This window comes from Neltuma alba, unplaced genomic scaffold (genome assembly GCF_004799145.2).
Source record: "Neltuma alba isolate B1F8T4 unplaced genomic scaffold, ASM479914v2 tig00011251_pilon, whole genome shotgun sequence".
In the NCBI taxonomy this organism is placed as follows: Eukaryota; Viridiplantae; Streptophyta; class Magnoliopsida; order Fabales; family Fabaceae; genus Neltuma; species Neltuma alba.
In genome coordinates this window covers 7,353-129,654 of record NW_021635967.1, presented here as the reverse complement: position 1 = coordinate 129,654, position 122,302 = coordinate 7,353, and the positions used below count along the sequence as shown (strand labels likewise).

Sequence of the window (122,302 nt, the reverse complement as noted above, 5' to 3'; positions counted from 1 at the left end):
AATCAGAGAGGCTGAGCATTGTTAACTAGGGAGTGGAACGTGAAGCTTTCATATGCACCTCGTAGCTGTAACCAAGCTGCTGATCTGTTAGCAAAGCTCGGTCTTGGGGCGATGCCAGGCATGTATATTCTACAGAACCCTCCTCAGCAAATAAATAGGGTACTGGATATTGAGTGGCTGTGTGCTGACAACAGCCATGTAAGGAGTTGTTAAGGTTTCCTCTTGTTATAAAAAAAAAAGAAATGGCCCCTTTGGAATGTGACAATTAATTTCGAAAATCTTGTTGGTTGTTGGCTACAATATGGTTAAGCACCGCAACAATATTTCCCCATATTAAAAAATTGCAAGGCAAGATGGATAATATTAATATTCGAGAAGAGACTATAACGGTCTCGTATAATCTTTTATGGAAATGGTGCTCAACCCATCACCTTAAGAATAAGATAGTATGACATGAGTGCTTGTGAGCAGAGTGAAAAATACTCCCTCTCATCCTATATATAAGCTTCACTTTTAGAAAAGGACATTGTTCAATTTATAAACTTTATTTTGAGTTTTGTCTGAATATTTAATGTTTTTTTTTTTTACAATTTTACCTTTTTGTGTATGTATTTAGTGTTTTTTTAATGACTATAAACAGCATTAATTAGAAATGGGGCTAACTAGTTACGGGAGAGGGAGAGAGAGAATTGAGAGAAATATTCTTATTCCTATTCATTTTAAAACACATAGAACATAGGAGAGAAATGACCATTGAAAAGAATGAATGACACCCAATTATTTTAATAATTCATTCTCTCTCATATAGTCTCTTTTATCATTTATTTATTGTCTCTCTCACTTATTCTTATAATAAACAAGGACATATTTTAACAAAGTACATTTCTTATCTATTTATTATTTTTAACTAATTTTAATTAGTTGTTCATTAAACTTGATTAAATTATTTGAAGTTTATATATAGTAACGGAGAGAATATCAAACGAAACTCAGAGTCAATTAATATTACCCCCTCCCATCTTAATTACTTATAAAATGAAATATCGGAAGGTGTGGTGTTCGCGTAGCCAGGTTACAAAATTTTAGGAGTGATTAATAATTTTTTCTGAAATTAAACTCCCTCTAATCAACGGATAAAAAGACTTGGCCCATGTTGAAAAATGATGAGCATTAATTCAGGATAAAAGTGGAGAGATGTTGATATCAACATAAATTTAAAGAGAGAATTCAATTCTAAAAAATTAAGCCATTAAGGAAATTACCAAAAGTGGGGAATTATAACACTACGCTTTTGAAAGGAGCACTTCATTCGTCCTCCTACTTGTTAAAGCCATCCGTGAGTATCAATTTAAAAGATTATCTTAATAAGAAAAAGAACTTATTAAACTTATAAATCACATCATCCTTCGTTAGTGATGTACATGTTATTGAATAGTATATGGACCACTCGCAATTGAATTGATCTTCGTCTGGGAAATACAGATGGATCCATCGGTTTGATCATGCAATGCTCTAAAACACAACGAGGACCTACCAACTACCACCTATATGCCCCGTGCCCCACTCCAAATTACAGTGACATAGACATATAACAAGCATCTTCTTCTTAGTTACTACCAAGGTTCACAGCCTCGTCCCTCCTATCACATCCACGTGTACCACTAGATCTCACGTACACCATTCCACGGAACCAGATTGTATATAGGCCAGCCTCAGCTTGACTTCACTAAACGTCGAGCAGCTATGAGCCACCAGATTGGTTATCAACAAATCCAACGCTCATGATTGCAGAACACATCAGTAAGATGCTCCGGCTTTAGTCTCCCTTGTGAATGCTCATTCCCATATTGCCTTAAATTAACGAATTTCACTGTACTGAGACGGGAAAAAGCAGAAAAGAGCAGCAAGGGAAGGAGAAGATTATCATGGTATTTTACTGTTTTCTGGTGGACCAAACACGACAGGTGCTTCACAGTAAGCCGGCGGCGGGGACGTGCTCGCGGTGTGGCGGAGGAGCCAAGGTGGAGGACATAAGGTCGGCGACCAGATTCTGTTATGTCCCATTTTATTGGAAATCCTGGAGAGCCGTTGTCTGCACTTTTGTGGAGCCGTTCTTCGTTCTTACCGTTAGAGAGATACCATATGATTCCCATTTTCCAACCACGTGCGCACTTTAACTTAATTTCTTTTCCTCAGGTTTCTCCTATATATTCTCGATCTCTGTCTGATCAGTCTGTTTCTTTAACTTTTTTCTTTTTGGGGAACCTGATGAGTTGCTGTGTTTGTCCTCCTCGCTCAAGAATCTGTCTGTGGCTTGAAACCAGAAGCAGAAACACTTGAAGAGAGATCACAGCTTGCCTTGGTCATGTTTCCCTATAAGCCGGGGTATTCTTCTTGTAGAGGACATGTAATGTATTAGTTTGCTTTCTAGGTAAGTATATGAATATTTGAATGTAGTCAACATATACTGATTAGTCTCCTACAATAGAAAATAATTTAGTTTATTTGAAAAAAATCTTGATCAAAATAACGACTTGACTAAACAAAACCGATCAATCTGTTTATTGTTAAGTTTAGTTTGTTAATGCAAAAATACGGATCTTCATTCAGAGAGCTTACTCCTCCCTCTCAGACAAGGGTTTTTTCTACTTCCTTTCCATTCAGTTATGATTTCTATTGTTAGATGAATTTTGAATCAAGTTAGTTACGATTTTAATTTTACAGAACAACTAGTTCTTGGCAAGAAGCCAAGGAGGATTTTGTTTTCATTTTAATTTCTCTTGCCCATCTTATCACTACTTTTTTAATAAAAATTTGAAATTATTTTTGTCAAGAATGATTTCACCTTTTCTCTTGCTTTCTCAATCTGACATGTACAATGAACTATATGAGAATCAAAAATAAATTTGGTCCTGATCCTATTAAGAGCTGTTTGGATGGAGATCAAACCATGATTTTAAAAGTACTTTTATGGTATACGAAGTAAATATATGATCCTGATCCTATTATAAGCCTTGGGCATTTTGGTAAATACTCCACCGCATGGAATTAGGATAAATTCATTTGTATATGCAGTGCTGCTTATGTATTGTCAAATACTACTTTTTGTGTTTAATATAAAACCCAATTGGTCAATTTTAAAAAATTAAATAAAATAAGTAAATTATTTTAAAGTATTATATTTATCATTTTTTTGTAAACTAATTTGCTTGGGTTATAAATTGATATATAATTTAATGATACACATAAGTATTTTAGATAGATCATGTAGCATATGCTATAATTAAGTAATTTTTTAAACTTACTTTTCTCAAATTATAATTAACTAGATCTTATATTAAAAATCAGAGATGATAATAAATTAATATTAAAATCGTTTTTTTGTATAAAAATATTCTTTGTTAACTATACATTGCTTGAAATTTTCTAATAGTAATTCAATTTGATCTTGCAAAAATGATTAAAAAAATGTTTCACTTCTTGTTCTTTTTTTTTTTTTTGGATGCCAACGCTCAAACTTGTGCCCTAAGATTTAGAAGCATAGCCGGAAACCACAAGGGCACAAGAAAGCAAGTTTCACCTCTTATTCTTGACATGAGAGTTAGATAACTAATTTGCTAACAATTTTCAATCCTCATGCCATTTACTATAGATGTCAAATGGAACAGTGAGAGAAAAAGTGAAATCATTCTCATAATGAATTTCACTTTTTTTATTAAAAAATATAATTGGCAGAATAATAAAGTGATAAGATGGGGGGAGAGGCTAGAATAAACAAATCTTTTTAATAAGAACAAGTTCTCTGTAAAATTGAAATCGTTTTTTATGTAACGATTTTTAGGGTAGTATTTTGGTTTAAAAAAATATATTTTTTACTGTTTATAGGTTTCGTTTTCGTCCGTACAAAATGCTATTGCAAGCGATTATTAAAGTTATTCGCCGCTGATTAATTAATTAAGGAGACATGAGAGTAGCTGCGTGTGGCTTTCAATCACGTTCACAGTTGAGTGAATGCCCATGATATTGACCTTATATTACAGGTTCCAGCATTTATTAACGTTACGCTGATACCTCTTCCCCCAGAAAAATAAGATCAACGCCATTCTCCATTAAAACCGCAGAATTGACCATTTGAGAGCACTGTACAGAGCCCATGAAAAGGCCACCGACATCAATATTATTGGCTCTAGCTGCTATCTCAACATCAAGTCTCTTACTGATACATAATGTGCTTGCAATGAACGAGATTTGGAATTTGATTTCGGCTGTCCTGAATTAGAATTCAAGCAATTTTTCCATAATGAAAAGCTCTTTGCCAGAGGTTGGAGCCTAACATATGCACGAAGAGACAGAGAGAGTGAGAGAGAGAGAGGAAGGTTGACGATGAAAGGCCATGTGAAATAAATTTTGTTTTGATTTACGTAACATGTGTTTATAAGAGTTTTGGTCATTTTTGTCATTGCATATATTTGTTCAGAAAATGATCACAATCCTTGATGATAATTCTTAAAATTCGAGGACCTTATCTGTATATAATTTCATTACATGCGTTCTATTTTTCATCTTCTCAATTTTTTTTAGAAAATTACAATGAGGTTTTAAGAAAAAAATAATTATTAAAAAATCTCAATAAGGTAATAACAACCTAAACAATTTGTAATCACAAGTTTTAAAATAGAAAATAAAAATTTTTAAGACTTATTTTGTAATTTTTTGTTTATTGAGACCTTATTGTAAACTTTTTTTTTTTAAAGGCAGAGCGGCAGAGGATTACTCTTAAGTTTGCAGTATCGAATAATAAGTCACTGAAACAGAAGAACCAGTTACAGGACCGATCTAGTTTATTGGATCACTCGGCCATCTTGGTTCTTTCCGCTCTGTATCTGATTCTAGATTTCTAGTCAAAGAGAGGCAAGTTATCGAATGGGCTGGGCTGGTTAGGTTAAAAAGGACACTGATGTTCTCCTATTTGTGTCTAGAATGGACTTGGACTTAAGATTTCGTGTTTAAATGGTAAAGACTCTTGCCCAGGATCAACTCTTTAATAAATCAAGAAACACAATAAACCGACCGAATTGAGTCTAATAGAAAGAGTTTCGAATAGAATTTATTTTTAATAGAAAAATACATATATTTTAGTAAAAAAAAAACACAAATAACAAGATAGAAAGGTACTCATTGGAAAAGTTTATATTGGTCTTATGTACAGGATCTATTTTATATCTTTACTAATTTTTTTTAAATTAATCATATTAATAACTAAGTAGAAGGAGGAGAGAGAATTCAGAAATACGCTTATAATGTTTTAGAAAAAAATATTATATTAACTAATTTAATTAATATCTTTAATTTATTCAGATTAGTTATTAAGTTTTTATTAAGGATAGAAGAAGTAATTTTTTTTTAGTTTTCATCATTCACCATTAAAGATATTTTCCGAAAGATATTGGTCATCTTTCTCAATTCTCCGCTCCCCTGTGATACTCAGCTATATCCATTCCAAGAATATTATCAAATAAGGTATTAATTTTTTCACAGATCCCACAAAATAATTTATAAGCAAGAACATGATAAATTCAACCAAAAAAAAAAAGGCTCATAAAAATGGAGAGAGTATTAGTAGGCTTTAATTTTATCCGTTAATAATATCCATTGAATAATTTTTTATTAAATTTTAATTTAATGAAGTCGATTCGGAAAAAACATAGTTAATTATTTATTTTTTTAAACATCTTCAACATAGAATCAATATTAATAATTGAAAAATTTAGAATTAAATTTAAGTTTGGGAAATGAAATATGAATTTAAATATAATCTATTAATAATTACATTTTTATAAGGGAAAATTACACTCAGGTCCCACAGAGCACAATTAATATAAAAAAGGTCCCACGAAATCGCAAAATGATTCTGAAGTCCCCAGGGACCTGTGTGTAATTAATTCTAATTATGAAATTACCTACTTACCCCTGTTAATTTTATTGCAATAATTCGTTTACAATCTCAACAGTGGCTGTTAACAACCCGAGAAGACGTGATTGACAACCTCGGCAGTGCTCATGACAACTCACTCTGTGGAATGCCAGGGGCGTTGTTGAGGTTGTTAACCACCTCTTCTCGGGTTGTTAACAGCCACTGTTGATGTTGTAAATAGGTTCTAATTTTATTTACAATCTCAACAGTGCTGTTAACAACCGAGAAGACGTGATTGACAACCTCGGCAGTGCTCATGACAACTCACTCTGTGGAATACCAGGGACGTTGTTGATGTTGTTAACCACCTCTTCTCGGGTTGTTAACAGCCACTGTTGAGGTTGTAAATAGATTCAAATTAACAGGGGTAACTATGTAATTTCACAATTAGAATTAATTACACACAGGTCCCTGGGGACTTCAGAATCATTTCGCGATTTCGAGGGACCTTTTTGATATTAATTGTATTCTGTGGGACCTGAGTGTAATTTTCCCTTTTTATAATGCATTCTCTCTCTCTTCTTTTTTTTTTTTTTTTTTTTAACTAATACACTTTGTTTGTAGCCGGTCCCCTAGGTTTTAAGGAGCGAACCGCGCACAAAACCTCCGCTATGCCCCCTGAAGCTTCTCTTGAACGTCTTCAACAACGTTCCAAGATCAAAATACCTTATTCTTGGTGCTGGATCAAACGATTTTACTTTTGCCCACCGAGTCATAGATTTTATATCTGCCCCAAATAGATTCGATGGCTGATCAAGAGAACAATGGTATTGGGGTCGCAGACACATTCCCTCTGGTGCTCGAGGATTGTTCCTTCGAGGAGTTGGATAGAAATCCTGTTGTGTCTAATAGCGTGAAGAAAGTGGAGGAGAGAGCCAAGTGTGAAAATTTGGGGATTCCGAGTGGTACGGTGGTGCAAGAAATGAGAAATGGTGGTGAGCCTACTGCTATAGAATCTACTCTTGTCTTGAAAGTGGACGGAGAAGCGTGTGAAAGTTTGGGGATTTCCGGTTGTAACATTGAGGACGGGATGGGAAGTATTAGTCTAGCTGGCGGGCTTCAGAGTTCTGAGCAGGATATGAGAAACGGTGCTGAAACAATTGCTGTAGAAGCTACTACTGTCGTGGAGGCGGATGATGAAGTGCGTCAAGAAATGGGGGTTTTGGGTGGTAACAGTATTGTTAAGGAAGGGGTGGGAAGTACTAGTTTGGTTAGTGGTCTCGGAAGCTCTGTTATAATTGGAAAGAATGACGGGAAGACTGAGACTAAGATGGATGAGGATGAGAGCGAGAGTTCAGAGTCGAGTGAGACTGAGATGGATGAGGATGAGAGCGAGAGTTCAGAGTCCGAGAGTGATGATCCATCTTCATCAACATCTGCATCTTCTAGTAGTAGCAGTGATAGCGACGATAGTTCTACTAGTGGTGGTTCTAGTGATGATGACGATAGTGAAGATAGTGAAGAAGAGGAACATCAGGAAGAAGAAAAAATTACAAAAAAGATTGAAGTGGAAGTTGAAGAAGGTGAGATAAATGACTCTGATGGGCAAGAGCTGGGTACTGACACGGCCGTCAATGATGATGAAAATGCTGGGGAGGTTTCTTGGAGTGGCATTAATGATGAAGATGATGAGGATGGGCCTGCTACGGAAGGACCCATCAGGTCAAAGAACGAGGTCAAGGTAATTTTATACTTCAACTCAGAGACTGAATATTTGATAGTATTTTGGTCTGGAACCCGATGGTGCCAGTAAATTTGATTGGCGACGCAAGTGAAAGTATTGCCTTCTGAACCTAGTTGGTGAGGACTGCTTTGAGTTTGCCGATGAAATTTTTTTGTAGTGGGGTTAGTTTGGATATCGTTGGGGACTTCGCTAGGATTCCTCATCTCATATGAGATGTTTTTGGCGGATATTCATTAGATAATATGATCTTTACTGGTCGCGGTAATTGAGTCTCATACTGTATAGACATGCAAATAATGGCTTTGAGTGACGAGATTTTACTCCCGTGATGCTTACCTGCAAGTTAGTTTGTTCTATAATACTAGTCTGTATCATTACTGGCAAGCTAAGCAAGTCATGTTATAGGTGTAATCTAGGTTTCAAAGTGTTAAGAGCCTTTTACATTTTAGATCTGAATTTTATTGTATTCTTAAAATATTTTGATATGTCAGGCATGGTGCTCGCAAACATATTATGAAGCATGCTTTTTTGAACTAATCTGTGTACACAGTAAGCCTTGCTCTGTAGTATTATATAATTTTATTTTGAGCTTGACTTTTGAACTGACTGTGCTTTGCAGGATCTTCCTTCAGTTCCTCCTGTAAATGTGACCATAGAACCGCACCATCAAATGCTGCCAGTAGGAGTAGTTATGTCGGTAAGATAATGAAAACCACATCTTTGATTAGGGAAGGATAATAGGCATTCACTATGACCTTTATTAGTGGCAAATGTTTTATTTTTGGCTGCATGGTGGCCTGGGTTTAAATACAGTAAACAAAATATCTGTAGTATAAAGGATAGCTTGTCAAATAATATGGTTGATAAACTGAATCAAGTAACTCATTTTACAGATAATCAGCCCCCAAGTCATTGTGGAAGGGATTGAGAAGCATGATCCTCTTAATGAGGGGTCCATTCTCTGGATAACTGAAACCCGAACACCACTAGGGTTGGTTGATGAAATCTTTGGACCTGTCAAAAACCCTTACTATATTGTGAGATACAATTCTGAAAATGAAATCCCCAAGGGTGTCCATGTGGGTACTTTGATCTCTTTTGTTCCAGAATTTGCCAATCATGTGCTTAATAACAAGGATGTTTACAAGAAAGGCTATGATGCTTCTGGTTTGAATGATGAAGAGGTGTCCGATGAAGCAGAGTTTTCTGATGACGAGAAAGAGGCAGAATACAGGAAAATGCAAAAAGTGATGAAGCGAGGCATTAGTGATAAGAATCATGGAAAGCATAAAAACAACAAAAAGAAGGCTTCGAGGAAAAATGGCCCGGCAGCACCTCCCAACCCTGTCCCATCTGCTTCAACGCATAATCATCAAAAGTTTCCTCCATTTTCAGGCATCAGACCAGGTCCTTTCGAGGCAGCTTCGATTGTTCCACCCTTTCGACCTGCAAATCCCGGCCCTAATTTAGCTTCAAATGGAGTTTGGACAAATGGGATATCACTTATGCAGCCACAAACAGCTCTGCTTCCCAATGGATTTCCTCCTAATGACCTATCTTTGTTCCCAGGAAATGCACAAAATCCTTATCAGTTGCCAGTGACAGGAATTCCATTTCAACAGCAGTTAGGCCCCAATCTAGGATCGCTTCCACTTCCAGGAACCAGCTTGCCCCTAGTACAGCCTAATATATTTGCGCAACCTATGCATCCACAGGGGCTTCTTGGTCAAAATCAAATGACATTTGGGATGAGTTTCCCTCAAGTTCAGACATGTGTTAGGGGTGGTGGAGAGCAAGGCTTTTTACAGTACGGCATGCAACCAGAAAAAAATCATAATTTTCAGTCAGGTTCTGACAATGTCCATGCTCCCAATCAATTTAGGTCCGGTGGCTCTGCTAATCGTGGAAGGAAAACCTTTCACCAAAGGGGAAGGAAAGGCTGGCGGCCAACAAAGTAGAAAGTTCTGTGTGCTCCCCTGCCCATGCAAATCTTTACCCGGGCCATACTGGATGTTCCCTTTTTTTTTTTTTTTTGAGCGTGTAATGTTGAATCTTGGGTTGAAATGAATCTACTTGAGCTATATTTGGTGCCTATGATTATTATCAACTACATAAATATAAATGTAAAACGCGATGAAAGCGAATTACTTGCAGTGACAGAAAAAATAATGATGATGAATACTAATAGATATTAGATCACAGTAAAACTATTAGAACTTGAACTTTTTGCTTCTCACAATACACTTAGGTTATTTTCATACGGTCTAGATTTCATGTTAAATATTACTCGTAAAATTCTGTTTATCAGCATAAATTTGTGGACTTTGTATATTTTGTACATGTGACATATCAGGCTACTTAGTTCATCTCTCTTTACCAGTACTTAGTTCATCTCTTTAATGTTTTTCTCATAAAACATTTAGTAGGCTATTTTCATGCGGTATAGGTTTCATGAAAAAAAAAAAGACTTATTAGATAAAAACTAATTTTTGTTCACCTAGCTTCATAAAAAAAATAATTTATTATTTAGTCAACTCTAGATTTTATGACATTTCAAATATTTGTTTTTCTATATTTTAAAAACAAAAATTTGGCTACTCAAATTAACTTCTCAAAATAATCTAAGACCTGTTTTGGTAATTGACTTTTTTTAAAAACAAACAAACAATGTAAAATTTTTTTAAAAAGTGATTTAAAAGAGAAACACTTTCCTTGAAAAAATGACTAGGACAAAAGGGCCCTTAAAGTGAAGATAGGAGCAGATTCCTTCAGACAGAACAAGAATACTGATAGAAATTTATAATCCAGCCAATGGGAACAATCAACGGGGCACCGTGGCTGGAACATCAATCCAATTAGGAGTTATAACAAAATTATTCCTATGACGGAAGAAATGACTCATATGAAGAGAAGGGGTGTGAATATGAATATCAGAATTAAGCGAAAACAGGACTCAAGCTTTGGCATTCCTGGTAAAGTCAGTACAGGTCTGGCAGCTACAATCTGAAAAACGGCAGATATCACATCCAAAGCACACACAAGAAGTGCAACCTTTGCATGTCGGAGTACGAGCACATCCTCTGTAAACTCTGCGACTTGCTCGTTCTTCCTCATCATCGCATGTTATTCTGTCAATACAGCTCACCGTTACAAATTATTGCTCCATATATATGTTTTCACATGATAGCAAAGTAAAACTTTAGAGAATTCTTTTTTTGGGGCAACGTACAACTGCGAGATTATCATGTTACATGTAACTTCAAGAACTTGTCTAGAAGATAACGTTGAAAAATATATTAGAGAAAATGATCTTGAGCGAAACAGGATGTTGACCCCCCCCCCCCCAAAAAAAAAAAAAAAGGACAAAAGCTACACGGTACAATTACATTGAAGTAACGAAATCATGTCTTTTTAATAAGAAACGAATAACTTCAAATGCTTTTCTTATAACTAGAATGAAATAAAGATTCCTTCACATGAGCTAGATAATCAAAGTGATAACACATTGTTTTGGGCAAATTTTCTTCTCTTTTCATAAAAAATTTAGTCCAGAAGGCAAATGCATACCACTCCCAGCAAAGAAAGTTCCAGTGATTATTTAGAAGAGACCCTAAATTCAGAAAGAGCTTCGATTTTTTTTCCCAAAAAAAATTCTACTGGGGATGGTAGCACCTTATCTATCAAATCAGAGTATCTTTTATAATCAAATCAAATAGCAAGGTGTTTGGGGCCAGAGCAGGCTGAAGGAAATGGAAATGTAGCACTGGGCAGAACAAACATATGAAATGACTGTGCAAAATGATGATTTCCTTCAGAGCCAGAGAGCACACAAGTCCCAGACGGCCAGAAGCAATCATTATTTTTCCTCATGCTACACATTTTACACCTGCATACAATATTCTCTTGGCTTTCAACCACCCTCCACGCAACGCATATCGAGAAATTCTGGTTATTATTAACCATTATCTTAAAAATCAGCCCTCGAGGCAGAATATGAGCTGGAGATGTATATAACTCAAGTAGGAATAATAAACTGAACAGAAGCAATAATGGTTAATATCAATGGAGGCTGAGCTGTTCTTGTCATTTGGATCATGGGCAACATTGACATGCTAGTACAAGGAAATAATTTTTCCACCATTTTCAGTTTTCATCAACCATATTTTCATTTTGCTTGGCAGGAATTGAATACAATGACTGACGCAACCAACAACCAGAAGGACTGGTTCTACAAGCAGCTCAAATTCTTCAGGTAACAACATAGAGTTGCAAACTTAAAAGGCAAACTATACAAGACTTGTCAACATGTTATTCATAAAGTTCTTCATCAAGCTGCGGCAGAATAGAGGAAGGTGGAAGCACAGTTTGGAATCACTACTTGATACAAGCTGATTTGACAAAATAATTTTTGTGAGAACCTAGATGTTGTGTCCAAACGTATAATCGCAGGAGGTGGTCAACCCCAAGACTCAAGAATTTTTTTAATTACAAAAAGTTATTTTATTTAGAATGGACAGCAATATCTCTGCTTAATGTTGTTACCCACTCCGTTCCAGATTATACATCACAGAAATAATTATTACAGCTCTATTAGCCTAGGAACATTCACTTCCATATTATTTAATACGGGGTAAGCCTTAAATAACCTGCATTAAACACAAAATATCAATAATTTAAACACCATCATTGCAAGCATGGTTTATTAACTTGACCGTTAATTCTTATGTAGAAAAACTTTGGTATGCAGCACCAATGTTTTAGGTTTATTAGCACAAATATTCAATTCAGTGCAAGAGACTAACTGAGTAAGCATACTTGTCATATGGAAGATCAGCACATTTCCAATTTGCATCTGCCAAAGCATCATGGTGAATGCGGCATTCCTCTTTAGTCCTCAGGCGGAACCTGCGCTTTTTTTTGCACCTAGTACAGCTGATAAATTCATCACGGTGACATGACCGTCCATTATTCAATCTATTGGAACCATTAACAGTTTTTGATACTTGATTGTAGTATTTGAGAAGCACCGTTTTGTACAGGGAAACCTTCTCGCCATTAATGATCACCCAGATATTATTCTTCCATTTCCTGGCTGACTCTCTTCCAGAGTGTTTCTCAAATGCAGCAGGACTCAACTTGTCTAGCCATAAAACACCATAATGGAAGTGAGGTCATGGTGGGGAGAGAATTGTTTTAAATTCAATTTTCCGGATCAAAACCACATAGCATGAGAGGCAAAGTGTCAAATATAGAAACAATTTATATTTACTTCATGACCACATAAGACACAGTAGAGATCAGGCCAGGGCAAAACTTAGATGCTTCTGGATGAAAGCAAGCAGAAAGCTAAAAACAATCATTTATATTTTATCTCCGCATTCTGAATTAATCAAGTAGATTTAACAGCTTGTCTGCTGCATTCAAGTATTAAAGACACATTAACACAATAAACTCTGAATCCACCCCGAAAAGCTCCTCCACATGGAACAAACCCATTAGACTTTTAATCTACTTTCATTCATATAATCTCTTTCCTGGACGGTGATGTCCCAGGCGCTGGTCAAATTCAATCATAAAGACATGCCAGAATACTACTTTCTATATCAACATAGGTTTTATTGCAGTGTAGTCCAAGTAGGATTGCTGGGGAAAAAAATCGTTTAGTTTCCTCTGCGTCAGTGCTCTATGTGTGTGTGACATCACTGCGCTGCCGGCGACAAACAAGGTTTATATGATAGCGCGCATTCTTCAATACGCCTACTGTATAGCCAGCGGCGGACTTCTTCTCGGGGTAACCAAAACTCTAGATATATAATTGATCAAACAACTGAAAGCAAACAAGTGGATGCCAGAAACAAGTCCATAGATTATGTCATCGTATGTTAATATGCAGTTTGTTGTATCAGACTCGTACGTAGTCTAACCTCCTGATAAGTTAACCCAAGGAAAACTACTCTAATTAGCATGCAGGTTATTAGAACATGTCTTTCCAGTGACCAAACCACAATGCAAATAACTCCTTTAATCAGATTCACTTTGCTCATTAGAAGTATTAACAAAACCGAGCATAATAACCTTAGAATAAGACTATCGAATCTCAGCCGTGATGGACATGCGATACTATTCAACAGGCACAACTTTGCACCGAACAACTAGCCATGTTTTACTGCCAATGACTTCATATAAAGAAAGAACTGCATTCGCGTAACTCCATTACTCGACCAAAGGAACGTCTTCATTGAGACAAATCAACATACACCTGAACTGTGTAACTGGCAAAAGAAGTGACGACTGGCATAACTATTGTTACCAGCACTAAACGCAACGCAGATTAAGTAACCAACAGCGACGCACATGAACGTGAACATTCAGACCAACAGAAATCGCACACTCAGGAAATCAACATGCATAAAAATCAAAACCTCAACTTTAGAAAGAGCTCGGAAGAGAGAGAGAGAGAGACCTTCCTGGCAACCAGGGGTGCATTCACAAGTGATTTCGAGGCATCCATTTACGAAAACCCTAAGCCGTCCGACAGCGTCACCGTATCTATGGCTAGTACACCCACATGTCACCTCCACATAGTCTTCAACCCTCTTCACCCCACTCACCTCCCTCAGTTCGTCATCACTGAACATTGTAAACCCACTTTCTCTATCTAAACAATTTGCCATTGTTCTCGTTCGCGAGAAGAGAAGACTCTGTTTCGGCCAGGAAGAGGGAGAAGAAAAGAGATAAAACCCAGAGGATATCTTGCAGGAAAGTCGAATATATAGTCGAAGGAAAGATATGCGGCGAAAAATCAGGAACAGTACAAGGATATCCTCCAAATGATGGAGTATTGATACGATATGGAAAACCCCCGACAAAAGCTCTCAAGGAGGTTAAAGAAAACCCGAAACTACAAGCAGCCCCCAAGGGCTACTCCAAGAGATCTGGCAGGAAAAACATTGAGAGACAGAAGAGAGAAGAAAGTAAGCGCACGAGAGAGAGAGAGTGGCAGTGACAGAGGTGGGTGATGGGACGGTGAATGAGCTGGCGGAGCAATACCAATGTGCTGTGGCGAAGGGCTTAAACTCCCAAAGCCTTAAATAGTCAGCTCAGCTATCTGCATGATCTGACATTAGGCCCTGTTTGGTTTGCAGCAAATTTGGTTTCACATACGAGGCTCTCCATGTATTTGACTTCTGTATTAATTATCCTTAATATTTGTTTCGAGTGTTCAAATAATTTGTTTATATACATTTGATATGTTCTCTAATCATTTGATATAAGATTTAATCAGACACTTAATCTCTTGATGTTGGCAACGAAAAGCCCTCCCATTATTCTTTGAATTTATTGATTTTTTATTCTTATTAAGTTCAGGGGCCTTATTTACAGGAGGAAATCTACTTGTTAGTCGTTTCAGTGTCCACTTTAATTTCGTATTTATTTCTTCCCCTGAAATTTCATATTTCATTATGCCACGTTTTAGATACGAAGAGAAATGGATATACATATATAAACTTAAAATATATTCCTCATGTCTTTAATATAAGACCTATTTAATTAATTTGATTATATTAAGAAAGTTAAGTGGGTTAATTAGTTATAAGAAATATGACATATTTTTTTTAAAATACCATAATCATCTTCCATAATGTCTTCCTTCCTTCTCTTACTTGACTGTAGTTGAAAGAATATTCATAAAAGTAATTCAGAAAAAATTAATAAATATGAGAAACAAGTCTCATATTTAAAATCAGAACCAACTCAACAATTATTTCCTATATTAAAAACGGAGTACTATTATGATGCCGAAGGAAGCACATGTGTGTGGGGTAGATGTTAACCTTGAAATTGGACGAGGCTGAGTTTTTTTAGAGTTAATGCACGAAATTTATATCCTCCAATTACATACAGTAGGTGAATCATATTGCAATATTTGGTGCGTCGGACATGATTATAGTTATATACAGCCTTGTATTATAGTAGTAGCTTAGTTGAGAGGTCACGGATTCAATAATGCTTCTTTAACCTTCGTTTTATTAGTTTGTCCCCTTTCAAATTTTTTATTTTATTTTAAAAAAGGAAGAAGCATGAAGTAGTTTGGAGTGTTGGTAACTACGTCCATGTGCTATTATTATTTGACTTTGAGTAACAAATTTGGTCTTACTCAGTGCCTTTGGGCGATAGGGTTTCAAGAAGTGTGTGTGTGTGTTGTCATACCTCACATGCCTACCATATTTTTTGTCGAGAATTTAAATCTGCAACCTTATACTTAAAAAAAATTCTAAAAGAAGTGCTTAATGCCAGTAAAATTACAAGGCCCCGACAGATATAATTTGGATGTACATATACTATATCAATTATATGCAAAACAGGTGATGTGTTTTTAACTTTGATGGACAAATTTAACATTTATTATGGCATAAAAATTAGAAAGACAATTTGATCAGGATAAATATTACTCCCTTCGTTCCTTATTATAAGAGACAAATAACCGAAGTACGTTGATCAAAAAAATAGTTAAAATTAGTTAAGAACAATTAATGTGTAAAAAGTATAATTTTTTTTCCAAAAATACCCTCATTAATAAGGAGAAAGAGCATGAGAGAGAACAATTAAATTATTAAAAGAAAGAGAAGTGGGAGGGAAAGAGAGTGTGAGTTGGAGATAATAAATATGGGTAAAATAGGAAATCAACACAAAAAAGTAGAGACAACTTTTAAGTGTCTCTTATATATAAGAACATGCCATAAGCATCAAATGTCTCTTATAATAAGGAACGGAGGGAGTATATTCATTAAATTTTCAAGGCAACCAAGTATCATAAAATACATCTTAGCTAGCTACTACATCAATTACTTATGATCCATGAACAATAAATCTTCTTTTGAATCCAGTACACCTTTTTAGTTTCAATATTTCTCCACGCATTTTAATGAGCTCTGTACAACTGTCTATTTGACTTTTTAGTCCGATTGATTTTTATTTTTGAAGGTTCGAATGATTTTGTTGTTTTTGTACAATTTGAAGATTTGAAGATAAAATAAATGCTTAGTTGTTTCGTATAAAAGTTAGTCTAGGGTTGAATTTAGTCTTAAATATAAAATTTTATTATATTTTGTCCCATATATTGCTTCCGATCATAATTATAAGAGCCAGTTGACTAATTTGAAGAGATTAAGGAAGTAGATTGAGTTAGTTATTTGTCATAAATAGGTGCTGTCTTTCTTAAAATATCCTTACAAATCAAGTGTATTGACTAGAACTATTATTGCTAGAAGGGCTACTTTGGAAAAAATGTATAAATATGAGAGACAAAGTTGATTGGGGTCTTATATTTAGGACCAAAATAAAAATCAAACAGGGTCTTATATTAAGGACCGGAGGTAGTACTTATTATTTTTTTAAGCTATCTCTATATATTAATCGTATCTGTTAAGAGAGTTTGTATCAAATGATAATTTTAATGCAAATGATTTAATAGGATATTTTAGCAAAGTTACTGCATTTTTTAAATAAATAACTAATTTAATTAGTTCTCTTAATCTATCTAAATCAGGGGATGTTTGGCAACACCAATTAGTGCTTTTAAAAAGTATTTTTTTTACAAAACGAGATAATCTGCTCCATATATTTATTTTGTATACTGTAAAAATATTTTTAAAATCATAGTTTGGTTTTTATCCAAATATCTTCTAATCAAAAACTTGACGAGAATGGTGATTGGAGCCTCAAAAAATAACTTTTTAATTGATGCACAAGATAAGAATGTAAAATGAGTTTTGCTTTTGCTTGTATCAACGTGCTTATCTTACATTAAAGATTAAAGGTAGCAGCAACAAATGCTGATCTTATATGACTCACATATATCCTAAAAAGTACAGTTCGGAAATTGGAATAATGCTTATATGAAGGAACCATGGCAGTATTTAATTTGTATTATATATGAGAATGAGATGGCTTTTTTTTTTTTTGGCTTTTTTGGTCTGACTCAGTTCGCCCTCTCTCTTTCTCTGCGGACAAATACCAGCAGACTTCGTGGTCCTGCTACAAGCAAAGGCATGTCTGTTCTGATCCTATCACGATTCCGGCAGATTGCCACTCTTTGTATCTGACGATACCAACTTCGGTTATCCCTCCACCAACTCACTCTTAACTCATTTATATCAACCTGAATAGTCAAAAGATTAAAGTTGTCATAAAATTAGTTTTAAATATTATCATTATTAATTACATTAAACTCAATATCATATTAATCTACACCCACCCTCACTGCTCCTATCAACCACCTATTTTCAATATAGGCACATCTGAAAGAAAACTATTTGGTGTTTCAGCAAACGTATAAAGTAAATAATCATATGAACTAATAAAGACACATCTTCTAAAAGGTGCTTTATATATAAATTAAAACAAGAGTGAGTATATATATAGACACAGCCACATGTTAAGAAATCCATGTCTAAAATATAGTTGTCTTCATATGATGTTGTCGTGTCCAACGCTTGCTTCACTTTACGTAAGTATGTGTTGTCCCCCCAGCTGCGTGGTGTTCACAGACAGTGAATTAAAGCCATCAACTCTATATATATATAGAGAGAGAGAGAGAGATCAGATCATGAACTTTAAAGTAAAGTTGCGGGACAAGAATAGATTTTGCAATGAGAAATTATCACAGAATTTTACAGTTGATGGATATCTGCAAAATGGATTCCATTGTCTGGCCTTATGAAAACTTGAGGTTATATATTGTTATGATTTGTGAAATGATGAAATCCAATCCAAGTCATTTTATAAGTTTGCTGTGTGGCATGCAGCAGGCAAAGGGCAGTGGTTTCTATGATTGCGTTTTTGCTAATTTTTGTCAGCTCCCAATGGCCTTTGTCCTCCGACACTGATGCACGGAATAAAGCAATGTTCCCTTTAAAATCTGCACACTATACCCTATTGTCATAAGCTATTATAAGGTGGCGTGTTATTCACACTACATTCAAACTTTTTCTGCTTGGCGCCTATAAGCACTTGTGCTGGTAATCATCATCAGCTTGGCCTCACTTTGGTAGGCGCAGCTGAAATAAAAGTACAAACCTTTTCCATTTGAAAAATAGACGAACAAAATATACCATAGAATCCATTTGCATATGATTCTCGGGTCGGGTTACTGAGTACACTGTTAATAGTATAGTATTATAACTAGTTCAGTGGCATGAAAGCTTTTTTTTGACAAGTTCAACCGTACTTGTGAGTTCAGATTGTTAATACCTGTCGTTTTGATTGGGAAAAAAAAGAAAAAGGCTAATAGGTGTAGTATTGGCCATTGGGAAGTGGGGAGGATGAATAATTGAATGGGGGTTTTATATATGGGCCAGTCCTGCGCATGTCATGAGCAGTTTTATAAACAGAAATTGTTGGCTAATCAACTACCTAATGCTTGACTTGTTGGTATTTCGTTTGTTCCCTCCCCCTACCCTGTCCCAGCTGAAATTAGAATCCAATGTTTAATGAAGCAAGAGCTAATTGGCCATGTAGACAGGTTCTTGTTACTTTTTCGATTTTAAATATAAAATACTTTTTGTAATGTAAATTACATTAAAAAAAGTTTTACATTTAGGATAAAAGAGTAGTTTTTATTTAATTTGTCTGGTTAAATCAAATACGACGTTTTGTCTTGTTTAAAGGGAAACTTTTTTTGATGTTTGGGGGACAGGTGGACGGAGAAAAGCTGCGAGTCAGGTTGTTGCTTGTGCAGCATTGACGATGTAATGGGTTCATGTTACTGTTGTCTGTGTAGGCGCCAGTGCCAACCTCCTTACCTGACTGACCACATCAAATTCCGCTTCTCATTTTACTGTATTTATTACTCTCTCCCCTTTTATTGTGACAAGACATTCTTTTTTTAAAAAAAAAAATAAAGCTTAAAAATATATATTTGGTTCATGCCTCTTTAGAAAATGTTTGGATGGAAGGCAAATTATAGCTGTAAAAAATATTTTTACAGTATATAAAATAAATTGTAAAAAAATACTTTTAACTTTTTCATGTTACCAAATACCTCTAAGTGTGAGTTAGCTATATACCTTATAATAGTAAAAGCAGGGAGTATATATCACGGCATTCTTATTTTTTTAATTTGAAAAATACACTCTTCTTTTTATTCTTATTTTGAGATGTATGTTATATATTTTTTAATTTTTTTTCATAAGATAATGTTTTTTAAATATTTGAATTTTATAATTTTATGTTTAATAAAATAATAAAATGAATATATAATTTGACCGTTCATTAAAAGGGAGAGGGATGACTTATCACGATATTTTCTAATAATATATACATTTTCCGTCACTAAATTAATGGGGGAGTGAGATTTAACTCCTCAAATATCGATTTAAAGACAGTCATGACTTTGCCAAAAAAAAAACTCAAAACATTAGTTGCAAATATTAATTCACACACTTGTGAATATGAATCTCGATTTAACTCGATTGCAAATGGAGAGATACTACACTTAAAAATGGAATACCTTATTTACATTTAAGACTCCAAGACTGTCGTTCTGCCACTAAATTATGGTTAGAAATATAATTTCCTGCAATGTCAAAAAAGCGATTTACATTTCAGAGTCATATGGATCTCAAGATTAGTAACGAATCACTGGGCTTTGTATCTTGGGCTGCAATATCAGGCAAAAATGCTTTAAGGGCCTTGTCCAGTCCCAAGAGAAAAAAACCACGGTGACAAAAGCTTCTCCCTCTTGCTCTCCCGGATGGCAGGGCACCGTTTGGGTGACACCCAAACCATGGTTTTGGTGATAAGTCACTCAAATACCCACTCAATTTGTACAAACCATGGTTTTGAGTCAAAACCATGATTTTGAAAAAAGCAAAAATTTTTTGCTTTTGGAGAAAAAAGAGAGAGTGTGAGAGGCTATAGATATGTATCTTGTTATTTTTTTATAAATATATTTAATCTTATATTTTATAAATATATATACATATTAATTATTTATTAATTATATTATCTTATGTATTATTAATTATGTTAATAAAAAATATATTATTAACAATTTTATTCTTTCAAATTAAAATATATCATAAAATCTATTTTTTCTGTAATTATCATATTAACTTTTGTCTTTTTTTTAGTAATTTGTATATATAAAAAGTTCTTCTGATAACAACTATCCAAACACTCTCACTTCTCAAAATCACTTTTTCATAAAATCTATTCTTTCCAGAATCTATTTTCCAGAATCACTTTTCCAAACCACGGTTTGGTTTCATCCAAACACATCCTTAATTTAACAAATATTCCTTAATTTTATTAATTTTCAACATTATATACTTATTTTTTTGGGACCCTGGAAGGACCCATTACACCAATGTATATATAACTGTTTACTGTAGGCCAATCAGAATCAAGACGTTATTCACTTACCGTCTGATGATTCAGAAGCAAACGGTTAATGAGTGGGTTCCACGGCATGTATTTGTGGGAGCGGATCACCCTAACTTTCCGTCTTTCTGTGAATCCGATAACTAAATAAGTAAATAGGCGTTCGCTGGGGCTAAAAAAAAACCAGAAGGATGTCCTGTGCAGGGATAAAGCATAAGCAGCACAGCTATGTAGAGAAGAACAATTTTTGGTTTAATAATTATTATTTCATTAATTACCTAATACTACTTTCGGTTCTTAATATAAGACCCTGTTTAACTTTTATTTTGATCTAAAATATAAGACTCCAATCCACTTTGTCTCTCATATTTATATATATTTTTTCAAAGTAGTCTTTCTAACAATGATAGCTGTAATTAATACACTTGATTACCAAGGATATTTTAGGAAAGACAACACCTATTTATGACAAATAACTAACTTAACTTACTTCCTTAATCTCCTCAAATTAGTCAACTGACTTTTATAATTAGGACCGGAAGTAGTACAAGTTTAATAGTAAACAGTAATATTATAATAATACTCATTTGTACCTAACAATTTTTTTTATTTCATTAATTACCTACTACAAGTTTGATCGTAAACAGTAATATTATAATAGTACTCATTTGTACCTAACAATTGCTTCTTTTTTTTTTGGCCTGCCATCTGCACAATTGTCCTTATAATTTGTTAATACAGTTTGATAATACAAATACAATATCCCAAAGCTCGAGAAGTTTCCAGATGAGCGGACTTCCAGCTTGAAGGTGCCCTTATTTTAATTAGTGTTAATTGTCTAGATTATCTTTTCTCCAATGGTTGAATCACCAAACGCAAGTTTCTTTTTTTTTTTTTTACTTTTTTTTATCCCATCAATCACTCAACATATCAATAATCAATAATCATTAATAAAGTAATGAAGGCTTCAAATTCCTGATGTTAATGATACTCTCACCTCAAGCACACGCGTGCTGTACAATGTAGCTAATTCACTGATGAGTTGTAAGGACTGAAAATTAAATATACAGAATTACAATAAATTATTGGCATGCTTTTAATTATTAGATACTAACACTTTATTATGTTTATCAATCTTATTAAAAAATAAAATTTTTAAAAACCACACATTTTTTCAAATTTAATAAGAGCCACTGATGTACCTGAAGCGGCTGCAAATTAAATTGGCTTACTTGTATTTTCAGTTTACCGGTATGCTTCTTCTGCTGTGCCAATAACTACAATAAAATTGCCATGCAAATTCAGATTGAAATTGTCGGTCATAAAAATCTTAAAAATGCAAGCTGTTGTAGGCTCAACATAAAATTCAGATCTACCAATCAGTTTATTTAATTATTTTTGTTGTTGATAGAGACCGGTCAGTTTATTTTATTTTGCTTCAGCATTAAGTTATGCCTTTTCCTCCTCTCTAATGAATCTCAGCAAAATAGAGAGAGAAGTACAGGTAAAATAGGACCAATTTTTGAATTTCTTACGGAGACAATACGCCTTCTTTTACCTTTTCTCCCAATAGATTTCTCTCCACAGCAATTTTTTTTTTAACCTTCTCTCCACAGCAATTAAAATCTTGTCTTGGCAAATCTGATCTTAAGTTCTTAACAGCCCTGTTTCTCCTCACAAAGATATTCGCTCATTACAGCTAGCTATGACGAAAAAGCCAGAATTCAAGCTCCTAGATGCCACCGAAAACCTTGAAAATGATTACCCATAACGAAAAGCAATGGCGTTGATTGGGAGAAGTCGAGGCGCGATGGAGAAAAATTAATCCACTTTTTTTCCCCCTCTTCACAGCTTAATTAAAGGAAATATATATGGAGATTTCAAGACTTGCCTTTGCTCCTCTGCGAACGAAAATGCAGCGCTTTCAATTTTTAATTGGACTTTAAAGAGACAAGAACAAGGTGTGAGTAGAGTTAAAGATTGAAACTTTCTTAATACAACCAAAAATAAGTGAGAGTTCCTGTTTCTTTGAACATAACTGAAAAAGGGTAATAATTTTTGGAGTTGCATTGGATATGGATAGTAGGCACGACTCATGACATCAGTTTGGCATTACAAGTAGAACTCAGCGAGCCACTTGAACTAACGTGAAAGCAATTGAACTCGAATGAAAGCATGTTTATCATTATTAATTAGTACAAATACCCCATCCTATACCTATAACTGTTTAGTATCCGGCCTTGGGGTTAATGATTTTGGCTAAGCTTAAAGCAAATCCCAACGCCATCGGCTCGGCTCGGCTCATTTTCGCTTCCTTCCTTTCCCACTTTTTAATTGTCAAATCCGCTTCTCCTTCTCCTCCTCCTGCTCCCTGTTTTCCTCATATCACTGTTACTCAGATTTTGAATCTTCCTGCCTTCAAATTCTTTTTTTTTCTTCTTGGTCATTCTCTATTTTTGAATCTTTATTGAATCCATTAGGACTCTTTGTTTTGGGTTATTTGCCTATATAATCTCTTGTTTTTCTTCTCTATAATCTAATCCTCCCTTAGGTTGGAAGTTATATAAAACTTGCATTCCAAGCGTGTTCTTTTTCTACTTCTGTGTCTAGTTTTGGAGGGGTATAGATCTCGGGCCGTTTCCCGAGGGAAGGAGAAACAGCAGATAAACACACTAAAGAACAAGCTGCATCTAAGTAATTGCTGGCGAGATCTCAAGGGGAAAAAAAACGAAGATTTTCAAGTTCCTCATTTGACGTTACTTGTAAAGAGACTGGAGGGTGACTTGTCGCAAATTTGCTTCCATCTTTTCCTTCCTCCAACTTTGTCCCTTTCTAGTGAGGTAACAGGTTTAGAGCCTCTTCTCCATAGCTGGGCCTCGAAACCAAACATTTCTCATGTATCCCGTTAATTTCTGGTCCCATATCACAATCTTAGCATTTTTATCGATTTAACCGAAGTTAAATCATGCATCTCTGCGTGAAAACCAGATTTTATCGATTCCCAAGCTAATTCTTCTTCATAAAAGGTAACTTTGTTCTGTCTCTGAACCTCAAATACTTCTCATTGGTCTCTCCTCTTCTGAAGATTTGTGGTTGTTGCTTCGAATTCCAATGAGTATGAGGAAAAATGGTAATTCTCATTCAGGAAGGATATTTAGTGATAGGAAATGGATTATACCATTTTTTGCCAGCTTGCTTGTGTCTGTTAGCCTGGTTCTCACAGCTATTCTTGGGGCGCTTAGTTCTTCTAACGTGGGAGAACAGTCAACGTTTGACATTATTTCATTTGCAAGATCAGAGGATTCAAGTGGGTATTTTGTGGAATCGGATTTGGAAAGATCGTGGAGTGCTAATAAGGTTCCAAAAATAGAGGAGGCACCTAGGTTTGCTTATCTTATTTCAGGCACGAAAGGTGATAGTCATAGGATGATGAGGACTTTAGAAGCAGTATACCACCCAAGAAATCAATATGTTTTGCATTTGGATCTTGAGGCTCCGCCCCGTGAGAGGTTGGAATTGGCAACTGCAGTGAAAGCTGACCCTACATTTCGTGAAGTGGAGAATGTTCGTGTCATGTCTCAATCCAATCTGGTGACTTATAAAGGTCCAACTATGATTGCTTGCACCCTTCAAGCTATTGCAATACTATTGAAAGAGAGCTCAGAGTGGGACTGGTTCATAAACCTCAGTGCTTCAGATTATCCTCTTGTGACACAGGATGGTTAGCTGAAAAACCCTTCTCACTATCTGGCTTCATGATTTTATATGCTATTACTGTTACTCTTGTCAAAACTCCAAAAGCTTGAGTTTGAAACTATGCTGTTTTAGAGTTGTTTTGAAAACTTGAAACTCGGTCCTCGTTTGAGTTTGTCCTGCAGGCAATAGGTATGTTTGTAAATGTGTTGAAATGTTGTTTGCCTGGAATCTTGAGCACAACCTTGTATTATTCCTTGATCATTTATTTGGTAAATTTACACTGGCGATTTGAAATAGAAAATTCATGGGACTTCATCCATATCCTGATTTTTGTGGATGGATGTGGAGGATAGATCTCTACATAACAGCTGGATTAAGTGATGATTGGATTAATCGGTTTTAGATTGTCTGAATGAATATTCATCGCTTCAGATTCACACAGTCTCCAAAAGTGTAGTCTGGCTTGCAATTACTTGCTTTGGTGTGGCTATTTCCAGTAGTTTATTTCTATTAGACCTTCTTGCCACCGTGGTCATCCTCACTTGAAATCAATTCTGTTGACCCTTAAGTAAGACAGAATTTAGCTACCTCATGTTATACTTTGGATGTTCCTAAGAGTGATATACAGTCTAATGCTACCATTCAGGCTATTTTGATAGTCCACTAGCAGACTTCAGAGGAATTTCATTAGTTGTTGAATTTTTTGTTCTTATATGAGCTAAAAAGTGAGATATAGCTCAAAAAGTTGTCTAGACAATGGTGTACGAAACTCTTTGATTTCATAATTCGAAGTCTTATTGTTAAAGATAATTGTCTAGACAAAGGTGTACGAAACTCTTTGATTTCATAATTCGAAATCTTATTGTTAAAGATAATGTCAATATCTCTATGTAGTTGTCTGTGTGTTGGAGTTACACCATGTGCACTTCATGTACTTGAGTGGAGTTATATAAGCTGGTGGGAGGTGAAAAGATGGACCATGGCTAGGTATTTGAATGCTATATTGAGGCCAAAAAAGAAAAAGAATATTATGTATCTTGAGACGTTTCCGCATTTTCACTTTCCTTGGTTACTTCTCTCAAGCATACCCCAACTTCAAAGTTTATAAGCTTAGCGCCTGCTGAATTGCATTTAGGAGCTGCACTTGATCAGCTAACTTTATTTTAAGGCTTAATTTTTTATTCCAGAAAAAGCTTTGATGGTTACTCATAATGTTTGGACGGGGATGTTGATAAAATTAAGAAATTCTTTCTATATTGGTTTTGGCCCCAGTAGAATTCATAGCTCCTGCATATAAGATTATGTTTGAGAATTTTATAGCCAATATCTTATAATCTTCTGGCATTTAGACACGTTGTGCTGCAAATGTAATTTGCTTTTGAGTCGTCTTTTCTACTCATTTTGGAAATTGCGGACACTTTCATAATTGCTTTAGATATAATCCATCTCCTCAGAAATTCTTCATCACTCATGAGTTTATCTAATACGATACATCACTCTTTAACACTCTCCCCTTTTTATTTACCTCCCTGTTCCTTGTAGCTGTAATATACAATTGACGGTCATGAAAGTTTTCCCTTCTCCTTTTTCTTTGTTTTTTGTTTCATTTTTGAGGTTCAATAAATATGTAGACTTTCCCGCAGTGCATTGTGTTGGAGGTGCTGTTTGCAATTTCGACCTATTATCAGTTATATTTAATCTTTAGTAGTGTTAGTACCCAAAAATATCTGCTTATGAGGATGTCAAAATGGGTGAGATGGCTCAACTGAAAATACCTAAGAACACATAAATTCTTTTCCATTTTCTTGTTACATGTAATGGTTTTTTCTCAGCTGTTTTTAGCGTTTTGTAATTGCCCATGAACCTTCAAAATGTTCTTGTGAACGGAGTTTGAATGGAAATCAAATCATGATTTTAAAAGTGCTTGTTTACGTTATACGAAGTAAATATATGGAAGAGTTTGTCTCGTTTTGCAGAAAATTATTTTTAAAAGCACTTTTCAATTGTTGCCGCAAACCGTAATCTGACACATATATTCTGGTTTGCAGATTGCTTCATATCTTTTCTAATCTGTCTAGAGAGCTCAATTTCATTGAACATACCCACATTGCTGGTTGGAAACTGTAAGAAGTTATGACTGTTTGAATGCAATTAAAATGATGCTTTTCTCTCCATTGCTTCACCGTATCAGTTTACCAAGTTTTTCCATTTTAAAAGTGCTTTTACGTTATACGAGTAAATATATGGAAGAGTTTGTCTCGTTTTGCAAAAAAATATTTTTTTAAAAGCACTTTTCAATTGTTGCCAAACCGTAATCTGACACATATATTCTGGTTTTGCAGATTTGCTTCATATCTTTTCTAATCTGTCTAGAGAGCTCAATTTCATTGAACATACCCACATTGCTGGTTGGAAACTGTAAGAAAGTTATGACTGTTTGAATGCAATTAAAATGATGCTTTTCTCTCTTGCTTCACCGTATCAGTTTACCAAGTTTTTTCCATTTCTTTTTCCTGCCTCTGATATTCAGCAACCATAGAGCAAGACCATCATCATCGATCCGGCCCTTTACTTATCAAAGAATCTGCTATTGCCATGGACGACTCAACGAAGAACACTTCCCACCTCTTTTAAATTATTTACAGGTACATTTATATCTATGACTCCACATGCATTGATTGGTTAATTGTCCATCATAAGCTTACACAGTGCAGTGCTCTTGTAATTGTTGCATAAATGCGGCCTCAAACATGACATTTGGCCTTGATGTGGAATATAGCTATAGCTCTTGATTTTTGCATAAACTGCTTTTGTGTTTTGTTTCTGAGCAAGGTTCATCAGCTTGGGTTGTGCTGACACGATCTTTTGTGGAATACTGCATATGGGGCTGGGATAACCTTCCAAGAAAATTCTGATGTATTATACAAATTTATCTCCTCTCCAGAGGGTTTTTTCACACAGTCATTTGTAACACTGAGGATTTTCAACATACAGCTATAAGCCATGATCTTCACTACATAGCGTGGGACACACCACCAAAGCAGCACCCCATGTCTTTAACGATGAAGCACTTCAAAAAAATGGTTCAAAGCAAGGCTCCCTTTGCACGGAAGTTTGCTAAGGACGATCCGGTCCTAGACAAGATTGACAAAGAACTTTTGGGACGCACACATAGATTTTCTCCTGGAGCATGGTGCGTTGGCAACTCAACAGGAGGCGCTGACGCTTGTTCCTTTCGGGGCAATGATACTGTGTTCAGGCCAGGCCCTGGTGCTGAGAGGCTGCGTGAATTATTTCAAACTCTATTGTCTGAAGATTTCAAAAGCAAGCAGTGTTCTTGAATATTTAACAATCCAATTAGGATAATCTCAAGTGTAAATATGGGTTATAGGGTACATTGATTCCAAAGGTCGGTATTTTTGTGCCCAATGTATCAAACATTCAAAGCTCAAAGTTAAGAAAGCAAAGGCACCATGAGCAGCAGTTTTTCAGGTGTTTGTTTTATTTTGTAAAAACCATCATTTGGTTGCCATTAGGGTCAAGTCAACCATTAAGGCAATTTACAACATGTATCTTTCTTTGAGTTACAAAGAAGTTATTTTCGCTTAGATAGCAACTAGCAAGTGATCAGGAGATCACTTTCTATTACCAGCAATTAAAGAGGTATATTTTTCTATGACCATTTCCGGAGAAAAATCAGTGAAATATCCCCTCTCTACATCCAAACCCTCTTCAGCAGCCAGCATCTCGACTCGATTCTGCACCCGGTCGGCTCCGACCTGGTTTGGCTCCAGTAGCATGCAGGCAATTTCAGTTGAGTCTTCACCATGAACGAGCCCTAGTGTCTGAACTGTTGGCAGTCCACCGCCACGAGCACTAACCGTCTTTGCAATCCTCCTTGTTGCTGATACATCTGTGGACAAAATGGGGTGTTGTAGAGAGCCACCCAAGGACGTGCACCGATCATGGAGATGCCTTTGGCTTTTGAAACCATGATAGGTCCCTCCTCAGGGTTCTGTGGAAGGATCTCAGGCATCGTCCATCCTGCCCATTGGCTTCCCATGAAATTAGGCCTGTAATACCCTAGCTCTCGCCTGATAATGTCAAGGGGTTCCCTGTGGGTGTGCTGCAGCATACAAAAACACTGGCACTGCATTTCCCAGGAAAAAAAATAATCGTTCAAAACATGAATATGATAAATACTTCTCCACAACATTAGTACGTATTGCAGCGAGAGAATGGATTGAAATAGGAAAAATTACAACAAGGTTTCAAGAAAATAAGTAATCATAAAAAAATCTTGTAACAAGCAATCATTATATACTCTTATCATTTTATGTACTGGAATTGCCACTACATACAGTTCACTTATTGTTAGGCTTTTTTATGATTACATTCCTTCCTTAGATCTCAATGATTTTCCCCTGAATATATCGGACACTAACCATTGAATCGACTGCCAATGTCAGCAGCAACTGCTTTAGCAAGCCAAGCAGCCTCATCCAGTGAGGCACGACCAAGAGGGTGGAACAAAATATCATCCACAACGCCTAATCTTGGATGAGCACCATCATGTGATTCAAGGTTGATGGAGTTGAATGCAACCTCCGCCATGGCTATCACCCGTTTGGTGCAAGGGGCTATATATAGCATTTCCTGTACAGTCATGAAGCACGTAAGATACAAGAGTGTACCTTGTTCTGTTGTAAGCTCTGTCGTCACATTTGGTTATGATCACGGTTTCTGGGTTCGCCCTCGCGGCTTCTTCAATGGCGTCAAGTGTTGCACTGTTTCGTGCTTCAGAGATGAACATCTTGCAGCATAGTAACATCGACTGGTCAACGGCTTTCTTGTCCTAACAAGTGAAAAATGGTCCAACCAAGTCAGCAAATACAACATACTGAGGACAGAAGTTCGACTCTACTTGCATATTATGATATTTAACCGGCTCATTTTTCCTTGAATGAAAAGATAACCTACGGATGACAGACATGTTAAACTTGAATTGAGTTCACTGCGAATTATTTTATTTTTTCCAGTGCCATATGGTTGCCCCATAGTTTTAAGAAAATTGCGAAACTAGCTCCGGTAAGTTAGTTAACGCACGTGACGACTGTGCAATAACTAGCTAGCCCTTGGCTAAATCCCTTGACCTTGAGGACGTCCTCAGGATCAGAAAGAAGATTTTGAAAGAACTACAGAAGCAAAATAAAAACTCTTTCCGACCTCCGTAAAAAAGAACAGTGAAAATACGAACTTTCATGGTCATTCTGGGGGGGAAAAATGATATTGTACCAGAAACTCACCGATGGAGAAAATGTCTTTCTTACAGGGAAAAAAACCGACGATCATTGATAGAACCATATCTAGTTAAGGATTAATTCATTATTCCCTTCCACTTTCTGTTTCGTTCCATTAATACTTGGATTATTCAAAGATCATTTCAGCAAAGAAAACCCAGAAAGATTTCACTGCAGAGACATAAACCAGGACAGGGGAAACAGAAAGAGAGAAACACAAAGGTCTTAGTAAGTACAATCTGTAGTTGCATTGCATGAATTGACACGAGAAACTTCTGCCAGTTACATCAGATTGATTGGAAGGTAAAAATTCAGAATCGAAGAAGTGGGAATAGATTTTCTGACCTTGCAAGTGGGATGGAAATCCATGGGTGTCGATTCAGCTAGGTGTGGTCTCTCTTTCTGAAAAGTGAAAACTCAGCGTCACGAGTGAATTATGGGGTGAAAAACAAAACAACGAGAAGGCACACAGATTAGTGCTAAGTGGTTGAGCCGTGGCACAATAAATAAGCCACTGGGGGTGACTCAGCTCTTCGCCCGCGGATAGCAACACGCAGAAAGGCGAAAGTCTACGTCTTTCCGTGTTGGCATGTAAGGAACTGCATTCTCAGAAAATAGTTTAATCTAATTAACGTGCGTCCCGTGCTCTCAAAGTGAAATCATTGAACTTTTATATTATAGACAGGAAAAGTACTGCAGTCAAAAAAAGAAGACGATGAAGTTTCGATAAGTGTGCAGCCTTGTCGTTTATATTTGTTGGAAATAAAATGTTACTGCCTCTTCTTCTAATTATAAAAAATTAGTTCACTAACTTAAAGAAATGAAAAAAAGAAGTTAAGTTAGTTATTTATAATAAATAGATATTTTTTTTAAAAACATTTTTACTAATAAAGTATATTGACTAAAACTATTATTGTTAGAAGAACTACCTTAAAAAGAAATAGATATATATATACACACAAAAGACAAAATGAATTGAGGTTTTACATTTAAGACCAAAATAAAAGTCAAATAAGGTTTTATATTAAAGCGGAGAGTTAGTATTATTTTCATATTTTGTTCCCAAATCTGATCCAAATGTTTTAAGAAATATTAACAAGTTAATTTTTTTTTTAATAAGATACTCCTCCGGTCCTAATTATAAGACCCAATTGACTTATTTGAGGAGATTAAGGAAGTAAGTTAAGTTGGTTATTTATAATAAATAAGTGTTGTTATTCCTAAAATATCCTTGCTAATTAAGTATATTGGCTAAAACTATCATTATTAGAAGGATTATCTTGGAAAAAAATGCATAAATATAAGAGAGAAAATGGATTGGGTCTTATAATTAAGACCAAATAAAAAGTCAAATTAAGTCTTATAATAAAGACCAGAGGAGTAGTACATTAGTACGTGACAAAGAATTGAAGACGCTTGGCTCCCCGGTGATCCCGAAAAAACACCGAAAGACGCTTGCTTATCCATTGGCTTGGGCGTGAATCACGTGCCGCTATCCCGTAGCGGCTCACATGCTCATCATCCTTTCGAAGGTCAGACAGTTGCTCCGGCTCTTATAAATAACTTTTCAATAAGAAAAAAAAAATTTTGTTACATGAAAATGTTTATAAATATGCAATAGTAGAATCCAAACAAGCCTTTCATATCCCCCAAATCATGATTAACAAACCTAATCTAATCAAATACATATTCGCAAGAAACTAAAAATCTAATCATTTCTTGCGGATGCATGATGTGTATAATTTTGTCTGAGTCCGACTGATTTAGTTTATATTTATTGAGTTTTCAGGCCTAATTTTATTAACCTTTATCTTATATACATACATAAACATAAGCATCGCCTTCAATGGCGTGTTGGAGTAGCGTTGCGAGAGGTAATGAAGAATTGTTAACTGTTGGAATTTTTGGAAATTACAAAAATGGCTATACACAGTTCTGCCTCCTTCTCTTTTTATAAAAACCATCCCTGTCCTTTTATTAAAAATAAAAAATTTGACCAAATCACCATGTGAATAAATTTTTTTTGGTAAAATTAATTAAAAACAATAAATATATATAAAAATTGTGAGTTTGTTCTAAAAAATATCTACGGGGAAGAGAGTATAAGAGAGAATAGGAAAATGAATGAATATTATTTCAAGAAATAATATAATAGATATATTGACTTTTAAAATAAGTAATTAATTCGGAAAAAATAAAAAACTGGTAAAAAAAATTTGAGACATCTTTTAAGTGTTTCTTATAAATAAAAACAAGAAAGAGATAATAGGTATTTCTTATGAAAAGCAATAGAATAATGCAAAAGAATTACGAGGAAACAGATAAAGCCCTGGTTACTGGATTGACTCAGGTTATATGTCCAAACTAAACTGCCACGATCACAATTTACAAGAAAGAATCCCAAGGGATACTTCCTAATATCCCTTTCCGCTCAATAAATCTTGAGGCATGGAAAGATATTATTCACAACCAGCGTTAATGTGCTGATGTGAGCTGCTGGCCTTTGATACAATTCCAATAAGGCTCTTATGTGAACACACTCCCTTTCACGCTTGGAAATGTGGAGTAAAATCAGGACATCCAAGCCTTCATTATGAACAAGAAAGCTGTAAGCTTTTCTTACCCGTCCCAGCTGGAATTAATCTATTTCCTGCGTGAGGTCTCTTATTTTCTGTCCATTGATGAAGAACGACAGTTGCATTTAGCCATTGACAATCCGCGATGGACAATGAGCAGATATTTTAACGAAATATAGAACATGTGGATACGGCCGGAATCATCTCCAGATAATAGAAACAAAAACTCAAGAGAAGCTGGCTGTTTGACGGTGACATGGAATAATTATGAACCAGAAATTTCCCTCACAAGAAATTAGACGAGCACTAAACAGGTAAACTAGAAGCCTGGATATTTTCTTCTATCCAAAACGACAAGGTAAATAACGTATCTGAATTCGAAATATCCTTTATATATTGTATATCTTATCTCAAATATAAAGAAATGAAAGAACAGATTGAATCACAGCCATATTTTCTGTTATTCAGATAGACAACAAGGCAAATAATGCATCTCAGAGATCCTCTAAATAATTATATCTCACCACAAAATAATATTACATGCTGCAAACTAGCCAATCATTTAAATAACTTCTGTAGAACCGAGTCCATTGACATGATCAGCAGAATGGGGTCAACCTGCCAGAATTTGGACTAACATCATCTTATAACGACACTTCACAGAATCTCATGAAAAATCCTCGGCAAATCTCGTAGACAAGAAACAAGGGTTCTTTGGCACTTCGTTCCCTCCTCAATCAAGTGGATCTAACTTCAAGTAACTTTGAATTATTTCTTCCTGTGAGAAGTCCGTAAAGTAGCCTTTCCCCACAGGAATACCCTCTTCCCTAGCAAGGCTCTCAACTTCTTGTTGTACTCTGTCTCCCCCAATTCTAATTGGATCCAACAAATTACAGGCTACCTCAATAACACCCTCACCGTGTTCGAGTGCCATTGCCTGTATAGTCGGAAGTCCACCACCTCTCCCACTAACTCTCTTTGCAATTCTTCGAACAGCATTGATATTAGAAGATAACAGAGGGACATTGTAATTATCAACCCATTTGGTTGCTCCAATCACCACGACACCTTTTGATGAAGAAACTTGAGATGGTCCGCTATCTGGATTGAGTGTCAAAAGATTGGATTTTGGCCCTCCGACCCACTGGTTTGCACTGGAGTTCGGCTTGAAATATCCTAATGCTCTTCTAATTGAATCAAGTGGCCTACCCTCTTCATGTGCTGCTCCGTATAGAAAAACAGGAACTGCAGGGAAGTTATATGATCAGTAAAAGTAACGAATCAAAAATTCAAGTGAAAAGATGGTTGACATATAAAAATAGTTCTACAGTCACTTTATCAGTGAATCAACTTGCGTCAGTGAGATCCAAATCCCCATGAGAACTTTAAAACCAGGAATGTTTTACCTAGGATAGGTCAAGACCATCAAATTGACAGAAGGGGTTGATGGAAGGGTTTCTCAAATTTAAGAGTCTGGCGAAGCTCCCAGCCATGGATACCAACCTTGCAAGTTGGAGCCCACATCGCCAGCCAAAAGTCTAGCACTCTCAGCTGCTTGATCCAAGGAAGCATCTGCCAGCGGGTGACAGCAAATGTGATCGACAATCCCCAGTCTTGGATGTGTTCCACAATGCATCTCAAAGTCAATGTTGTCAAACGCAGCCTTCACCATGGCAGACACAGCACTTTTCAAGTGGCATGGCTCAGAAGATGGGGCAGGAGCTAACTCAGAAACTAGAGTGAAACCAACTCTATTGTAGGCCACATCTTCAAACTTGTTGATTATTGGAGCTCGAGGGAAAAGCTTGGCGGCTTGTTCAATTGACTCCAATGCACTCCTGTTTCTGCTTTCTGATATATAAACCTTGCAGCATGTGAGCATCATCTTCAACATTTTCTTTCCAATTGTCACCTGTCAGAGGCTCATCAAAAGTAAAGACTGAGACAACAAAAACGACCACAAGCCTTCCCACCCAACCTGATCTCAAGTTCTCAAGAAGGTTGCTTTTACACGGATTAAAGATATGACAGCTGCGACGAAAACAACATCTAATTTTGAGCAAAGTAACCATATTCAGAGGTAAACATTTCATTTCAAGGACGAATTAAGCACTTTAAAAAGAGCTAATTCATGGAAATTTATCTCCACAAAAAAAAAAAAAAAATCCCAGTTGAAAGGGGAAAATATCATTAAACTAACGCAATCGTACATCAAGAAGACGAAGGGCCCAGGGAAAAAGAGAAAACGAGAATAAAAGAAGAAAAATAACAAAGGGCCACGGTACATCAATTTCTATAATACTAAGATCATTAAAAGAGCTGAGGGTGGGTTGAACCATGCAACCACAGACCGAATGAGACTTTAAGGCCGCATAATACCAAATTTAGCAAAAATAAAATTCCCATATCGGGCAAAAATCCTACAACTAATGAAATATATTTCTTCTCCTTCCCAAAAATCATAGAACCTTCTTCAAAACTCAATATCCTTGGCGTCTGAAGAAGATTTTGGATAGCCATCATAATCTAGCTTCACGCGCAGTGAAGAACAAACCATCTTAAACTTGAGCCTCAAACTGTCCATGATTTCTTGTACTTGTAGATTTTCAGGGTCCAAGACCGGATACTTCTCAATCAATTCATTCATCTGCTTGATGGCAATTTTAACCCTCGAAGAGAAGCAGTTGGGGTCGACCCGAATAGCGGAGCTCCAAACGTCAACACAGCCCCTGTAGAAGCCAAGCTCTTCGCCAACCTCAAAACCGACTTTGAGACCCACTTGCTTTGCCTCGTCCTTGCCAGCTATTAGACCGTCTTTGTAGCCCTCGTCGTAGCCTTCCTTACGATGAGTTTCTTCTAGGTGAATAAATGAATCGAACATATCGTCTGACATCCAAGAGCAGAATTCTCAGGCAAACTAGTTTCGACCTTTATCGATGACAACCTTCTTGTCCAGGGGACGGTGTATCAGTATGCGGGACAAATTAACTTCCAAAGACGCAAAAAGGCTGATCTTGCCCGCCGCGAGGTCGACGCAGGGAAAGATGAAAGACCCTCAATGGATGAAAAAAAGGCCTTCGCCTGGAGGATCGGAATGAATTTTTACCACTCAAAAACTTGTGTTTGGCATGTAGAGGCACGCGCTGGGATTCCGTTTTTTTTATAAGTTTGTTTGGTACGAGTTTCCGGAGGCTGTGAAAGACCCAAAAAATAGTGAAATGACAAAAATAACCCTCAATTATCCTCAACCACAAAATGCCTCATCGTTTCGACAGTGAGATGGGCTTTTTTGGTTCTGGAGAAGGATTCAAAGCATCGTCTCGTCGGACATGGGCCAGATGGATCTCAAATGCTCAAAGGTCACGGCGGAGCTTATCGGCGGCTGGCGGGTGAGCACATTTTAAAGTACACGAGCTTGTGAATGGCTCCTTGACGGTCGACAGGAACAGGTTTTCTTATTTTTCTGGTGTCAAAAACGTTGTACAGTTTTTTCCTATATAATTAAAACAGGGATTCGGTTCTACAGAATTTTCTCCCTGTGCGTGGTTTGGTCAGCCTTTGCAACAATGACTAAAAGAAGAGCATAATCAAAATGCCATTGCACGAGAGCATTCGATAATTATAATTTATAATTTCAAACAGAAATTTAAAATAATAAAAACATATTGTAATTCGGAATGGGGTTATACCTTGTAAGTGAAACTTGAAGAATCTGAGGGAATGGCAAAATGAAAGTGCAGGCAGAGAATTTGAGGAACGAAGAATGGAAGAGGGGCGTGCTCGCTTTGGATGAGATTAGGGGTGAAATAGTAATATCGTTATTTATTCCCTGGAATGAAAGCCGATTCCCATTTATTTTGGGCCCCCAGGCAAGGCCCATTCTTACCCAGATGGATGGAAGCAGCTTTCCCCATGGAAGAAAGTTTCAACTTTCAATACCAAAACAGCTACCCATCGTCCGCAGGTTCAGCTGGTGAAGGGGTGAGACATATGACTAAGTTGGCATGTGTTCGATCCCTGGGAAGTACCACTTTGTTGTGCTTCCAGTCACGGCGCTTGGGAAGGCATCCTAGCTCTTGGGTGTCTAGGTAAACGCCTGAGGGTAATTGACGGCTCGCCCTGTTCAACATTGATATGACCTAGGAAGAAGGGAGATTTCGCCCTACCATTGGATTGTGGGTGAGCCCAAACCCTTTCCAAAAATTTTTGTATCAAAAAAAAAAAAACCAAAACAGCTCATTTGTTATTTTCATTTTCCTTCCCATGGTCCCCTTCCCTACCCCTCAAACGCATAGCCTTAACTCTTGTAAACAATTATGCAAAATATAAAGTGAGAATTATAATAAAATCATGAAAAAATAATTATTAAAAAATCTCACTAACAATTCAAGTAACATGTAATGACAAGTTCCAGAATTAAAAAAAATAACTTTTTTTATAATTATTTTTTCTTTAAGACTTCATTGTAATTCTACCGAATATAAATTTCTATGTGTAACTTCATTTCCGGTAGCAATTCCCTGTTTTTATTTTTTTTTGGCTCCTGATAACAAACCATTTAACATTTGATACATATGATTAATTCAGCTTCAATTATATCTACAGGACTTAATATGAAGACATCATTAGGCGATAAAATCCTAACTGTTCATGCCAGCGGCTGTGTGTTCCTTGTTGTTTAAAAGATTAGAATGACAGCCCCACTATACTTTTTCATACTTCTGGTTTTTTAATGATCTATGAAAAGTTCAGTGCAAGGACAAACTCGGGAAAAATAACAGTTTGAACTTCAAACAAAAGAAAATGTAACGATGGTAATAATAATCACGATTCAAAGAAACCCCATGTACCATCGCCACAATTGCTTTACATAGACAAAATACATTCCATTGCATTCCTATGCTACCACGTCATTGAACCCTCTTACTTTCATTTTCAAAAATATTTACAATAAAGCTAATTTATTAAATCTTAAAGAAAACACTTCATTAAAAATCGACAACCATTAAAAAGAACTAATTAAAAATTTATTTTAACATTTGAATAATTTATCTTTTCCATTGGCTAAACAAAAGGAATAATTTATTTTTTAAAACACAGCTTCTGAAAAATAATTGATTTGATCAAACTATTTTTAGCCTACAGTAAAATAGACAAAACCCCTTTTATTCAAACGCAACACGAATTCAATTCCTGCGGCCAATTATTTCGCATCAAGCAATCAATAAAGCAGATATTTTCTCCTCGAGAATAATTAATTTTAATTCCGCTCAAACCGTTTAATGGTGAGAATATAGGCTTCCCATAACTAGCTTACCTTGGAATGCATCTTATACTTTAGATCAATGAAAGTACTACCTCCGTTACTAATTATAAGACCTTATAATTAGGATAGGAGGTAGTAATTCACTTGCAAATGCGGTTAGTAGGCTAGTAGTCAAGTGTGACTGACAAACGGCCAATAGGTATATAGTCTTGGAAAAATATCATCTCCCAAGATTCTTTATCTTCAAGGATTGACCAATAGCTAGCCAAAAGAATTATTTTCCAAAACAGGACTAAGTCTCAGACATGGCAAAGAGAAAAACCAGTGCAAACGCATTCTTACAAACTCTCCGGACCTCACTTTAGTGCCTCCACCAATGCCTGCAAATATTCAGAATTTACTTAGCAAACACCATAACATCGCTTCCCAAATAAGACACGCCTGTGATTAACAACACAACATTCTGAGACATTCTTTTCACCCCAATGCGCAATATTTCATGAAATGTAATTCTCATCAATCTGAAGATTTTAGTCATGAAAGATTATCCTATTAATACTATTAATTCCGGATTTCACAGTATGTTCGGTGAAGAGATTATCATGCAGATGAACACATCACATTGTCTTAAAAAGACCCCCCCCAAAAAAAAAAAAAGTCTCTGATGGCCAGAATAAGGAAGCAAATACCAGACATTTCAAAATAATCACACCCACAGCATTCACAGGAATGCCAAACCACTAACATGATACATGAGATAAATCATCAAAGGTTTAATTGTTCTTCTGCTGAAAGAGAATGTCCAAAAAAATATGTTTATTTTGGTAGTATTCTGGCTATAACACAATAACCAAGTATTCTAGTATGGTTAACTGAAGGCCAAGAAGAAATCTTCAGGCTCACAGAACTTGGCTGTTGCATAGGTCAATTATGAAAATAAATCTGGAGCTTGGATAATTCATAATAACTCAAGCAGCCCAACTAAAAACTGAGAAAAGAAAATCTTAGCCGTAGGATTGAAAACAAAAATAGAAATACCTCTTCTTTCTTGCCCTTGCCTCTAGTGAAGAACTTGTATCCTCCAAAGAAGAGCAGGCCCCAGCCAGACAAAGAAACAATTACAAACTGCAGGCAAATAGTAACTGGTGAAGAGATGTACGAACATGTTTCCATTTTACATAGCAGATCAGATGTAACTAATAGTTTAACATGCCGTGTCAAATTTGACAAATCTTTTGGATAGAGTGGATCTTCAATCTCAAAATTAGACATACATGTTCCTCCTTCCATTTAGATGGGTTCATTGGATCTTGCCAGCAGTTAACTTTAGGGGGGCCATGGTGATCTGCAAGAATCAAATGAGAAAACCATTACACGTACGTCAGAACTTTCCACTCAAGCAAATTGTAAGCCACAACACGATACAATATGTTCAAACGTCAACACGAGTACGAAGATGAAAAATGTATTGATTGGATGCTGGCATAATAATTTTCGAAGTCATATTCCACCATCAATGCCAAAATATAATTTTTATTTCCCAAAGTTATTATAATGTTCATTAGCACGAGAAATGTATACAAAGTAACATCTACACACACCCAGAAAACAAATGGTGTTTGATATCCGTTGTCCACTTATTTATTTGTTTCCATACTGCCTTGTTTCATTACATCATGATAATTTAAAGATACCTTCGGGCAAGGATTCAGTTTTTCTCATCATTAAAAAAAATCCAACATTTAATCTTTTTGGTTCTCAGCGAGGACGAGCCAACTATTCTGAGGCTTCCTTTGGGCTATAAAATGTGCTGCTTACTAGTAACTGAAAAGACTCACAACTCATCTTTCGAATAAAGCTAGATTTATAATCTCCATTGTACTAAAAAATTTCCCGTTCAATCACAAGCCAGAAAATAGCAAGAATCTAGAGCCAAAGAAAAAACATGATTGAGTTTTTTCCCTTGACACAATACATTCAATTCTTGAGAAAGCAGAGATTCTTAGCTCCCAATAGCGCGTCAAACTATAAAAAATGCGAGGATTGGAAGGATTCAGTAATCCCAATTTCATGGCAACTGGGATCGGAGAATAAATGGACAATCCAAAACTAAAATTTACCCGCAGCTCCGGCCAGCCCACGCCTTTGGATTAGATTGGCGGTTTGAATCGGAGTTCTAGCAGAGGAAATACGGCTCAAAGACGCTGCTCGGCGAGCCGCAGCGGCTGCTAGAGTGGCCATGTGTTTCAACTCGAATACGCGACAGAGAAGAACCGAGGGACGAAAAGACAGGGGGACCAGACGGCAGGAGGCAAAAACCAACTCTTGCACCGGGGGACGAATATGACCCGAGTCAGTCACTATGCTCGACGACGACGTCGTTTCCACACCTCATCTGACCACCCCCCCTTTTTTTTTCTTTTTGTGGCAATCATGTTGTTGTTATCGTCTGATTTCTTGGGCCAGAGCCTCCGGGTCTCGCATGTAGAATTGTTTGATCCTTCCCTCTCATTCCATTTGTCTAAAACCGTTGATTGGGTTAACGGTGTATATGGATTGAATATTTGGTCCCTTTTTACCTTGATTATATTTTGGGAGAATGACATACAAGAACAGTTAAAATAAGGCACATAAATCCCACGTACAAACTAATTTATTTTTATAGTAGTAATATCGAGTCATAGTGATTTTTCAAATTGGTCGAATCACATTTTTTTTTAAGGTTTTATGAAAGGATATTAGCAAATAAATAAATTTCTAGAAAGGAATATTTTGTCCCCAAAAATATAGATTTTATAAAAGCCAGGAAATAAAATATTGTATTAAAAGTTTCCCAAATTGGTTTGACCTAGTGTCAAGTTTTTCTTTAATAAGACTTGACAAGTTTGTTAAATACTACCTCCAATCATAAATATAAAAGTTAGTCGGAGATCTGATTTAATTGTAAATATAAAATATCAATCTACTCTACTTCTTATATTTATTATTTTTTGAGTAAAATACTCTAACCTCCCTTATATTTTGTCTTAATTACACAGACCTCCCTTCTATTTTGAAAACATACACTTAAATTCAAACTGTTAACTCCGTTAAAAATATTTCAAAAAGATTTTTTTAATTCAAATTTATATTGAAATACTTTCTATTTGCTAAATTACCTTTCATAATACTAAGTCCTAAAATTTTGGTTAAAATTATATCGAAGAATTTAAGATTTTCTCCTTTACCTTAATTTTATTTTTTTATTTTTAAAATTGTTGTTTGTTTGATGTTTTTATCGTATTGGGCCAAAAATTAAGTAATTCAGTTAATACAAACATAAATTTAAATGATTTATATAAGTTTTTAAACTCACATAATTTATATTATGTGATAAGAAAATAAGCATTCAAAATATTTCTAGCCATTTAAAAAAAATCTTAAGTTTCAATATTTTATGAGGAACTAAAATTATATAATTCTATAGTATAATTGAAATTAAAAAATTTATAACATCTTTAAAATTTTGAAAATACATGTATTATAATTATTTTTTGTTGTATCAAATATTATGTTTTTATACATAAATGTTTAAACAACATTTATGTTAAAAAGAGATATTTTAGTCAAAATAAAAATTTAAAAGTCAAATCTAACGGTCAACTAACAGTTAGATAAATGGACATCGAATATTAAAAATATAAAAGAGGTTTGTGTAACATACACTTTAATTTAAAGAGAATTTTATATATGTTTTAAAAATATAATGGAGGTTTCTGTAATTTAAGTAAAATAGAGGGGTAGTCAGTGTATTTTATTCTTTTTTTTTTTTTTTAAATAGTCTTCATACTGATTTCACATATTAAAGAGTTTTTATTTTAATGCACATGATTAATCAATGTGTTTTGAGAAAAACAACACTTATTTACTACAAATAACTAATTTTTTATATTTTCTAATTAGTTATCTAATTCTTAAATTAAGTATTGGAGGTAGCATGTCATGTAGATGTAATCAGCACGAGTGAGTAGTAAACATCATGAACAAAGCAAATCATTTTAAGCACTAATATTTCGTGTTATCTATCTTTGCACCGGATTATCTATACCTATACGTAATGTAAGCTTAAGTATAATCTCTTTAATAAATTTTAAATTAATTATTTATCCTGTGCGATCACAATCAAAAGACGTCTAAAGTAATGATAAGGCGTTACTGATTTAGGCACACTCCTTAAATCATTAAAAAAAAAAAGTCTTGGTTTATAATTTTGATGAACAAAGATTAAAAAAGAATATAATTATGAATAGATGAATTATCACTATCAGTTGAGAATCTAAACAATGAAAAGAAAACAATTGTTTATACAGTTTTTCTTTTAATTGATACGTTACCAAATGTCATATATTTTCCTAGCAATTTTTTTTAATCAATATTTTGCTAGCAATTCATTATCATACAAAACTCTACAACTTTCCAAAATTGTTTTCCTATGAAAACATCCATATTATGCATCAGCCTAGTCTAGTCACAACATTTTATTCATTTACACATAATCTATTGGAAAGTTCGCTGGCTACAATTGTTGCTGCAAATATTGCTGTTGCCGGCTTTGAAGTTGAATGAGCCCACATTTTATACTTCTCTCTTGCAACTGTCGTATATACAGTGTGAACAACATTAATAATGCAGATGATAAATCAAACGGATGCTCATATGCAAATGCTCTTCCTCAGGTCATTCTAAGATTCTACTCGTATATCACAAGCCTCCAAATGAGAATTTACAAATCTTAGCCTTCTACTTTTACTTTCTCTTTCCCTGTCACAAGCCTTTTGGTTTTTAATAATTTTAATATCGGAACATACTGATTTTATGCTGATGGATGTAATTAGAGGCTTGATACACTTTTGTACATTTAGTACACACAAGCAATGGTTAATGGAAGTGGTTTTCATGCTTAGCTAAACCAAATCTTCGGAACCAGTTACAATACTGATCACTTTGATGAATATTATAAACTCATCAGACTTATCACTTTAATAAACATTGTAAGCTCATTAGATCTGGATCATTCAAATAAAATTTGGATGGTCCAGATTTAATTTATTTTTATTTTTATTTGTTCAAAATAATTATTTTAATAGGTTTAGAATATAAAATAAAGATAATCTCTTAATTATTATTTTCTCAAAAGATAATTTTTTTGTTTAAAAATAATTAATTAAAATTTTAAAATATGAACACTTCAAATAAGATTTAGATGATTCAGATCTAATGAGAATGAGCACTAAAGCTAATTTCCAAATCTTCAACGTGACATTTATGTTCAAATTAGTGCTAGCAAAAATGGCACAAGTCATATTTTATTACCTACCTCAAGAAAAGATATGTTCTGGAAAAGATCATGAACCTCATCAAGAAGCAATTTTTCTTGAGAAACAACCTCTGCTAATTCTGATAACCATGCTGCAACCTCATCAGCCTGTCGATAAAACAATCTTAATTAAAATCATTATTAGTTAATATTCCCTCCCCTCCCTTTTTATAGGGCCTATTAACTACTTTCTAAAGGTTTAGGAAATTAGCTAAACATATAAAAATTTCACAACTTTCCAAAATTACACTTAACAAACTAAAGTTACTATTTAAGCTAACTGTGAAAGGAACGAGGATATTTTTAAAAATGTATCATTAAATTTTATAAGTGGTATTGTCTTAAGGACTAGCTAATAGATATTTCTTATAAATAGGATTAAAGGAGTAACAAATTAGCAAAATAAGAACATCAACAGGATAACCACATACCAAAGGTGAAAAACTTGTTAACGCTGACTTCATGGAAGCTATAAGTTCATATGCATGTTTTAGAGTAACAGACATTGATGGTATGTCCACCTGCAAGCATAAGAACTCAGAAAATTGTGATTTGATCCATGTTTAAAAGTTTAGTTTACAAGCATGCTACATTTATAATAAAATTAAAGAATGAGATATTCCCTCCAAAAAAAAAAGAAAGAATGAGATATATGGAAAAGTATGTAAGCATGCATAATACACGAATGTATTCAATATTCATTCAGTCAGTGAGCCTTTATTGAACCTACCTCTGCGCCTTCTGTTAAGGGTAATTTGCAGACAATAGAGTGCAGACAATCTTTAATTACAGTAATTGCTGACATGTGTTGTCTTTCCAAATCTCCCCATACTCCTAATAGCTTATTCTGCACAAAAGCAAGAAGACATGCTTAGTAAGGGGTCATATTTTTAACTCATTTTCTTTCAACAAATGTTTATAATTAGGTGAGTTGTAATACTCACCTGAGACTGTATTATAAAGTTAAGTTTCATCTCAAGCTTTTCTTTCTCATACTGCATCTTCTTTTGCATCACTGATCGTTGCAACTTCGTGACGCCATTCCAAGCATATAGTAAATTGCTCTAAAACACATTGAAATGCAGTAAACATTGTTATAAAAGTTTTAAAAAAAAAGAAAAAACCGACAAAGTTAGTATCAATATTAGAAGTTGGAAGCCTACTTCTGCTTGAATAGAAAGGCTTTTATTCACAGCTTCAGCTTTAGCATTTGCATATCGCCACTGCATCAATCGATTATCCATCAATCGAAGCTGATAAACAGTGTCTGAAGTACTCGATCCTGTTAAAGTTGAATTCGTAGATGATTTCTTGCCCCGGAAGAAATCGAAGCCCCTGTTTAGAAATTTATCCACGCCTTTAGCTACATGTGAGGGACTAGTTGGAGGCTTCAAGCCTGAAAACGAAATGAGTTTCTCCTTGCTTTCCACAGACATCGGTGGCGATCCTGATCGCCCTGGTGATAGAGCCCATTGCGATTTTGAACTTTTATATCCGGTGAGAGAATTTGCCCTCTTGATCGCATTTTTTATAGTGAATTTCTTTAAAATGGAAGAGTCCTCTGACGACAGTGGATGCTGAATGTTCGAATCCGAAGTACCTCTCCGGCTCCTTCTTGATATATGATTCATATACTTAGACGGAACTTCTATCCCTAATTTCCTGGTACTTAAATCAGAAGCACCTGAAGGGATATCGCTGCAGTCTGATTCAGAGTCCAGAGTCGTAGTAAAGGATTCCGATTTTCTGTACAGAGCATTCTCATCTACTGACAATCTACCTGGGACAATATTAAAATCCTTACAACTGGAATTCACAGACGAAGATGATTTTCCGGGAAAACCAAGTTTTCCCGTGTACCTCGTAGATCCACCAATAATAGCATGTTGGTGATTTTCTTTGGAAATATTACTATTACTGTTATTATCAAATTGATCATTCTCAAACCTCTTAAACACACTGCAACTCCTCTGCTTAGTGAGAGCAAAAACAGAGTTAGATTTTTCAGATTTCTCGTTACTTTTGCGATCAAGGAAGTCCCTGAGCCTATCATTACCAAGATGATCAGCGAGAGTAGCATCAAGGTTGTTTTTATTCACTGTAGAGGACGAAGAAGGCCAAAGCTGTCCTCGGAGAAGACCCGCGTCCTCTAGACTCCAATGCTTCCGGTTGTCGGTAGAGTCCGACGACCCCTGTTTGCGTCGAATCGGCGAGACAGCTCCTTGAGGAGACGCAAATTCAGCTTCAAGCCACGTGGTTGAGGTGGGAGAGAGAAATCGCGAACTCACTTCACGTGTTTTGCCTCTGCGATGCTTCGGCGACTGAGAAGAAATCACAGAATCCTTGTCTTTCTTGGTTGAAGACATGGTGAGACGTTTGAGTAAAGTGAGAACTGGGAATGGCAGCAAGTAGGGAGTTATTGTTGAGGGAAGATGCTTTCAGGTAAATCAAATGTGCGAAGAGACAATGAAAAGGGAGTAGGAGACGGGTGGAAGAAGAAGTTATTGGTGAAAGCTCCGCCACTTTGTGTGAGACGCCGGCCGTTGACGAGCGACCGGTTCAATGGGGAAGTGCCACGTGTCGACATATTCGTTATGTGAATGGCCTTAATTGTGCTTCTTGTTTGGATTACAAATGGCTAGTTTAAACTTCAAATTGAACATGTTAGTTCCTTCTCGAGTCCAGGAGGCTGTTGTCACCAGTATATGCTGTTACGCAGGACGACTTTTATGGAAATTAAGAAACAGAATGGAATAAGTTATGATTGTCAGTCATAAACCGTTATATATTATGAGAAAAATCATTATTCTGAAATCAAATCCTGAATTCTTTCAGAATATATATATATATATATATATATATATTTATATAAAAGATAGTACTATTTTAAGGCTAGGCAAGAAGGATAAAGAATTTCTATATGAAATTACCAAAAATAGATGGACCCCTTCATTGAGTTTGAATGAGTAAGCATGCGCGCAGATAAGCTAGTTTTTCTTCTCTGTTTCTCTTGGTTGATCACATGTCTATCTTTCGGCCAACGGTACTTTTTAAGGAAAAATATAACCACATTATTTTGGGGAAGGCAAGGCACCCCGGAACTCAACTTTTGCAAAAATATCTGAAGAATTATCCAATCCCCAACTTCTATCTATATTTAACAAAGTCACATTTGGTTAAATAAAAGCAATATCAAAATCACTACCATTTAACCATGAAAAATTTTAGCATGTCAACATCTCGACAGGACGCAACCTTTATATAAAGAGCCACAATTTTTTTTTTGACGGACTAAAAAGCCTAAAATTTGTTTACGTCCATGGGACACGTGTGTCAGATTGCCAGTATGAAAATAGTATTGAACTTCTGAGGAACGTGAAATATCAACAAGGCTTTGAAACGTGAACATATATGGAAAGCTCCAGTGAAAAAGGGTTAAATGTAGCTCGCAGTTCTGCACGACGACATGGACTAACTAAAATTCCTTCTAAGTTAATATAATCCAATAACAATCAACATCCATATGCTACAACAGAATATCAAGAATCAAATGCGTACTCCCATGTTACTACAAAAAAAATTGTACAGGCATTTCTTGGTTCAGGCTGCAAAATTCAAACCTCAAAACCCAGCTTGTCTGTGCACGGGATCACCCAACCTTCTGGTTCCATGGTCGGTGGAAAACGCACAGTTGCAATAACAACAGAGGATAATCATCAGTCAGCAGGGGCTTGTACGATTCAAGGCCTAGCCATGGACCAACGTTGAACTTAGGAGTCCCCAATAAAGCATGGTTATAAATCAATGAAAGTTGCATTTTTGCAATAAAGGATGAGAATAATCGACATATTTCTCCCACATTGGCTTGTACTTCTCAATCGCAATCTTCAACCATGGTTTGGAGTTTCCATTGAAGTGTAGCACAGCTCCTTTCTCTACTAACTGAGGATCAACAGTAGTGTAGCCGAATCCCAATACATGCCATAACGAATCCAAGGGTTCAGTTAAACCGTAAAATGTCAACAGGCCGGGTGGTAACGTACCAAGTTTCCATAATGTCCGATCAACATTCTTTTCCTGCCAGTAGTGGTAGATGCCTGTGACATTCCTTTTCCTCCATTCAACCAAATCAAATACATTCATCCCAAATGCCCATCCACATGCGTCAGGATCAAAATGTGCTCGTATAAGAGGATGGGAGTAATTCAGGTATTTATGGTATCTATGAAATGTCTCCATGCACGTCTCAACAGCTCCGTTAACATTGCCATTCAAATCGATGGAGAAAAGTGGAGAGAGATCCTTCTGAACCACGACATCATCATCAAGAAACACCACCTTCTTCAGGGCAGGAAAAACTTCAGGAATATAAAACCTTAGGTGATTAAGCATGGAGAGATATTTAGGGTTCCGAAACTTAATTGGCGTCTTGCCATCATCACTGTTGCCAGAAAAGTAGTAGTTCTGTATTTCCGAGTCTTGAAGTTGCTTAAGAACAGGAACATATGAAGCATTCAACCAGCTGAAGTCTTCAAACTTCTGAACCTCAACAGTCACTCCTCGGAAGTCATTCATGGCAAACCATGCCTTCATCGCAGCATAATTTATTTCATCAGTGACAAGGTGGAAAACTACCATTTCGGGATTTTTAGAGTTTATTGCAGTTGAATTGACAACTACTGAAGTGGCAATTATGTTATCGGAGAACACGCAAAAGTGGTAAAGATTGTTGTCCTTTAGCTTCAGCTCCATTTGCCTCTTTTCCATCAATTTCTTTTGCAGATTAAGGTTTCTGAACCATTCAGTTGTCAGCCGGACACCAAGACAGTATAGGCTTTTTGGGACTTCTTCAGCAGCTATTTGTCCATATTTTGAACTCTTTTCAGATACAGAACTCGATTGTTCTTCAAGACTTTGAATTTTGGCCTTCAGTCTCATTATCATTGTTGCACTGTCATAATGCAGCTGTTGGGCCTGGTATAGCAATACTGCCATCTCACGGATGGAATGTTCTGATTCCATGGTTGTTAAAGGGACACGCCTTGTAGCAGCCTTCGAGAGCAGAATCTTTGAATTGCGGATCTGGGCACTTAATTCCCAAGCAAATTGAAGATTGTTACTTTCTTTTGCAATGACAACAAAAGCTTTCGCTAAGGATATCTGGTCATTCAGTTGTCTGGTCACCGAGTCGGGGCTTAACATCTCTTCCGTAATATTAAGGCCTTCCATAATCCTATCATGTTTGTACATTCTCTGCATAACATTGTTCAAGAAATAATATGTAAACATAAGGATGATAAGGACTGTATCTATTATCTCTTCCTCCCTCCCACGAACATCATGACCTTAAAGTAAATCTTAGATTTATAATTTCATAATGAGCACTTAAGCATTCCATGGAAGCAACATTTTGACAATTTAATCAAGTCAAAGTTGTTTCATGCGATCATAGCAATCTCCTCTGAAGCCTAGTTTAACATTCTGATACGAAGTTCAGTCATTGTAAACAACATCATAATAAATATATTTACTACTACCCCCGGTCCTAATTATAAGACCTAGTTTGAAAGTTTGAAATCTGAATTAAGAGAACATGTGACAACACGTTCAGAGTTAAGGCAGTTACAGCACCTGGACACACAATCTGAATTACATTCTAGCTATCCCATAACAATTTTCAGCAGTACGGTGGTCAGGACACACCTTAGGCAGTAATACCACGGAAGTAAATTAGTAAAATTTGGATTAATTTCAAATGGAAATTAGTAATTTTTCTTCACTTGCCTGATATAATTTGATGAACTAAATGTATCGGCTTTCAGCAAAGATAAAAGACTAGTATATTAGGAACTGGGGGGGGGGGGGGGAAGAAAAGAATTGCACATCATTTTGCGCGTCAAGAAATCCAGAAGTGGAACTGTGAAATCTAAACCAGCATAACAATAGAATTCTAAATTAGAGCTAAGGCGGCCTACAACAAGTAAAAGCCAGTAGAAATAGTATTGGTTCTATTATTCAAAGCAGAATTTGATTCAATCCATTCCTCAACAATCCCTTTGAAATTTTAAGTAAAAACGTGGGATGGAAGAAAAAGAAAGAACATTGAGAAAAATATATCACATAATTGAGAAGTGACAATTTCGTCGCACAAATATATGCACGATTCTCAGGAAAGCAGGGTGGCCAAATGATACATTTTTTGAAGGAGGAGGAAGGAAGATGAGTAAACAGAAACATGCAAACCATCTCATGAACAATCATCATTCCTAGGTCTCATCGTTCAACGAGGAACACTAGTACACAGACCAAGATGGACAAGAAACCAGCTATACACTTAAAGGGAACATAATGCATATGTAAGTAAATCTTAAAAGACCGATAAGGCAAAATGACTTTTCAATAGCACACTAACAACACCCAAATCGCTTCCTAAATCCTACCTCTTTCTCTTTACTGGAATTTAGTTTCAAGAGACAGCTCCAAAACGCCAATAACGTGAATCTTTTCACTGATTGACAAAACCAAAACAAGCATAGACCGTTTTACCTTGGATAAAGCGGGTCTAGACTGAACCTGATTCCCTTTGCTCAAAACATAAATAAAGAGAAGAACTACTACGCTGAACAATGCCCACCATAACACATCAGGAACCCTCCTTCTTACTGGCCTTCGAAAATCAGCCGCCCTTCGCCTCATACTTTAGCTATATGCAACTTCCCCGAGATTCCAAAATTTGGCTTCCAGTCGTTAATTCCCAGAAAAATAACGTTTGAGGGAAGTTTCTGATAGCCCAAGAGAGAATTGAGACGGGTATGCGGCGAGGGGTACACTCGGGATCTGTGAGGTCGCAAGTTTTAACGAAGATCTGCGGGAACTGAGTTCTTCAGATTTGGATCTCTGGGGTTAAAAGAATCAAGCTTTGCGTAATTCTTTGATTTCTTTCGGCGGGTTTGGGCCGGCGAAGAGCTTCGTGGCCACTAAGCAGAGAAATGATTTCTTGTGGAACAGAAAAAGAAGAGGACAGTTGGGATATAAGGAGTGGGGTTAAGCCATTGCCATTATGAATGTGATCGGGTAGGAGACGAAGTGCAATCCTTTTTATTGGCGATTTTCTTTCCGCTGATGTTGACTAACGGCTCCGATCGTGCCATGTCAGATGAAAAAGCTTATATTTGGGTCCGCCATTTCATTCATTAAGGTTTTAACTACAAGGACCCAAAAACCGATTATGCAGTGCAAAGTTTCGTCCTTTCTTTTTTTTTTTTTTGACCTGAACATAGCTTCGACTTGGAGCCGGTAATCCAGTATTATAAGGACTTCTGTGTTGTTACTTCATATCTGCAAGATCAAATCACTCAATTCTCCATATTTATAAGTTGCCATTTGATTTTTTTCGGCCAGCATTATAAGATGTAATTTGATACTCAGCGGTGAAACAATTCAGTTAGATCTACTAAAATTGATTGTATATTTTTTTGCTTGCCATCACAATTGATAGTATATTATAACTTAGATTGATTGTGATTTTTTATTTTAATTGGATGCAACTTATACAATCTAATCATATGAGTGGCGATCACAGAGAGGATGAAAATTTCTAACAGGATCTTTCCGAATTATGGTTCGCGCCATAAACATCATTAGAACACCTGAACACCGCCACATTTCAATTATAACATATTGAACGTTTAAAAATAGCTCAGATTTAAATACTTTGAGACTGGTTTGTCTAATCAAAAACCACTTTTTCGCTCCGGTCAAGTTACATTAATGTTGTTCTGTTCGAAAAGTTGGATGGGACATGCAAGGAGGAGTGACGCCACTGAGGACCCAGCTAGGGAAGATGTGGGGCACCCAATTGGAAAAAAGCACCGACAATGTAAAATCCTTAATTATTCCATACGGATATCATAAAACTTCTTTCTTAGTCTCTTCCGCCCGAATAACAGGCGTGTCTCCTCCTCGAATCCCAAATATCCATCAAATACAGGAATTTTAGGCGAGACGCCTAGCTCTTCACGCCATAACTTTGCGATGCGATCATAGGCATGAGCACTTGGACAAAGTCTGCGCTATTTTCTAAGCTTAGCAATCTATGTTTATTACAAATCACAGAACCACTCACCACAAGAAGAAATTAACTGGACATAAACTACTTTAAACACCGCAGGTACAAAAATTGCTTTTCAGGTTCACAACCTTCTGGATCTGAAACTCAACTATCGAGTTTTTCCTAATCTCTTTATATGGAAATAATACCATGATAGAAACAACCCTTCCTTTGGCTGCCAAACCTCTGGTACAAGATGGTTCCGGCTTCTTAGAAAGGCCTCCCGAATCCTCCCAAATGAAACAGAGAATGAAGAAAAGCCGACTCACTAATAAGAGGGATATTCACAAACGTACCGAGGAGGGCACACCTTATGCACTCCATCATTATTAGAACATAAGCCAATGCCACGCCAGCCCAGTAGTACATTCCAAATGTTCCATTGAAGTGTACTAGTGGCATGAAATTGCTTGAATACCATAGCACTTGCAGAGCAATTTCCAACAAGATTCCCATCATTACGTGGAATCTGAAGAGAAGTGGCCAGTCCTTATTTTTTACGACGACAACAACTGCCAAATAGCAATATATCATTGGAAACCAGCATGGCAGTCGATTGACAGCTCCTGGGATGTAATAAACCAAATCTTGAAAGCATTTAAAGTTTTCAATAAATGGCTGAATATAGAATCCGGTGTCGGACATCTTCAATGATATTAGATAGGGAATACAGGACAATGTCCTCCACCACCATTCTGGCTTTTCAGCTGTTGAAGGAATTCGGAAGCCGGAAGAGTGATATATGTAAGCTTGTCTGCATGTCATAGATTTGCGTCTTTGAGAGACCGTAGGGAGTGTAACTAATGGGCCAGCTTGACCTCCTTTAAACAGAGGAGATGAGACTGCAGTTATTTGAAGAAACGATTTCCCTGAAATCAAAGGTTCGGAGATTAGAAGAATCAGTAACAATTATTTAACAATGCACTGAAAGGATAACAGTCAATTTTGATAATGTGCTGTTTTATCTAATCAAACCAATAAAAGTAAGATCAAATCAAACCTTAAAGTCCTATGGTAAAAGAAGCTTAAGGTATACCTTTAACATTGCATGCAAAGCTGTGGCTATTTGGCTTTAGATCTTTATTCCTGGTCAAAAAACCAATTACAAGAAGATTATAACTACGCAGTACACACATGTTGGGAAAGCAAGGGAGAAAATTTTGCATAAATTGAAAACACTCATGCACACAAACCCATCCAAACAAATACTTCAGACAAAGAGGTACCTGAATGAAAGTATTATTATAATGTAATAGCCTACAAATATATCATAATGACTATAAAGAGCTCCTCAGTTCTGAAATATGTTGTGAAAATCTGAACATTGGAAAAGTCTTTGACACTACAATTTTCCAAAAGCTTCAAAAAACAATTTTATGCCATTTCCAGATCACTTCCAGCGGATCAATGTCACTACCCTTCTTTGTATCATTTACCATGATCAAATTATGCCTATTCTAGCAAAACCAACCATCATACATTGTCTACCACCAGTTATCAAGGCGTATTCTCAAAATAAGCATATCAATAATGCTCGCACTAGGTGTGTGGTTTGCTAATACTCGAACAAAATCCTGCTCAGTCAGCTAATTCCCCAGATTTTTGGGTCTGCCAAGGATAGAGGTTGAAAACAACCGCCCTGCTCGTAGAAATTGCAAGTCCCAAGCAAGGCATTTCACAAATAAGGAAGACAATGAGAGTGAACTTTTCACTTAATTTTTAAGGGAAAAATTTCAAGCAAGGACTGTTAGAATTATCCCTTCGTTTTAAGACTATTCTCCAGATGAAAGAATTTTCAAATTTCCCCTATAGTAGATCAATAGCCACTAAATTCCTTCACTATAAATATCAACACTGGAAACAGATTTGTCTAGACCCATGTAAACTAAACAAGAACCACCGATGAAACAAGACACAATGTGTCCTTGTTTCTTATTTGCACACCCAACACAACCCAACAAGAACATGATTTTCAAATGTAGTGCAAATAATCAACCTCCTATAGCGCTGCAAATAATACTGAGCTCTGTCAAATATTTAGTTAGTATTCAGAACCTCATGAACTACATCCTGCTCCTCATACCCATATGCAGCTCAGAGATGGCGTCCCCTTGCTTCTGAACTATAGGAGCAAGCTCTATGGATGATTGTCCTTATAATATATAATGTCTCAAAATCCTCATCATAATAATAGATCGTTTACAAGATGAAAAAAGAGTATAGAAAAACAAATTCTCATAAGCATGTTCGGTTTTGAGTTTTAGCGTCTTTGATTGAAGAGAAATGTTTATACACAACTATGCATACAAAAAAGATTTAATGATTATACAAGTTTCTACAAGAATAAAAAAATCTTGAAAATGGTTTTGAAATAAAGATTCAGATAAATCTAATTTGTTGGAGAGCAACAGAAATAAAAACTGGAAAACACTACAATCAACTAATATCCTAGTAATGTAACGTAAACAACCAATCATCAGCGTAATAATTTGTTTTCCTTGAAGAAAAGAAGCTGTTATATTTCTTATAGTAAAAAAAAAAAACTGCCATTTCTTAAATGCTCTGCCCAATGGTAATAGACTCCAATTTGAGGAACATCAGGGACAGCCAATAAGAATAATTCTTGGAATTGAAAAATATCATGCACAACAGCATCTAAGCTCCTAGGCCATCGTATAAATTTGTATGTTAAACATTAGAGCAGGACAAAGGAAAAGAAAAAAGAAGGCGAAATAACGAAGATCATAAGCAGAAAACGAGGATGGAGAAATGGAGGAGCGGTAAACAAACCTGACGGAATCGGACGGAAAAGTGCAGAGAAAAGGAGAAGGCGAAGCCCTTATGAGTGCAGGAGCCATACCCGATGAGAGAATGGTTTTTGGATCAAACTGGATTCGAAAACCTAAAAGTTGGACAGCTGCATCCTCTCTGACTTGCGCCTCAAACAAAGAGGGGGAGTGCCAAGAGGAAAAGGGAGCCAACGTCGCTTTATTTATAGATGTAAAGTATAATTCAGTGTCGCGGTGGAACGCTCCAGATCTCGGAGTTGAAGGATTCCTGCAGCCCTTGCCACAGTTTTAAATTTCTATAGAAAATTAATTATCCTTTTTAGTATACTTTTCATATTCTCAATATAAAATCTAATAAACTAATTTAAATAGATTAATAAATTTAAATAAATTAAAAATATTGATTGAATTAGTTAATATAATATATTTCTTCTAAAACATCTTAAGCATTTTTTTAATTCCCATCTTCTTTTTCCTGTTTAATTACTGTTAGGAAAATATCAATAAAGTTAATTTTTTTAAAAAAAATTAATAATTATATGAAATATCTTTCATATTTAAGACCAACATTAACTTTTAACCAGGTCTTATGTTTAAAAGCGGAAGAGTACGTGAAAGATAGTTGACAAAAAAGGTATGTATGAAAAATAAAATGATTTATGAGATGGTTCTAGGATTAATAACAAATACTCCTCCGGTCCTTAATATAAGACCCAATTATTGAGTTGGTTTTGGTCCTGAATATAAGACCCATTTATCATATTTATCAATTTTTTCTAAATTACCCCTGGAGGTACTCCCTCAACTATAATCAAGTAGAAGAGGGAGATGTGGTATTAAGAAAGATGATTATGATGTTTTAGGAAAAACGCATCACATTTCTTATAATTAACTAACTTACCTAACTTCCTTAATCTAATCAAATTAGTTAAATGGGTCTTATATTAAGAACCGGAGGAGTATGATTTAAGGTGAAACGATTTATCATTAAGTGACAATATCTTTTTCTTGTAATCAGACGAATGTTTTTGTGAGTAAAGTTTTCGAATGACTTTATTAACACCACCTAATATCCTTAATATAAGAGTTAGCTGACTAATTTAAGTAGATTAAGAAAATTAGTTAAGTTTATTATTTATTATAAATAAGTGTTGTCTTTCCTAAAGCATCCTTATTAATCAAATATATTAGTTAAAGCTACTATTATTATAAGTATTACCTTAAGAAAAATAAATAAATATAAAAAACAAAATAAATTGAGATATTTTATTTAAAATCAAAATAAAAACAAGCCGGTGGTAGTATTCCATAAAATAAAATGGATTATTTGTATCTGGCTAGTTCCATATGAGATTCAGTGATTAGTGCTGCTGCTCCTCCCAATCTGCCCTTATGTGTTTGTGAAATTCTTCTAATCCCTTGCAAATCACACGCTACATAATGTTAATAATGTACTCTTTATGCAAACTGATGAATCTTTATTATTTTCTTCCTTTTCAAATGCCTTTTTATGGTGCAAATGAAATCACGTTGGGATGGAGATTTTTTTTTTTTTGGTCAAAAGGTTGGGATGGAGATAGAACATGACTTTGATTCCTATGAATTTTTATAGATGAATCTCCGTCGGGACAATATACTGGGATGATGATCCTTTAAAAAAAAAAAAAAAGTTCTTCAAGAATGAGTTGTTCTAGCTAATATTTTAAAGAAGATCCGCATTTAAAACGAGATTTTAATCTTCCAAATTTACTCATAAAAGTATAAATCATTCGTTGCATTCATTTTGAGATTTCTACCCCAAAAAATTATTCGATAACCATCATTCAGTATAAATTAATCTAGATTATTATTTTTCCAAATGATTCTATCTTCGTCAAGGAATTTCCATCACCTCCTTAATAATTTGTCTTGAATCGTAAAAGTATAAAGAGATGTTTTTTATGTAATTTTTTTGCCTTCAGATATGTTTTTTTCCTAACATTATATGAAGTTTGAGGCTAATTATATTATTATACTTTACAAGTTATAATTGACCTTTTCATATAAATTTTATACTCGTATTATTTTTTGTTATCATATAAATTTTAGGAAAAATTTCACTGAAGGACCGCAGAACACAATTAATGTCAAAGAGCCTCCAAAACTTTTTGAAACCTCACTGCAGGACTAAAGGACCAAATTGAAATTAAAATTTAGAGTGAGATTACAATAATACTCCTCTCTTTTTATTTTATTAAAAAATAAATATTTATCGGAGTTACTGTTCCGGCCGGAACAGTAACTCTGGCGGGCCTCCGGTGGTCGGAATTTTTTTTGTTTAAAACAAGGTGGCCAAGGGAGGATTTGAACCCATGACCTCTTGGCACACCAAAAGATTTGCAACCACCAAGCCAAGCAACCCATTCAAAGATAAAATGCAAATAAAAATACATATAACAAAACAAACGCAACTGTTTGAGTGTAAATGAACAAGTGAAATTAGACGATTTACACGTGAAATTCAACAATTTACAACAAAAATTAGGTAATCTACGTATAACATAATAGAAGTCATAATCCCAAATGCAAGTGTTTAAGTACAAATGAACAAGTAAAATTTGAAGATTTACAATAAAAGTTTATGGATTCACAATCCAAATTTGGCAAACACAAGAGAATTCACAACCCAAAATGTAAATGTTTGAGTGTAAGTGAACAAGTGAAATTCGACGATTTACAAGTGGAATTCAGCAATTTACAACAAAAATTAGGCAATTTACAAATAACATAATTAAAGTCATAACCTCAAATATAAGTGTTTAAGTGCAAATGAACAAGTGAAATTTGAAGATTTACCACAAAAGTTTATGGATTAACAACCCCAATTTGGCAAATACAGGAGAATTCACAACCCAAAATGTAAGTGTTTGAGTGTAAGTGAACAAGTGAAATTCGACGATTTACAAGTGGAATTCAGAAATTTACAACAAAAATTAGGCGATCTACAAATAACATAATAGAAGTCATAATCCCAAATGCAAGTGTTTAAGTGCAAATGAGCAAGTGAAATTTGAAGATTTACAACAAAAGTTTATGGATTTACAAGTGAAATTCGACAATTTACAACAAAAATTAGGAAATTTACAAATAATATAATGGAACTCACAATCCTAAATACAAGTGTTTAAGTGTAAATGAGCAATGAAATTTGAAGATTTACAACAAAATTTTATAGATCTGTAGAAGAATTTCACTTGCTCATTTGCACTTAAACACTTTCATTTGAGGTTATGACTTCGATTATATTATTTGTAAATTGCCTAATTTTTGTTGTAAATTGCTGAATTCCATTAGTAAATCGTTGAATTTCACTTGTTCACTTACACTCAAACACTTACATGTTGGGTTGTGAATTCTTTTGCGTTTGTCAAATTTGGATTGTGAATCCATAAACTTTTATTGTAAATCTTCAAATTTCACTTGCTCATTTGCACTTAAACACTTGCATTTGGGATTATGACTTCTATTTTGTTATACGTAGATTACCTAATTTTTGTTGTAAATTATTGAATTTCACGTGTAAATCGTCTAATTTCACTTGTTCACTTACACTCAAATAGTTACATTTGTTTTGTTATATGTATTTTTATTTGCATCTTATGTTTGAATGGGTTGCTTGGCTTGGTGGTTGCAAACCTTTTGGTGTGTCAAGGGGTCATGGGTTCAAACCCTCCCTTGGCCACCTTGTTTTAAACAAAAAAAATTCCTGTCACCGGAGGCCGGCCGGAGCTGCTATTCCGGCCATCGGTGGCCGGACCCCCGGCAGCGGCCACCTAAGCGCCGGTGGCCAGACCTCCGACCTCTGGTGGCCGGAACAGTAACTCCGGTAAATGTTTATTTTTTAATAAAATAAAAAGATAGGGGTATTATTGTAATCTCACTCTAAATTTTAATTTCAATCTGGTCCCTTGGTCCTGCAGTGAGGTTTCAAAAAGTTTTGGGAGTTCTTTGACATTAATTGTGTTCTACAGTCTTTCAGTGAAATTCTCCCTAAATTTTATATTAATATACCATATTATTTTTTATGAGATTAATATAGCATATTGCTGGTCAAAAAATATATATATAGCATATTATACGGATGCTGGTACGTAAACGGGTTCAAAACAAATGCTTATGATTCTTAATATAAGACCTATTTAACTAATTTGATTATATTAAAGAAGTTAAGTAAGTCAGTTAATTATAAGAAATATAATATATTTTTCTTAAAACACTATAATAATTTTTCTTAATATCTCAATTCCGTCTTCTACTTAATAAAATATTTATAGAAGTAATTTAAAAAAAACTGATAAATATAAAAAATAGATCTTATATTTAAAATTAAAATTAAATTAACAATTAGATGAAAATATAAAATATTTTTTTAATGTTTAGTCGCCTGTGTACACTACAAAAAGGGGTTACGACCGAAGAGTATTAAATAAATTTTGGCGAGGATGCAGATTCGGATTCAGTCCGTACGATGCCTCCCGGGCTTCTCTGAAAGATCTGTGACGCGAACGTCCCATTGCCGTTGCCGTTCGTGTTGCAGTTTTATCCATCTCCTTCACGGTTGATCTGTGTCAACACCCCTCCTCTAATTCTCTCTCTCTCTCTCTCTCTCTCTCTGTGTATCTCTGTGTGTGTGTGTGTGTTTTAAATTTGACGGGGAAAAACCAGAAATTGGGCTGATGTCTTTGGAGGCACAGACATGGAAAGGTTAAAACCCCACGTGAATACCCGCCGATTCAATGTGCGCCTCTGTGACTAGCTTTATTTTCACAGCACAAATGGTTTGAAATAAGCTAAAGGTGTAGCGAGGCGAACGCGCGGTTTTTATCATTGAAGCATAACAGGAAAAATCGTTGAATTTCTTGGGTTGAGTCAAGCATTTGATTTATGGGGATTTATGAAGACAAAGTCTTGCCACTAATCTATTTAATTGGATGGGCATTTCCATTCAATTCATTTTTTCAGCTGAACAAAAGGCTATGAAGATGATTATGCTTCTTCAGTTGCCAGGTTTGCTTCTGAAACACTCATGATTGGAATTGCTGTAATATATTTCTGAGCCCTGATGTAAAAGGTGCGCATTTTTTACTCGTTATTGTTGTTGGCTATTATTTGTTGTCCAGCAACCATGTATACCCTGTGACTTTTTAATTACTGATCTAATTATCCAAAAAATCCTCTCTCTTTTTTTCCTGTTTCAGTTGTTGCGGAGCCAAGTCCCTGTTTTATAGGGAAAACCTGCTTGGGGATTGGTGAAGCTACATTCAAGAGATATCAGTGGATAGAACTAAAGCAGCAAAAACTATTATGTTTTTAAGGTGAAGTGTCTTTGCGATTTGCACCCAAGGGGATGATGAAGTTTTATTTTCCATGAATAGTTTCTGGTTAGTTTGCTATACTTTTGCGGTGATTTTATCTCCCATAAATATATCGAGGCAATAAAAAATGCTGTGTTTTTGTTAGGTCACGTACTTTCTAGTTATATGCCAGATATTCCCCTTTTCGTCTTAAAGATTCTAGTAAACTTGTTAATTATACGCAGTTATCTTCTTTGTGATGACTTCTCCTCTCCATTTCATAATGATATTTTACTGTTCCACCGCGATGTTACCGGATAACTTGCTTGAGGATATGGCGCACCTAAGTTCTGTGCAAGGCAGAATCGAGTTGGTGTTCCTATATTTTCAATGATATCAGATGTTTGATTCTAGCTTCTCATTTGTACAGTTTTACACTTATTTTGCCTACATGGCACGTTTTGCATTACTCATTTGGTATGATTAAGATAAGATTGTTGTGTTGATTCCTGAACTCTATGGTCTCTTTTTCCCGTTCGTTTTACTGTACTCTGTTTATGCAGGATTGCATGTTAACACCTCGGTTCGCTCTTCTAATTATGCTGATTTTTCTGAATTGTAATGAACCTGATTCATGAATTTGCAGTGATGGGGAGTTGCAATTTAGATTCATGTTTTGTCCGTTGCGACTTGCGACTACTTGGAAAATCCCAGTTCTGGCGGCGGCAGGATCCTTTATCATCATCATGTTGCTTGCCTGCCCAGGGCGTTCTGTTCAGTTGCCCCGCTATCAAGCCCCGTATAGAGCTCCGGCTAATGTCTTGATCCGTTAGAATCTAAAAGGAATTGAACACATAAGCACATGTACTTTATTTCTAAGTGAGATGGTTTCTTGATGAATTTTATTCTCTCAGTTTTTGGAGTTGAGAAAATCCCCAAGTAGTCTAATCTTTTTAAAAAAAGATTGGAATCGTGCTTTCTAAATGGCATGCCATATTTGATCCCCCTCAGCTTTCAAATACTCCTTTGGTCCTATTTATAAAGCACTTCTAACATATTTCACACAAACTAAAAAAAACTTTAAATTTCATTAACTCTCATTTAAAATTTAATGACTTTTCAACTTTATCTCTATTTAATATATATTATACTTCATATAAACAAAATCAACACAATAATAAATGAGGGGTAAAATTGTATATCCATACAAAAAATTTCTCTCAGTGTCCTATAAATAGGACAAAAAAAAATCTTTTTTCTCTGTCTTATAAATAAGACCAGTGGAGTACTTTGCATGCCACTTTTGGGCCTCTTGAAGTGTGCTTTTGTCCATGCATTGTCGCTTGCACGTCTCATACAATTAATGATTAATCTGTATAAAAATTCTGGTTGGCCCAAAAAATGATTAATCCCCATGGGAATTGGGTGGGATAAGAAGGCAAACCAGGTTTTCCTTTTTTTGGGCCGTCAAGGAGGCGAACCGATTTAAATGTTAGCAACGCGTGAGAAGGAAACCTCAGAAACATTGTCCCCGGGAATGGGAAACTCCTTGCAATGATCGGTTTATTACAAAATCTAACTCGCAGCCTATAATATGCCACTGAGAGGATTTTCCTAAACCTAAATCTTGTCCTAAACTCGTTTCGCCTATATTTTAAAATATTAAAAAAGCCATTTTTTAGTGTAAAAAAAAAAGTTTGGGTAAGTTGAGTCTTAGAGACTTATTAGAGTTTGTGCCTTCAAACTCAAAGAGCGTTTATAAAAATATTTACAAGTCGCTCACCAACAAAGTCATCACATCTGCAGTGAGATTCAAATTCATGACCTTATGGGTTGAGTTGGCTCTTTACTAACTATTTAAAAAAGACACTTTAAGTGCAGTACCTAATACTACTTCCAGTCCGTAATATAAGAGTTTGTTTGATTTTTATTTTGGTCCTAAATATAAAATCTCAATCCACTTTGTCACTTTTTTTTTAAAGATAGTCCTTATAATAATAGTAGTTCTAGTCAATACGCTTAATTAGTAAGGATATTTTAAGAGAGACAGCACATATTTATTATAAATAATTAATTTAACTAATTTTCTTAATCTACTCAATAACTAGTTAGTTCTTATATTAAGTACTGGAGGTAGTCTGTTCTAAGCAATGTCAATGATAACGTTGGGGGCCACCAAGCCCAACACCGCGCTACTCAATGGCATTGAGCAATGGCACAATCCACCTAAATCTAAGTTTGTGGCCAGTGATGTGGAAGCTGCATGATAAACTTTACAGGAGACAAACGTATAAGCATGAATTTTAAAAGTGATGTGGTGTAACCCAAGAACAAAAAACTAGACCAAAAACTAAACCGGTCGAGACAGTGGGTCAAGGGTCACTAGTCAAACCGGAAGTCGGACCGGAGTTGGACCAGCCATATTAAAATAATAAAATTTAATTCACAACATTAAAATAGAACAGAATTCCTAAATTTTACTTGATTATTGAAGGTTGTACACACATATCTCACTCTTAGCCTCACTCTCAAAAGTTTTTATGGCAGAGTCAAAATCGGAGATGTGTGTATAGCAGAGTCAAAACTAAGAGTCAAAACTTTTAACAATCGCTATAGCAGAGTCAAAACTTTTAACAATCGCACAAACTTTGATTATATATGTGTGTATAGCAGAGTCAAAACTTTTAACAATCGCACAAACTTTGATTATATATGTGTGTATAGCAGAGTCAAAACTTTTAACAATCGCACAAACTTTAATTATATATGTGTGTATAGCAGAGTCAAAATCGGAACAATCACACAAACACAAAGCATGACCAATGATTAATGAAGGAAAAACCGAAAAAGCAGAGGACATTCGAGTTCAACTATCTAAGTCTAATTGAAATACTGAATAAAAATGGCTAACAAGACAACAAGAGGCAAGAGCACAGAACTGACAGAAGCCACCACCTGCGACAACGACACTGATTCTGGTACCATGAAGAAGAAATGATGACGGGAGGTGACCACTTGTAGCTACGATGAGCAAATCTGATTGAACCAAGACGACCTCCTGCTTCGAGCTAGATGACATGATGAGAACTACGAAGAACCCGGACCTTCGACGATGAAGAAAACTTCGACACAATGAGAGTGGATTCAGCTAGGAATTTTTGATTTGGGAGAGGGAAGAAAAATGGCAAAAAGTTAAACTGAAGCTAGGGGTTGAGCAAAGGGAGCCTTGCCTTCAATTTGCTGGCTGTCAGAATTTTTTTCCCAATTAAACGACATCGTTTTGTGGAATTGGAGGTTTTAAAAAAAAAAAAAATATTGCAAACTAGACAACCCATCCAACCATCCCGTTGCCTGGTTTTGACTGGTTATTACCGGTCGAACCAGTTTAAAAACGGTTCAATTGAGCACCATTTTTTTTAGCAAACCAGACTGGACCAACTACCGGTTCACCGGTTTTACGATTAAATTGGCCAGTTCGGTCTGATTTTTTTTCCTTGGGTGTAACTCTTCTGAAGATGTTTTATATATTAACACTAACTTGAATTTAAGACCTTGTGTATAATTTTAGAAAATACAATATATATTTATTACAAATAAGTAATTGAACTAATTTTCTTAATCTACTCAAATTAGTCCGCTAATTTTTATATTGAGCACAATAGGCATTAGATTCTAAGCAATGTCAATGATAACGTTGGGGACCAGCGAGCCCAATACCGCGCTATTCAAGAGCGGTGAGCAGTGGCATAATCCACCTAAATCTTAAGTTTGTGGCCAGTGATGTGGAGGCTGGATGATAAACTTTACAGAAGACAAATGTGTAACTCTAAACGATGTTTTATATGTTAACACTAGCTTGAATTTAAGACCTTGTGTACAAGTGAACAAAATCTTTCCCACTAGGATCAAGCTTACTGGTTCAATACATATTGAATTTTATCTGGATCGATTTATTTGACTGCAGAATATATAAAGAATTTATAAAACAGAAGCTTGTGGTACACTTGTTTAATATTTTTTAAAATTTTGATACAATATAAAAGATTTAATCATTTTTTAAACTTTTTTCCCCGCAAGAATATTAGTGTTTCCAATATCTTTCTTTAATACTGGCTAGTTAATTTTAATTTTATAGCCACAAACGATAAATTATTCTTCTATTAGCTTTCACACTTTTAAGGAAAGGAAAGGAATGCCGACAGAGGTGGTCCATGCCTATCTGGCTCCAGACCAGATGAATGATGGCGATCATTTCCTTTTCCCAGTAGTTCTGCACAAATAAATAACAACCAAAAAAAAAAAAAAGCGCATAGACAAAATGACAAAAACAGGAATAAATTAACTTATTATCTTAATTAATTATAAAAACATATAATAACATGGTTAATCAACTTGTGATCAGAGGTTCGCAGCTACAATTATGTTTAAAAGACGTTACGTTTACACTGAAATAGACGTACAATACTGTCCATTGAACTTCGTGAAAGATCCTTAACAGGTGGAATTATCAGAGGGATTAATCCAAGTCTATGGTCAACTCTATTTTAATTCAAGAAATTTTTTATATAATATCAAATCGAGCTTAACATTTCACTTGCAGATCCACGCAGCGTTGCATATTGTCAATGAGGCTGGTCATGTGAGTTGTCATATTTTAATTGGTGGACTACACATAAGGTAATGCTCAACGTTTTAATGATTGCCACGTATCATAATGATAATTTAATGGTTAATTTACTCGAGGTGGCAGCGTCCAAGTGTAAGCCAGACGGAGACGGAGCAGGTGAAAGTAGCCATGAATTTCAGAAGCGGGACAGACTTGGCCTGACCCTGAAGCTTGAAGCTCCTTCTTCAGCTCTCAAGCTCAGAGCTTTCCCGGCTCTTTGGAAACCCATCTCTTTGGTTTCAAATGACGATAGGCTCCATCTTCAGCAAAGCTGCCAGGACTTTCCATACCTACCCTTCTCCTTCTAAGCTTCTCCTCATCTGCACTCTCAGGTATTGTATCTCTCCATGAATCTGTTTGTTTATTTTTCATTTGTATCAGATTCTTCCCCTTTCCTTTTTCCCCGCTTTTCTAAGATTCATTGCTTGACGTCCTCTTAGCTTTAACGGGATTCATTTAAGGGATCTCAAGAGCAACGGCCCGAGCGCAATGCTCATTGTCGATAATGTTTATGAAGAATCTGAAGGAGAGGGAATTTTCATGCCATTTTTTTTTTAAATTTGGGTTTAACTTGATATTTTAAGTTTGTGGGGTTCAAATCCTATCGTCTTCTGCAAACAAGTTGAAATGGAAAGTTGCACCCGGTTCATATTATGAATGACGCAGAGAAATTTTGAGATCTTGGTTCTTACAGGCCTTGTAAATATAATGGGAACAACACTGAAAAGCACTAGAATGTTTTGTTTACTGAGGCTGAATCTGATTTGACCTTAAACATTTGTGTGATGATTTTTTTTTTTTGCTTACATATATGGCAAAAAATTTATTTTTCTGCGGCGGAAAAATTTTCCCGGGCAAGATTTTGGATAATGTAGTGTATATTTACAAATCTGCCATATGTCTTGGAAGAGGCTTGATTGGAAATTTGGGTATTATTTGATATTATTGGACATCTCCATGGGATCTGATCTTCTCCAGGGAACTTATATCTGGAGCCTTTTACTTTATGATTATCATTCCTACAAGGAGATTCTCATACAGAAACAGACCTCTAACAAAAGCTCAAACAAGAGGGTACCTGTGTGAATATTTCGATTAGCTCTTTGACGTCCTTTCAGATAAAAGAGTTGTGGTCTGTTTGTGGGCATATCCCCCAATGTCTTTATCCTTCTTGCCCACGGTATTATCTAGGAAGACTACAGGTAACCAATTTTCTGTTTGACTGAGTCTCCCTGCCTGTGAAAACTGCAGTGGTGGAGGTGTGGTGGCATACTCAGAATTACAATCTGATTCTGGACCTCCAAGAATTGAATCTAATGAGCCAAGGAAAAGAGGGTAGTGGTTCTTGGAACAGGATGGGCTGGTACCAGTTTCCTTAAGGATCTGGATGCTTCAATATATGATGTTCAGGTTGTTTCCCTCGCAACTACTTTGCATTCACTCCCTTATTACCCAGTGTCACTTGTGGGACAGTTGAAGCGAGGAGCATTGTGGAGCCAGTTCGAAACATCATAAAAAAGGTAGGGGAAACAGAATTAGAGCTCCAAGAGTGACTATGTATTGATGCTGTTTTATTTGACTATATTTGTCACATGTGTGTGTAATTCTGTTGAAATCTAGCAGTCCAGGCTTTTTGTCTGGGGTAATGTAATGACTTTGTTGTGTTCCAAGATTGTTGTTTACTACTCTCTGGTCAGTTTTGAAACTCTTTTCTAGCATTCTTTTTTAGACAATTAATATGGAAGTTCTTTTGTTTCTTCCTGCATGCAGAGAAAAGGAGAAATTAAATTTTGGGAGGCAGAGTGTGTCAAGATTGATGCTGCAAACAAAAAGTTTTTTGTCGATCCAATATTGATGCCAACTTAGCGGGAAGTGGGAATTTTCTCTGGAATATGACTTTTTGGTTGTAGCAGCTGGAGCACAAGCGAATACGTTTAATACCCCAGGTGTCAAGGAGAACTGTCATTTTTTAAAGGTAAATTTCCATCACTTTCACATGCACCTTTACCATATCGGTGTGTAATCATGTAATGGTTCAAAACTGCCATGCTTATGAATGATTTTCGGTTTATCAGGTGATTGTTTAATATCTTTGAACAGCATTATGAGAAGGATTTTTTCTGAAGACTTTTGATAGTAAATTTGTATCTCAGCTGACCACTAATTAAATATGTACTATATCATCACCACAGGAGGTGGAGGATGCTCAAAGGATCAGAACGTCTGTGATAGATTGCTTTGAGAAGGCCATTCTTCCTAGTTTAACTGAGGAAGAGCGACGAACAAATCTTCATTTTGTAATTGTTGGGGGTGGTCCAACTGGTGTGGAATTTGCTGCTGAGCTTCATGATTATGTCCATGAAGATCTATCTAAATTATACCCAATGACTAAAGATATGGTGAAAATAACAATGATCCAATCGGGAGATCACATCTTGAACACGTAAGGAATGCTTTAATTGCCTCTCTGATTTCTTATACTTTTGATTGGTGTAATGGTATAATACTTTTAATGGAAACCCAAAAAGATATTAGCTTTTATGACCTGTTTGACCATCCTTACAGTGTTTTGCTTCATCATCATAAATTACCTACATGATTTGCCCGACTTGATTTATCTATGCTTTCCATTTGAAGAGCACTGACATGATGGTTGCTTTTCTGTACCTTATTGTTGTGATGGCATCAGCTAAAAAAATTGTATTAGTTGATGGAATCTTGTAAGCGTTGGATTGTTACCGTTTGTCTGAAACACAATTTTGGACTCTTCCTGTTAATCGTGTATTCTACTGACTTTGCAGGAATCATTAGTCAGTAGAAATTGCCGTTGTCATGAGTTTGTATTAATGTGTTTGCAAACTAAGATTAATCATTGGAAAAGTCTGACTAACTAAAAGTTCTATTTTCTCCCCAAAACATTGGCTATGAAAGGACATAACGCCAATATACCCTTCTTCTTTTTGTAGGTTTGATGAAAGAATCAGTGCATTTGCTGAGCAGAAATTCAGGAGAGATGGTATAGAAGTTCAAACAGGACGCCGAGTTATCAATGTTACTGACAAGGAAATTAAAATGAAGATAAAATCTACTGGAGAGGTTTGCTCAATACCTCATGGATTGGTAGTCTGGTCCACTGGCATTGGGACTCTTCCAGTTGTGCGGGATTTCATGAAACAAATTAATCAGGTGTTAGTATTTTCCTTCTTGGTCAATATCTAACGTTACACAATTCCATGCATTTCTGATAGACAGTCCCCACTCTCTTTTCCTTACTCACTCACTCTCTCTTATGGTTGAAACTGTCTCTTTTGTGTTCTTCAACAATTTTCCATTTAAACCATTGTATACTAAATGGACTTCAAATTCTCTCTTGTATTAAAATCTGTTATATAATCTGTAGTAGATTTCTTTATGTGCAGGCTAATAGAAAGGTCCTGCAGACTGATGAATGGTTACGTGTGATAGGATGTGAAGCTGTGTACGCTATTGGGGACTGTGCTTCAATACATCAACGTAAAATCATGGTATTCTTTAATACTTTAACATTTTCAATTCAGCTTCAGAACTGGGTTTATAATATGTAGAACTTGATTCTACGTCCTCAACCAGATATTAAGGATTGGGACAACTTCATCTGGGATTAGGCAGACTATCAAACTCGTGGTGCATTTATGCCTGTTATTGGGGTTTTTCTTACGTTTTGGAGAAAGCTTTTCCTTCTTGTGTATTCCTGTAACAATCACTGGGTGAAACATGACAAAACACTGCAACTCTCTTCTTGAGTCAGAAATTGAGTAAAATAAGATAACTTATTTGGATAGTAAAAAGTGATTGGATTTTGCTCTCTCTATTTTTAGGATGACATCTCAACCATATTCAAAGCTGCGGACAAGGACAACTCTGGCACCTTAACAATTAAAGAATTCAAGGATTTAATGGATGACATCATCTTGAGATATCCCCAAGTGGAACTGTATCTGAAGAGCAAGCATATGCTTGATGTGGCTGATCTGTGGAAAGATCCTCAGGGGAATGAGAGAGAAGCAATAGACATAGAAGGGTTTAAGTCAGCCCTTGGTCATGTGGATTCGCAGATGAAGAGTCTGCCAGCAACAGCACAGGTATGCATCATTTTATCTATGACTAGACAATTGTATCTGCAGAATTTTTTTTGCCTTCAAACATAAGAATTGAGAACTAAGGCTTCTGATTTGATGTTTAGGTTGCTGCCCAACAAGGTGCATATCTAGCTGCCTGCTTTAACCGCATGGAGCAATGCACTGCGATTCCTGAAGGTCCAATGAGATTTAGAGAATCCGGACGCCATAAGTTTCGTCCCTTCAGGTAATCCATATAACATGACACTTTAATCTCTTAGTCTGATTTTTCTTTTCTTTCTAGGAGTAAAAAAATCTCTTAGTCAGATTTTTCTTTGCTTTCTAGGAGTAAAAAATTAATTGTAGTCTGTCTGATCTGTCTAGCATACCCTGCTAGATATATTTTAGTATCTTTATTGTTAGCCATGTCAATATTAGTATCCAGGTGATACGCTTCACTAGCTAGCCAATAAGCACATTCAATTCTCTGTTGTGCTCAAACAAAACCAACCGGTTATTCTCGACAAACATAATTGTCTGTAAAAGAAGAAGAACCAAGATGCTTGTAAAAAACACATTTCTGGGTATTTCTTATACTCTTTTGGTTTCATTTATAAGGCACTTCCAGCATGTTTTGCACAAATTAAGAAAAATCTTAAATTGCATTAACTCTTCATTAAAATATAATAATTTTTTCAACTTTACCCCCATTTAATATATGTATTTTTTAAAAAAAAACTATTTATATTATAATAAATGAAGGACAAAATAGTATATTTATGCTAAAAATTTAATGAAGTAACTTGTAAGTAGGACCAAGAAAAGTCTTTTCTCTCTGCTTTATAAATAGGATACATGCTTAACAAACATATACTTATGGTGTGACCAAGGGCAGAACACAACCATTTGTAGGGTACATGAAGTACAGAATAGCAAACGAGGAAAATATTATTTTCATGTCTTTTCCATGCGTTTTCACTACATAAGCAGCGGTTTTGCTTGCGATGCAAAGGTACAAGCATTTTGGTCAATTTGCTCCTCTTGGCGGAGAGCAGGCAGCAGCAGAACTTCCTGGAGACTGGGTTTCAATGGGTCACAGCACTCAATGGCTTTGGTACTCTGTATATGCGAGGTAATTTATCAGCCCGAGTGCTCAAGAAATTCTTGTGGATTTTACAGGAAATCGATAGACGGATCAATTGTGAATACCTCATTAGGTTCCACTTTTCAGTTGATCCTTTATATTTATAAGTTATTTGTAAACTGAGTCCATTAATGAGATTCTCTTCAAAGTGCCTTCCCCTATTACTAACTTATGTGCTTCCTTACTCGTTTGGTGTGCTGTAATATTCAGCAAGCAAGTGAGCTGGCGCACAAGGGTACTGGTGATATCTGATTGGACAAGAAGATTCATCTTTGGAAGAGATTCAAGTCGTATCTGAGTCAACAACTTAACGAGCTCCGTGATCTTTTAAGGTGCTCTGTATCTTTGTGTTTGAGAGTACCTGTTGACCTGCATATGTCATGCTGTAATCAAGGCATTTAAAACGCAGAAGCTACAATTTTTTTTTTTGGCGCTCCTATCCTTTATTTATTACTCACAGTATGAGAATGTAATTCAATGCTTTGATGCCTCTCCCCCTCTATTGCTGTTTGTTATTATATTGCTCCTATGATTCTTGACTTGTGATCACCCGTCCAAAATATCAATAGGGTAATAATCATATGGGTAAAGGTGCAAATTTAACTCTGATTTGATATTCTTTTTTTAAGCGCACTTTTACTCCTAATCACATTGAGACTAAAACTTTTATTTACGGTTTAAAAAATGTTTAAATGACTTGGCATTTCCATTACTTTGAATTATCGTGATTATTTCCTTATCTGTTAACCGTGAGTTTGAAAATTGTACTACCTTAATGACGATGTTGGCGAAAAGAAAAAAGAAAAACTAATAGTGACAAAATTGGAAGTACTTCGTTAATTAACAACTTAATAATAATAATGCTAAATAGTAAATACAATACGCTTTTGTGAATTAATTGGATTTTAAAAGAATATTTCTGCGCACACGCCCATTGGACCAATGTGATTGATAGTTCCCACGAAACAAGAATGCTCGCACGAAGAGCAAAATCCGCTTCAGTTGAATCACTCAAGCGCTGCCGACCCCTATGGTTCAGCGAATTCTGAACGCGTCTTATTGTTCAACCTTTGACAAGTCAAATAAAAAACAACACGCATCATCACATTTCAACTTCATATTTCACGTACCCTGCAATTCTGTTACTCTTCCTTTCCTGCAACTCTCAGATTTACTCCTGCACTACTGTCCGCAAAACAAATAAGCTACCTTTCGCAATGCGTTGGTCTTCTTTCTACCAGACAGCCTCAAGGGCTTTTCATCAGTCTCCTTCCTGGTCCAAGGTTCTTGTCCTCTGCACTGTCAGGTCTTCATCATCCATCCTCAAAGCTTACGTTTTTATAGCACATTATAAACTAATTCAAATCCCCCATTGTCTTTTTAAATAGTGGGTTTTAATTAGTTTTCTGGTCCGAGTTGTAGTGGGGGAGGTTTAGTGGCATATGCTGATGCAGGAGCAGTTCAGAGTGAGAATGGTGGGGATAAATGCCGGAAGAAGAAGGTGGTGGTAGTGGGAACAGGATGGGCTGGGACCAGTTTTGTGAAGAACTTTAAAAGCTCTTCGTTTGATGTGGAAGTAGTTTCACCTCGTAACTATTTTGCATTTACACCTTTGCTTCCAAGTGTCACTATCGGCACTGTGGAATCAAGAAGCATTGTTGAACCTATTCGCAAAATCATCAACAAGGTGCTCTCTTATATACTCATCATCAACATGCTCACTTTTCTTTGTTAGTTTGCTTTTCGTAATCCATCGGACGTTTATGTTTTGTGTTGAACAGTTTCCCCCTACGGTTCCCCCCCCCCCCCGCCCCAGAACACCCCCCCAAAAAAAAATGCTGATTTGTTTAGAATTTCTAGAGAAATAATGTTTCATATGTCCTCGAGAGATGTGGATTTTAGTATTAACCACTGTTCATGATTTAAGTTTTTCGAAGTTTTTGTTTAAATTTGTAAAATTTTTGATTTTATCTACTGCTGTGTGTGTGTAAATTATTGGAGACACTATTTGTAGACCATAATATATACAAGGCATGGGTCTACATACGATATGATTCAGTCAAAAAGTGGTGTTGGCCTTTTGTTCCCGTGGTCTCTCTCTGAACTTGGTCTGAACGTTTAGAAATTAGAATTGTGGTGAAAAATATAGAAAAATATTTAACCCTTTGAATTTAATCAAAAATAAATAGTTGAAGAGGAGAGAAATCATCGCCTGATGGGTGATGGCAAACAAAACTAAAATTTTTACAATAGGAAAGTCATAGTTACTTGAACGTTTGTTTGTTACTACGAATGATATATGAGTAGACTTAAGTTGCAAAATCATATTTATCTTCCCCAATTGAATTTTCTTACTATTATTTGGATTCGTTTTGAGATTTTCAATACATTATTTTGAAATATTAAAAATGAGAATCATTTAGTGTATTGGCACATTATTCACGATAATCGTTTGTCATTCAAAAAGAAAAAAGGGAAAGCTTTTGATTCTGCAGAATCAAAAAAGTTTTTGAATCAGTTTCAGGTCTTCTTATCCTAGAAAGCATCTATAACTATTATTAAATTATGTTCGACGATCTGTTAATCTTCATGCGACTGAAATATTGGCATGTTGCAGCAGAAGAACGTAAACATTCAATTCACACAAGCTGAATGCTATAAGATCGATGCCAAGAATCGAAAAGTGTACTGTCGTTCTACTGCTCAAGACAGCGAAAATGGCAAACAAGAGTTTTCCATTGATTATGACTACCTCGTTCTAGCCATGGGAGCCCGTTCTAACACTTTCAACACCCCAGGTGTTGAAGAGCATACTCACTTCTTGAAGGTATTATATTCTCAATTTCTGTATCAGCGGCTGTGTTAATGTGTCATCATAAACTTCGTACTTCTCTTTATCTGTACACAAAATAACGTAACTTGCTAGAGTACTATGAATGTTTTTAAAGGAAGTGGAAGATGCTCAGACAATCCGTCGGAAAGTGATTGAACTTTTCGAAAAGGCAAGCCTGCCATGTGTATCTGAAGAGGAGAAGAAGAAACTTCTGCATTTTGTGGTAGTTGGCGGTGGTCCGACTGGTGTAGAGTTTGCTGCAGAGCTTCATGATCATGTTCATCAGGATTTATACAAACTATATCCTTCTGCCAAAGACTACCTACAGATTACACTTTTGGAAGCAGGCGATCATATTCTAAACATGTAGTGTATATATTCTTATTCCTCAACCTTTGCCTTTCGGGATTTTTGGGTTAGTTTCTCCACTGTGTGTTTAATTGGTTGCAGGTTTGACAAGAGGATTACTGAGTTTGCTGAAGAAAAGTTCAAAAGAGATGGGATCGATGTGAAACTAGGTTCTATGGTTATAAAAGTGGCTGAGAACGAAATCAATACAAAAGAAAGAGGAACTGGTAAGGTTGCATCTATACCTTACGGAATGGTGGTTTGGTCAACTGGTATTGGTCCTCGTCCTGAAGTTGTTCAGTTTATGAAAGATATTGGTCAGGTTTGTTTCTATGTATTCCTTTCAATCTCTCAAGGGTTGAGCTTCAAAGTCAGCAGTATAGCAAGTTTTCGATTATCTGGTTTAAATTCTCACTGTGACAGGGTAATAGGCGAGCAATTAGCACTGATGAATGGTTAAGAGTGGAAGGAGTTGAAAACATCTATGCGCTGGGAGATTGTGCTACTGTAAATCAACGTAGAGTTATGGTATGTGTCCCTTAATCTAATCTAATACACGTCAAGATCTTCTGATATTTAAGAATACCAGTTCAAAGTCAATATATATAGATATATATTAGTAAATGAAGTAAGATGGAGAATGGAAATAGTGTGTGGGCGTGTGTAATGGAGTGTTAGCCCAATAAATTTTGATTCTTCACCTTTTGAAGTGTTGGTACAAAGAATGAATTCTTAATGGCTATCCCTTGGGCTGGCATGGTTTTGATTAGGAAGATATAGCAGTGATATTTAGCAAGGCAGACAAGAACAACATTGGGAAATTAGATCTGGATCATTTTCAAGAGGTTGTAGGAGACATTATTGAGAGGTACCCACAAGTGGATATTTACCTAAAGAAGAAGCAAATGAGGAACATAGTGGCACACTACTGAAGAACTCTCAAGAAAACGGTACTCTAGTGGACATTGAAACATTCAAATCTTGTCTTTCCGAAGTAGACTCCCAAATGAAAATCTTCCTGCAACAGCTCAGGTATATAACATATATATATATATCACACACACTACTCCTTGAATTTATTACATTTGTGACCTAACGTTTTTTTGTTTGGGGATTGCTTATAGGTAGCTGCTCAACAAGGTGAGTATCTTGCAGACTGTTTCAATCGAATGGAAGAGTGTGAGAAATATCCTGAAGGACCCCTGAGGTTTAGAGGAACAGGACGTCATCGTTTTCGTCCCTTCAGGTATTTTCTTTCTCTGCGTTAGCATTTTTCTTGTGTTTCATAATCTAAATGATAAGGTAATTACAAGGTACAAGCATTTCGGGCAATTTGCTCCGTTAGGAGGAGAACAAGCAGCAGCTCAGCTTCCAGGAGACTGGGTTTCAATCGGACACAGCACCCAGTGGCTCTGGTATTCTGTATATGCAAGGTAACATGACATTATGACAACCTTTTTAAGAAACCATAATGACGATGTTGTTGTGGTTTCAAGTGTGCTTTATGTCTTACTTTAATGGCTTCCTAAATTTGCAGCAAACAAGTGAGCTGGCGTACCCGGTATTTAGTGGTGGCAGATTGGGGACGACGCGTCATATTCGGCAGGGACTCAAGTGGAATATAAATGACCTCTCGCTTTTACTCACCAAATCTCTGCTACAAGGCCACAACCATATTTAAATTAAGGACCACCACAACAGAAACCGGGCTTCGAATTTGGACACTTATTCGTGACCCAGAAAAAATTGCAGTATAAATGTTTTTCTCTTCTACAATTTTTTAATATTTTCATACTGCTAAAGTTCTCCTTCAACAATGTTAACTTTATATTCCTTTCTCGCTTTATGTCAATAGTTGAAATCATTACTTTTACCGGAAAATTCAATGCTATCTTTCAGGGGTTTGTTCTCAGTTGATGAAGCAAGATTCTAAGACCTCTCGCTTTTACTCAACCAAATCTCTGCTACAAGGCCACAACCATATTTAAATTAAGGACCACCACAACAGAAACCGGGCCTTCGAATTTGGATACTTATTCGTGACCCAGAAAAAATTGCAGTATAAATGTTTTTCTTCTACAATTTTTTAATATTTCATACTGCTAAAGTTCTCCTTCAACAATGTTAACTTTATATTCCTTTCTCGCTTTATGTCAATAGTTGAAATCATTACTTTTACCGGAAAATTCAATGCTATCTTTCAGGGGTTTGTTCTCAGGTTGATGAAGCAAGATTCTAAGAAAATAGTTGTTAGGTTCATCATCGAGAGCTTGAACAAAATAATCAAGGCACTGACATACCATAGAACAGAAACCGTGATGTCTCCAACAGGTAGGATGAAAACGGCCCTTAAATTTAGACAGCTTAGGTATAGTGATTTACAAGTTTATTTTGTCATTAAATACAGATCTTTCAAGAAAAAAGAACATCCAATTGAAGCTACGAGAAAATGATGAGACCAAAAAGAGAGAACATGGAGGAAGAAACCAACCCATTCATCTATTACTCCTTCTGCAACTATTCGTGGACCTGTCTCCTCAGGTGGCTTCTTTCGCGCCTCCAATGCAGCCTCAGCCTCAGCTAATTGTCGTTTAAGTTTATCCAAGGCCTTCAAGAAACAGTATATGACATTACATTTTTGCAAAATGAGATGGCGAAGGTCGTACATAAATTTGAAATGTATAAATCTTACAGGGCTAGGACGTTCAGGATCCAAAAATACAACCCGCAGAATTTGCTCTACTGCAACTTGATCCCTTTGTTCGTCAAACTGCACACGAAAGATCATATGACAACTTTATTGGCATCTGAAAACATTTGACATCAATTGCTGCATTTAAACTCGATACACATGTTCTCCCCCTAACCAACCAAGCTACTCTCTATGCCTAATGTTCAGGCAGATATTTGAAATATAATTTGACTTTGCATATTCTTGCATTGATATGCCTAAAAATCACAAGTCATATATGTTCTGACTATGAATTGATTAAGGATATGATCTTGAGAACAAGGTCACATTTGATAAATAGTTGCAGCTCAAGACCCTGAGGATGAATAATGTGATACGCACAGTTCATACAGAATGGGTCTTTTAACTTGACCAAAGTGTCCAAATAATGCTAGCAATAAAGGGTTTATGAAAATTTAGACTTTGAGGTATGTTCCATTGTTCCCTGTAAAAAGGACGCAAATAACTAACTTCTGCTGCAAATGTGATTCTAAGATAATAAAAACAATCATACAGACTCCACTCAATAGAGAAACAGGAACTTGAAGTTCAATTTAAGCTCACATTGATAAGGAGGCATGGAACTACAAAGATTGAAGCCATGTCCAATGGAAAAGATTAGTAATACATTACCAGTTCTGGTACATAGTCCATTTCGCCTTTCACTTTTAAGCTGATAATTTTAAACTTAACCTTGCTCTTTTGATCAATTGGCTTCTCGTTGTTCTCGGGTGGCTCAACAAACTTGAATACTGCAAAATAAGTGTCACTATTTTAGGAAGACCAGCCAACTTCTGAGTTCTGAGCATCAAATCATATTGGTTAATACAAATTTAGAAGAATAATTTACCAGTGGCAATTATGCTTTCATCAGGTGCGAGTATACCACCTGGGGGGCGCATAAAACAACTCTTGGGTGCAGTGGTTTGAAACTAAGACAATTCAATATGTCAGTTACCAATAAATCGCAATCCTAAAAGTGAGTAGTACTTAAACGGATGGTAAAAAAGGCATGGAAAAAAAATTAACCAATAATCACCTAGTTATCTCAATATTTTGAACCTCATAAAAACTTGACAAAAAATGTATGAAGCCAGGTGTTTCTGAAATATTTCCAAAGTTCTAGAGAATCGCTTAATCAGTCTCGTCACAGTTACTGACGCACTCCAGCTAGGAAGCTTCAATTTACCTATAGTGCCGTTTTTTCAGTGGAAATACAGCCAAAAGTTTCCCGACGCAGTATTGAAAGTGGGAGCCGGCAAACTTTCCAATATGACGGGTTTTTGATTTGCCATATGTATAACATGGCAGGATCACCTTATCTCTCAAATATCAATTCTGAAAATAAGAAAAAAAGAACAAACAACAACTAGAAACATGCTCCTCACCTTGAAAGCCACACGAGATTTGCTAGTGTTTTTTATTTCGATAGCGCTCCTAACTTGCTTTCCCGGCTCATCTTGAAAAACGGAGTCACATTATATGAGATAGAGCGCAAATCTTAGAATTACTGAGAACTGGAATCGTTATCAAGCTTAAGCAAAAATACAACATTCTTGTTTCTGTTCGTGGTAACTGAACATACTACCAAAAAATTCCACAAAACTCCGAAAATTGATTCCCAAAAGTTATGCAAGGAGGAATCGTGAGAGACTTACAGGGTAAGTAGAGCTTGTTGGGAGGATCAAGACGTAGCCTCTTCCTTGTAGGGAGTAGTGACTTGGCCATGGAGGAAACCGTACTGGAAGATTGATGTTGAGTCGATCTATCACCGGACTGAAGATTAACGTTCTGTTGATGATGAGCATAATGCATAGAGGAAGTGGAGGAAGCAGCAGAAGAAGCATGGCTCGTTTGCCAAAACGGCATTCTACAGAGATTCCAAACCTTCCCATCAGACCCCATTTTCTCGCTTTCCAATGCCATTCTTCACCAGAAACCCACTCGCCTCACCTCAATCTGTAAGTTCCGGCAACTGGGTCTCCGAATGGCGAACAAAAGTTCGAGACTTTCGTATTTTCGTGAAGAAAGATTTGGTAGTTCTATCAGATATATCTATATCCTTCCATTTGTGCTGTTTCTGTCTGAGAAAGACCTTTTGACGTGATAGCCAGAGCAATTCAAAGATTAAATATGACCTTACATTCTATTTGATTCACTCAGATAGTGGTTCTGACAGAGTGGAATTTACTGAAGAATATGGATCTAAATCTTGGGAATTACCCTGATTAGAATTGTGAATTTGAGGTCCGACTGTTTATGGGTTCCCGGGCTGGTTTTTTTTTTTTTTTTCACAGTTGGTTAGATCCTCCCTCATCACTGCAATCATTTGTTGCACCTTTTTCTTATGATTTCTCATATGGCCATATTCCAACATACTACTGACATGGCAGGTTAAATAGTCATAAATGATTCTATTATTAGAGTCATTTTGATGATTATATATCCATTATTGGGTTCATCTTGTGCCAAGTATGTATTAGAAAATTAGTGAATTATTGCACAATTTGCAGTATTTAATCTTCAAAAGCACCGAACAATGGATTTTTTGTTTGTTTCCTGTTTGCTAATACTATTTAGGAATCTGTACCACGTCACCCAGTCGGTGTTCATCTGCTTCATTGTTTGTTCAGCAACCCCAGAAAATTATTTTTTTCATGGTTTTATTGAGGAAAAAAAATAATAAAAATACCCTCAAAAATACTAAATTACAGATGAGGGTAAGTGAATTTAAAAATCTCAGTTCAAACTCCAAATACTATTTTAGAATTTTCAAATCTTATAAATTACACAAATGCCCTTTACTATCTTTTTTAAATACTGCCAACTTAGCACATTCGGTCGCTGGAGTTCCGACGCCTGCGACCCTTGCTGGTGGCTAGTAGTCGGAGCTCCAATGATCAGTTGCCGGAGCTCTGGTAATTATTCTTTCTTTATGTATTGACTAATCCTTTTTTAGTTATTGACTAAATTTATTTTCAAAATTCTGATGACTACTCTTATTTAGCTACTGACTATTTTAGTATTGCAATTGACTACTTTCATTTTTAAAATTTTGGTGACAACTCTTATTTAGCTATTGATTACTATAGTTTGGTTATTGAGTACTTTTGTTTCAAAAATTTAAAAAATACATTAAGTGTTGTTGGAGATCTCTTGACTACTTTTTGTTTAGTTATTTACTACTATTTGTTAGTCAATAGCTATACAAAAGTAGTAATTAGAAATTTAAAATAAAAGTAGTTAATAGTTAAATTAGAATAGTTAATAGCTATATAAAAGTAGTCATTGAGAGTAAAGACAGTATTATTATTTCACAAGATTTTAAAATTTCAAATACTGCCAACTTAGCACATTCGGTCCTTGGAGTTCCGACTCCTGCGACCCTGCTGGTGGCCAGTAGCTGGAGCTCCAATGATCAGTTGCCGGAGCTCTGGTAATTATTCTTTCTTATGTATTAACTAATCCTTTTTAGTTATTGACTAAATTTATTTTCAAAATTCTGATGACTACTCTTATTTAGTTACTGACTATTTTAGTATTGCAATTGACTACTTTCATTTTTAAAATTTTGGTGACAACTCTTATTTAGCTATTGATTACTATAATTTCGTTTTGAGTACTTTTGTTTCAAAAATTTAAAAAATACATTAAGTGTTGTTAGAGATCTATTGACTACTTTTTGTTTAGTTATTTACTACTATGTGTGTAGTCAATAGCTATACAAAAGTAGTATCAGAAATTTGAAAATAAAAGTAGTTAATAGTTAATAGTTAATAGCTATATAAAAGTAGTCACCGAGAGTAAAGACAGTATTATTTTCACAAGATTTTAAAATTTCAAAATAGTACCCAGGGCTTATTTGGATTTTGAAATTCACCCACTCTCATTTGTCATTTAGTATTTTTGAGAATATTTTAGTGTCTTTTTCCTTTTTACTAATTACATGACATTGAATTCTATTATGTGCCTCTTCTTCTTCTTCATTTCTCTTTAATATTTTATCTAGAAAATTTTAAATCTAATTTAGATTATACAAATTTTATGTTCTTCTAATTTTAATCACTTTTTACTTTGAAACATGGATTAGGATGAAACAATTTCAAAATTTCATTCTAAAAAATAATGCTTGAAGTATTATGATTAAAAACAGGGGTTTATATTTTTTTTTAGTTTAGTTTTTGAAATTTGACTCCATTTTAGTTTTGATTCTTAAAATTTGAAATAATAGTTTTGATTATTTTGGTCTATCTAAAAGCTTTTGTTGTTTCTAAAACATTGTTTTTGGTCCCTAAAACCTTTTTAAATTTTAGGGATTAAAATTAAGATAAAGTAAAATTTAAAGAATTAAAAATTATATTAACTCTCAAAATATTATAAATTTATAATATTAGAATATAAACAGCAACAACGGCAGAAGAGGTGGAGTTTTAGTGGTTGCTGGCTTGCTGCTTTGCCAAGCAAAAAGCAACTTGGATAAGAACAAAACCAAAATTCGTATCATCAAATCAACTTGGCTTTAATCTAAACCGCAAAAGATTTATATATTTATTTATGAAAAACAAACATAAAAGAATACAGAGAGAAAGAAAGAGGATATAAGAAGACTTGGATGATAGCTATGTGCCAGATTGAGGTATTCAACTTTACATTTGGCTATATTGATGAGATTCTCTTTTGTGATTAGAGGGAAAGTGTCTTTTTGAGGGGAGAGGCTGTGGCATAAAGGCAATATATGCTATGATGTTACTCAGAACATAATAAGTGGATTGTGTCATTAGGATTGACCACTCACAAAATCCCACTTATCCTCTCCACGTGCCCTCTTTTCCGTACTGGCATCTTTTATTTATTTAGTATTTATCCCCCCATTTCTTTCCCTTTTAAAAGCTAAGCCTGAATCCATTATTTGTTATGGAATAATCAAACAGCCTTTGCTCACAAAACCTACTTTGTTTTTCCCACCAAAAAAATTTAAGAAAAATCGATTATAAAGACGTATTTCAACATTTTATTAGTTAAAAGGACATGAATTCCTACCAAAAAAGTACTTCTTTAATTGTGTACAATATATCTTTAACTATATGTAATTAACTTATGTGTTGAAGATTTTTACATATAGTTAAGAAATTATATTCAAAAAGTAAGCATTCAAATCAAGATATGCTAGAATATTGGTTCATCAAATCCCCAGTTGACATCTCAAGTGGCGAATAACTTCGCAAATACGATTTCTCTTCAGTAAAATTTGATGCCTGCGGCGAATCAATTGCTAAAATTAACGAAACAAAGAAAACTTTTTGAATATTGCAATAGCAGCATGATACTGATGCAGTAATGCCAAATAATTTGTTCTCTCTACATATTTTTGGGGTGTGGCTGTCCTTTCTTTTATAAAGAGAACCCTGATAATGGATTGGTCAAATCAATTACATACAACAGCACGGGTTGTGGATCCCGCAGTTCAATTATACAAGGACCAAGGTAGGAGATGAGGAGCGTCAATTCTCAGATATTGAAATATGTATAGCAATCTCTCAAGTTTTGAAAATTCACCGCGTAATTTTACCATAATTTGGTGCTTAACGTTTCGTTGTGAACTTTCCTTAGCCAGAGTTTATATTAGAAGCCATCTGTTTCGGTGTACTCTAAATGGTATTGGATGTGAACTCTAATATGAATTATCAAGCATAGGACATGATGAAGATCCATAAATGAATATTTGCTCACAACAGTTACTGTTAATTCGCATAGAATCTATTATTTCAAAAGCCATTAAAGGAAGAGGATGCCTGCTTTGTGTCATCAAGAACTTCACCCTATACTGTTCAGGAGACTGAATCTTTGCTGCTAGCTCAGGATCAGAAAAACACAAAAAAAATCTGAAGAGTAAGGTTTAGTGCTTGAAATAGATCCATGGTTGATTGATATTGCCAGCACAGACGTGACATACTTACACCAATTTCAGCATCAACAATATTTCTCATCAAACTTCTGTCCTCAGGGTCAGATGTCAGTCATAATAGCAACCCCAGAAGCTGTGCTTGGCAGTACTACAGATTCAACACTCTCACCCTTTAAGCGTGACTTAATCGAGTAAATTTGTAAGATAGAAATATTTGGAAAAGATCATTTTCCTTAAATAAATAATGAAAACAAACTATATGCTACATTCTATATATATACAGCACCGAGGCTGGCTCAAACTTCAGAACATCAAAGTCAGATGTCAGCTACGTCTGCTACTAAATAATCTGTGATTAGCAACATTAAAGATTCGATTTTCATGTCCTTGAACTGGGACTAAATATTTGAAAACGATCTTTGCTTTGAAATCCAACAAATTTTAGTATTAATACTAAAGTGCTGGTGCAGACAAGCATAATAGAGAAATAAAATTTTCATTAGTTAAAATATATATACAAGCGCCAAGGCTGACCAATATCGCCTCAGAACTCCAACCTCTGTCTCTCTCTTTTCCTGGAAAGAGGGTAGTGATAAATAACAATAATACTACAAAATATCTTCTAGTTAGGACCCCAGCAGCTTAAGTACATGACGGTCCTTAAGGACTCCTCAGATTGCTTTGTGTGGTCATCTTTTAGTCTGGTGGAGACCATGGCAGAAGAGGAAGAGGAAAGCTTGTTTGCTTGAGACAGAGACCTCACTTGAGTTTCAAATGTTGTTGAGCTGATCTTAAAGTATGGTTCCACCGACACACGCCTTGGTCCTTCAAGGCCTCCACAGCTCCAATACTTGCTGCAACACTCCAAGCTCTGCTTGCGGAACTCATCTTTTAATTCTTCTGTAACTAAGGTTGGTATCACTCAGTTGTGAAATCAGTGTATGTTTTGATGGAGGAAAATGAAGTGAATGTGGTTGTTTTTATAGAGAGGGAAGCTTGAGATGGTTAAGCTGTTGCTGAAAGAAGGAAAAGACCAAAGATAAAGGGAAATACCAGGGGCTGAAAAATTTGTGCTGGTGGTTTTGGAGGCAGTGAAACCCACGGTTTTATATTTTATCGGTTGAGATTTAGAACCAAGTTCATGCATCGTCCTTAAAGGGACCACATGTCTTAATCACAAGGTTGTCACATACGGCTACTTCCCATTAAGCCAAGGTTGATGATTCCCATGTGGTTGTCTTCTGAGATGATCACTGCTTCCTTCGACACAAAGGGGCACAGAGTGTTTGGATCGAGTGATTACATGCTTGAAGTGTTAATATATGATTAATAATACGAATACATACATAGCACATTGAGGCAGCTACTGGCATTGCTTTATTAATTAAACAATTTTTTTAAAAAAATTTTTTATCGACTTTTCAAATGCTCAATAATTTTCTGCAGACCGCAGCATACTGATATAAATAGTTAAACAAAATATCATTACATTTTTCAAGTGCTCAAGAATTAGTTTTGCAGACGCAATAATTTTCTAGTCAGGGAAATCTTTGGCCCCCTTCAAAATCTTGCAACTGACAAATGCCGATCTGATATTGTCCACAAAACATTCAAAATGTTTGGGGTAAATAAAGCTTTAAATACATTAATAAAATATTAGTATTGATTTATAAAAGAATCATTGAAGATGATTTTGGTAAGGGGATACTAAACAATTCATATATTCACATAAAATACATCACATTTAATGTAAAACTTTTCAATTGTCATCCAATAGATTATCAAGTAATCCAACTAGATTTCTGCACTTGATAACATAATTGCTCTCTCCCAAATTATATTTTTCATTCTGTCACACTTTATAAAACTAATTACTTCCCATGAATGGTTACTTGCTTCTCATGAGTCAGGATAGGATGTCTTCATTTGACATATTTTGTTCACCAAAAACGGGAGGCAAATATATAATCTAATAATCTGCAATCAAAACTCACAAAATGGGAGCTACGTGGCCCTCGTCGATTAATTATCTTCAGTTGGCTTGCTAATTTTCTCTTTCAAATCAGGCTTGTATCGGTGAAGAAATGCTGATAGGCTATGGATTTTCAGTCATATCAAAGTGAAAATGGCGGTGAACACCTGTGTTCCGTGAAATAAAATCTGACAGTTCTATTAGTATTTGTCAAAATTTATATCATTCTGCCACCATGGAGAATCCACTACACTAATACGGCACCAGAAACTCAATCATCCATTTTTGCTTCTGGGGAAGCAGGGGACTAAGAATGGATTACAAAAAATTTTTCTTTTCTAGCTTCCCTGCTGCTTTAATTGGGACCCCAACAGCTTAAGTACATCACTGTCCTAAGGGACTCTTCTGATTGCTTTGCCTTCGCATCTTTTAGTCTGCTGGAAATCATACCAGAAGAAGAGGAAGAAAGCTTTTTAGCCTGAGAGACGGACCTAGCTTGGTTCTTGAGATGTTGCTGAGCTGATCTTAAAGCAGAGTTCCATCTGCAAATCCCTTGGTCCTTCAAGGCCTCCACAACTCCAACACTTGTTGCCACAATCCAAGCTCTGCTTGCTGAACTCATCTTATGATTCTTCTTAAAACACTGTTTGCTTTGCTTTTGGTATGGCAGAAAAAGGAACTCAGTGAGTAACGGAACACTTGATAGCAGGATTTGGGTTTGATGGAGCAAACGAGGGGAAGGGTTGTTTTATATATAGGGAAGCTTGAGATGGGAAAGTAGGTAGATGAAAGAAGAGGCCAAAACTCCGGGAAAACCAGAGGCTTCGGGCTAGTGGTTTTGGGACGTAGGACCAAATGTTACGTCACATGCAAGTAAGCTCGTTGTGGATTTGGATTTTAGGGTGAGGTGACTACGCTTCACATAATGACGTCCAGCACGAGGTTTGGATCTCATGGAAAAAAACCAGTATACCCCCAGTTTCCAGGACAGAGAGTTGAAACTCCTTGTGGTTTTTTCCCCCGTCTTTTGAATAAAATAAACTATTCCAGCCTAGCAGGAAAATGGAGTTAAACTGATTCAGCAAGTGGCCGGTAATTACAAAATACATATTCTACTTTTATGCACTAATTGTTTTACTTTAACTTAAAATGTTGACTTATGTTAAAAAAATTAATTTTTTTAAGAATTAAGGTGCATAGCATCTTAAATATTTTTTTAATTGTATCTAGTATTTCAAAATAATTTGTAGTGCATCCAGTATCAAAACAATGTAATTTTAAGCATGTCCTAATTTTTTCAGACGCTGGACGCATGTAAAAAAACAATATTTTGAATGTCAGATGTAACACAAAATATTTAAAATACTAAATATAGTTAAAAAAATATTTTAAGATACTGACCGACCTTTACTTCTTTTTTTAAATCACATGTAGCTTTCATCCTGAGACGAGGCGGCACACGAATGTTTTCTGAAATTAATGGTGATGAGCGTGATTAAAATTTTCAAGTGTTCATATCAAAATTGTACTGGTAGTTCATAATGGACAAGCAATTTCCTTTCAAGTTTCGAAAATCCATCACACAACTGCAACTTACTGCTTAGTACCAGTTCTTTGTTATCAGCACCCGGGTTCAAAATTCGTTGCCTTCAACCGTGATTAGAGCATTGGAACAAGCATAAATTCCTCGCAGCCTTTTTCTCGAGTTTTAATTTCTTGGAAACCTGAAGGGTTTCAGCGGAAAACTGCGAATACAGTATGCAATTTCGCTAAAAGAGGAAATTCATCAAGGTGGAAGATGCCGAGGGACACAAGTTAAATGGAGAAACAGAATTTCATTAACCACATTATATATACAATCCTCATGGAAGGCCAAAACAATAGCCCCAGAATTATCAGCGCCCTTTTTTTTGTTTTGTTGAAAGAGATGACTGATAGTTCAATACAAAAAAATATAGTTTAGTTGGGGACCCCAGCAGCTTAAGTACATGACCGTCCTTAAGGACTCCTCAGACTGCTTTGTTTGGTCATCTTTTAGTCTGGTGGAGACCATGGCAGAAGAGGAAGAAGAAAGCTTGTTTGCTTGAGACAGAGACCTCACTTGAGTTCTCAAATGTTGTTGAGCTGATCTTAAAGTATGGTTCCACCTGCACACGCCTTGGTCCTTCAAGGCCTCCACAGCTCCAATACTTGCTGCAACACTCCAAGCTCTGCTTGCGGAACTCATCTTTTAATTCTTCTGTAACTAAGGTTGGTTTCACTCAGTTGTGAAATCAGTGTATGTTTTGATGGAGGAAAATGAAGCGAATGTGGTTGTTTATATAGAGACGGAATCTTGAGATGGTGAAGTTGCTGCTTAAAGAAGGAAAAGGCCAAAAATAAAGAGAAAAACCAGGGGCTGAAAGATTCGAGGAGGTGGTTTTGGGGGCTTACAAGCCCATGGTTCTTTATTTTATCGGGTGAGCTTCACAATCAAGTTAAGTGTATCCTCTTTATTCAAAAAACAATAAAAAAAAGTTAAAGTGTATCCTCCTCAATGGGACCACATGTCTTAATCACGAGTTTGTCACATACGGCTTCTTGCCACTTAGCATGATTATCTTTTATTTTTTATCCTTATCTCTTTTGAGTTGATTATTGCTTGCTTCGAGATAAAAGGCACACACTTTGGATCCAGTGATTGGCGGCTAAGACAACTGATAATCAAACCGCAATCTTCAAAAAGTATAAAACAGTGGCACCTTCAATCTATTATGAACGGGCGCATTGCACATTGAGGCACGTATGGGTATTACTTCGCTAATGAAGCCGCTATGTTTTTTTTTGGAAAATTCTAAAAAAAACTTTTGAAATATAAGAAATTTCAGATTGGGTCTTAGAATTATATAAATAACAGAAAAGGTCAATGACCCAATCTATCATTTGTAAAATCAAGAAAAATTGACAACTTTGCCCTCATTTGTATTCATTCACTACAATAATTTAAGGAATCATTATAAAAGTTTAAGCGTTACTTATATTCATATAAAGAATAACTACTCATTTTTTCATAGTCAGATATCTTATTATTAACTACAACTAATCATGTAATCACTAGAACAGTATAAGCGTTACCTAGATTTGTTTAGAGAATAACTACTCACTTTTGCTTAGCCAGAGCAAAATTGTCAATTCTTTTTTATTTTACAAATGATAGATTAGATCGTTGACTCTTTCTGTCGTTTACACAATTCCAGAACCTAATCTGGAATTACATATATTTCAAGGGTTTTTTTTGGGATTTTTTTAAGGGGAAAAAAAAAAAACCTTTTCAACTGCTGAAGAGTTTTACAGTAACCGCAACACGCTGATATCAGTGAATGTCTACTAAAAACAGCTCAAAATGTTGTGGAGTAAATTATAATTAAAAAAGAAAAAACTCTCCTATGTACTAATACGCTAACCCCATTGATTTGTTGGAGAATTTTTGTAAATAACATTAGTACGGTGGTGTTAAAAGAAATCATATCTTCACATTTCCCTCACCCTAAAACTACAGTCCAGCGAGAGCTGTCCACCTGATCTCTGAACTCGAGTAGATAATTGTTCACTCCTCAATTATTTTTGGTTCAGAAATCCAAGGCCAGAAGCAGTTGAGTCACTTTGATTATAACCCTATAGCACACAATTCGTATAAGTCATTAAGATTCAGAGGCTTTGCGGGATATAATGTCTCCATTTTAACATCTTTTTCACCAAAAAAATAGGAGGCAATTACGTATATCTGTAATCGAAGTTCATAAAATAACAGCTACGTCCGTTATGTTAAAAAGTTTCATTGATCATCAGTTCTCTTATTTTGCCCCCATCTTCAGTTGGCGAGCTTGTTTTCTCTTTTAAATCAGGCACGAACATATGTACGAGTATAGAAATGTTGATATAGAGTACGCATCTTTCAGATAAGAGGAAGCACATCCTCACACAAAAGTGAAAGTGGAGATGAACACATACTTAACGTGAAAAATTTAGACGTTTCTATTACAGTCTATCAAAATTTACATCACTCCGTCACAGGAGAGAATAAGCCAAGTCTAATAAAGCACCAGAAAACTCATCCTCCATTTTCTGGCTGAAGGAAGCTTAGAACTAGGAATTAATTACAAAAAAGTTCATTTCTAGCTTCCCTTTGGCTCTAATTGGGACCCCAACAGCTTAAGTACATCACTGTCCTCAGGGACTCCTCTGATTGCTTTGCCTTCTCGTCTTTTAGTCTGGTGGAGAGCAGAGTAGAAGAAGAAGAAGAAGAAGAAAGCTTCGTACCCTGAGAGACGGACCTCGCTTGGTTCTTGAGATGTTGCTGAGCTGATCTTAGAGCAGAGTTCCATCTGCAAATTCCTTGGTCCTTCAAGGCCTCCACAACTCCAACACTTGTTGCCACAATCCAAGCTCTACTTGCTGAACTCATCTTAGGATACTTCTTAAAAACACGGTTTGCTTTGCTTTTGGTATGACAGAAAAGGAAACTCGGTAAGTAATGGGACGCTAGTTAGCAGGATTTGGGTTTGATGGAGCAAAGGAGGGAAAGGGCTGTTTTATATAGGGAAGCTTGAGGTGTGAAGGTAGGTGGCAGGAAGAAACAGACAAAACTCAGAAAACCAGAGGCTGAACGCAGGTGGTTTCGGAGGGTGGGACCATATGCTTGCGTCGCATTCATCCAAGATGCTCGTAGTGGAGGTGGACTATTGGGGGACCAGGCCGCTTGACTAAAGACATCTCGCACGCGGTTTCGAGCTCACGTATGAAACTAGCAGTGTACCAGTACAGGGAGAAGGGTCGAAAAGTTGCAATATCTTATTGCTTTGTTTTAAGTCAAGTATTATATTTGGGCCTTCTCTAGTCGTCCGGTCGTTGTAGTATAGTGGTGAGTATTCCCGCCTGTCACGCGGGCGACCCGGGTTCGATCCCCGGCAACGGCGCTAGTGGGTTTTTGGTTTTGGCTAAAATGAAAAGCACTGATGAAGACCGAGGGAAGGGAGAAGCAAATGCCCTCTCATTGTCGAAGGAGTTTACTTGGAAATAGAATATGAACTACTGTCTGGTTTTCTTGAGGATATCTCAGACTGCATCGTATTGTCATGTTTTTATTAAGCCCTACCGGCATAAAAGAGCGGACCGAACATATAAGGAGGAATTATCTGAGATTTTTATTATATAACGAAAATGTACATCAGAAACAACTGAAGTTGATATATGGCACCACAGAGCTCGTCCTCCATGTTTTGCTGGTGGAACTAGGAACTAAATACAAAAATGTTGTTTGCCATCTTCTCTTTAATTGGGACCCCTGCAGCTCAAGTACATGACCGTCCTAAGCGACTCCTCAGATTGTTGTGTCTTATGGCGCTTGAGTCCTTTTGATGAAGAAGAAAGCTTCTTAGCCTGAGAGATGGACCTAGTTTGGTTCTTCAGATGTTGTTGAGCTGATCTTAAAGCAGAGTTCCATCTGCAAATTCCTTGGTCCTTTAAGGCCTCCACAACTCCCGCACTGGTCGCCACAATCCATGCTCTGCTTGCTGAACTCATCTTAGTGCTTATAGCGTTTTCGATACACAGAATCGCTGAAGAAGTCTTTAGGAGTGTAATGGAGAGGATCAGTAGGAAAGATTTGGGTTTGATGAAGACAGTGGGTTGTTGTAAATATATATAGAAATGGGAAAGTCCGGGGTAGATGGGAGAGGAGGCCAAAACTTGGGGAAACCAGAGTCTGTGAGGCAGTGGTTTTGGGCCGTGGGACCAAACATCTTCGTCAAAGATAAGGACAAAATAGGCCCTGGTTTGCTGCCTCTTGAAAACCACCCAATCATGAGTAGAGAGGGAAATTTTGAAACTGACTTGTTTTATTCCGTCACGTTTTAGGGCATTAACCCACAATCCAACATGGGCACCTGTCCGTGTACGCTGCTACAAGAAAGGAAGATAATTGCCCAAGACTTCTGTAAATTCTGAGTCGTTTTTTTTCAAAATATCATAAAATATCCTTGAATGTTTAAATCTACCAAGTAAGACTCTATCGTCTGCTATTGGACACATCAAAAGATGATTTGCGCATGACTCGAACAGGGGTCCGATGCTTGAACATCGGTCTTCCTTTTCTTCTCAGTATGAGCCTTAACTAGAATAACTCGCGCTTACAATCAATTTGTGTATTTTATAATGCTCAGTTTGCTCACAGAAGTTCCTGATCAGAGCGTCTGATTCTTCTTCTTGTTCTTGGTTTGTTGTATCAGGTTCTTCAGGGCAAAAAGTATTGCACGAAATGGAGTCTACGCTCAGAAATGAAGCATATTAGGAAGAGAAAGAACATCAACGAACGTAATTGAGATTTGCTAGTGTTTCTCACTGCATCTATCATTTATCAAAAATTTACATAGTTACAGGCTTACAGCTTTCACAAAGGACAAACAATTTTTCGTTCTACGAGAGGGGAAAAAAAGGATGATGCTGTTGGGTTCTAATTAGGACCCCAGCAACTCAAATACATGACCGTCCTAAGAGACTCTTCTGATTGTTTTGCCTTATTGTCCTTGAGTCTTTTGGAAACCATGGCAGAAGAAGGAGAAGACAGCTTCTTCGCCTGAGAGATGGACCTAGCCTGATTCTTCAGATGCTGTTGAACTGACCTTAAAGCGTAGTTCCATCTGCAAACCCCTTGGTCCTTCAAGGCCTCCACAACTCCAACGCTTGTTGCCGCGATCCAAGCTCTGCTCGCTGAACTCATGTTTCTATTCTTTTCGAAACTTCTCAAGTCGATACGAAGTGTAGTTTCACTGAGAAACGGACACAACAAATTTAACACCTTCAGGATTTATGGTTGATGAACTGAGGGAATGCAAGCCTCTTATATATAGTCAAGTGTGAAGATTCAGATCTCCGAGTCGGTGAAATAAAACAGAAGAAAAGGCCAAACTTTATGGAAAACCAGGGTTGGTAAGAGAATTCCGGGTGCAGGAACGCCTCCGGTTTTTGGGGCCCTCTTCCCTCTTCAATGGGCTAACAAGATATTAAAGTAATATTTTCTTAATCTTTATCCTCCAGCTCAGCGGGATGGGCCCTGTGATGTCAGTGACAACAGGTAGTGCCAAACAACTGCTTAAGAAAGGAAGTTTCCACGTAGAGACTCTGGTTTTGGAGTTTGCACCCAATTGGCCAAACTTTATGTTGTAGACGCACGGGAGATGACAACCAAAAGACCGTTTGTTTTCCAGCGAGCTAGGGAAATTGTTGTTTTTTCTTTTCTTTCCCCTTTTTTTATCAACTGATGTTGTTGATAATTAAATTACTCAACTTGGGAAGAAATTTGCATGATAATGAGGAATATGATTATGTCGAGGGTACTAAGGTCCGAGGGTCAAAAAGTGAATCAATATTGGCCAAAAAACACAAATAAAAACAAGGTAAATCAATATTCTGGAATAATCTTTGTTATCTGAATTTTCTTGGGAACAAAAAAGGTGCATTGATGGCTAGCGGCCATGGCAAAACGAAAAAAGACGAGGCTAGCATAATATACTCGGCCTGACAATCATGGGCCTAACTCACCGATCCCATGCACGAAAGGCACAAGCTAACAGAGGAGGGTCGTCGTCGCCGTCGCCAACAAGGGAGGGTCTTTATCTCTGTTTCTCAGCTATATATCTTTAAAAGATTTGAACAACCATCCGTGGTCAGTGATTGAGGGATCATATTTTAACTAAGGACTTCTCTGATCGAAGCTGGATGGGTTAGGTTTATTTTGATGAAGTTATCAAATTATGATTTTAAGGGCATTTGACACGAGCAAGATGTTTTACCATTCACATGCTCCAAAACGGTGGCCCTCTTCACACGCGCAACCCTCACTGAACCACTTTCCCTTTTGGGATTCTTCAGACCCCCCATCAAAACAATTCCAGATTCAGGCTTTCTATGTTTCAGCCGTGCTTTGAATATCAGTCTCCCTCCACAGTATGAGCCTTACCTATATACTAATTGGCGTTTATCATTTATGTGCTTAATATTGCTTATTATTACTCCTCCGATCCTAATTATAAGACCCAATTGACTTATTTGAGGAGATTGTAAGTTAAGTTGGTTATTTATAATAAATAAGTGTTGTTATTCTTAAAATATCCTTGCTAATTAAATATATTACTAAAACTATCATTATTAGAAGGATTATCTTGAAAAAAATACATAAATATAAAAGAGAAAATGGATTAGGTCTTATAATTAGGACTAAATAAAAAGTCAAATTAGGTCTTATAATAAAAAGAGGAGTAGTTAAAAAATGATTTCTGATCATACAGATTCCTCCTAGTCATCAAAATCATCCCTGTTCTGCGTTTGTTGGATCAGGATTTGGTGGAAAATAAAGGTTTCGCATGAACTGGAGTTGCCACTCACAATTAGACGCGAAGCATATGAAAGCAAGAGAAAAACGACACCAACGAGCATAATTGAAATTTGCTAGTGTTTCACACTGCATCTATCATTTATCAAAATTTACATCAGTCCTTTCGGCTTTCACGATGGACCGAACAATTTTTTTGTTTCAAAAAGGAAAAAGAAAGTATGCACTTCTGTCCTAATTAGGACCCCAGCAGCTCAAATACATGACTGTCCTCAGGGACTCTTCTGATTGCTTTGCCTTCTCGTCCTTGAGTCTTTTGGAAACCATTGCAGAAGGAGTAGAAGACAGCTTCTTAGCCTGAGAGATGGACCTGGCCTGATTCTTCAGATGTTGTTGCACGGACCTTAAAGCGTAGTTCCATCTGCAAATTCCTTGGTCCTTCAAGGCCTCCACAACTCCAACACTTGTCGCTACAACCCAGGCTCTGCTCGCTGAATTCATGTTTCAATTCTTCTTAAAACTCTAAAAGGCGCTACGAAGTGTTCTTCAGAGGAGAAAGGAGTAGCAATATCAAAATTTAGGTTTGATGGAGAAATGCTGGGATATGCGGTTCTTATGTAGATAAAGATGCCCGAGTCGGTGAAACAGAAGAAGAAAAGGCCAAACTTGTGGAAAACCGGGGGCTGTACGAGAATTCCTGGGGCAGGAAAGCCTCGGGTTTTTGCCCTTTTCTCGCTTTTGATGAGATTAATATTTATTATTTTTCTTGCTTAGACTTTTATTGTAATTCTCCTTTACCTTTATTTTTACCGGTCTATGCTCTTACGGAGTCCATGTCAGCGTCACCCGATTGGTTAGACGTTCAAACTTTTGAGGAATGAAAACTAAAGGAATCGAGGCCGCTTGTTTTCTTGTGAAGTTGTGGGTGATCAAATAATTTAACCTCGGCAACGATTATTTATAATACTTGTCCGGTTTTAAATATAATACTTTTACACACACTATTATAAAAATCTTATATTTAGGACTGGAAGAGTAATAAATAACCAGATAAATTATTAGAGTAAAGAAAATAATTATGTTGAGGTAGGGTCATCATTATCTTTAATCCTTAGCTGTATATATGTGTGTGTGTTGTTTTTGAACAAAACATCTGTTATCAGTGATTTTGAGGAAACACTATTTTAACTTGAGGGCTTCTCGGATTCAGGGCTATGCTAGGAGTAGTTGAGAGTTGAGACGCAGTTCCTTTATTTCACCAGTTGCTTGTTTCACCTTCGGATGTTATTTCCAGAAAATGGAACTGAGCATCCATCAACACGAAAACAGTTTCTCAATTGAGTAGTGCTACTCTTACAGTTGCCCGATCTATCATCACCATTCAATATCTACACCAATATTGTAAACTGAGGACATATGAATCAATATCTCCGAGGCTTTTTGGCTTGAAGGTACTATTTTTATTGATATCCAGAGTCAGAAGATAGCAATTACAGTTACAGTTTGCAAGTCCTCGCTAACAGAAGTTACATATTTATACGTGCAATTGTCACGATCAAAAGTCACAGGTAGTGCACATTTATAGCTCTAGCTCTATGGTATAAATTTTCCTTCTTCTGGCTGTTAGGATCCAATCCAGCAGCTCAAGTACATGATCGTTTTTAGAGACTCCTCTGGCTTGTTTATCTTCTCGTCATTCCTCATCAGCTTCTTTGAAATGACTGAAGAAGCCTGGGCTTGTGACTTTATCATGTTGTTCCATCTGCAATATCCTTGATCCTTCATTGCCTCCATTACTCCTACACTGGTTGCCACAACCCATCCTCCTCTTGCACCACACATCCCGATCGATGCTTTTGTCGCTTCTCTGTGAATCTTCCAACTGCTTGAAATTGAAAATAGTCTAGTGATCAGAGAAAATGAGATGGGTTCGCTACTTGTATAGATCTTGCAGGGAAAGTGCCACCATCAAATACAATGAATTTCATTTATGGTGGGGCCATATCTCGGCTGCCACATGGATCCAAAAGCGCTAGTGATTCAACTTGTCTTCATTGGAGGATTCTTTTGCGGCACATGGTTTTGTGAGAATCCCATGGTCTGTTATTTCAGACCCGTAGTTGGGGAAGCGAAACCGTTGTTTATGTTGAAGTGGATAACGTGGGGTCCAAAGAACCACCATATTAAGTTTCTTATTGGTAATGATATCTAAATACAAGTGTGACCATCAATATCTACTCATCTTTTTTTACCTCTTACTCATTTGGTGTTATTTATAAGATAAAAAGAAAAAGTTTTTCTGAATCTATTTGTAAGTCACTTCATTAAATTTTTAGCACAAATATATTATTTTGTCTTTCATTTATTATAATATAAATAGTTTTTTTTTTAAAAGTGTATATATTAAATAAAGATAAAGTTAAAAAAGTTATTACATTTTAATAAAAAGTTAATGTAGTTTAAAGTTTTTCTTAGTTTGTACTCCCTCTGTTTGTTATTATAAGAGACATTTGATGTTTATGGCATGTTTCCATATATAAGAGACATTTAAAAGTTGTCTCTATTTTTTTGTATTGATTTTCTATTTTACCCCTATTTATTTTGTCCCCAACTCATACTCTCTCTCCCTCTCACTTCTCTTTCTCTTAATAATTTAATTGTTCTCTCTCATACTCTCTCTCCTTATTAATAGGGGCATTGTTGGAAAAAACATTATACTTTTTACATATTAATTGTCCTCAATTAATTTTAACTGTTTTTTTTATTAACATAATTTAGTTATTTGTCTCTTATAATAAGGAACAAAGGGAGTATGAAACATGTTATTTACAAAGAAAACTGTGCATATTAAGAGCTTTGCAGGTTGCAATCTCACCAATCATTACTGATTCACTCTAAGTGTAATGAAAAGTCATTGCTGAGCTTTATTTAATACACTAGCTTAGTTCAGTTACCAGAAGAGCCACAATTATTTTCCATCGGTCTCCATCAATTGCACTGGCTGGCCTTTGGTTAGGCCAACAAGAATGTCATATATAAAGAAGGAATTGCTTGTATATAGACTCGCACTACTCAGAGTTCGCCCATGAATAAGAGGGAAGCCATTTCTGGTTCAATTTGAAGCCATGAATGAGCTTGCCTCAAAGGACTTGGCGCCCGCTATGAGTGCGAAGCAGAGAGGGGACTACGACAAGTTCTTCCAGGGCAGGCATCTTCCTGGAGAAGAAGACAAAGTGAAGATGGCGGGAGCAAACGAGAAATACAAGCTGAAGAACTTAGAGAGAGCTGAAAAGCTCATGCATGTCATATTGTGGGGACCCAGATAAATGGCTACATGTAATAAAACGTTCATGTTTTTATTTGTACCAGAGTTTCTGTTACCACCTTATCGAGTGTTTGGGGAAGGGCTTTAAATATGTTCATATGTATATGTACGTACATATCCTCTGTTTTGTTTCCCATCTAAACAAACATCACACACCCTTTTCTTAGTAGGTATTTAATGTATTCATTTTCACTTCTTTTTGTCTGTTCTGTTATTATGTCGGTCAAGTTTAACCATTTAAATTTTGTGATCCATAGCAAATCGGTTCTGAATGAATAAAGATGGGTGGATCACATGCTTTACTGACATACTGATCAGTTTATTATACGCGTATTGCCTTTCCAGCTATTCATCATATCGATCTGAATGCTAGCCAAGAGAAAAATCCTAATAGAGGCTTCATTTAAATTGCTCCAAATTTCTCGCTTGAACAGAAAGTTCCCAGAGATTCCTGAGCCGATTAAACTAACTGTTCATTCAAGGCATTAATATGCGACAAGCAACATCATACGTTCTCTAGACAAGACAGAGGGACTCTTCTCATTAATCATATTTTATTTATATAGGATGCAAGAAGAAGGGCTTATAACATAGAGGGTCTTTATTAAGTTTGAACTCGACATTACAAACTCTATGTCAGCTGGCTGTAGCTGAGTATTTCTACAGAAAATGGGCACAAATACAACTAGCAGTAAGAAGAAAAGATTCTTTCCAGGCGAAAAAAGTAAGAAGAAAAGATGATACTTGCCGGTTGACACAAAAATAGTACTAGTGAATTTAGGAGTTTGGACCCCAGCAGCTCAAGTACATGACAGTCCGGAGGGTTTCTTCTGCTTGTTTGAACCTTGCAGCATCAGTATTACTGGTTTTCCCGGCCTGATCAACATTGACACTAATCTGTGTCTTATGCCTTGAGCATCCTTTCTGAGAACGAATCATATGTTGTATCCTTGGATCTTTGGTTCCTTCCATTTGGTGAACGACTTCGGAATATCTCACAGGTAAGCTCTTGTAGGTTTGATCACACCATCTTCGTCAATTTCCAAATATAAGTAATTCGAAGCATAAACAAATATACAACTGGCCACCTGTCACGCTAGATTGTCTGCTTGGCGTCTAGCTCTTAGATACCACAGTGAACAGTGAGTAACAAGGACCAAGATTCTGTAATCTGATGCAAAGATGAAGAGGCGTTGCATAAATTAGATGCAGCTTGCTTAATATATCTTCAGTTAATCCATAGCCAGCTTCTGTTAAAACTCTGATTGCTGTACTGTTGGCTGATTCTTGCTTTACAGTGCAGAATGAATTGTTAAATACGCAAAAGCAGGATGACTGGTCAAGCACCGGATGAGAAGGAATATACACGTGACCACATGTAGATCGGATAAGATCGCCAGTATCAGTGAAAGATGAAGCATTCCTTTCTCATCTTTGTACACCTGAAAGGCAGTAGGGTAGGAGCACTCACGTGAGCTAGTAATTAAGCTCCAAGATGCCTCAGGATAGAATTGAAGCTTTCATACACTCTTTATTGTTACAATCTTTAACTTATTAAGCATTGATTTCGTTTAGTAAACTTCACCCCCTCCATATGATCACGAGGAGCGCCGCCATTATACAAGTTTAACAAGATTAAGCTCGAGGCAGAAATCCAAGTTTGCTTTTTGTTTCTTCCAGACATCTACAAGAAGTTGCTTCTTTTGATACCTATTCACTTTTAAGAAATTTTAGTGATTCACTTCCACAATAATTCTTTTTGACTAGGAAATGAATTTAAATACATTTTGGATAATAATAAAAGTCAACCTTTTTTTTTTTGGAGCTTGGTCAATTTTTCACAAGTGTACAAGCCATGACTCACGAGGAGGGTCGACCTGAAAACGGAAGACGAAGCTGAACCACACAAAGGAAGGAGAGAGAGAGAGAGAAAAAATCGGACACAAAATCCTAACACTACAAGCAACGACGTTCCTTGGACTCCCGCGACGAGAACTCAACCTCGCCACCCCATTCCACGTGTCGTTATGCTATCGGCCCTTTCGAAAACTCACAAAAATTTCAGTTTCACACTCCGGATAAGCTTATCCCTCTCACAATCATACTTTCGAAACCAAACGCTGCTGCTTTGAGTGCTTTCTCTCTGACCTTTCTCTTCCCAGTCGGAACCACCATGCCGCAAAGTCTTTGACTTTGATTAGACCACCTCAGTCTCTCCCATTGCTATTATTCCCTTCAATGGCCGCTGTTACCTCTTTCTCTTTCTCCGCATTAACTCACTGTTCTGAAAGAAAGGCAGCTTTCCCTTCCACTCGCTTCCTCGGATTCAATTCGGCGGCATTACGGTTTCGGACGAATATTTCTTACCACTATGCTGGTGTTGGAGCTTCCAATTCCACTTCTAAAATGATTATTCAATGCATGTCTTCTGCGACAGGTTGGTATCCATTTGCTTCTCTCCTTAGTTCTGATTATCGATAAAGATTGGGGAGTGGTAGAGTTATGAACTTCCTGTTATCGTTTTAAATTTTTTTAAAAAAGAATTACTAAACTTCATTTGTTGATACCTGTTGTCATCATGAATGGAAGTCCGAAGTCCTGTGTATTGAGAAATCGTCTCCAATTTTAGCGTTCTATATATTGATTCTTTTGGATCTCGATTTCGATTAAAGTATGGTTCTGCAAGTTACTCTTAAAGTGCAGGTTTTTCTAATTTATTAATGGAATTAAAGTCCGGGTTTTTACTGATTTTTAAGAATTTCAACTTCATATCAATTGAGAAAACCGTGGAAAATTTTTTTGAGGGGTGATGTCCCCCCATCGAAGGGAATACATATTCCTTTGACGCTCTTAGTGGTTGTTGCTAAATAATATTACTGTTGAGTACTATGAATTTCTGCAAACACTTGAACTTCATCAGTTCTCCGTAACCAACAGAATGTAATTACTTTTGAGGATATATTTTGGGTCAAATTTATTTTATCGGAAATTTTCCTGATTGATCTCACATTACATTCTATTTTCCTATGAAATTTCTTGTAATATAAGTTCTTGTAGACGCACTTCTAATTTATCTAGCAGTGCATGCTTTTTAAAAAGGGAAATATTCTTAAAACTACAGATTGTGAGCTTTATATGTTAATGAGCATATCCAATCCATTTGACTTTTATAAACATAATGCAGTGTCAAGCTTGTCGGAACAACTGATTGAGATATAAAAATGAATTATAAGCATCCACCTGGCAGCTTAAGGTTTTAGTTTGAAGTAGTCCTTGACTAGGTATGGGAGCTGTAGCTTTATCACCAAGTGCTAAAGGTTTTGGTCTGATTGTTCCTATTTCCGCGTCTTCCAAATTATCAATTATGTTTCAACCCAAAGTATTTTGAGTTTGTGCTTTGTCGACACTTCAAATCTATAGTGCAATTGTGTGAGGAGCAAATATGCTTTTGCATTTGTTTGCTAAAAGTTCCGCATTTGTTTCCTTCATCTCTCTTAGAGACTCATACTGCAATGGGGGCAGAAGCAATAAAAATGAAAAATAAACCTTCTTATTTTGTCTACGTTTTTTTATGCAGATCTTCCCACTGTATCTGAGACAAAATATAACTTCCTCAAGGCATATAAACGACCAATCCCTAGTATCTACAACACTGTGCTGCAGGAGCTCATTGTTCAGCAGCATTTAATGAGATACAAGAGATCATACCGTTATGACCCTGTATTTGCGCTTGGTTTTGTCACTGTGTACGATCAACTCATGGATGGGTATCCTAGTGATGAAGATCGAGATGCCATCTTCCAAGCATATATCAGGGCATTGAAAGAAGAGCCAGAACAATATAGGTTAGAAGATAGAGTTATTGGTTCTTTCCATAATTAATTGATCTAATTGTTTTGTTTAAAGTTCAAGATCCATGAGGGCTCTAACCGTATCTTTTTTATAGCTTCTATTCTTAGCTGTGAATCACAATGATTAAAGAATGAAATGTCTGTTTCACATCAGTTAATCAGTTCCTTACAGCATGATTTACAGACATTAAACATGAATTGATACACAATAACGTTGAGGTAGGAGTTGCAAATTGTAGCTTTGTCCTGCAACATGATTTCAACATCAGCTTTACATATTTCTGCGTCTCAATTCACACTAACTGCATAGACTTCCAATTGAATCGGAAGATAGTACAATAGAATGACTTCCTTTGTTGACTAATCAATTCTTTTTTTACACTTTGTTGAGTCTTAGGATATCCAAATGAAGGTCTTTTAGCAAAAGCGGGAGTAGCATTATCCTTTTAACATTTTCATTGTATTGTGGAAATTTGAATAAACTGCATTGAGAATTCTTTATCAGAAATGATGTTATATATGAGCCTCTACAGAATAGATGCACAGAAGTTGGAAGAGTGGGCCCGGGCTCAGAACCCAACTTCCCTAGTTGAGTTTTCTTCCAGAGAAGGAGAGGTGGAGGGTATATTAAAGGATATTGCAGAAAGAGCAGGTGGGAAGGGGGATTTCAGTTATAGTCGTTTCTTTGCAGTGGGACTATTTCGACTTCTTGAGTTGGCAAATGCAACAGAGCCGGCCATTTTGGATAAGGTATGGTTACCCATTTCCTGTAGGATATCATGGCTATTTTATTTGAACTTACAGATATTTGAATTGTTATGTGCTCTATTTTAATGATCTGAAGTTTTTTCTACCAAGAATAATTTACATATTCTCTTAAGTTTTCGTCAAACTAGATATCCAAGAAAGTGTTGCATTTCCAGGTGCCAACCTATTTGGAATAATTGAATTGAATAAATGGCCTTCAAACTCTTTCTCCAACCCTCATTTGCATGGTTAGCGCCTTCAATTCGTGAAGGAGAATACTCCACTTCACAGTAGACTTTTCTGTAACTAAACATCCTATGCCCTAAAACCGCAGATGCATTAACGATGTTGAGAGTAGATGTCTCGCACTGGCATTGCAGAGAATGTTGCTCAAATCTCATTATCAAGATTGTAAAACTAGCTCTTAAATATGGCCATTATTGTTTGATATGATAAATTGCTCATTTAATCCCTGGTGTTATTCCAACAGCTTTGCGCAGCTTTGAACATCAACAAAAGAAGCGTTGATCGTGATTTGGATGTGTACCGTAATCTGCTTTCCAAGTTGGTTCAGGCGAAAGAGCTGCTCAGGGAATATGTTGACAGGTGAGAACCAGATTTTTGGATACCAGTCATTTGGCACCCTCCAACCTCAACTCCCTCCCCCACAAGACAAAAGAACTTTGCATGGTTTATGAATTTACTGAAAGTCTTTTTTAACGAGGCCTATTTGACTCTGCAAGTTGTAAATCTGCTTGTTCTTGTATATATAATTTTGATTGACTTGTTTTTTATAGCGAGGTTTTGACTTCTTTGAAATACATTGCTTCAGGGAGAAGAAGAAAAGAGAAGAAAGGACTGAATCGCAAAAGGCTAATGAGGCGGTTTCAAAATGTTTGGGACAAAGCATCAGTTTTCTGGCCTCTAGACATTAATGAACGATGTTCCTGTGATGGTTGCGCATTCTTGGCTTCATTTTTCTTGGTTCTTGAATAATCAGTTGTAACCAGCCTGGTCCTACATATTGTATTCAATGTATTAGCTCTTACGGTGATCCAGCTGAAACCTCACCCTGTCAATATGATCACATCATCCTCTCTTACGTGTACTGTTTGTCTCCGTGGCAAATATATTTTTTTAATAGCTATCGATTGCAAGGCTTGAGGCACGTATACTTTCTGGTTACAATTGAAACTTTTCTCAGGTCAGTCCATCGGTTTCTTCAGATGTTTGGTGATTTGTCATGTTTCAGCAAGGTACCTATGGTTCTATAAAACCATTCGGAGTTTGACTTCAATGTCGTCTACTGCCATACTATTGGAACCCCTGCTGCCGCTAAATGAAAATGATAATTCTCACCCAAAGAAAAAACAAAGGAAAATAAACAAGAAAAGAAGAAAATTATTAACTTTATTAATATCAGTAATTATCACAATAAAATAGGGAGAAAGTGCACTCCATTATTCTGGGCCCAACATACTAAAAGAAAAAACCTTCAAGTTCAAGGCTTCTTATTCAGATTCATAAATAAATTGAACCCTATTTTCCAAATTGAAGACAGCAACCAACAACGTAATACTGAAATGTTTATTATAAAGGTTGCCGCATTAATATCACATCGGGGTAAGAAATATCAACCTTGCCTCCTAGGCAGTAGAAACACCATATTTAGCGGCTTTAGCGGCGAAATGCCTAACTAATATGAGAGAGATCGACATCATCTGGGATTTTAAATGAATCTGCTGCGCCAAACTTGCGATACTCCTCAGCTGTAGAGTCTTCATCTTGACTATCATCTTCCTCCACATGATCATCGTGTGTTGCTGACGCATCATGCACACTTTTAGACCTGCAATCATGAGTGGCAAGCATGTTGACCTGGCCAAGGTGAGATATCTCTACCACAACGGTATCATCATCAACTGGGAGAGGTTGCTTCCAGGGTTCTCCATCAATCCTCATGTAGGTATGATCTGCTGCTCCCTTGTGAAATTCAAAGCGGATTCTGTGGGCCTGATGCCCCGAGAGAGGCATCCAAGTGCGGTGTTAATCAAATTAATAGTTCAATTGATGTCTATGACTCACGTAATGAATGTTTGATAATTAGACTACAACCGACTTCTTACTTGGTGATAACTGAACTTAAAAGTCTCATCGCATATTTGGTTTTCCTTCTCAAACTCTAGTTATAATAAATCTGCTTTTTTTTTTTTTTTTTCAATGTGGTCTTAGTAGTTTCGGAAGGAAACTAGTTTCCAACATTTGCTTATTCCACACGTACCTGACCAAGACGCGTGCCATGTCCATTGGGAGCAAACAAAGCAAGCCCATGCCAGGCATCTCTAAAGCCAACAATCTCTAGAAGACCATCATCTACAAAGGGTGGCGTCAAATCTCTCTGTGCTCCAACAAGAGGCCATACATATTATTTAGTTTTTTTTTTTGGGGACAAAAAAAAGCTGTATGAAAATATTAGTTATTTCTTGGTGTTTGAGTTTAACCCAAGGGAATAAAGATATTTAACTAAATTGATCGGAATTAGCAGATGCAATTCACCTCATGACACTTCTTTCCGTTTGGCATGCCCCAAGGATTCAATCCACCAGAAAAGCTAGGCAGGTTAAGACATACAATTGACCTGATGCTGTATATTAAATGAATAGAATCAATAAAGCATGTTAGATGTTATTTAAGAAGTTCTCAATGGCCCTTTTATTTTAGAAATCCATACACAAGAATATAGCATATATCAAAAACTAATCATCCAGTAATGACCAAAAGCAAAATGCGGTTTGCAAAAACATAAATTTTTATGACAAAAACAGGAGAGACTGTTTTGCTGGACCTTTGGCAAGTGAAAAACGCAGAGATCAATCCTTGACCGACTACTTAGGACTTTCTATGACGTACACTTCGTGTGTTTTGGTAAAAATATTCACCTGGAAGGTATGTGCAGGTCTTGCCACTCACCATGATCATGTGCTTTCATGATTTTCACTTTTACCATGTGTGCTATGTTGCTGCAACAGAAGATCAAATTATTTGATTATTGAGAGAGATGAAAACGAAATAATCATGTTCAGATCACAAATTCATGGTAAAGTTAATGCAAAACCTGTCATAGATGCGCGTATGCATGCGCATATGCCCACATTTGTGTTAGTACGGCTCACACGTATGCACACGCATGGACAATTGACTTAGTTATGGAAACTTAGGTAATATGGGAAACTTAAGTTCCACATTGAATAGTATAGAATATGTGTTTAGAGAAGACCTATTGCACAAAATCACTCTAACTGATTCAGAACTAAATTCTTAGGCGTATATGAAGGTATGATAGTCTAGGAAAGAAACTAAAGTTTATAGTCTAAGATCCAACAATTTTCTGTTAGAGCAGAGGAAGAGATCATTTCCAAATCTTGACTCTCGTGTTCTCTCCACATATAGACAAATAATATGATTAAAATATTCCACCAATAAATTATCAGGATCACATTTTGAAAGGAGAAAAAAACAGTCGACCAAATATTTAAAAGACACGATCTTAACAGAAAGCCCTATATAGTCAGAGCATCAAATGCAAGTTGCCAATTTAACAATTTATCAGTCAGTATTAGAGCATGTTCATGAATTTGTTAATTAGAATTATGCTAAATTATTTCTGAATCTATTGAAGTGGTGTAAGACGCACTTGAAAAGACATCACGTTTTAAGTGTGACAAGTAGGTAAAGACAAGCTATAACTTTGACGATGCAAATGATTGTCTGAACTGTGCAAGATCTACATGAACTAACCTGGAAGATGGATGGCAAAGGGAGGCCGTAAACCATCCTTGTGTGCATCCAAGCTTAGCATATGTACTCTGACATGTAGATTGGAGTCATCAAGACAAAATGGGTGACTAGAAGTGGATCGACATATATTGTATAGGCATTAATCAACCATATACTATATATGCATTTACTCTAATTACTGCAATAGGTACAGAGGGCTTGATTACCTGATTAACTAGTTGATTTTTAAACTTTTCTGGATGCATCTTTCGTTCTGAATGAAATGCGTAAGATATTTGAGCATCCATTCCTACAGTCAGTAGTCATAAATCTTATTATCAGCAAAACTTATGTAGGAAGTCCATGAAATTTTAATCGGTAGATGGTAACAGTATATAATCATGACACATTTTTCAGATCATGTAAAAATTAAGTTTCCATTGCCAAAATTTATTCATGCAGAACTATGCATGCTACATGGTTGTCAACCAAAATTGCATAACCTAAAGAGATCAGAAAAGGGGAAAAGGGAAAATTTAACACTGTCCAGAATATTCCATGTCAATTAGTTATACAGGAAAACAAAAAATTCTCACCCATGCTGAAGTAGTTCCAAAATCCCCCACGGAAACTGTGGCAACCTTCCTGAGAAGAAGAAAAAACAGTCATGCAAGGAAGTATAGAAAGCAAGGAAAGATTTTTTTCCCCGCTCCCCCAAAATTTGAAAATATTAAAACAAAAAAATTATGAGCTACCGTCACCCTCATTGTTTTTGTTATTTAAAAATCCATACGTCAAACAAGTAGAAAAACATGTGTGGAGCCTTAAGCAATGTCAGCCGGCTGGTAGACAAGAGACTTCTATTTAAAAGTGGAGGCTCCCTGCTCCTCTATTGGCTTGGGCATTAGGATTAGGTTCTCCTCTGGACCATGAGCTACATGTGACGTATAAAGCTGATGGTTTCTCATTTAAATGCCTAAAGATGCACCATGAACCAGATTGGGGAGATCTCAAAATATCAACTTATAGAATGTCTTATTGTCTTACCATATTCAGTTCATCTGCCTCAGATACACGATGGAATGCGTGTAAAGAACGCGGCAGTTCAAGAGGCGCTATGGGATCGCAGGAACCATCTTTCGGAATCCTCATCCTCATGAGAATGTGCCAGCTGATGTGTTATTAAAACAAAAAATAACCCTTCAAAATTCATACTTTTGCTAAGGGTTTAAGGACTTGGGGAGATAAGCAGGGGCAAAATAAAGGCTGAAAACAAGGAACAAAGTTTTATGACTAAACTTAACAAACAGCCTCCATGGCCTTAAGGAACCAAAATAATGAATTCAAATGGGTAAATTACAGAGCATACTATTAAATATAGCAAACATAAGAGAGTAACACCGTCTGAGCAGATCACCAAAAAGAGCATATTGTAGTGGTTTCAACAAAATGAAAATTCAATCCTAGAACCACTAAGGAATTATAAACTTTCAATTTGGATTTATTAAAACCCTAATATGTAAACCATGTAAACAGCGGCATATTAAACTAACAATGATATATTAGGGTAGGATCACAATTTACTTGTCTATTTTCATTTCCTTAGCTTCCATGACTTGCTTTAAGAATGATTCAACCGAGTGTTCATCTGTTCCTGGGTTCTTCTTCCCCTGTAAAGAAGCCCAATACCTGTGTCATTCTTCTATTCATGTTAAATATTTACTTCCATGCACTAAGATCAACTGCAAAACTAATGGGTCTGATTTACTTTATTCTATAAAATCCTATTTATCATCAGGGCTAACTGGAAATTTCCCTACCGTCTATTAGAAAATAAAGGCATAAGAGGAACCAAAACATCAAAAATATAAAGACAAAAGATGTGCCCTTTCGTGAGCATCCAATCAAAAAGCCACAGGTAGAGGGAGCATCCCTTGCTGTGCTGTGATGCACCCAAAGAAAGGGGTCCTCTTTTTACCTTTTTCTTTTCTTTTTGAGCTTTATTCTTTACTTTTACTCTGCTGCGCTGCGCTGCTGCACAGCGTCCAATTCAAAACAAGCCCTTATACAGTTTGAACTTCTAGTGTTAAAATCATAGTTCTTGAACTTTACATCGCTTGTGGTGTCAGTATGTTTTAATAAGCAATTCAAAGTTTCATGAAAAAGCAACCGCAAAGAGAAATGCAGTCTCATACCCAACCAAATGCAAAAGGAAGATTATTCCCTGTTCCCAAGGGAACTGTGGCTATCGGTGGAGGATGAGATAATTTGAGATCACAAACAACACCAAGAAGCCAGCCTGCAGTTCCATCTCCCCCTGCAACCTAAAAACAATGTAACTATCAGAAATTCATGAGGGTATGCCTTCAAAATCAATAAATTAAGGCAATTCAAATGGCAAACTCAGATGGTCAGAATAATTTCTGTTAAAACATCAAGCATGACTCAACTCACAATTAATTTCAACCTCTCCATAGTCCGTACAGCAAACTGATCATGCTGCTGCTTGAGCTTTTCAAAGTTAGCATAGACTCCACGCAGCACCTTATCAGGAGCTTCTTCCCCCAAATCAAAAACCTGAAAATTGTTCCTTTGCACATTTGAGATTGAATAATTTCAATTGCAGACTTCGTTTCTACAGCTTCCAATGTGTGTGTGTATTCATGGACTTGAAGATTCTAGAAATATTCAACATAAAACCAGCAAGGCCTTTTTCTTCCTTTTCCTTTTGGCTGTCTTTACCTGTTTTTCATTGAGAAGAGAACGATACGTTTTAAGAAGGTCCCCTCCCAGCTGACCACCACTCTTGGAGTTAGTAAAAACTAGCACTGGGCATGAAGGTGCATCATGATTGATCTCACCCTTTGATGACTCCGGTACAAGTATGTAGCTAGGGATCTGAAAGTTCTTCAAGAAGCTGGGCTCAGACTTGTGACAAGCCATTGTTTGTATGCAGCTGCACAACTGTATCGTGTTCACAGTTTTATTTTGTATAAAAGATTAATTTGACAAGAAAATAAATTGGAAGGGAGAATGAATATATATATATATATATATATATCCAAATGTAAGAAGCACTGTGTACTTTCTGAAAGAAGAAAAATATTACGCATAACTCAACCAATTTTTAAGGTAGATAAGTAAATTCAATCCGCATAATAATAGTAGTAGTAGGAGTACAAAGATAGCGAAAAGAACAAGTCTAATACTTCCTTATCGCAGTCTTTATCAAAGTTAAAGGAAATTTAAGATCAAATTAAAAACTGATATACGATTGATCATTTATCAAAAAAGGGTTTATTATCAGGTTTCCTTTTTATTATATCATAAAATATTTTTGGAAAAATGACCAGCGATCTCACCATAAAAAAGGAAAAAATGAGAGCCGGGAATAAGCCAAGAGTAGAAACACTTAGTTTAACTATAATACATCAAGCTGACAGATGAGGACGTGTAGCGAGACAAATGGTCGAAAGGAGAGGAGAAAAGTGGGAACGGACAGGACCGAAGTGAATGCTTCGAAATTCGTTCGAATTCATAGAAAAACTTGCAAATAAAACTCGAATTATGCAAATTCGATCACGAAAGGCGTGTGTCAACCAAACAGCTTCGTAATCTTACCTGGAGAGAAAATCCTTGCGGGATCTGAGTCTTGTATTCCAGAATTAAGATGCAGAGGGAAACCGGAAAAGAGAGAAGGAAAACGAAATACTCTCAACCTAACACAAGAAGCATAATGGATTATGTGAGTTGGCAAAATTCAGACGAACATTCATGGACGCGGAGTTAAAAAGGGAGTAAGATGTCAGGGGAACAACAAGGGATCTTGGTGGGTCCGTTGGAAGCGGAATCCGAGTGAAGAGATGAGCACAAGAAGAATCCGAGAAGGGAATGTGAGATCGTTTTGCTGTGTCCCGGGAGCCGTGGATAGGGATCATAAAAATATCTAATACGGATCAAGTCAGTTGAGATCCAAGCGAAAAAAGAAGGATCATGGAAAAAGAAAAGTTCAATCATGGGAGCCTAAGGAGTGGTGACACCAAAGACGTAGGGTCCATTGAAAAGCTGCCTCACATGGGCATTCGAGCTCATGGCTGGCCAGTGAGAGCTGGTTGTTTGCACCTACCAGACTTCGAATTGGCGCCATTTGGAATGACACCTTGGGAGCTGGAACCGCGTAATTATCATTTAGGATCTCATATCTTAAAAAGGCCAAGCAAAGTCCAGGTTTTTTTAATTGATATAAAAAAAATCAATAAAACAAAAGAAAATTTTAGTTAAAACTAACTACTTGAAAATTTTATTCACTAAAGGTAATGAGCACAACTCTTATTTTAACTATGAGCAACATATTTTTAATTAAGTGTAAAAGTCTTCATCAAAATAAAAGTCATTTCTACAACCCAAAAAAAAAAGTCTCATACAAGTTGAAGAAAAACTGCACTACTCAATTTCAAGTATCTCTAGCTAGTGAAATTTTTAAATGGGTGCTTTTAACTAATTTTTTCCAAACAAGAGTGCCCATGTCATGCGGTTAGGGGGTTGCTATCTTTAAATCTTTAGTGAGCCGTTATTTTCAAAATATGTATAATTAAATATTGACATTGTTGACACTTTCAGTGATGTTTTGAATTATGACGGGAAGAGACGAACTAGAACATGCAGAGTCAAACTACAGTTAGTATAATATCAATAAAGTCAGAATTAATTTCAGTGCTCATCTCAATGAGGAATTCTGTGCAACCCCTCTAACCAATAATCATAATTTGTCTACTAATTTCGTTAATTAATTGATGGAATCGATTGCACGTATGCATGAGATGCCGTTCTTTCTTGTCTTATTGGAACCTGAGTTGATTAAAACATCGTTATACTATCCCCAACAGATTCCATATTAATTCTAGAATTTTCAATTGTACCTGCTGCTGAGACCTTTCTACCCTTGATGAGTAATTTTAGGTTAATTAATTAACATTTACACACTGGACTCTCTTCTGATCTTTATTGTATGCATAGAATTATAACTCAAAATTCTTGGGATAACCCATTCCACATGTGCTTCCCGTCACGTTGCTCCAACTCTTCTTGTTCCTCATTTCCAATAGGCCCATCAGAACTCCCAAGTTCGTCTGCTCAGTTCTGGTCTTTTTCTCCACTATGTGTGTGTGTGTGTGTATCTTTGGTATATGTTCTGCATTTTATATATTCACCTATCCATGAAAGAACAGAACAATCTTGATCCGTTTGGTTACCCTTATCTTACGTCCGCATTAGCCACAACTGTAGCGGAGAGGACAGAGGCCATAATATCGCACTTCCTTGTGCCTTTGTTCTTCTGCCACATACGGTGGAGATACAAGGTTCTGGAGAAAGGAAGTATCGTACGTCCAACTTGTTCGATAATGCAGAAATGTTGGGAGTGACTGGGGATATGTTGGCGTCCAAGGAGCTCTGTGATGGGATGGTTCCAGTTCTGGTGACACCGTGTGGTGGAAACAACCTTAAATGCCTCCATCGCCAGAAAACCTTCTTCTGTAGAGCAGGATCTCATTATTCCAGTTTTGATTCAAGATTTTGGTAACTAATTATAATTAAGCTTCAGTGCTTCTCGTAATTAACTCCTTCAAAAATTGACTACAGACTCGTTTGGGATAGTTTGTAAGAAACTTTTTAATCGTAATTTATAAAATATGAGAGGAATTTTGTCTCAACTTAACTGAAATGTATTTATAAGTAATTTCAATCGTCAATCCAAACAGGCCTGCACCACCATTTTTTAACTTTTCGGATGCTAGTCTACTAGACTTGACTTCGAATGTGGTGAATAATAAAATCATTAATTGTCTCTAGTTAGCTTGTTGATAATTAATTAGAATTCAGAGAACATTAAATTTTGATTCCTAGTTTACTGAATTAACCTTCTGTTTTGTTAAGAAGTGTTATTGCTGTAGAATCATGGTTATATAGTTGATTAAGGGAAAAAAAAAGACCATATAGATGAATTCAGTCACATCTAAAGAGGGGCAAAGGTAAAGGTAGCTCCAACTTTGGTGCTGCCGTGCGGTTTCAAGGAACAGTGCTGGAAAACAAATGGTAAAAATTAAGATTCCAAATGGTGTTTATTTCATATATTCTCTTTCTATCAATGTTCATTTCACACACATATATTTACATACTCCTTTGGTCCTAAATATAAGACCATTATATTAGTGTGTATAAAGATCTTATATCTAGGACCAGAAGAGTATATATATTCACGCTTTAATAGTGATAATCAAACATAATTTAAAAAAAAATAAAAAGAGTGCAAGATTTAATTGCAATATTGTTCATCATTCCGCCAAATTAAATGCGCTAGTTGAGGGGCATTGGAATTGTTAATAGGCGCCGGTTGGTACGCCTGATTCTGTTAAGCAAGGGCATCACAGCCTGTTGCCTGTTTTCTGATCTTCTGCGTCATTAAACATGTTGTCTGTTTTAGATCCTTCTCCTGCGTAATTTTCTCTTGAATATTAACGACTAGCGCCACAGCTTTCAATGGTTCAAGGTTACGTCAACATTTCTCCTATCCCTAATTTCAACTCTTTTTTTTTTTTATATTGGGATAATATGACAGGTTAAATACTACTCCGATTCTAAATATAAGACCCTTATACTAGTATGTATAAAGGTCTTATATTTAGGACCTGATAAGTATATTTTAAGATAAAATGTTATTAAAAGACTAAAAATGTTTCATAATCAAGTTCAATCACTTAAATATATATCTTTTCTCCTAAAATGTTCCGTGTCAAAAGCTGGAAGATCTTTTTACTTTTGGCGTCGGTTAAAAGCTAGGCGATCAATTGCAGATTATTGTAGTAGTTAGTAATAGCCAATTGCGTTTGGCCAGAAAAAAAGGTAATAGCGGATTGTGAATTATGCATGAATGTCAAATCTCTACAATTACACATACTCGTCAAATATTTTTTTTTCCTTTAAATTTTGTTTGTTTTTCTATCAGTCTTTATTTGAACATGTGATTTGCGCTTGCAAGGATTCAAATGAAAAATGTAATTTGGCATCCTCCTTGGGAGTGCAACCGAGTATTGTAACAAATTAATTATAAAAATGTTGAAGCATACAAAATTGCACCGATTAAATCAAAAGTTACAGTTGAGGATTGTTATTCAAATTTTTTTTATAGGGCACAAAAATTATATCAAATAATTATAAGATCACAAATATAAATTTTGTGGAAGAAAATCATAAATATGAATTGTGTAGAAGAAAATAAGAGTTTCGATTATTTTAAAACATCATATTTCATTTATCAAAAAAACTAATTTTAATTTAAGATTGTATTTAAATTAATATCTCTTAATATTTTTTTTTAATATTCAACACAAATTTTGAAAACTACTAGTCAAGAAAGCCAGAAAGCTGACAAGGGTCAAGCTTCCCGAACACGCAATTTGGATGGAAATTCAAGCCATGCGATGAGATGCCTGCCAGCCAAATAAAGACAAACCGATCCTTCTTTTATTTGATTTTACTTTTTTACCCCTTCCCACCTTCGTAGAAGAAGCCCTCAAATTGAATCAGTCCAACTAGCGAGATCAGATATCATTAGGTTCATGATTATAAAATATAACGAGTCTAATTTAAGGAGTGCCATAAATTAATAAAATGTTCAGTCTTTCGCATTATCTTCTAATTTTTTTCACCGGAGTAATACCTATACACGACCAATTAAATTAATTTAATTTTTGGATATATAGATTATTGGATATTGAGCCGCAAAAACTTTTTTTATTCGCAACTATTATTATTGCTTGCCTCAAACACAAAAAGAGCCGTAACAGCAGAGAAGTAGTAATGAAATAGCGAGTAAAGTTCCTTCTCCTTTCCCAGAAATTCTAAATCCTATAAACAAATGGTTGTAGGAAACTTGAACTTGCCTTCCACAAAAATCTCTAGAAAATCATATTCTTATTAACGTGCAATGGATCGTGCCGCCTCGGACAATTTAATCACTCGGGGGACCAATTGTCATGCTAAATAGCATTATACAGTATGTGGGAGATTTAGGTGCTTCACAGGGCAGCTTCTTCCATTTAATTTATGTCTGAAACTTCTTCGCATGTGGCCTCTCATCTACGAGGAAAGAAGGACAATATTTTATTTGTATTCAACAACCAGTAATTACGTCGAAGAGTCCCATGAATACGCTTCTCCAGTACTATTATTCCATGCAGACTCTGTTTGAAGTTTGAACTTGGACCCCCCACGGTCACGCTACTTCCAACGAGACTGCTATAAATAGTTTGATAATCACGACATCGCTTCCCAGGTTGAGTAACATTTCATTCTCCATTAATCACCACATTGATGGCTCCGATGGAACATGCACGCGCTAATAAGCTTCTTGAGCAATCTAAGGTTGGTCCAGCAATATCCCCAGATAGAACCACTCTTCCTCTCACATTCCTGGATATCTCTCTTGCAGGTCCTATCTACGTCAGACGTCAATTCTTCTACCAATTTCCTTACCCTGCTCACCATTTCATCCGCACTACGCTTCCCTCTCTCAAACACTCTCTCTCCGTCGCACTCCAGAATTTCTTCCCTCTCGCCGGAAACCTCCTCTGTCCGCCGCCCCCTCACAAGCCTTATATACGCTGCACCAGTGACGACTCCGTCAGCTTAACCGTAGTCGAGTCCGCTTCTGATGATTTCAATCACTATTCAGCTAACTACCCAAAGAATCTGGAAGACTTGGAATGTTTGGTTCCCAAGTTATCATGGAGTACAGTGGATGAAGACATCAATGGAGCTGACTCCACATTCGTGTTCCCAATCGTAGCCTTGCAAGTCACAGTTTTTCCTAATGTTGGCTTTTGTATCGCCATCACGTATTGCCACGTGATGGATGACAATTGTTGCAGCCACTTCATGAAAACGTGGGCTTCCATTTGTAGATCCGACGGCAGAGATATGACTTTTCTGGACACGTCAACGCCGTCGTATGACAGGGAAGTGATCAAAGACCCAAGGGGCCTTGAAACTGTTTTCTTGAGGGACTATTTTAAGGAAAGGTCGGTGTGGAAGGAAAGTCTCGTGGGTAAAACTTCCAAGCATGTCGTCAATAATGATGATGACCTTTTCAAGGCAACGATAGTGTTCTGCAGAGAAGACATCGAAGTACTGAGAAAGGTGGCGATATATCAGTGGAAGAAAAACGGCGAATCGAACGCACCAAAGTATCTGTCGAAATTTGCGGTGACATGCGGTTTTGTGTGGGCAAGCTTGGTTAAGACGAGATATGGGGATGAGAATGAGGAAGAGAAAGATGAGTACTTTCGATTTGCAGCAGATTGCAGAAACCGACTCGAGGATCCGTTACAGGAGAACTACTTTGGAAACTGCATAACGCGATGCTATGCATCGCTGAAGAGAAAAGAGCTGAAAGGAGAAGAAGGGTTTTTGAAGGCTGTGAAGGCGATTGTTGGGGCAATAGAAGATATGAAGAAAGAACCTTTCAAAGATGCAGAAAAGTGGAAGGAGAACTTTAAGAAAATGTTCGTGTTAGGAAGTACGGTGCTTGTTACAGGGTCCCCGAAATTCACCGTTTATGAGACTGACTTTGGATTTGGGAGACCTAAAAAGGTTGAAATGGTACATTCCTTTAAGTGCATGTCTCTCGCCGAGAGTGGATCTGAAGAAGGTGGCGGCCTTGAGGTTGGCTTGGTATTCAGAAAGCATGAACATGAAGATTTCATGTGTGTCGTCGAACGAGGACTGCAAACTTTCAAAGCATAGTTCGGTATCGTCATGTCATTACTGAAGATTAATTTCGTTTGTATTCGTGATGAAGTTTGATGCGTAGTTTCTCTCCGTGTTAATAATATATTTATGTGGTATACTTATTCAGATACTACGTGATGGTTGCATTGTCTTTTCTTTTTCTTTTTTTTAAACACTGGTAATCACCTATAAGAAACAATCAAATTGAGACACTTTGCACTAAACATGGGTATCTCTTCCAAAAACTACGGTAATGGAAAACACCACAGTGCCACTTTACCCTGCACACCTGATGAAGTTCCGCCTATGTCACAATATCGCTGCATTCCAAAACATCAGCTACTTTCATCTGAGCTTCCAAGCCCCACATAAGGTCTATAAGGCTTCAGATGACCAAAGTTCTCAAAAATCATGATTTAAGCGAAACTAAGAGCTTCTGGTTTGAAACCTACCATGGCCCTCGCCATGTTAGATTGTCCACGTCTATAAATGCAGCAATTTTGATCCTAATTTTCACTATAGCAATGTCAGGACTCAGGAGTTGAAGAAAAATGCAAAACATGTAAAAAAAAGTTTTAGCTCTATGTTTTAGATTTTCAGCTTGTTTTAAATCATCTTGTGAGGATATCATATGGGAAAGTTAACTGTACTCAAAAGACCAAAAATGTGTTAGAGATGTCTGGCAAGCACGATTTGTTATCTTTCTATATTGCGGTACCATTCTATGATGAGTTATTCTCTTGCTTGCTTAAGTTCCCTACATAAATAATTAACTCAATGTCAAATTCATACACCAAAAGCACCTATTTTAACCTCCAAACTAATCAAATCTTCTCCCAACAACCAACTAATGATCAACTTTTAATTTCAACTCAATTTAATCTCTTAATTTAATTCAATAATTACATGCAATTTAACTCCCGAATAATTATAAAATTATACCAAATGCTAATCAAGGTATTGATTAATCAGTATTGTATGCGATTTATTTTTCTGAATTAGATTATATAGTTACCATGCATTTGATTTCTCAAATTTTATCGTATGGGAAGGTTATTACACTCAAAATACTGATCCCCACTTGCTCTACTACTGCCGTTCTGGCGAATTTGTGTGGGTTTGAGACTGTGCGTGAGTTCATTGCGGGTTATTTCTCTGTCCGTCGAGAATTGAGGTGCAGGCTATGGAGGATAACGGAAGGAATGTGGCCTTCAAGAGAACGATTAGGAAGGTAAAGCCAAAGCCTACTCACTGGCGTGGTGGGTAAGCTGGCATCTGGTGGCCTCGAAGACAGGTTAATCCAATTTCATTTCCCATTGTCAAAAGTATGCATTGTATATATTTATGTTAAATTTAACTATTAAAAGGGATTAGAAAGAATCTAAAAGAAGTGAAAGTCCCAGGCCTTTCTAGAGCTGGGCCTGGGACAGACGGAGGACAAGGTTGAAATAAACAAGACAAGGGTCAGCCGAAGGAATTCTGAGGTGTGAACTTGGGCCTGTGGGTGAGGTCGAGCGTGGGGAAGTTATTGGCCCAATAATATCTGATGTCCAGAGAGGCTATGATCCCAGAGGCACAGCAAACATCAACCAGGATTGAGTTTTGCAGAAGGACCTAGTTCTTCACGTGAAGAACAAGAGTTCAAATCCTTATAAAAGAAGTGTTTAACATTTAGTGCTTAGGGAGTATTTGGAAACTAGGAGAAATGCTTTTTAAAATTACTTTTTTGTAAATCGAGATAAATTTCTCTACGTATTTACTTTATATATATACACCGTAAAATCACTTTTGAAATCATGGTTTAGTCTACATCCAAACACTCTCTTAGTAGTGTGTCTGCTTCCATTAGGAGAATACTTGTGTATTAAAAAAAAAAAAGCCTCAATCAAGAGTGCAAGAGGGCTTCATTCAAAGAATCATAGATCTAATCCCGACAATTAGATCAGCTAGCTGGGGTTGTTTTAATTTAACTGTGAGTCTCGAATTTGAGGTTTGGGAATGCAACATATTAGAGACAAGGGTGTCAACATTAATGGTTCCTATCATACCTCGATTCGAATTAATTTGAGCCCATTATTATACCTGAAAGATGGTCTAGCTCAAGATAGCGGGTGCCAATGCAAAAAAAAGAAAAAAGAAAAAAAGAGCCATATATCTATAAAATACCATACTGTTTATAAATTATCAAATAATGCAGGGTTTTTTCCCCCAAATAATTGACTGTTTGGAAAATCACAAAAAAGAAATCATGTATTGAGATTTGTCCTACCCAATCCACCACATCCGAGCAGACTTGCCAGCCAAACCAACCAGCACTAATATGATTTCCGTGCTTCCTGGAAGTTTCGTAAGGCCTCGTAGAACCAGTCTTACAATATCTAGTACATAAAATACTTGACTGTTTTTCCCCCTTTAATCACCCCACCCCTGAACATTAACTCCTGCTTATGGTCAAAAAAAATATATTAACTCCTACTATCCAATTCCACTCCATTAGGAAGTTTCATGTGTTTTATTATTTATAGTCTTCTTTTTTTGGCCATTTTCAAAACATCATCATGTCGATTATTGAAAAAATATCATTTAAGGAGTGCTATGAAACTGTCAAAAGTCTGGACCCTGTGGTTAGTCTTCCACAATTATTGTTTCGTTGACTTGACACACCTATACAAGACAATTAAATCTGTACAGATAACAGCAAAGACCAATTCAAAAAGTGGCACATAGATTCGATATTAATCCAATTTCACACCAAGAGAAAACGACATTACATTAATCCGTTTCATATATAGAAACTCTCCACGTAATTAGAGATAAAAGAACCATCAAAATTCCTTGTCTTCTCTTCCCGGAGATCCTGAATCCGATAATAAAACAACGACTACAGGAAGAATGAAAGAGCTTTCGCGAAACATGTCGAGAAGATGATGATCTTACTGGGCAATTCTCCACTTCTCCTGAATACCTATTTTTGTTCTTTCTCACTTCACTGCAGTCAAAATTTGTTTAGAGTATCGAAATCGATGCAAAATTTACAGTCAACCTTAATAATTATTTACTTAACAATGTTAGTAGTATTTACTTTACATATAAGAAGAACAGTGAAACACTATCGGAGTCTATTAAAACGTGAGAACCAAACCTTATTTAGCTATTCCAAATTTCTTTTCTTTTTGTAATATTCTCCCTCGTATATGTTAATATGTGTATTCTCAATATAAGGTAAAAATGTCCGTGGAAAATAGTTTTTGTTCCCTGTTTGAATCCCTCTCCTCCCTTCAATGGAACCAAACACGGCCAAAGATACGTAGGTCCCACTTGATCTCGATGGAATATACTACCTACCCCCTAGCCCACTCACTAGGCCGGGGGGGGGCTCCAGCTTTGTACCTGCCCCTGCCCCCCCCCCCCCCCAATGCTCTTGTTTCCTTCCAGCTTCCAGGATTATCGATGTCGACGTGTCTTTATCCGCCACTTGAAATCCATTGCACCTCCACAGATATATTAATATCAGGAGAATTAGAGTGAAGGGGATAATATTTAAAGAAAAGGACCATAAAAATTTAAATTATTTAAAAGGACCATAAATTTAAAAATACCATACTGTTAAAATTATTTAAAAGGACCAAATATATAAATATAAATTTAAAAATACCATACTGTTAAAATTATTTAAAAGGACCAAATATATAAATATAAATTTAAAAATACCATACTGTTCCTCTTCAAGCCTCCTACATTTTTTCCTATATTTTCTCATATATTTTATTTTTAAAACTAATGCGAATTGATAAATTTTGCTAAATTAAACATGGTTTCTCTCAAAATTTACAACTTGCATAAAAATTAATTAAAAAATACTCAAATATTGTTCAATCATTTAAAAATTAACGTTTTATTTTCTTTATCAAAAGTTAAAATTTTTTTATAAAACCATCACATACTTTCATTGAAAATAAAAGTTATATAATTTTATTAAAATTTAGATTATTACATAATTTATTACATAAATAATTTTAAAAAATTTAAAGAAAATGATTTCATTAAATTTCTTAACATTACATGAATTTTTATATTAAAATCTTATATAAATTTCTTATAAAAAAAAAACAAGTAATAAAAAATTTCTTTGGATTTTTTAAAACAATGTATATAATAAATTATATAATAATCAAAATTTTAATAAAATTATATAATTTTTATTTTCTCTTAAATTCCGTGACAATTTTAAAAAGAAAATTTTAATTTTTTATAAGGAAAATAAAAGTTTAATTTTTACATAAATAAAAAATGTTTGCATTTTTTTTAAATTGATTTTAGCCAGGTTGAAAACTTTGAGAGAAATTAGGTTTAATTTAGTGAAATTTGTTGATTCACGTTAATTTTAAAATAAAATGTAAGAGGGAATAGAGGAGAAAATGTAGGAGGTTTGGATAGGGACAATATGATATTTTTAAATTTATATTTGAATATTTGGCCTTTTAAATAATTTTAATTTTTATGGTCCTCTCTCACAAATATCACTCCCTGTTGGTCCTTCTCTCTAATTCTCCCATTAATATATTCCCCCTTATCTTAGATGTAAAATAATAATACTATCAATAAATATTTTATGTCGGCAATAGATTGGAGAAAAGAAAAGAAGATCTGATCTATCGAATGCATTTTTTATAGATAAATAACTAATTGAAAATAAAAAAATAAAAACGAAATAGAATGTGAAATTCTTAAATTAACATCACAAGCATAATTAATTAGAACAACCAAAATTTGAAATAAAAATTTACCTTTTTATTAATCTAGAGAAAATCAATGTATGGTACAATACTATAATTCAATACAAAAAATTTAATTACTAAAATGTATCATGTCAAGCAGTGATAATTTTTCCTTTTATCTGCCCAGATTCTGCACTCCGCCTATATCCTGTGTGCAGTGTGCATCGACTATTTTAATTTTATCCATGTTTTCCTTCATTTATAATCACATTTTTTTCTCATTTGATAATGACTGTACGACCTCTTTGTCATCATTTACTTAGGGGGTGTTTGGGAAACCAAAACCATAGTTTCAGAAGCACTTTTTCGTAAAACGAGGTAATCTTCTCCACATATTTACTTCGTAATTCGTAAAACACTTCTGAAACCATGGTTTGGTTTCTATCCAAACACCCCTTAAAAAGAGTCTCACAAATCCCTTATCTCCCTGACAAATCATATTTGATGTGCACTATGCATTCATCACATTTTCATTTCTGACCAATGTTTTCATGTCGCGATAAGTTTTAAATAACTAATTCGTGAATAAGTTAAAATTAATTACAAATAATAAAAATGTTAAAAATATTTTTTTATTTTAAAATATGTTCTTATAATATATAAAAAAATAAAAAAGAATGCATGATATGAGGTATTATAGCAAAAGTGAGAGAATAAATAATTAAATATAAAATTGAAAATATATATTAAATATTAAAACAAATTTAAGCTGAAACTTATAAAATAAATTATATATCTTTTTAAATTCAAAACTTATAAATAGGGCCAAATGGAAGATTGACAAAAGAGGCATAAAGCATATACCCCTGATTTAGTTTGCTTGAGGGCAAGCAATATGAGTCCAATTAATAATCATTCAAATTTCAAAGTTTTTCAAAGAAAGTTGTTAGTAGTTAATTACAAAATCAAACCAAGGATAACAAATTAATTAGTATTCAACAACTAGTAATTAAAATATTGGAGGGCCCCTCGGAAGCGTGGCTTATCATGTCATTTACTTGGACTCCCGTCAGCCACGCTTATTACAGAAGGCCGGCACTTGCACTTCGAAACCAACTTAGGTGTTCATTGTTTTGATGAGCAGTTTAAATTTATTAAATCTGGATAATCTATATTTCATTTGGATAATTTAGATTTAATTTATTTCTTATTTTTATTTATTCAAGGTAATTATTTTAATAGGTATAAAATCTAAAATATTTTTTATTTAAAAATAATTAATTAAATATTTTAAATCTAAACTGTTCAAATCAAATATAGACGGTTTAAATCTGATGAGTTTATGATGCTCATCAAAATGACGAGTACTGAAACTGATTTCTTTACACATCACATCACAGCACTGCTCTCTCTCTATATATATACACCACTGCGATGCTTCCTAATTTAAAGCCAATATTTCATTATTCTTTAATGATCAGATTGATCACTCCAATGGAACAAGCACGCCCTTATAAGTTTCTTGAGCAGTCTAAGGTTGGTCCTGCAATATCCCCAGGCAGAACCACTCTTCCCCTCACATTCCTAGATATCTCTCTTGCGGGTCCTATCTATGTCAGACGTCAATTCTTTTACCACTTTCCTTACCCTCCTCACTATTTCATCCGCACTACCCTTCCCTCTCTCAAACACTCTCTCTCCGTCGCACTCCAGCATTTCTTCCCTCTCGCCGGAAACCTCCTCTGTCCGCCGCCCCCTCAAAAGCCTTTTATCCGCTGCTCCCGTGACGATTCCATCACCTTAACTGTGGTCGAGTCCGCTTCTGATAATTTCAATCATTATTCAGCAAACTGCCCAAGGAATCTCAGAGAATTAGATAGCTTGGTTCCCGAGCTATCGTGGAGTACAGTGGATGGAAACGTCGATGGCACTGACGACCCCACGTTCGTCTTCCCAATCGTAGCCTTGCAAGTCACGGTTTTTCCTAACGCTGGCCTTTGTATCGCCATCACGTATTGCCACGTGATGGATGCTAATTGTTGCAGTCATTTCATGAAAACGTGGGCTTCTATACGTAGATTCGATGGTGGAGATATGACTTTTCTGGATAAGTCACCGCCGTCGTATGACAGGGAAGTGATCAAAGACCCGAGCGGCCTTGAAGCTGTTTTCTTGAGGGACTATTTCACGGAGAGGTCAACGTGGAAAGACAGTCTCGTGGGTAAAACTTCTAAGAGTATGCTTAGTGATGATGATGGCCTAAGTTACAAGGCTACGATTGTATTTGGCAGAAAAGACATCGAAGTACTGAGAAAGTGGGCAATGGATCAGTGGGGAAAAAATGACGGATCCCACGCACCGAGAAATCTATCAAAGTTTGTGGTGACATGCGGCTTTGTGTGGACATGTTATGTTAAGACGAGATATAGAGATGACGATGAAGAAGAGAAAGATGAGCACTTTCGTTTTGCAGCAGATTGCAGAAACCGCCTCGAGTATCCAGTGGAAAATAACTACTTCGGAAACTGCATAACGCGATGTAATGCAACGCTGAAGAGAAAAGAGCTGAAAGGAGAAGAAGGGTTTTTGAAGGCTGTGAAGGTGATTGAAAGGGCAATAGAAGACATGAAGAAAGAACCTTTCAAAGATGCAGAAAAGTGGAATGAGAAGTTCCAGAAAACGTTCGTGTTAGGAAGTACGGTGTTAGTGACGGGGTCGCCGAAATTCACCGTTTATGAGACTGACTTTGGATTTGGGAGACCTAAGAAGGTTGAAATGGTACATACCTTCAAGTGCATGTCTCTTGCTGAGAGTGGATCTGAAGAGGGTGGGCTTGAGGTTGGCTTGGTGTTTAGGACAGATGGATATGAACATTTTATGTCTGTCGTTGAACAGGGACTCCAAACTTTTAAACCCTAGTTCAGTTGTCCCCTAATTTAAGATTTCCTAGGTATTAATAAGGCGGATGCTTATAAATTTCCGTTTGAATTAATGGATTAATATATCTCCAGTATAGTTCCAGGTGGTACATGTTTTGGTCGCATAATATTTAGGGTGTGTTTGGATGAAACCAAACCATGGTTTGGAGAATAGCTTCTGGAGAATAGATTCTGAAAAAATAGATTTTGAAAGAATAGATTTGTGGAAAAGTGATTTGAGAAGTGTGAGTGTTTGGATAGTTGTTATTAGAAGTACTTTTTATATATACAAATTGGCATAAATTAATATGATAATTATAGAAAAAATATATTTATGATATATTTTAATTTGAAGGAATAAAATTGTTAATAATATATTTTTTATTAACATATATTAAATATATAAGATAATATAATTAATAAATAAACTAATATGTATATATATATTTTATAAGATATAAGATTAAATATATTTATAAAAAATATGTTTATAAAAAAAACAACAAGATACATATCCTATAGGCTCTCACACTTTCTTCTTTTTCCTCCAAAAGTAAAAAATTCTTGCTTTTCTCAAAACCATGGTTTTGGAGTCAAAACCATAGTTTTGAACCCAAACCATGGTTTTGATTTTTTTAAGGGTGTTTGGTTAACATTTTTCTCAAACCATGGTTTGGGTTCCAAAACCATGATTTGGGGTGCTTGCCAAACACATCCTTAGTTGAGAATTAAGACAACAGAAGTCAGGCCCAAGAAAAAGAGGGAAGGGGGAAAGTTCGTTTTTTTCCCCGGCCACGAGAAGGGGGAAAATTGACAACAGCAAGAGGAAAGATGATATAATAACATAGCACATCGGATAAGATATTATTATATTGAAAGTGGGAATGCTTTTTCGTTGTTTGTTGTTACAGTGCGGAGAACATGGGCCGTCCGCCCTACAAGGCTGGTGTTATAAGGCCGTGGGTTTAAGTGGGCAGGCTACATAGGGTCGGAATTTAAGAAACATCCCATTTTGTCAAGCTTGGCTCTAAGCTGAGGGGGTCAAGACAAACCCACAGGCTTTTGGCCCATTTAAGAAAAAGTGTGAGCTTTATATTTCTCATACGTTTTATAAAAAAAAAAAAAGCAATAAAATTATTAATAAAATGCATGTATATAAATAAAATTAAGTGATAAGCAGAAAATATCATTATATTATTTAAATATTCAACAGCATCTAAAAACATTTATTAACAAGATAACAACATTTAAAAGTTTCGATCAAGAGTACAAATACAAATACTATCATTAATTTTTTGAAACCCCATCATCACTATTATCATTATGAGTATGCTCTTCTTTAGTGGCAAAAATATCAAGTTTTTTCATAGAAATTTTACTTTAAATTTTGCATTCTAACTATTAGTTAAACAAATTGTTGTCCAAAACCAAATAAATCAAACCAGTTTTATAAACTTTAATTTCAAAATTATAATAATAACTAAATATTTTAAATATCATTAATAATAAAAATTAATAATATTATAATCATATAAAAATTTTAAAAAATAAAAAAATTATAAAGGGGCCTAAAATGGGCCAGCCCTTGGCCTTATAGGACCTGTCTTTTTAAACATGTTTTCATTTGAAGAAAAAGAAATTTTAAGCCT

At 36.0% G+C, this 122,302-nt stretch overlaps 21 protein-coding genes, 1 non-coding gene and 4 pseudogenes across 25 annotated transcripts; 9 read left to right on the top strand and 17 right to left on the bottom strand.

Moving 5' to 3' along the window:
* The first annotated feature begins 1,782 nt into the window (after positions 1–1,782).
* On the top strand, positions 1,783–2,618 carry LOC114763065 (uncharacterized; annotated as a pseudogene).
* Positions 2,619–6,916: 4,298 nt separating this feature from the next.
* LOC114763016 (H/ACA ribonucleoprotein complex non-core subunit NAF1-like) lies at positions 6,917–9,865 on the top strand. Of its 2 annotated transcripts, XM_028952612.1 has the most exons (4): positions 6,917–7,244; positions 7,290–7,655; positions 8,278–8,355; positions 8,552–9,865. In XM_028952612.1, the coding sequence occupies exons 1-4, from the start codon at positions 7,005–7,007 to the stop codon at positions 9,614–9,616; spliced, it is 1,749 nt and encodes a 582-aa protein (XP_028808445.1). In that variant the 5' UTR covers positions 6,917–7,004; the 3' UTR covers positions 9,617–9,865. The 2 variants fall into 2 exon arrangements, with proteins under 2 accessions (XP_028808445.1, XP_028808444.1); XM_028952611.1 differs by having other exon boundaries at positions 6,917–7,655.
* A 548-nt stretch (positions 9,866–10,413) lies between these two features.
* Positions 10,414–14,691, bottom strand: LOC114763034 (protein ULTRAPETALA 1-like). Its single transcript, XM_028952631.1, has 3 exons — positions 14,122–14,691; positions 12,474–12,798; positions 10,414–10,786 (listed from the first exon to the last, which is right to left on the bottom strand). Exons 1-3 carry the CDS (start codon positions 14,330–14,332, stop codon positions 10,612–10,614), a joined length of 711 nt encoding a protein of 236 aa, XP_028808464.1. The 5' UTR covers positions 14,333–14,691; the 3' UTR covers positions 10,414–10,611.
* An 8,731-nt stretch (positions 14,692–23,422) lies between these two features.
* LOC114763033 (beta-glucuronosyltransferase GlcAT14A-like) lies at positions 23,423–28,114 on the top strand (annotated as a pseudogene).
* A 114-nt stretch (positions 28,115–28,228) lies between these two features.
* On the bottom strand, positions 28,229–30,591 carry LOC114763054 (formimidoyltransferase-cyclodeaminase-like; annotated as a pseudogene).
* Positions 30,592–33,289: 2,698 nt separating this feature from the next.
* LOC114763024 (formimidoyltransferase-cyclodeaminase-like) lies at positions 33,290–36,407 on the bottom strand. Its single transcript, XM_028952620.1, has 3 exons — positions 36,303–36,407; positions 34,117–34,525; positions 33,290–33,858 (listed from the first exon to the last, which is right to left on the bottom strand). Exons 2-3 carry the CDS (start codon positions 34,505–34,507, stop codon positions 33,347–33,349), a joined length of 903 nt encoding a protein of 300 aa, XP_028808453.1. The 5' UTR covers positions 34,508–34,525; positions 36,303–36,407; the 3' UTR covers positions 33,290–33,346.
* LOC114763025 (protein LTO1 homolog) lies at positions 35,087–36,252 on the bottom strand. Its single transcript, XM_028952621.1, has one exon. The coding sequence runs from the start codon at positions 35,504–35,506 to the stop codon at positions 35,087–35,089; it is 420 nt and encodes a 139-aa protein (XP_028808454.1). The 5' UTR covers positions 35,507–36,252.
* A 1,505-nt stretch (positions 36,408–37,912) lies between the features above and the next one.
* On the bottom strand, positions 37,913–40,207 carry LOC114763026 (uncharacterized). The gene is made up of 4 exons (XM_028952622.1): positions 40,000–40,207; positions 39,154–39,224; positions 38,918–39,004; positions 37,913–38,259 (listed from the first exon to the last, which is right to left on the bottom strand). Exons 1-4 carry the CDS (start codon positions 40,118–40,120, stop codon positions 38,236–38,238), a joined length of 303 nt encoding a protein of 100 aa, XP_028808455.1. The 5' UTR covers positions 40,121–40,207; the 3' UTR covers positions 37,913–38,235.
* Positions 40,208–43,126: 2,919 nt separating this feature from the next.
* On the bottom strand, positions 43,127–45,601 carry LOC114763058 (QWRF motif-containing protein 3-like). Its single transcript, XM_028952658.1, has 6 exons — positions 44,399–45,601; positions 44,180–44,299; positions 43,966–44,082; positions 43,667–43,756; positions 43,236–43,343; positions 43,127–43,132 (listed from the first exon to the last, which is right to left on the bottom strand). The coding sequence occupies exons 1-6, from the start codon at positions 45,599–45,601 to the stop codon at positions 43,127–43,129; spliced, it is 1,644 nt and encodes a 547-aa protein (XP_028808491.1).
* Positions 45,602–46,635: 1,034 nt separating this feature from the next.
* Positions 46,636–50,266, bottom strand: LOC114763022 (probable galacturonosyltransferase 10). The gene is made up of 2 exons (XM_028952618.1): positions 49,782–50,266; positions 46,636–48,488 (listed from the first exon to the last, which is right to left on the bottom strand). The coding sequence occupies exons 1-2, from the start codon at positions 49,929–49,931 to the stop codon at positions 47,037–47,039; spliced, it is 1,602 nt and encodes a 533-aa protein (XP_028808451.1). The 5' UTR covers positions 49,932–50,266; the 3' UTR covers positions 46,636–47,036.
* A 693-nt stretch (positions 50,267–50,959) lies between these two features.
* Positions 50,960–54,302, bottom strand: LOC114763023 (protein TIC 20-IV, chloroplastic). The gene is made up of 3 exons (XM_028952619.1): positions 54,136–54,302; positions 52,382–52,431; positions 50,960–52,214 (listed from the first exon to the last, which is right to left on the bottom strand). The coding sequence occupies exons 1-3, from the start codon at positions 54,201–54,203 to the stop codon at positions 51,556–51,558; spliced, it is 777 nt and encodes a 258-aa protein (XP_028808452.1). The 5' UTR covers positions 54,204–54,302; the 3' UTR covers positions 50,960–51,555.
* A 9,926-nt stretch (positions 54,303–64,228) lies between these two features.
* On the top strand, positions 64,229–69,923 carry LOC114763018 (external alternative NAD(P)H-ubiquinone oxidoreductase B1, mitochondrial-like). Its single transcript, XM_028952614.1, is given in 13 exon segments — positions 64,229–64,465; positions 65,385–65,452; positions 65,455–65,547; positions 65,550–65,653; positions 65,904–65,995; positions 65,997–66,108; positions 66,326–66,576; positions 67,100–67,319; positions 67,553–67,657; positions 67,991–68,254; positions 68,356–68,477; positions 69,243–69,362; positions 69,585–69,923. Coding segments are annotated over 13 exon segments (1,728 nt in total). The 5' UTR covers positions 64,229–64,376; the 3' UTR covers positions 69,673–69,923.
* A 668-nt stretch (positions 69,924–70,591) lies between these two features.
* Positions 70,592–74,207, top strand: LOC114763019 (external alternative NAD(P)H-ubiquinone oxidoreductase B2, mitochondrial-like). The gene is given in 12 exon segments (XM_028952615.1): positions 70,592–70,680; positions 70,797–71,061; positions 71,995–72,201; positions 72,323–72,573; positions 72,658–72,877; positions 72,979–73,083; positions 73,326–73,475; positions 73,478–73,565; positions 73,568–73,587; positions 73,680–73,801; positions 73,869–73,988; positions 74,093–74,207. Coding segments are annotated over 12 exon segments (1,725 nt in total). The 3' UTR covers positions 74,181–74,207.
* A 501-nt stretch (positions 74,208–74,708) lies between these two features.
* On the bottom strand, positions 74,709–77,446 carry LOC114763057 (vesicle-associated protein 4-1-like). Its single transcript, XM_028952657.1, has 7 exons — positions 76,945–77,446; positions 76,675–76,745; positions 76,137–76,218; positions 75,920–76,038; positions 75,248–75,325; positions 75,047–75,163; positions 74,709–74,846 (listed from the first exon to the last, which is right to left on the bottom strand). Exons 1-7 carry the CDS (start codon positions 77,210–77,212, stop codon positions 74,709–74,711), a joined length of 873 nt encoding a protein of 290 aa, XP_028808490.1. The 5' UTR covers positions 77,213–77,446.
* A 4,221-nt stretch (positions 77,447–81,667) lies between these two features.
* LOC114763020 (uncharacterized) lies at positions 81,668–82,225 on the bottom strand (annotated as a pseudogene).
* A 1,110-nt stretch (positions 82,226–83,335) lies between these two features.
* LOC114763021 (uncharacterized) lies at positions 83,336–83,881 on the bottom strand. The gene has a single exon (XM_028952616.1). The coding sequence runs from the start codon at positions 83,783–83,785 to the stop codon at positions 83,519–83,521; it is 267 nt and encodes an 88-aa protein (XP_028808449.1). The 5' UTR covers positions 83,786–83,881; the 3' UTR covers positions 83,336–83,518.
* Positions 83,882–84,978: 1,097 nt separating this feature from the next.
* LOC114763056 (uncharacterized) lies at positions 84,979–85,448 on the bottom strand. The gene has a single exon (XM_028952656.1). It carries the CDS (start codon positions 85,388–85,390, stop codon positions 85,103–85,105), a length of 288 nt encoding a protein of 95 aa, XP_028808489.1. The 5' UTR covers positions 85,391–85,448; the 3' UTR covers positions 84,979–85,102.
* Positions 85,449–87,130: 1,682 nt separating this feature from the next.
* Positions 87,131–87,717, bottom strand: LOC114763055 (uncharacterized). Its single transcript, XM_028952655.1, has one exon. The coding sequence runs from the start codon at positions 87,605–87,607 to the stop codon at positions 87,335–87,337; it is 273 nt and encodes a 90-aa protein (XP_028808488.1). The 5' UTR covers positions 87,608–87,717; the 3' UTR covers positions 87,131–87,334.
* A 329-nt stretch (positions 87,718–88,046) lies between these two features.
* On the top strand, positions 88,047–88,118 carry TRNAD-GUC (transfer RNA aspartic acid (anticodon GUC)). Its single transcript has one exon. It is a non-coding gene; the product is annotated as a tRNA-Asp (tRNA).
* A 148-nt stretch (positions 88,119–88,266) lies between these two features.
* LOC114763053 (uncharacterized) lies at positions 88,267–89,417 on the bottom strand. Its single transcript, XM_028952653.1, has one exon. It carries the CDS (start codon positions 88,723–88,725, stop codon positions 88,474–88,476), a length of 252 nt encoding a protein of 83 aa, XP_028808486.1. The 5' UTR covers positions 88,726–89,417; the 3' UTR covers positions 88,267–88,473.
* A 107-nt stretch (positions 89,418–89,524) lies between these two features.
* Positions 89,525–102,365, bottom strand: LOC114763051 (uncharacterized). The gene is made up of 2 exons (XM_028952651.1): positions 102,361–102,365; positions 89,525–89,939 (listed from the first exon to the last, which is right to left on the bottom strand). The coding sequence occupies exon 2, from the start codon at positions 89,918–89,920 to the stop codon at positions 89,654–89,656; it is 267 nt and encodes an 88-aa protein (XP_028808484.1). The 5' UTR covers positions 89,921–89,939; positions 102,361–102,365; the 3' UTR covers positions 89,525–89,653.
* On the bottom strand, positions 91,635–92,151 carry LOC114763052 (uncharacterized). Its single transcript, XM_028952652.1, has one exon. The coding sequence runs from the start codon at positions 92,030–92,032 to the stop codon at positions 91,766–91,768; it is 267 nt and encodes an 88-aa protein (XP_028808485.1). The 5' UTR covers positions 92,033–92,151; the 3' UTR covers positions 91,635–91,765.
* LOC114763050 (protein THYLAKOID FORMATION1, chloroplastic) lies at positions 96,987–100,662 on the top strand. The gene is made up of 5 exons (XM_028952650.1): positions 96,987–97,293; positions 98,434–98,701; positions 99,241–99,457; positions 99,945–100,060; positions 100,287–100,662. Exons 1-5 carry the CDS (start codon positions 97,095–97,097, stop codon positions 100,387–100,389), a joined length of 903 nt encoding a protein of 300 aa, XP_028808483.1. The 5' UTR covers positions 96,987–97,094; the 3' UTR covers positions 100,390–100,662.
* Positions 100,869–107,170, bottom strand: LOC114763048 (diacylglycerol kinase 5). Of its 3 annotated transcripts, XM_028952648.1 has the most exons (14): positions 106,853–107,170; positions 106,281–106,319; positions 105,974–106,187; positions 105,686–105,808; positions 105,427–105,555; positions 104,816–104,901; positions 104,279–104,402; positions 103,828–103,876; positions 103,459–103,541; positions 103,253–103,320; positions 102,394–102,474; positions 102,011–102,098; positions 101,736–101,852; positions 100,869–101,467 (listed from the first exon to the last, which is right to left on the bottom strand). In XM_028952648.1, the coding sequence occupies exons 3-14, from the start codon at positions 106,172–106,174 to the stop codon at positions 101,147–101,149; spliced, it is 1,470 nt and encodes a 489-aa protein (XP_028808481.1). In that variant the 5' UTR covers positions 106,175–106,187; positions 106,281–106,319; positions 106,853–107,170; the 3' UTR covers positions 100,869–101,146. The 3 variants fall into 3 exon arrangements, with proteins under 3 accessions (XP_028808481.1, XP_028808478.1, XP_028808479.1); XM_028952645.1 differs by lacking the exon at positions 106,281–106,319 and having other exon boundaries at positions 105,974–106,195; XM_028952646.1 differs by lacking the exon at positions 106,281–106,319.
* A 4,414-nt stretch (positions 107,171–111,584) lies between these two features.
* Positions 111,585–113,150, top strand: LOC114763049 (coumaroyl-CoA:anthocyanidin 3-O-glucoside-6''-O-coumaroyltransferase 2-like). Its single transcript, XM_028952649.1, has one exon. The coding sequence runs from the start codon at positions 111,602–111,604 to the stop codon at positions 113,030–113,032; it is 1,431 nt and encodes a 476-aa protein (XP_028808482.1). The 5' UTR covers positions 111,585–111,601; the 3' UTR covers positions 113,033–113,150.
* Positions 113,151–119,224: 6,074 nt separating this feature from the next.
* LOC114763046 (coumaroyl-CoA:anthocyanidin 3-O-glucoside-6''-O-coumaroyltransferase 2-like) lies at positions 119,225–120,761 on the top strand. The gene has a single exon (XM_028952643.1). It carries the CDS (start codon positions 119,230–119,232, stop codon positions 120,652–120,654), a length of 1,425 nt encoding a protein of 474 aa, XP_028808476.1. The 5' UTR covers positions 119,225–119,229; the 3' UTR covers positions 120,655–120,761.
* Positions 120,762–122,302: the final 1,541 nt, after the last annotated feature.

What these genes read in the sequence shown, in the direction of transcription:
- LOC114763034 (XM_028952631.1), bottom strand. Translation starts at nt 14,332, where the DNA reads ATGGCAAATTGTTTAGATAGAGAAAGTGGGTTTACAATGTTCAGTGAT. An exon ending in CACCCCTGGTTGCCAGGAAG is followed by an intron (nt 12,799 to 14,121) that starts GTCTCTCTCTCT and finishes TTTTATGGCTAG; the next exon opens with ACAAGTTGAGTCCTGCTGCA. An exon ending in GCTGATCTTCCATATGACAA is followed by an intron (nt 10,787 to 12,473) that starts GTATGCTTACTC and finishes CTGTATTGACAG; the next exon opens with AATAACATGCGATGATGAGG.
- LOC114763052 (XM_028952652.1), bottom strand. Translation starts at nt 92,032, where the DNA reads ATGAATTCAGCGAGCAGAGCCTGGGTTGTAGCGACAAGTGTTGGAGTT.
- LOC114763056 (XM_028952656.1), bottom strand. Translation starts at nt 85,390, where the DNA reads ATGAGTTCCGCAAGCAGAGCTTGGAGTGTTGCAGCAAGTATTGGAGCT.
- LOC114763016 (XM_028952611.1), top strand. Translation starts at nt 7,005, where the DNA reads ATGGGAAGTATTAGTCTAGCTGGCGGGCTTCAGAGTTCTGAGCAGGAT. An exon ending in GGTCAAAGAACGAGGTCAAG is followed by an intron (nt 7,656 to 8,277) that starts GTAATTTTATAC and finishes TGTGCTTTGCAG; the next exon opens with GATCTTCCTTCAGTTCCTCC. An exon ending in CAGTAGGAGTAGTTATGTCG is followed by an intron (nt 8,356 to 8,551) that starts GTAAGATAATGA and finishes CTCATTTTACAG; the next exon opens with ATAATCAGCCCCCAAGTCAT.
- LOC114763046 (XM_028952643.1), top strand. Translation starts at nt 119,230, where the DNA reads ATGGAACAAGCACGCCCTTATAAGTTTCTTGAGCAGTCTAAGGTTGGT.
- LOC114763055 (XM_028952655.1), bottom strand. Translation starts at nt 87,607, where the DNA reads ATGAGTTCAGCAAGTAGAGCTTGGATTGTGGCAACAAGTGTTGGAGTT.
- LOC114763021 (XM_028952616.1), bottom strand. Translation starts at nt 83,785, where the DNA reads ATGAGTTCAGCAAGCAGAGCTTGGATTGTGGCAACAAGTGTTGGAGTT.
- LOC114763023 (XM_028952619.1), bottom strand. Translation starts at nt 54,203, where the DNA reads ATGGCTCCTGCACTCATAAGGGCTTCGCCTTCTCCTTTTCTCTGCACT. An exon ending in TTTCCGTCCGATTCCGTCAG is followed by an intron (nt 52,432 to 54,135) that starts GTTTGTTTACCG and finishes TTTTTTGACCAG; the next exon opens with GAATAAAGATCTAAAGCCAA. An exon ending in CTTTGCATGCAATGTTAAAG is followed by an intron (nt 52,215 to 52,381) that starts GTATACCTTAAG and finishes CTTTGATTTCAG; the next exon opens with GGAAATCGTTTCTTCAAATA.
- LOC114763057 (XM_028952657.1), bottom strand. Translation starts at nt 77,212, where the DNA reads ATGGCATTGGAAAGCGAGAAAATGGGGTCTGATGGGAAGGTTTGGAAT. An exon ending in TGGACTATGTACCAGAACTG is followed by an intron (nt 75,326 to 75,919) that starts GTAATGTATTAC and finishes TTTCGTGTGCAG; the next exon opens with TTTGACGAACAAAGGGATCA. An exon ending in AAGGAGTAATAGATGAATGG is followed by an intron (nt 74,847 to 75,046) that starts GTTGGTTTCTTC and finishes ATGGTATGTCAG; the next exon opens with TGCCTTGATTATTTTGTTCA.
- LOC114763058 (XM_028952658.1), bottom strand. Translation starts at nt 45,601, where the DNA reads ATGTCTTCAACCAAGAAAGACAAGGATTCTGTGATTTCTTCTCAGTCG. An exon ending in CCTTAACAGAAGGCGCAGAG is followed by an intron (nt 43,757 to 43,965) that starts GTAGGTTCAATA and finishes TTATGCTTGCAG; the next exon opens with GTGGACATACCATCAATGTC. An exon ending in TAACAAGTTTTTCACCTTTG is followed by an intron (nt 43,344 to 43,666) that starts GTATGTGGTTAT and finishes TTTTATCGACAG; the next exon opens with GCTGATGAGGTTGCAGCATG.
- LOC114763022 (XM_028952618.1), bottom strand. Translation starts at nt 49,931, where the DNA reads ATGAGGCGAAGGGCGGCTGATTTTCGAAGGCCAGTAAGAAGGAGGGTT. An exon ending in CTAGACCCGCTTTATCCAAG is followed by an intron (nt 48,489 to 49,781) that starts GTAAAACGGTCT and finishes AATGTTATGCAG; the next exon opens with AGAATGTACAAACATGATAG.
- LOC114763051 (XM_028952651.1), bottom strand. Translation starts at nt 89,920, where the DNA reads ATGAGTTCAGCGAGCAGAGCTTGGATCGCGGCAACAAGCGTTGGAGTT.
- LOC114763026 (XM_028952622.1), bottom strand. Translation starts at nt 40,120, where the DNA reads ATGGCCACTCTAGCAGCCGCTGCGGCTCGCCGAGCAGCGTCTTTGAGC. An exon ending in CTAAATGGAAGGAGGAACAT is followed by an intron (nt 39,005 to 39,153) that starts GTATGTCTAATT and finishes ATTTGCCTGCAG; the next exon opens with TTTGTAATTGTTTCTTTGTC. An exon ending in GCAAGGGCAAGAAAGAAGAG is followed by an intron (nt 38,260 to 38,917) that starts GTATTTCTATTT and finishes GAATATTTGCAG; the next exon opens with GCATTGGTGGAGGCACTAAA.
- LOC114763024 (XM_028952620.1), bottom strand. Translation starts at nt 34,507, where the DNA reads ATGTTGAAGATGATGCTCACATGCTGCAAGGTTTATATATCAGAAAGC. An exon ending in TGTGGGCTCCAACTTGCAAG is followed by an intron (nt 33,859 to 34,116) that starts GTTGGTATCCAT and finishes ACTTCCCTGCAG; the next exon opens with TTCCTGTTTTTCTATACGGA.
- LOC114763049 (XM_028952649.1), top strand. Translation starts at nt 111,602, where the DNA reads ATGGCTCCGATGGAACATGCACGCGCTAATAAGCTTCTTGAGCAATCT.
- LOC114763053 (XM_028952653.1), bottom strand. Translation starts at nt 88,725, where the DNA reads ATGAGTTCAGCAAGCAGAGCATGGATTGTGGCGACCAGTGCGGGAGTT.
- LOC114763048 (XM_028952648.1), bottom strand. Translation starts at nt 106,174, where the DNA reads ATGGCTTGTCACAAGTCTGAGCCCAGCTTCTTGAAGAACTTTCAGATC. An exon ending in CTCTTCTCAATGAAAAACAG is followed by an intron (nt 105,809 to 105,973) that starts GTAAAGACAGCC and finishes AACAATTTTCAG; the next exon opens with GTTTTTGATTTGGGGGAAGA. An exon ending in TTGGAACTACTTCAGCATGG is followed by an intron (nt 103,542 to 103,827) that starts GTGAGAATTTTT and finishes TACTGACTGTAG; the next exon opens with GAATGGATGCTCAAATATCT.
- LOC114763025 (XM_028952621.1), bottom strand. Translation starts at nt 35,506, where the DNA reads ATGTCAGACGATATGTTCGATTCATTTATTCACCTAGAAGAAACTCAT.
- LOC114763050 (XM_028952650.1), top strand. Translation starts at nt 97,095, where the DNA reads ATGGCCGCTGTTACCTCTTTCTCTTTCTCCGCATTAACTCACTGTTCT. An exon ending in ATGCATGTCTTCTGCGACAG is followed by an intron (nt 97,294 to 98,433) that starts GTTGGTATCCAT and finishes TTTTTTATGCAG; the next exon opens with ATCTTCCCACTGTATCTGAG. An exon ending in AGCCGGCCATTTTGGATAAG is followed by an intron (nt 99,458 to 99,944) that starts GTATGGTTACCC and finishes TTATTCCAACAG; the next exon opens with CTTTGCGCAGCTTTGAACAT.